General features: G+C 44.9%; 3 protein-coding genes across 5 annotated transcripts; 1 reads left to right on the top strand and 2 right to left on the bottom strand.

Annotated features, from left to right (window-relative positions):
* Nucleotides 1-9,018: 9,018 nt before the first annotated feature.
* Cilk1 (ciliogenesis associated kinase 1) lies at nt 9,019-69,255 on the bottom strand. 2 transcript variants are annotated; one of them, XM_052187771.1, is made up of 14 exons: nt 68,534-69,255; nt 44,592-44,864; nt 40,236-40,290; nt 37,071-37,192; nt 35,758-35,837; nt 26,185-26,317; nt 23,083-23,254; nt 20,623-20,790; nt 18,326-18,637; nt 15,810-16,000; nt 15,235-15,383; nt 12,789-12,917; nt 9,914-10,036; nt 9,019-9,358 (listed from the first exon to the last, which is right to left on the bottom strand). In XM_052187771.1, the coding sequence occupies exons 2-14, from the start codon at nt 44,690-44,692 to the stop codon at nt 9,204-9,206; spliced, it is 1,890 nt and encodes a 629-aa protein (XP_052043731.1). In that variant the 5' UTR covers nt 44,693-44,864; nt 68,534-69,255; the 3' UTR covers nt 9,019-9,203. The 2 variants fall into 2 exon arrangements, with proteins under 2 accessions (XP_052043731.1, XP_052043730.1); XM_052187770.1 differs by lacking the exon at nt 68,534-69,255 and adding an exon at nt 64,221-64,565.
* Fbxo9 (F-box protein 9) lies at nt 68,985-93,048 on the top strand. Of its 2 annotated transcripts, none has more exons than XM_052187772.1 (13): nt 68,985-69,009; nt 73,783-73,872; nt 76,318-76,468; nt 78,238-78,297; nt 79,627-79,726; nt 80,912-81,042; nt 82,554-82,668; nt 87,268-87,386; nt 87,588-87,678; nt 88,270-88,365; nt 88,618-88,711; nt 90,585-90,736; nt 92,488-93,048. In XM_052187772.1, the coding sequence occupies exons 1-13, from the start codon at nt 69,004-69,006 to the stop codon at nt 92,594-92,596; spliced, it is 1,314 nt and encodes a 437-aa protein (XP_052043732.1). In that variant the 5' UTR covers nt 68,985-69,003; the 3' UTR covers nt 92,597-93,048. The 2 variants fall into 2 exon arrangements, with proteins under 2 accessions (XP_052043732.1, XP_052043733.1); XM_052187773.1 differs by lacking the exon at nt 68,985-69,009 and adding an exon at nt 69,388-69,713.
* A 15,426-nt stretch (nt 93,049-108,474) lies between these two features.
* On the bottom strand, nt 108,475-119,619 carry Gcm1 (glial cells missing transcription factor 1). Its single transcript, XM_052187774.1, has 5 exons — nt 119,545-119,619; nt 113,851-114,103; nt 112,319-112,431; nt 111,223-111,351; nt 108,475-109,215 (listed from the first exon to the last, which is right to left on the bottom strand). Exons 1-5 carry the CDS (start codon nt 119,617-119,619, stop codon nt 108,475-108,477), a joined length of 1,311 nt encoding a protein of 436 aa, XP_052043734.1.
* Between the last annotated feature and the right edge of the window lie 24,560 nt (nt 119,620-144,179).

A 144,179-nucleotide genomic window follows, 5' to 3' on the forward strand; every position in this document is an offset into this window, starting at 1 on the left:
AAAAACTAACTCCACATGAGACAGACTGCTCTGAGGCTAAAGCCTTGCAGATTTTGGTGGGTGTGATAATCCTTACCCACCTGGAAATAATACCTGAGTGTGGCACTCCCATATGAAACTATGTTTGGATAAAAAGACTCCCACAAACCAAGAGGAGGAGGGTGACATACCAAGCAGGATCACCATAAAGTCGCACACATCTGAGTAAGGGCTGCACACAGAATTATGTAATGTTTTGTTTGCTTGTATCTGAAAATCCCCATAGGGAGCTAAAGAATAGAACAAAAGCAAAAAATGCTCACTGAGGCAAGGAAACAAGGCTTCCAACCCGGCAACAAAGGAACAGAAAATTCACCTAGAGGGCGTATAATCATTAAAACTGGCAAATTTTACATTACTTCCCTTTGTCCTTATTAACTGTTATTCCTCCGCCAGACCAAGGGTAACTTAAAGGGGGCAAGAATTCTGTTAATTACATCCAAGTTACAAAGAAAAGTCCCTGATAGGAAGGATCTTGTGGCTGAATGAGACCTGCTGTGATGTGGCTAGAAGACCAGATTTGTCTGGCAAATCTGTGATGATACAGTGGGCTGGGCACTTCAATTCCAGCGGCAGCTAATGCCCATCTTATGAACTCCATGCGACCTCTACCGTTAGGACAGTGGAGCTTGTGCCCCGACGTCATGATGGCTTTCTGCCTTTCTAGGAAACAAACCAAACAATAAACAAAAAACAAACAAAAACGTACGCAGTACAGAACGGTGAAGCTAGGTCCTATCGTCATCCCAATTTTCTGGACAGAACTGAATGTTCAGAATTTGGGTGGAGTGTTTTATTGTTGCGTTTCCCCTTGCGCAATAAGAAGATGCCACCATTTTAACACGTGAAAGAAAGGACAAAATCCTTAGCCTTGGTTTTCAGAGTGTGTTTCATATTCCGGATCCAGGGAAGCTGGGGCCATTGGTTGTAAAGGTATTATCCTAGCAGTGCACATTGTAATGTTCTTTGAGAGATTCGGGATTTTCCAAATTTTGCTGCAAGAGGCACCGGAAGTCAACGGAGGGCCGCGGGGCCTGGTGCATCACACGGTTCTAAGTATTAGCTTTTTACTCGCTTCGGTGTGTCACTTCGGCCACGGGATGGAGACGTGACACAGACGACTACGGCCCACGGAGGGCTACGTGAGGCCGAAGATTGCCGGAGATGCTCTGGGTCTCCTTCCGCCGTCCGGTCCGCCTTCGTAGAGGTGCGGTACGGCGCCGAAGTGAGACAAACCACCTCGCACTAAGCCGCACCGGATCCGGATGTCTGAGCCTGGAGCAGAGCCAGGCCGTAGAAGAGACGTAGCCGTCGGGGGCGGGGCTCCGGAAGGTTTACCCAATCCAAACTGTTATATTTTGCATACCTACAAAGCATTCTGGTTAGCAGGAAAGCATCCTAAATTTAAGTATTTTAGTTTAAGCAGCCACGAAGAAAGCAGAAAATAGATAATTTAAAAGTAAAAAAGATTTAGGCTTTGATATAATATCGCAAGTAAGTAGGACACGAGAGGTCACCACATACAAAAAGTTACAAAATTCTATGGCTTTATATACCTAACAACCGCGAAGGTTCTCTCGGATGTGAGGGCGATCTGGCTGCGACATCTGTCACCCCATTGATCGCCAGGGTTGATTCGGCTGATCTGGCTGGCTAGGCGGGTGTCCCCTTCCTCCCTCACCGCTCCATGTGCGTCCCTCCCGAAGCTGCGCGCTCGGTCGAAGAGGACGACCTTCCCCGAATAGAGGAGGACCGGTCTTCGGTCAAGGGTATACGAGTAGCTGCGCTCCCCTGCTAGAACCTCCAAACAAGCTCTCAAGGTCCATTGTAGGAGAACGTAGGGTAGTCAAGCTTCCAAGACTCCAGACACATCCAAATGAGGCGCTGCATGTGGCAGTCTGCCTTTCTTTTGTAATTCCGGTAATTTTTTTGAATTTTTTTTCTTTTTAAAATATAAATATATATATGTATTTATATGTGTATAATATCAAATATATGTATATGTGCGTGTATATATAAACATATATGTTTATTTATATAAACATATATGTTTATTTATATTATTTAAATATATGCCAAAATATGTTAAAAAGTGTGTAACAGTTCTACAATCCCCACCTTTCTTTCCTTCCTTCTTTCTTTTCAACGTTTATTTAGTTATTTGTTTGATTAGGATTTCTCTGTGTGGCCCTGGCTGTTCTGGAACTTTCTCTGTAGACCAGGGTAGCATTGAATTTAGAGATCTGCCTCTGACTTTGCCTCTGTCTCTGCCTCCCAAATGCTAGAAATAAGGGCATGAGCCATTACCAATTCCTGCTTTAATTAATCAGTTAATTAGCTAATTAACCGATTAAAAGTGTTATTAGAACAATGCTGTTACACTTGAAAAGGCACACACCTAGGACAGGTAAGCTGTGACTCTAAGCTGCTGGAGGAGGAAAATGGAAGAGGTAGTGAGGAAAGCCAGTTAATTTAGTCAGTCTAGCATGGGCAAGTGTCTTCATGGTGGGAGAGGGAAAGAGAAGACCCCAAGTGCTGGGGAAGCCAGAGCATTATGGGAAGCATGCTTAGATTAGAAAAGAGGAGAGAGAGAGAGAGAGAGAGAGAGAGAGAGAGAGAGAGAGAGAGAGAGAGAGAGAAGAATTCACACTTTTCTGTATAATTTAGAAAAGCAGGCAGGTTGATGGTCCTGTAGATTTACATCCTGAGAATGAAAAGACAGTATCCCATTGTAAGGCTAATTGTTCTGCCTCATTAACATGGCTTACAGTAAAGTCCCCTAGAGCAGTCCTTTCCCTGAGAGATTGACTTGGGCCAAATAGAATGTTAGGTTCTATTCTCTTAACCACAAGGAATTTTATCTTAATAAACTTTTATTGCTGCACACTATATCCATCCCCATCAAAAGGTAACCCTAACTAGAAATCATTTAGGAGTCAGATCAGAGATCAGTGCCCTTATTAATACTTCTGGCATCTCTGGTCTCTGGCAAGGACAAGGCTGTCAAGAGGCCCCCAATGTCAGTTTTGGCTTTTATTTTTATTTTTTATTTTTTATTTTTTTTATTGCATTTAAAATTTTTATTTATCTGAATGTGTACCACATGTGTACCTGCTGCCCAAAGAGCTTAGAAGAGTGTGTTGGACCTCCTGAAATGAGTTCCTGATGGTTGTGAACCACCATAGGGTTGCCAAGAACAGAACCCTGGTCCTCTGTAAGAGTAACAAGTGCTCTAAACCACTCAGCTGTCTCTCCAGTCTTTCATTTCTGGCTCTTAGCCAAGAAAGAAATTGGTTATTTTTCTTCAGGGTCTTCTTACCCTAGGCTGCCTAGTTAATTTCTATCTCTTGTTCTTGTCAGAAGTTACCTTAAATGTCATCAGGAATTGGGGTGATGACTGACCTTGTTTCTTCCAAGTGATTGGGAGCATTGGGTATGGCCATTGGGGTGTGGCCATTGGGTACCCCTCCAGTGGGCCTATCTAGAAGACCCCAAAAGTACATCAGCATTTTTTGCTTGTATACTTCTGAAGTATAGGGAAGAATGGGTGTCTGGAAAAAAGGCATGAGAGAGAAGTAAATTAGAGTGTGTTGTGTTGTCTGCATTATGAGTTCTAGGAAAGGCATCAGAAGCCACAACAGAGGATTTTTTTTTTTTTTTTTTTTTTTTTTTTTTGAGACAGGGTTTCTCTGTGTAGCCCTGGCTGTCCTGGAACTCACTCTGTAGACCAGGCTGGCCTCGAACTCAGAAATCTGCCTGCCTTTGCCTTCCAAGTGCTGGGATTACAGGTGTGAGCCACCACGCCCGGCCAGAGGTTTTTTTTTTTAATGTCCAGGTCAAAATTCACTTTAACTCAGGATGATTTCAGGCCCTGGGTTAACTGTTGGAATGACTAGAATCAAGGTGCATTCCCTTCCAGAAGGCTTCTGGAGAGGGAACGGGGAGGGTGGGAGAGAAGGAAGTTACACATCATTTAATTTTTAAGTTAACAATAGTGGATCTGTCTATCTCTTGGCTGCAGGTAGGGCCTCAAGTGGTGAACTGAGCTCAAGTCATAACATCTCCTTAAGTCTGAGGTCTGGGGAGTGTCCTCCCTTGGATAGAATGTTAAAGGGAAAACATTCTATCCTATAAAGATTCAGGAAGTAAACAACTCAAAGGTTTTAGGAAGTCCCTGAAATCAATAAGCCCCTCCCTTGCCAAACATATGAGCAGTAAAGCCTGCTGAGAGACGTTCTCAGACAAGGTGAGCTGCCTTAAAGACAGTCTCTAAAACTTGTTGAGTTAATAGAACTTGACCTGGCCGATCTGATTCCTATAAAATCTACTCAGTGAGTTAAAGAGTACTCAGAACATGAATTTCTTGGAATATACTGCCAGTACTGTGTGAACTATGAGTTTAAAGACAAACTGTAGGTGAATGTGGCTTGGAAAAAACTAATTAAGCACATTGAAAACAGGAACAAAAAATACTTAAAACTGTTTAAAAGGATGATCATTTAAAAAAAATAATATCTCTGGTCATATATTTTGCTTACTTCTGGAAAAAAAATAATTTACTTGTTATTCTGTCCTAAGCATAAGTTCCCAAATCTACTGCAGTGAATGCAGACAAAACATGTCACTAAGGAAGCATTATAGTAACAAAGGAATTAATTAATAAAAGACTAGGACAGTGGTCCTTACAGTAACAGCAGTTTCTTCTCAGTCCTAAAGGTACCATCTACTGAGGTACCTAAAGGTACAAAAGAAAAAAATTTTCTAGTCAGTGCTTCTTGAATTGTAACTTTATTTGGAGCAAAAGTTTCCATCTATAGTATTAACATCTTCAAACATCTCAGGATAAATCATTCAAAAAGTAGCACTGTGTTTCAGAAGGGTCTGTCTTTACTCCCTGTGGTTTGCCTTCTAATGATGGGAAGGTTGCTTTGGAATCAAGTCAGTGGAACTGAACTGCATTCTGTACTGAGATGTGGGAGTGGAGCTAGGAAGGCTGCTCCAGGTGGCGTTCATGGCCCATTATTAGTGTTTAAGGAAAAACCAACACCGGTTAGGATGATATGAGCATTTTTTGTCTTGATAATTTATATGAGCAGATCATCGTAAATAAATTGTACAAACAAACAGTACATAAGTTTGGAAATTGTAAAAACAATTGTAAAAAATACCTACCCAGTTTATTAAACAAACACCTGCTTAGAACAACATAAAGCAATGTCGAATGCTTTCTTAGAAACCTATTGCTTCCGGTCATACAGTGATTTGAAAGTGCCTGTGTCACCTGCCCCACCATTCCCACCCCCAATGGCACAAGGCAATGGCTTGATGTTACAGAAATGTGACTTCGAAGGAAAATATGGTACCCACTAGCTCCAGCGGAATTTATACTTGGAACTGTAAGGGCATGCTTGACACATTTTGCCTTCGTGTATTCAGGTCAGGTCTTAATAATAACTCCAGAACATGACAGTGTCTCTGCTTTAGTGGGATGTGGTCCTTAGGCAAGCACTGTGCCTGAAACATTGTTTCAGGGTCAGTTTTCAGCACACTGTAATTAATAAGGACGTATTGTAAAGAAAACAATCCTATAAAAGTATTTATGCAAACGTAGTTTCCCTTGTCTCTGTGAGGCAAACCTGGCACCTCGGCACATCCTTGCCACCAAAGCAGACCCAGAATGAGCCACTCCATACCAACTTGCCAGCAAGCTGTTTTGGCATTGTTTTTGATAATAAATCTCCTTTATTTAATTTGGTGCAATATAATTTAAGTCTTCTCTCCATGGGTGTTTTGTCTACATTCACGTCTGTGCACCACATGCATGCCTGACGCCTTCAGAAGAGGGCAGATTCCTTGGAACTAGAGTTACAAATGGTTGTGAGCTGCCTCCGTGGTGCTAGGAATCGAACCTGGGTCTTCTGGAAGAGCAAGCAGCTGGTGCTCTTAACCTCTGAGGCACGCTCCAGCCCTCCAAAGCTTTGTGATCGTAAATGAGGTACAGTCATGGCTAGGCGCCACCTAACCCCTCACTCCTGTCAGCATTTTGCTTTTCATTTCATAATTCTACAATAGGTAACATATATGCAACAGGCAAATTCGACTCTCACTGTTTACCAAGGGCTATTTCTGTCTATAGTACACAGCTTGCATACAATTTCCCCTTTACCCATTTTGATGACAGAAAAGAACTTCTGAGGTTTTTGCTAGTTCTTTACAATTTGGTTTCTCAGTGATCTAGTTTGCTCAGCTGCCTGGCTCCCTCTTTCATGTGCACTTTCATGGTTAACTTCCCAAGGGAAGCAGTTTGCTGGTCAAGGGAGGGAAGGGAAGGTAGAGTCCACAGGACATGAAGGAAAACAATTCCATAACATCCAACAACCGGGTAGCTGGGATTCTGTCAACCAGGAAAGAACATAATGACCTTAGTTAACACTGACTAGATTACAGAGAATCCACGGGCATGAAAGATTTATTTCTACATGTCAACTTATAGGCAGTGTTCCAGCTAGCCGAGCAGGATTTGAAAATTTACTTTTTATACATAACACAGAAAAGAGAAAATATATATTAACCTCACAGTAAAGGACTCATCTCTGAACACACAGTTTTCTTGGCTTAGAATATAATACAGAAACGAACGCTTTCAAGTTGTGCTTGCATATACATTTTCAAAGGTTTTGCTGCTAGCTCGTTAACAGGGAAGCTCGCCCTCTCAAGCCCTTCCCGGGCTGTGCTTTCCTCATGCTCCTCAGAACCAAAGTGCAACATCAAGTATACTTTTGGATTCAGACTCCCCAAAGCATAAACTGCTTTCTGATTTCAGGGCAGACACAGCCCTTTGGAAGTCACTGTTAATACATCAAAGCCATCACTTAACTAACTTACTAGGATTTCACCTTACCTTACCACTTTTATGTACAAAAATGTTTCATGTGGGTTTGCTTTGCTGAATTTGGAAACAGTACCAAAAACGTCCTTCGGGCCCTGGGAGTGTGTGAGTGGATCTACCGCTGAGGTCTGCTGTTGCACTCGTGGCCGTGACCTGCCTGTAGGTGTGAAGTGGAGGCAGACGTGTAACACAGAGAGGGAAGAAGATGGGTCCTCTGCATGGTTCTGTCTCCACACTAGCTTTGCTCTTTGCAGAATTGCTGTAAACATTCCTCTCAATGGAACAGCCTCTGTCCAACAGAGGTCTCAACCTCAGAAGACACCACACAAGGTGGGGGCTGAGATGTGACACAGTCTAGACATGACATCCTGGCAAGTGTGACTTCTTAGAGTTTATCCCTCCCCACCCCCTAAGTCCTTCCCATTCCTAAAATCACCATGAGAAATTGGCCTGGATCGTTTATGAGCTGTTCCTGGTTAGGCGTGGAAAGCTCAGCTGAATGCAACCTTCACTCTCAGTTAAAAAAAAAAAAGTCACTGGGTATGGTGGTGTGTGACTTTAATCCCAGCGCTTGGGAGGCAGAGGCAGGTGGATCTCTAAGTTCGAGGCCAGCCTGGTCTACAGAGTGAGACCACGACTGCCATGGCTACACAGAATGATACTTGGCTCTTTTGCTCATTCATCTTGGCAGGGATGTAAGCTGATTGTATTAACATATGCTAAGAACGTTTTACATTAAAACAATAAAAAACCATAAGAAAAATAATTTAAAAAGGAACTTTTGACATAAGAAAGCTTCCCTTTTAAGAGATTTTTAACAATTAGACTTTTATAAAGATTTTACTCGTGTGTGTTTGTGTCTGTCAGTGGTCGTTATGTACATGTGAGTGCATGTGCCTACAGAGGCCAGAAGAGGGCGTCGGATCCCTTGGAACTGGGGCTCCTGAGTCATCTCTCTAGCCTGGATTTTTTTTAAAGGTGGAAAAAAAGTCTGCACCACAGGGGTGGAGGGAACCTCCTCTCTGGCTATCGGGGTGCGGGTGTAGACACCTGCAATGGGCTGCAATCTCCCTACCTTGTCTGTGTGGCTCAGCTGGGCCTGAGGGAACCTAGCTGGCACCGCTGTGGGTAGGCACATCCTGGCTGGCAGGCCCCAGGGAACCAGAAAAGCTCACCTGAGCAACAGCGAACACAGCTCCACCAGGTCCCTGTCTGCCCAGCAGAGAGCCCGCTCCCCGCTCAGCCCCTTCATCTCCACCCACAGGGGTGGGCTGGTGAACCTGCGGCCAGCAGGGGTTTCAACCAATACAAAGCAACAAAAAAGTAGAAATGTCATATTGCATATGATTATGTCATATCATGTATGATTATGCTCAGGTTTATATGGATTTTTGCAACTGTGATCATGAGAGTAATAAAATTTTGCCAACTAGTTATGAAGAGTTCTTTGTTTGGGGGGCAAAAAGAAAATGAAATAAGTCTAAAGAAAGTGACAGTTTAGGACAGAATAGCTGTATGAAAGACAATTATATAAAAGATAGGATCAGGGCTGGGAGGCTTGTACAAAGCCCAGGCTTAAAGCCCAGCATGGTGTACATACCTGTAATCCCAGCACTCAGGAGGGTAGACACAGGAAGACCCAAGTTCAAAGCCACCCTCAGCTCCATAGTGTGTGGAGGCCAGCCTGGGCTACATAAGATCCTGTCTCAAAACAACAACCAAACACCTTCCGCCCCTGAACACCCACTACAAGCTGTTAAGAAAAGGCAGTGAGTGCGGCACCTTACTAAGAGCAGTCTAAGGAACCTCAGGGACTGAATGCGAATGTGTCACATTTGAATGTAGCCACTCCATAAAATTCAAATTAACGAGTAAATAATCCTGTATCCCACTGCCTTAAACTGTATTCTGTCACAATACTGAATCAATATTATTACATATTTCAAAATCTGTATAAAATATTACATGGAACAATGAACAAAAAAATGACTTAATCTTTAAAAAGTTCGTTACAAAGTTGACTGTATAAAATGCTAAAACATAATCCATATATACAAAATGCTGTTGTTTAAGAAAATAATGAGACCCGGTTTTAGAATAAAATAATTTTATACAAAAAGAGGGTATTGCATTCAAATCAATGTTTAAAAAAAACATTTAAAAGAAATATTGAAATGCGTTAGTTCAGAAGAGCTGTGAGTGCGGGCGGTTTTCACCGCCTCGTGGTTGTGCGGGTACAACGTTGTCAGCTGAGGAGCCCTGCGTGGCGGGACAGTCACCGCCGAGATGGGTACTTGGAAGACCAGTCTGTCCTGCCGTGCACAGGCTGCGCAGCTGGAGGGCGTGGAATCAAGCCAGGCGTGCTCCTGGGCTGGGTGTGAAAGAAAGGCCTGCCCGGGTGAGGTCTCACAGCCTTGAGGGAAGAGTAGCCTGCAACGGAAGAGAACTGCTGAGTGGGACCCAAGCCTGATGCAGGAAGGCCCGCGCAGGGACAAAGCCTGCCTGCGACATGAGCAGTGCGCACGCATGCATCACTGCCTCGCATGCACCACTGCCTCGCATGCACCACTGCCTCACTTTGGCTGGGAGAAATTTGTGGGAAGACCCTTTCATCGCAGCGACCCTCCTGTCTCTTTCCTGCTCCTATGCACCCTGTATTCTGGCCTCCTCACTGTTCCCTGAGTTTGCAAGGCCTGCCCGATCTGCTGCAAGGCCATCCACAGTGCCCAAGGCTTGCCCACCCATTCCCTCCCCACTTACTAAGGGCCTCCTTTGCGGTGAACTCTCTTTGGCACTTTGGGCTCCAGTCCCCAAGTCCCCACTTTTTGCCGGCTTTGGTTTTTTTTTCTCCTTAGCATTTACAAATATCAGACTTAGTCTGTGTTTCCGCTCAGTCCACTCAGAGTGCTGCCTGACTCTGCAGACACTGTTCCTGCCACGGGGGAACTCCTGGATAGCTCACAGATGATAAGAACTGCTACTCACCGGGGGAAGGGGCCGCGAGGGGCGCCAGCTGTACCCTCTGAATGACAGAGCCGACTTCCTTCTTCAGAAAGGAAGGGATGTAGCTTCCAGTCAGCCCACTGGAGCTCGGAGAGCCGGAGCCAACTGAGGAGGAAAGGAACGCTCATTACTACAAAGACACGCCCACAGCACCAAGAGGCCAGGAAAGTGTGTTTTGTTTTTACTTCTGAGGAAAAAAGAAGGCTGAGGAGAGCTCTGAGAAGGATGCCACCATGCCACAGTCTGAAAGACCGCCACAGGCAAAGGAAACGCCTTCCCAAGGGCAGCAACTAAGCAGGTGGCTGTTAAACTAAGTGAGGGACAAATATGATAGTGCCCCGGCTTTTCCCCAAGAATGGCTTTAGCCTGTTCTGAAACTTTTTTTTTTTCTACTTCATGTTATGGAATATCCTTCCATATCAGTGTATACAAATTCTGAAATACAGCTGAATGTAATTCATTTTTTTAAAAGATGTATTTATTTATTATATGTAAGTACACTGTCACTGTCTTCAGACACACCAGAAGAGGGCATCAGATCTCATTAAGGATGGTTGTGATCCACCATGTGGTTGCTGGGATTTGAACTCAGGACCTTCGGAAGAGCAGTCAGTGCTCTTACCTGCTGAGCCATCTCTCCAGCCCCGAATGTAATTCATTTAACAGATTCTCTTACTGACCATATATAGGGGTGATATGAATTATTTATTTACATGTTATAAATATACACTAAATATCCTGTTGATTACTAGAGAAACTAACCACTAATAAAGATACTTTTGAATTTATTATTATTGTGTCAGTATGACGTGTGGGAGCGCCACGGCACACATGTGGCGTCAGAAGACGCCTGTGGGCCAGATCTTTCATGCCACCTTTACATGGTTCCAGGAACTGAACTTGCCCAGTAAGGCCCTTTACTTGATGAGGTATCTCACTGGCCCCAACTGAAATGTCCTAAAAAGTCACCGCTATGTCTACCTGCCATCTTCCCTTTTTCTTCTCCCTGCGTTCTTTTTTTCTAAGCAGTGTCACTACAGAGCCCAGACTGGCCCCAAATGGCAGTGTGCTAGCCTCCTGAATGCTGGGATTATAGGTGTGTGCCATCAGGCAAAGCTTGTTTAAATCATTTCTATTTGAAAGTGTGCTGAGGGCAGACTGCAGACTGCCCTTTTGCCTTTGTATTTTAGGAGGTTAATGGTATAACTTGCATATAGCAGGTAACCAGTTAACATAGACATATGGATGAGCCTAAGGCTTAAAGGCACTCAAGGGCATTGGAGAATGGTATCAGCGACCACTAAACAAAGTTCCACCTGTGAGGAAGTGTTAATGTGCAGCTGCAGTGTCTTGACAACAAAAAAGGCAGTTGACAACTGCTTAGGGCAGAGTGGGAAAACGTTCCGGAATGCACAGACTCACTGCGCAGTGCTGGTTAGCAAGGAGACAGGAAGAAAAATGAGAGGAGAATTTAAACAAGCGCCCCTCCCTCCTCAGGAAAAAATAATCAATAAACACAAGGAACAAACCTTATTCTTAAAGACACACAAGTTTAGACACAGGGCAGGATTTTATGCCAGATCAAGATTCACTTTAGCCCTGGGTACCAAGTGTCACAAAGATGAGGCACTATATCCATCTGAGGAGCAATGTGACAACATCTATAAAACCCAAGACGGGCACACCCTTTAACCTAATGCTGATCCAGCAGAGGGACTCTGCAGACACTGCACTGGTGCCTGTGTGCATAGAGACCTAGATACAGCAGTGTCCACCTCAGCTCCTTCCGACAAGCAAGCTCTAACAGCCAGTCACGTGGTCAGAAGGCCAGGAGGGAATAGTGATCCAATACAGCAACGGATATCCAGTAGAGCGACCCAGTACAGTGACCGGGTGTGGCACCATATAGCCATACATAGTACAGTCTACACTCTAGGGTAGATCCATATACTGTTACATACTTTATTCTTTAAAAGGAAGCATTCCTATAAACTTTAAAATATGCAAAACTCACTGAATTTCATAGGAAAACTTAACATCCAATCAGGCCTGGTGTGTGTGGGGTGAGGTCAGGAGGCTTAGCTAGACTTGGGGGCTTCAGTGTGCTCTTAGGGGGCATGATGGGTACCTGGGCACGGCATCCCTGGGTCAACCCTAATGGGAGAAGGAGATGGGGCAGTGAGGGTTAGGCGTGTACTCTGCTGTGGTAGAGTACTCGGCCAGGGAACCAGCTGGGGGAGTTGTCTACCTGGCTAGCCATTTTGGAGGACTTAATTGTTTTTTGTTTTATAAAGCAGGGAACCAGCTGGGGGAGTTGTCTACCTGGCTAGCCATTTTGGAGGACTTTATTGTTTTTTTTTATAAAGCAGGGAACCAGCTGGGGGAGTTGTCTACCTGGCTAGCCATTTTGGAGGACTTTATTGTTTTTTTTATAAAGCAGGGAGGGCCTGACGATCTGTCTACTTTCTAACCAGAGGGCAGGGTAGGTTCACCAGTCAGCAAGTCCAGCTGGCGCACAGACGACCAAACCAACGCTGACTTTAGGGGCCAGGTATCCAAAGCACACCAGGGCATAAGAGGTTAGATTTAGTAAGTCTATAAACTTGTTATGGCTTCCTCCTGGGTCAGGGAGGACTGCTCCACTCCCCACCTCCCCTGAGGACAGAACCTTGCTGGAGCTGGCTGAAGCCCTAGGGCTGCTGAGAAAGGGAGAGAAGGGCAGGGAGAGTGAAGAGCTAACGGTCTGTGTCTCAGACAGAAGGGCCTCACCCCACAGTTCTCTAGGGAGCCTCCTCCAACTCCACAACATCAGGAGAATTTGCCCCTGGTCACTCAGGAGTTAATAATTGTTACTTGCCTGAAGTTATTTTGCTCACTACTGATATTGTTCCTGAAGATTTTCCAGACAAACCCGAACTGGACCACGAATTTGATGGAAGAAAGTCCTTGCCCGGATTTGGGAGCACGCCATTTCTTATATTTATTCCTAGAGGAGAAGAGATGAGCTTAAAATGCAAACTAAACCAGACAGACAGAAGCAATGGTACATCTACACAAAGGAATATTAATCAGTCATAAAAAGAACAGGATCCCACCATTTGCCTGATATGGACTTTAGACAAGGAAAGCACACTAACACAAAGGAAAAGATCACATATTCACTTATATGTGGAGTTTATCTTTGGTTGTGAGCCTTGCCTTTAATGACCGAGTCATCTCTCCAACCCTATACATGGAATCTAAAAAATATTCAAATATACAGAGATTATAAAACAAATACAGAGAGATAATTCAAAACAAAACAACAAAAATCCCAAACCCCGAGCCAACAGTTGTTACCAGGTGTGCAGAGACAAAATGGAGAAGATGTAAGGGGGGGTCAGAGAACGGAGTGCAATCTGTGAGTGAGTCTGCAGAGACGCTAACAGTCTCATGACCTAAGGCCCATGGGCAACACAGCTGCACTACATAATGACCTCTTTTCTAAATGAGTGGGTTTTTGCTGTTCTTGCCATAATAACAATTAATGGTGACTCCATGAGACAGCAGACACTTTACTTTGTTACTGTTAGGGCCAAAGCATCCTCCCCCCTCCCCTAGCCCAGCGGCAGTGCCACTGACAAGATTGTAGATGACATTCTGGGCTCAGCTCAGCTGTCCTCTGATCGTGTAAACAGAAGGTTGCGGTGGATAAACAAGAGCCCCAACCAGCATGCCAGAGGAACTTGTGATGTGGATTTCTGTGACTCAGGAAGAGCCACAACTTCCCTTAGCCCCACTGCAGCAGCAGCCTTCCACAATCAGCATCTAGTCACTCACACCTGAAAACCTAGTAAAGTCCCCAGATGGCCTCCTGTTCGGGCTCGCACACCTCCTTAAGCCTGTAGCTACTGTCTTCCTTTAAAATTGGTAACGCTTTTACACTTTTTGTCATTCTCTCTGACCTCCAAGAGACAGCCCATCAATTTTGAATTTCCCCAAATAAACCATCCCCTATACCCCTGGAGTGGTCCAGTTTGGTGGTTTCACTGCACCCTGACTGTGCTGCTTTGGATAGCAATGGCCCTCATAGGCTCATGTATTTGAATGCTTGGTCATTAGTGAGTGGTGCTACTTGAGAGGGATTAGGAGGTGTGGCCTTGTGGGAGGGGCTTTGAGGATTCAAACGTTCAAGCCAGGCCCAGTGTCTCTCTCTTTCTGCTGCTTGTGGATTTGATGTAGAACTCTCAGCTCCTTCTCCAACACCGTGTCTGCCTGCACGACACCATGCTTCCTCTATGCTGATAGTGGACTAACTCTGAAACTGTAAGCCAGCTCCAGTTAATTTTTTTTTAAAGTAAGAGTTGCTGTGGCCAGGTGGCATGTGGCTATGCGCCATAGCAACAGAACAGTGACGAAGACACATGCTTATAGTCACCCTAGCACATTTCGCACTATTTATGTATATGATGCCACTGTGCAGCTGTGAACGTGAAGGAGCTACCTGGAGCTGTGCAGTTCTGGAAGGCAGGGTGAATATGCATGCGTGTGTGTATGTGTGTGTGTGTGTGTGTGCACACGTGTGTGTTTGTGTGTGTGTGTGCACATGTGTGTGTATGTGCTCTCATGTGTCTGTGTTTCATCATAAAGTTCTCAGTGCTTAGCATATAATGGCTGTTTGATACATAGACTGTTGAGTTAATCTGTGAGTGGATGATTGGATAATGGTGTGAGGTTGGGATCTGAAGTCTGGAGAGAAGCTTGGGTACTTACCAAAATACAAAATTTAATGTCTATGGAACTTACAAAATACAAAATTTAGTATCTATAGTACTGCCCATAATGTGCAACTAAACTCCTCCCCTGGTTTCCTGAGTGGCAGAGAGAAAGCCACACTTCAGGTGTGCTGTGCAGTTCTTGCCAAGCCTTCTGTCCTCAGAGGCTCAACAAACACTCCCTACACTAAGTCTCATCTCAGGATCCTAGGTAAAGTAAAAACCGCAAGGCTCAAATATTCTATGATGTCCTCATTGACTCAGAGGCCAGTGTGTGCTGAGTACACTAACCAGGGAGGCAACACAGCGTGCAGTGTGAGGCATGGCTGGGACTTGTAAGAAACTTGGATTTCCTCTCATGAGCGATGGCAGGGTTTCAGCTGCACGAGTTACATGATGTGATCTACACTGTGGGCTAAGGAGGGCACAAGAGCCAACATGGAAGCACTCGTCCTCCAGAACAGAACACATTCACAGATCATGCTTGCCCGTAATCCCAGAGACAAGGTTGGGTACTGGTCATTGGGGCCAGCGCGCCTTTTCTGTTACCAGGCAAGTAGCGAGAGTGCTTCAAGTAGTGCTGCTTTGCTGCAGACTGCAGGGTCGGCGTGTCTCTCCTCTGGGAGGAAGCCTGGGTGGAGACACTGGTTCCTGTACCCACCGGCTCAGATGGCTTCAGGTCCAAAACACTTTCAAACCTGCATCAAGAGAATGTGGTTTAAGTCAGGAGGGAAGAGGGGTGCTCCATCATCAGAGAGGTACTGGTGACCTGTAGATCCAAGTCAGTCTGCTCATGGGGACAGACGGCCTGCTCACGGGGACAGACAGCCTGCTCCATGCTCACGGGGACAGACAGTGTGCTCACAGGGACAGACAGCCTGCTAACGGGGACAGACGGCCTGCTCACGGGAACAGACGGCATGCTCACGGGGACAGACAGCCTGCTAACGGGGACAGACAGCATGTTCACGGGGACAGACGGCATGCTCACGGGGACAGACGGCATGCTCATGGGGACAGACGGCATGCTCATGGGGACAGACGGCATGCTCCATGCTCACGGGGACAGACAGCCTGCTCAAGGGGACAGACGGCATGCTCACAGGAACAGACAGCACACTTGCCTGCAGAGGGTGTCATCACTCTGTCTCTTCTTGTTTTTTACATCTATCCTGGTGAAAGAGGGACTGAAATCTAAGTCATCCAAGTCGGCCCAATCATCAGAACCCTTTGTTGACCTGGAAATAAGACCCCATCTTCTCCTGCTCTTTGGCTTGATTTCACCATTTTTCTGTTCCAGGCCAGCTAGGATTTTCTGTGTATACAAATAGAGAAGAAGGAAAAGAAAAAGCAACATTAACAGGGTTTATCTATCAATAATCTCTCTCTCTCTCTCTCTCTCTCTCTCTCTCTCTCTCTCTTTCTCTGTGTGTGTGTGTATGTGTGTGTGCGTGCGCGCGTGTGTGCGTGTGCGTGTGTGTACACATGCATACATGCTAGGGAATGGAATCCACAGCCTTGCACATCCATCAATAGTTTCTATCCTGAATTTCCATTGTTACAGTAAGGGATTGAAGAATGGTGCTATCTCACAGGCTCCATTTGTTTGAAAATGTAAACCCATAACCTCTGACTCTAATTCATCCTGCACCAACTACAATTTTGTGTAAACAGAACTTTACAAGGCTACATGAAACAAGAATGTAAGAAAGGAAGATCCAAGAAAGTATCCGACATCTTCTCTCGCTACTGTGATAGAACACCCTGACAAAGGGCCTTAGCAGGCTGGGCAGTGGCAGCGCCCACCTTTAACCCCGGCACCTGGGAGGCAGAGGCAGGTGGATCTCTGAGTTCAAGGCCAGCAGCTTGGTCTACAAAGCAAGTTCCAGGACAGCCAGGGCTACACAGAGAAACTAAACAGACCAAACCAAACCAAACAAAAAGTGCCTTAGCAGAGAAAGCGTTGATCTGCCCTGAAATTCCAGGTCCCAGTCCATCCGGGTAGGGAAGGGGAGATGACAGGAGCCTGAGGCAGCAGTCACAGCAGCAGTCACAGCGATGTGCAGTCAGTGCTGCTCCGTTTGCCTCCTCACTCATGCGGTCCAGTGCCCAGCCCAGGAAATGCTGCACATACTGGGGCGGGGCGCTTCCCCCTTCAATCAACCCAATTAAGAAAACCCTTGGACTGGAGAGAAGCTTGCGGTTTTAACTTCACACTGATCTCACAGAGGACCACTGGATAGCTCACCGTCTGCTATTCTCCAGAGAACTTAACACTTCTGGCATCATATACCATTTATTTAAAAACTAGCCGAAAAAAGAATTGCACTCAATTAACAGCCCAGCACTGATACAAATTCATCACAGTAATATGAGTACCAGTCTGGAGACAGAAAAATGACTTCCTGCTCCTTAGGATTTTCAAAACACTGTCCTAGGCATTAGGATCTCCCACGATCGAGAACAAACTGGTGTGAGGGGGAGGGAAAGACAAATTAAGATGAAGAAACTGACTCTGTAGGGATGAACAAGAATAATGCCCAGCGATTCCTGTGTTTTGTGAAGTATTCGTCAGGGTTTCTATTGCTGTGAGAAAACACCATGACCAAGCAAATACAGACGAAGGGGTTTCTTCCATCTTACTCTTCCAGTCCATCACTGAGGGAAGTGAAGTCATGACAGGAACCTGGAGGCAGGAACTGAAGCAGAAGCCATGGCCACTGTCTTGCTCCCCAAGTCTTGTTCAGCCTGTTTTCTTACACACCCCAGGATCACCTGCCCAGGGGTTGTACCACCTACAGTAAGCTGGACACTCCCACATCAACCGCTCACTAAGAAAATACACTACAGGCTTGCCACTGGCCAATCTATAACTCTAGCATGTGTCAAGTTGACATAAACACGCTAGCTCTGTGCATGTTTTGATGATATGATATACAAGGTCCTATTCTTCTCAAGTATTAACTAAATGAGTCCTCAAAACAATTATATTAGGATAGACATTATAATTGTTTCTATTTAACAGGTGAGATAATGTGGGACAGAGAAGCCAGATACCTTGCTTTGGTTTCTAAGCTGCAGAAGAGCAGAACTCTGGCTATGGAGCCCACCTGCCCACACCACTCCACTCGCTAGCGGGAGCGCGTGCTGGCCTGGATGAGAATGCTTGCCTTAGGTAGGGATGTCTCAGTACTTGCTCCCCTGTTTGAACAGAGGGAGGAGGTGTGGCCTGGCTGGAGCGAATAGCCAAACTCAGGCCCCATTCCCTGTGTGCTCTCTCTGCTTGGTGTCTGCAGTCAAGATGTGAGCCCTTAGCCTTAGTTCCTCCTGCTATACCTCTGCAGGCTCAAACCCGCTGGAACCATAAGCCCCAATAAACTCCTTCTTCTCTAAGTTGCCTTAGTCATGGTGTTTTAACAGAGCAACAGCCAGAGGGCTAATACAGAACGGTGCTGTTATGGGAAAGGCAGAAACTGAAGTCAGACCTCGGATCACGAGCCTTCTCACAAGGCCACTGTATTGTGAAGATTGTATACGACCTTATGCACTGAAAAGGAAAATACTTCACACACTGTCTGTAGCCAGAAGAAAACTAACTGAGATGAAGAAACAAGCGTCCACGCGCACACTCGACACTTACTGGCTGAAGATTCTTGTTGTGGAGGGATGGGAACAACGGCGGGCTTGGCTTGCCCTCCTGAGCGTGACTCAGCTGCTCTGTCCTAGAGGCTTCACCCTTGTAGGGGTACACAAAATGCTGAGGGGGCTGACTGGCTTGGTTCGGTCGTGAAGAAATCAGGGTATGTGCCTTGGTCGGGGCCTGGGCAGGGGGGGCTGGCTTGATGTAAGGAGGCAGGCCGGATTTGTCTTGGACATCTTTCTGTGGTTTTCCTGAGTCCTTTGTGATGATGCCCAGAGGGTGTCCGATCTGGAAGTAAGGATATCGAAGCGCCTAGAAAGGCAAATGAGGCATTAGGAGAAAAGCAAAGAAGGGACAGGAGCGCCATTATGATCACTGGACGACAGCTCATGTGAGTACCACAGGCTCTCAGCCAAAGCTGCTGGACAATGTCCTGCCCTGGCAACCCCCTTCTGTTTTTCCATATCTGAGCTAACATAGCATTTACATGTTAGTCTCAATACTTAAAATTATTTGGATAAGGCAAATGGTATGAATCTGGGAATGGTGGGATGTGTCTATAATCCCAGCACTCGGGAATTTGGAGGTAGGAGGACCAGAAGTCAAGGGCCAGACTTGGCTAAACAGGATGTTCAGGTGAGGCCAGCTATACAAGATATGGTCTCAGAACCAACTGACTAACCAGATAGAAAAAGCAAAGCAGGCAGTGAGTGGGTATGTCTGCCATACTCAGGCCAGACCAAGAATACAGTGCACAGTACACCCACGCCTTCCCACTAGGACAAGCTTCAGAAGCAAGGCGCTATGAACAACTGAGTCTCCTGATAACCAAGGCCTAAGCCTTGACATGTAGAAGCTTACAACTGTATGAAATTGTTAATGGACATCACTGAAAATAGCAGCATTTTCATAATGAGTCTGGAATGTAAGTTATAGACATCTACAATTATTATATGTAAGCACAGCGTCAAATGATGTGGGTACCCTGCCAGAGTCCCGGACTCTGGTGTGTAACCTGAAAAGAATTCTTTATGACACTTAGCATTTTTGCAAGTCTGATTTGATTTTGGGGCATTTTTTTAGCTTTTCTGATACTGGTCCTCCCTTGGTTTTTGGTTCTATAATATAAAGCCATGAATAAAGAACTTAACTTAATATTTTAGGGGAATCCTATAAAAAATAAAGTGCTTCATGAGAAATTTTCCTTTCTACCCTTAAACCATTTGTGAGTTTCATTGTCTGAAGTGCATAAACTTTGTAACTCTTTAGGGTTTTGAGGAAGAACTTTTCTGTGCCCTTAACCTTCCCCAGATGTCATCTCTCCAGCTACCACAGACTCTACCATTCAGCTGGTACTTTCTTCACACAGCTCTGCTGCTTCTGTGATAAAAGATCACAGATCATCCTCTCTGGTTAGAACTGCCATTTATTTGATGCTCTGAGCAGTGTAAGGAACTGTTCATGAACCAAGCTGACAAAGGTTCAAACACAACTAATGCAAGACCAGGCTTGCAGGAGGCAGGAGAGTGACGAGAGTGACCTCAGCTCTTTTGGGCACATTTCATAATTTGTCAGTGTAGCCCAGGGAAGGGGAGGCAGGCAGACCGGAGGCGCGGCCCCACTCAGAAGCCCCGCCACCTGGATTGTCTGCACCAATTACTGAAGAAGTGACTAGGGAAAACCACTCAAACTATCTAAGATGTAGTTTTCTTACCTATAGAAGTGAAAACAAGAATATTTACCACGTGGAGTCCTCATTATCATTAGGTTGAAATCACATAAAACAAACCATGGCCTGTGTAAAGTCATGAAGGTGCTATCTGCGGTTACCTGCCTGGCTCTCCCTCTCCCGCTCTGGCAGCTGTACAGGAGGGAGCTGGGTTTATAAGGTATGGCTACTTTTCAACAATCTGTGCAGGCTTACCTCCCAACTACTACTGAATGATCCTAACTCACACACAGAACACATTTAAACACCTCCAAAGACTGACAGGTACATGGTTCTTTTCTGAACTGCTCTTAGTTGTTGACAATTTTATGTTCGTTTTCACTATAGATCACGACGTATATATCACATATTGTGACACATATCAAACACAGTTTAATCTGACCTATTTTAATTGTGTACAACAAGGTTTAGATTTCCTTAAATTCCTCCAGTTCAGAGGAGTCAATACTATTTTTTCAACCATGTTACCAAATGAAAAACTTATAATTTATAGAAATATTCAGTTAGGTATAAATTTACTAAGAAATGCTTTGAACAGAAAAACAAACAAATAAACAAACAGGCAAACCTGACTAGCGGTTGGTCGCTTCTTGGGGTCCCACTGAAGCAAGTCTCTCAGGAGCTGAATTGCTTCGCTGCTAGCATTTGGGATTAGAGTCTTTAAGTTATTGGGTATGCACTGGGGCCAGAGGAAATTCATAGCACTTGACAGCTGGTAGCCTTCAGGCCAGTCAGTCTGCAGGAAAAGACAGGAAATGGTCTGTCGCTGTGACTGGAGTCAGGGGTCTCCCTGTGGGCCCATAACAGAAAGGCAACTGCATTGTGCCTCCAGTGCCCTCACTAGGCATGTGTATAGGACGAGGCCCAGGGCTGTCCTAACACAGACCACCCTGCATGCCATCTGAGAAACAGCAGATAAGACAGAGACTGCCTGGCAGCTTAGCTTGTTTCATAGCCTTTAGTAAGGACTGCCCGTCTCTGGAGGACTGAGGATTGAAGCCCATGGTGTTTTTTTCTGCTGTGCTCCCTGACACATGAGTTTTAAGGGGAAAACAAAATAAAACGAGATAAAGCAAAAGACAGATTCCTAATCCAATAAGTTTGTGACACGCCATGTGTTACTATATCACCAGCCTGGTGATGCAAAATGTTTACACTGAGGAGACAGAGACAACGCTGTCTGTGCCACTCTCCACGCTTTCATACATGCTATATCTGGGGCACAGAAGGCTGGAGAGAACCACCGGAAATCTGAGCTGCTAGGCATGAGGTCCTCTCCACTTTCAACACTACTGTTTTGGAAGGCATACTGCAATAGAATTTTGAACTCTTCCTGGAGCTAACAGTAACTATGAATACCATCCAATCAGATAGTTCCTGAGAGAATGCTTAGTGTTTATTGAGTATCCAAAAATAGTTCAATATAAATCCTTCCCTTAAAAATATCACCGTCTTTAAAAGACAAAAAAAGATATTTCTTTTAAAATATAGTAACTAAAACTGACGAAGGCCACCAGAGGGGCAGATGACAGAGGAAGAAGGCTAGCAGAGGACTTTGGCAACATTATCATTAACATGGTGGGAGTAATGATTCATTCAAACAATTAAAAAACAAAAAACAAGGGCTGGAGAGATGGCTTAGAAGTTAAGAGCACTGACTGCTCTTCCAGAGGTCCTGAGTTCAATTTCCAGCAACCACATGGTGGCTCTCAACATCGGTAATGGGACCTGATGCCTTCTGGTGTGTCTGAAGACAGCTACAGTGTACTCCTATATATAAAATAAATAATTATTTAAAAAAAAAAAGAAAGAAACTTTGCCTACTATGTATAAGGCCGTAGGTTTGATACCTAGGTCCACACATAGACACACATACACACTAAGAAAAAAGCGGGGGGGGGGGGGGGGGGGGGGGGGAGGAGGAGGAAGATGAGGAAGAGGAGAGACGGAGAAGGAGGAGGGAATATAAACACAGTATTCATAACAGCAATGGTACTGGGAACTGGGAAAATAGACACAAGGCGAATCTGTGAACAGCACAGAATCAGACACAGCGGGGACTGCAGAAGCAGCAGCAGGAGGCCTGTGGAGGAAGACAGGGATGCTGACGGTCACTAAGGAGACACTCACTCAAGCAACACAGAGAAATGAGGGCATCCCAGGGCACAGGGCCAGCCTGTGTGCAGGAAGGAAAGACGCGATGAGCTGAGGGGCTCCGAGATGCATCGGTAGTTCTAAGTGAAGATCAGACTGTAACCAGAATTGTTTTTAGGAAGGTGGGACTAATCACAGACTGAAAGACAGGCTGGCGAGAAAGCTGGAGGGCAGGGAGTAGGGGCGGGGTGGGGGGTGGGAAACAAGCCAAGACATCCGTGGTCCCAGCAGCAGCTCCACAGTGAGTCTGCAAGAAGAAACAGCCTCAGCCGAGTATGGTGGCTACATAGTTTACTCCCAGCACTTCAAAGGAGGCAGAGGCAGGTGGATCTTTGTGAATTCCAGGTCAGCCTGGGCTACATGATGAGACCCTGTCTCAAAGCCAAAACCCAAACCAAACCAAACCAAACAACAACAACAACCAAAAGCCCCTAAGAGCCTTAAGCCACTCAGCCTCAAGATTGGCTGGCCTTCTGGGACCATGATGAGACCACAGACAGAATTTGGGGTCAGAGGCAGGAAGTGGGTTAAATGGTAAGCTCTGTGCTTCAGGTGAATTCAGCCAGGGGTGAACAACCCCAAATAGCTGTAAGGACTCGAACAGTTACCCAGGAGAGGAGTGAGAGACAGAGAGCACCTTTGGAAGGCTTAGAAGACACAACTGTGCATATGAATGGAGGAATCGGTAAAGGGTGTGACAGTACAGAGAGAAAGTAGAGAGAGCCAGGACAAACACCATAGCTGTAAGCACAACGCAGGGGAGAAGCCAGCCTTGCTAGAGAAGAATGGTCAAGGTCCAGAACAATCTCAAGTGGGGAGGCGCAGAGCAGGAAGCTGCCGGCTGTGGCTCTCGAGCCTTTGTTCTGTTCATTACCTTCTTTGGTGTTCCCAACACTTGGCAAATTTTGAAAATCGTGTCAATTTCACTGGCCCCAGGGAAAAGAGGCCGGAGGGTGTACACCTCTGCCATGATGCAGCCCACTGCCCAGATATCAATGGGGGAGCTGTAGTTGGTAGATCTCAGGAGTACTTCTGGAGCCCTATACCTGAAAAGACAAAGTTAACAGCTAGAAACTAAATTCAACAAGTAACTCAGTAAAAGTATATAGTTTCCCTAAATGCAATATGGTACAGGGGCTTATGAGGACTCGGCAACTGTCATGGCCAGTAATAAAAACTAACAGTCTTAGGGTTGCAGAGATAGCTCACTGGGTAAGAGTGCTTGCTGCTGCTGTGCAACAGGAGAAACTGAGTTCAAATCCCAGCACCCAAGAAAGAAGCCAGGCATGGCTTCTTGTGCCTGTAACTCCAGCATTGTAGAACAGAGACAGTTTGCTGGCTACCCAGCTCAGCCACAAAGGTGAGCTGACAGTGACAGAAGAAGACACTCAGTGTCCCCATGTGAGTACCATACACTCATATGCATGAACAATATACACACATATACCCCAAACATATATACTCTACACATATGAAAGAAAAAGAGAGGGGAGGAAGGAAGGAAGAGAAAGAAAAGAAATAGAAATATACTCAAGGCTTCTTCAAAAGTTCTTCAAATTTTTCCACTTATGACTGCTTCAGCTCAGAAATTTTTATATTTCTTCAGGTATATGTAAAATAGGAGTAAAAATTTAAAGATTACAAATAATAAATCACACATTTATTTTAAAGCCATTCTTTAGTGTACAAATGATCTTACCATTTATTAAAGATGAAAGCAAAAATTCACCTATGGGACTGGAAAGATGGCTCAGCAGTTAAGAGCACTGACTGTTCTTCCAAAGATCCTGAGTTCAATTCCCAGCAACCACATGGTGGCTCATAACCATCTGTAATGGGATCTGATACACTCTGCTGGTGTGTCTGGAGACAGTGACAATGTACTCACACATAAAATAAATAAAATCTTTAAAAAAAAAATCCACCTAATGATTCGCCCCGCCCCCCCCCCCCCCCCCAGACAGGGTTTCTCTGTGTAGCCCTGGCTGTCCTGGAACTTGCTATATAGACCAGGCTGGCTTCGAACTCAGAGATCTGCCTACTTCTGCCTCCAAGTGCTGGGACTAAAGGCACGCACCATCAACCTGGTGAGAAGAATCTTACGTCGCCCACCCTGGCCTCAATCTCACGATGTAGCCAAGAATGACCTTGGGTTTCTGATCCTCCGGTGTCTAGAGCAGGGATTACAGGATAAACAGTGGTTTGATGAAAGGCTGGGGGTTGAGTCCAGGGCTCTATGCATGGTGGGCAGGTACTCTACTCACGAGCCACAGTTTCTGCCCCATCAAATGATCTTTAAACGAAACTCAACAAACACCAATTTTAAAAATCAAACATTCTAACACAATCCAGTCCAGAGAGTTCCTAATATGATATTTATTTGCTGAGGAATGATAGTAGGAAAATATAAAAAGTCTTTGTTTTCTACACCTAAACCATTATGTTATTCTACAAGAGCAAAAAATTCATCCAGATGGCGAACACACTGAGATTGCAACCTGAATCCAGTCTGCAGTGGTTGGGGCAGGATCACTGGCACTGTGTGAGGGAGCAGCATACACACTGAAAAGTACGTATATCATGTGTTCACATGTTATGTGTTCAGTAGTTAAGCTGCAGTGAAGTCCCACCTGTAACATGGGATCACAGGCAGAAATATTCCAATCCGTTACATAGGTGATTTTGAATCCGGTTTTAGTTGTACATTCGGAAACGTATTTACTTGGCTCCTATGGGACTGTGGCCTACAGTCTTTTTGTTGTTGTTTTTTTTTTTGTTGTTGTTGTTTTGGATTTGGTTTTTTCAAGACAGGGCTTCTCTGTGTAGCCCTGGCTGTTCTGGAACTCACTCTGTAGACCAGGCTGGCCTCGAACTCAGAAATCTGCCTGCCTCTGTCTCCCAGAGTGCTGGGATTAAAGGCGTGCACCACCACCTCCCGGCTTGGCCTATAGTCTTAAACAGCAGCCTCTACTCCCAGAGCCATGTACTGACTTCTCCCCCCACTCCCTTCCCCTCCCCCACGTCTACCTCCTCTGAAGCCTTTAAGAACTTTGTGTGTGAGGCCAGAGGCGCTGGAGCCCTCTGGAGCTGGAGTGATAGATGATTGGTTCTAAGCCACCTGAAAAGGGTGGGGAGCCCAACCTGGGCTCTCCCTGAGAACAAGACACACTCGTAAGGTGCAGCCAGTTCCCTGCCACACAGGCAGCTCCCCTGTAATACTCCAGAAGCACAGGGAGGAATTGGGTAGGAAGAAAGAGAGGGAGCAGGGAAGGAGGGCATGGGGACACAATCCTCAGAAAAGCTTTCACACCAAAGTTATTTACGTGGGGGTTGGAGAAGTGGCTCAGCCATTAAGAGCACATGCTGCTCCTGCACAGGTACCAGGTTCACCTCCCGGCACTCAAACGAGAGTGCACAATCATCTGCAAATGCAGGCCCAGAGGATCGGACCACTACAAGCACCAGGCATGCATATGGTGCATCTGCGCGCGCATGCGCAATCACACACACACACACACACACACACACACACACCACTCATACACATGAAATAAAATTTAAACACTTAAAAAAATTACTTAGGCTACAGAGAGCACAATGGTTTTTCTTTTAAAATTGTTTTTAACAAGCTTATACTTCACTTACTAACAAAATATCTGCAGGGTTTGAACTATTTTTTCCTTTAGTGAGAAAATAATGTTTATGATTAATACTGTCCTCATCATAATGTTTTATTGTTTCTGTTGTTTTCATTTTTTTTTCCTGAGACAGGCTCTTACTATATAGCCCTGGCCAGGCTGGAATTCACTATGTAGACCAGGCTGGCAATGAACTCATAAAAATCTTCCTGCCTCCTGGGTGCTGGGATTTGAGGTGTGTGTCATTATACTTGATGTCATTACACATAAGATACATTATAACTGTATCTTTTGAAAAAAAAGCACAATTAGATAATTCAGAGAGAAAAAGCATTTACCATCTAGTAGACACATAGTCTGTGTAAGGAGGTCTTGATCGGATTTCTCGGGCCAATCCGAAGTCCGCGATTTTCACAAGTTCTGGTCCCATGCAGAGGAGGTTCTCAGGTTTTAAGTCCCGGTGGAAGAAACCTGTGGGGACAGTGAAGGATCCAATCACATGCTCCCTTCTGCACTGCTCTCTGCAGCTCTAATACTCCCTTAACAACAGCCATAGCTAACCATCACCCCTTCCGACCTCTCTCAGGGCTTCGGTCACTTCCTTATACAAAATCCTTCCAAAGCTGATCTACATACTTTTATATACACGGAAGTATTTTTAAATACTCACACTTGTGAGCTGAGATAACTGCAAACCAAACTGTCTTGGGCATGGGGAATCATCCCTACACTGTTCAAATCAGCAGAAGCAGTCTGAGACTAACACCACGTCAAAAGACAACAATTTTTATTGTATTAAATTTATACTCCAGAAAATAAGAGACAAAAGATAGATGAGTCTTGTCCACTCAACCTTGAGATTCTGGTAAGTGTTGTGAGACTCACACTGTGAGGAACAAAAGGGGCTCAGTGAACAAGAAGTCTCAGCAACAGCGGTGCTACCAAGATGTGGCCAGGTGGTCTTCAATGTGAGAGTTTCCAAGGCTCATGCAGAGATCCAGTGACTGGCAATGGACATGGCTCTCCAGATGTGAACCACCTCTGCCCTAAGGAACCGCCCACACAGACGTCACTCGGGTGCTTCTAAAGCTCACTGGCACTCGGATGGGAAAGACAGCTTAGTGGATGCCGCCAACGGTGTTATTAGTTATATTTATCCTCTCTAATATTATATCCTGAGCCATCCTTAATAAGATCCTGACTGGATGTCACTTTCCTCTCTGCGTCAGCTTGTCCTAAACTACCTCACAAATAATCTGTCCTCCTCAAACTTTTAACAATATTGCCAAGTACCCAGTAGTTCTGTTGAACTTGGTTTGGTTGGTTGGTTTTTTAAAAAGATCACATATTTTAGGTATATGAATGTTCTGTCTTTATGCACACCAGAAGAGGGCATCAGATTACAGATGGTTGTGAGCCACCATGTGGTTGCTGGGAATTGAACTCAGGACCTTTGGAAGAGCAGTCACGCGCTCTTAGCCACTGAGCCATCTCTCCAGCCTGAATCTGTTCTTTTGATAGTGATGGGACAGTCCCACATTTCCCTCAGAATGCCTCCCCTGGCCTTTCTCCCTGCCCCTCTGCCTTCCAAGCAGCTCGTACTGCCTGAGGCTGCACCATTCCCTTCCACCAGCTTCTCTGAATTCTCACACATTCTAATAATTTAAACAACGTTACACACACACACACACACACACACACACACACACACACCTTTCCATAGCCTTTTAAAACTGTTTAATAAAGCTGACCTCTTTCATTCTACCTAAAGAGATAAATGTATTCTCCAACTGAAGAGAACTTTTGTGGTAAAGAACCTGACTAGCATGCATGCTGCCCTAGGTTCAATCAACCGCACTGCAAAATGTAACTCCCAACACTGATCACTGGCGTGTTTCACTGTATTTCACTGCGTTTATCCATCGATAATGTACCCAATTCCTTTTCTTCTGGATCGATCCCAATCTTGACCATTTCACGTGGCGCCATTCCTCCCTCGCCCTTCCGCTCTGCCAAGAAGAGATCCAGAAGTGTTGCCAAGCAGTGGCCTGGGCTCTGTGGGGCTCATCAACCTACGTGGCCATGGTTCTCGGTCTCTGCCTTCACCCGAAGAGCAGGCCCTTCTGATTGGGTGGAGAGTTCTATCATTTACGGATATGGTCAGTGCTTTCACTACGCAGATGGAAGCACTTTAACAGTTAAGGCCTTTTACATAGGTGGCAGGAAGAAGGAAGGACTTTCTTCACAGTGGTGAATCTACACGGACGAAGAGAGTAGGCCAGAGCTGTAGGGAGGACGGAGGAGAGGCTGTCCTGAAGACAGAAACCGAGAACTGCTTGACAGGGGCACAGGCTCAGAAGCAGGGTGGCGACAACGAGTGTCCATGGTTGGATATGAACACCACGGCGGGTGACAGTGAGGTTCACTGTCAGATATGCACACTACAGCGGGCATTCCCGTAACACTACAGAAAGCAAGAGCAAGGCTACTTTTGTCTCTGCTCTGGCAGAAAGTGACTGTGATGTGAAAAGGCACTACATGGCAAAGCATGATGGGAAGTAGCATGGGCGAAGCATGAAGAGAAGGACACTCCTCTGTGTTCGCCATTCCGGAGATAACTGGGCTTAGCATCCGGTCAGATTCTAACCGCAGAGTTGTATAGTGTAATGATGGAACTGCAGACCCAGTGGGTGGCTTAGCTGGACCAAGTGGATACATCAGAGCCTAGAACCTCATACCTACATGAGGATGAAGGCACAGATATGATCACAGACATTCAAGGGGGACATACGTAAGAGGAAGTACTTCCTTCACAACACAGGGCCACCTGCTTTGGATATGAACACCAAAGGAATTGAGATCAGTCCAGTGTGGTGTGGGTTAGACAAAAAGATAGTCACAGAAAGTTAGCTACTTCACAGCATATATGTATCTGTAGCCATAGCATATGTGTAACATGTGTATATGTGAACATGTATACTGTGTGTATATGTGAACATGTATACTGTGAAAACACATTATATTTCAGTGCTTCATCTTTAGTCTGCCACTGTCCAATAGAGACCCAAAGGCCACCCATAGATAGACTTCTTCAAGAATCCTAACCAGATTTGTAGTTAACCAAATGTAAATAATTATAAGAACCAAACTTGAGGCTGTCAGCTTATGAAATTCAGGAGTGATTCAATATTAGTCAAGAATGGCCTTTCCAATAAAAGAAAAAAAATATCTGATATAGACAAGTCCAGATGGTTATTATGAGCCCAATAAAAATATATTATCTACCCACCAGATGAGTGATGCCTGTCCCAGATCTTGGTATATCTGAGTCACCGTGTTTGGGACCTTTACTCTGTGAACATCTGTCAGTTCCCAGAAGGCCTGACTATATGTATCCATCTTGGAAACAAATGAAGAATTATGCAAGTATTAGAGTTGTCTTTTGTCAATTTACCTAGGATGGTTTCCAGGACCCTTGAGAACCGTGAGATGATGGGGTCTCTACCTAAAAACTCAAGCTCTCTAAAAACCCTCCAGTGAAAGAAGAAACAGCAGGCATCGTTTTCTTATCAACAGAAGGGAAAACTGAGTTATGGGCAGAGGGTAACAAGTAGCTGATAATCCCACCAAAAAAAACCCGTCAGAGCCTGAGTGTGCCAAGCACAACTCTTGCCCTCCCTCTTGGCTCAGACACCTACACCTTGATTTGTGCTGTGAGTCTCTCAAGTCCACATCAACACTGATTCTCCTAATGAGCGTCCCCTCCCTCCTCAAATTGGGGTAATTATTATTTAGAAACTTATATGGCATTTCTCTAATAGTGACTCATCTGTCTTTGAACCTCTCTGCCAGCAACTCCCTCTGGTACCATCTATAACACCCACATATATATCAACTCTCATCTTCTCCAGCTCAGTCCATCCTACCACATCCACTGGTACTCAGGCAAGCATCGCTTGTACACTCCAAACCTGTGAGCCGCGCTCTTCTAGGCACCGAGCACCCCTCCCCCGACAGCCAGGCTGTATCCTTTTGCTCTCCATCCTAGTCCACAGAGAGCATCCACGTTCATCAAAGGGGGAACGAAGATTGAGATTCCCCACTTATTCCTCTAAGCAGTGTCTTCTTTCACACTTCATCTGTTTTAGTGAAACATTACTCTTTAAAAGGACAACTCAGCTTAGGATGTGAATGTGTAGACCAGCAAGGATGCCTGTGGTCACTTAACCCTTTAGTGCCTGAGTTTCCTCATTAGTAAAACAGAGACTAGCGTCAACTTCACAGGTTTGCTTTATAGGATATTACACATTATATCTATAAAGCTTTTAGAGGGCAGTGCCCGCATGTTAGCACCTTACGAGGGCTGGTCATTTTGAGAACAACTACTGGATGGTTCTCTCTTGGTTACCTCTCACCAACTGCCGACGTGGGCTTGCGTATATGGTGTCCCTTTTTGCAGATAAGAATCAAGGCTTGTGAGGCTAGTGATAAGTACCATCTGTGGGGAGTTGGCAGGAGAGCTCTGCCAGGGTCTGCGCTCTGCTGACATGTGCAGTGTACCCCATAACAATGAGCTCCCTTCTTCTTCTGGCTGTGCCATTTAGGGATCATGCACCAGCAGAGCGCTGTCACAGTAAGAACCTCCCAGTTCCAAATGGCTTCCAGAACACAGAAACAGAGCCCTGATTTAAGTTCGGGGCATTGCCTGACTGCTGAGTAACACAAGGGCTTCCCTTTTCCTTCTGATAGAAGGTTGTCATAAATAGCCTCAAGGAAGGCTTTCCCCTGTCCATATTCTCTTATTGATGGCTGATTAAATAAGGGGAGATGACTGAAGAGTATTTAAACATCATGAATTTAAATGACACATCTTCTTGCTGTAAAAGTAATTTCAGATAATTCTCAGCCTCTTTGCCTTCCTTCCTCCCCAATTTCCTTCCTTCCCTGAATCTAAAGGTACAGTGTTTATATCAAGAAAAGAAAGTAGGCCGGGGAGCAGCAGCACAGACCCACGGAGGGTCACCTCAAGGTCACATACACGCAAGGCAGTGGTGAGGCTCAAAGATACGGCATCACCTCTAGGGCAAAACACTGCCCAAAGTCATTTCCATTACCTGATGTGGATGTGCACCCCCAACAGCTGGAAGGGTAGGTCAGCAGGAAACATGATTTGGATTATATTCCTGCGAGGAATTTGTGCTTTGATATTGTTCAGTCAGCACCAAGCATGGCCATGTGTTCATTCCCCATGGGGGTAAAATACTCAGTGACAGGAGACATGGCCATAGCAACCACAGCCGCACTGTTCTTCCCTCTCAGAGGACAGTTCTCCCGGGGGTGGGGAGGGGGAAGCTGCACCTCCTCACTGTGAGAACGAGCTACAGGAAGGCTGAAACTCACTAGACAGTGCCATGAAGCACACCAGAGAGCTTTACTACCACAGGGAAGGGTGAGTATTAGGCGCATGTGCACTTAACCAAGGTCAAGTCACAACCATGCCAATCCTGTAAGTTAAAACAAAACTCAAAACATAACATTTATTTATTAGTTGTGTGTGTGTGTGTGTGCAAGTGTTACTGAGGCATGTGTGTGGAGGTCAGAGGACAACGCACAGGAACTGGTTCACTCTTTCCATTGAGAATGAGCTCAGGATGACAGATGACAGGTTCAGTGATAAGTGCTCTTGCCCACTAGGCCACCTCTCTTTTTATGTCCCCTATACCTTGTTTTCTTAAAAAGTTATTTATCATCATCATCATCATCACCATCAACAGCAACAACAGCAACAGCAACAGTGGGGACAGAACTTGAGCTCCCTCTGCATTACTGCAGTGTGCTCTCTGCAGAGCTGTGAGCCTCTCAGAGTCCTGGTCTCCTCTTCTTTGAAAGGCATGGCTACTTTCTGTTCTATCTGTGATGTGGGCAAGGAATGAAAGGGGTAACAGATGGAGCTGGCTCCAACCAGAACCACACATATCACTGTGTGTGTGTGTGGGGGGGGGGGGGAATGTCAACAACAACCACCTCTGGCGATGGCTGTCAACAATGACCACCTCTGGTGATGGCTGTCAACCATCGATGCATTCTGAAAGCGCAGGCCTGAACCTCCACCGCTGAACCTTCCTTCACACTGCACTCACTGCCAGTGTCTAAGGCTTATGAAGGAATGGCAGTGCAGAGTTCCCAGGGGCTGCTGAGGGGTGCTAACCTGCTAGCTGAAGACATCTGCCCCGTTTACAAGAGGGCCTACACAGGCCGTAAACATGTGGGTACGTGTACATACAGAGAAAGGGACATGTGGATGAACATGTATGGAAGTGCATAGGTGGTCTGTGTCTATGACTTCGTTAGGTAGTCTCAGGAGAGAGGCTGCAAGTTCTTCCTAGCAATAAATATGCGAGTTTATGCACAGGAGTAGAAAGGAAACTCCTGGCTCAGCTTCCAGAGTTAAGGAACAAATGACTGAAACTTGTGACTGTTTTCTATTTGACAATAAGCTGGCAGTGAAAGAACTCCTTTGGTTCCCTGTTTTTCTCTTTTGAGCTCTTGTGTGGCCTCTTCTAGTTGTCTCTAAAATACTGTGTGTGACTATCACACACTACCCGCTGTGAATTCCCGGAAATGAAGGCCAAAGAGCCCGCTCGGAAGTCAGGGGATCAAAGTTCACTCTTACTCACAGCGGCTCACCAGGTCGGGTCAACAAGTGTGCTCAGCCTCGTGTATCACTCTCTGATTGCAAAGCCTGCTGGGAAGTCACAGATAGCCTATGCCCATGGGCCTCATCTACTCTGGAACTGTGAAGAGTTACTTAGAGCTGAAGAGCAAGCTGGTGCTGACCCTGGATCTAATGTGTCACCTTGTACAACACAGCACTTTCCTACCCACTGACAATTTACACCAAATCTGGTAACTGCCAAAAGGTTTCAACCCAGACTCAATACATTTTATTTATTTGTTTGTTTGTTCATTCATTTTAGTGAAATGTTTACAGTGACAGCATACAGAGACTGAGTTCATGGACTTCTGCCTGTACAAAATCAGCTACTGTCTGCATACTAAATCGACCACCAGTGACCTCCTCAGAGGGCTCTGGTTTTCCCTCACAGATGTCCAGGTTTGGCTACATAGTCATGGGAAAGTTATCAATGCCACCTTGTCTCCTCTACAGTGGCTGGAACCAGCAACCTTCCAGAGAGCTGATGAGGATGACTGACTGCCTCATGCTCGCTACTGCCCAACCTTTTACAAACCCAGGTAAGAGGAAAACTACAACCGGAGAGTTTCCTGAAGGGCATATAGCTAAGCTCCCCTTGGGGCATTCTAAGTCTCAGGGGACTACCCCTACCGTCCCTGAGGTGAGTCACAGCAGAACTGCTTTCTCTGATCAGGTGATGCAACTGGCCTGCCCAGTAAAGGATATTACAGAACACCAGCCTATGCAGTCCCATGCTGTGTTCACTATGAAATCGTGATACATCACCCCTCCAAATGACCCATGAGAAAATGTCTTCTTGGTCATGGTATCCAGAATAGTTTTATGCCCAGTAAGGCGCTCAGCAGGTGAAAATCTTGCTTCTAACTTATGACATAAGTTCAAAACTCATGTAAGGGTGGAAGGAAGAGGACTCATTTAAGACCCCTGAAAATTGTCCTCTGACCACTGTATCTAAACTGTGACAAACACAGACACATACATACATACACATGCTAGATAAATAAATATAAAATGAACAAATTAATTTAAAAAATAATAGTTCTTCTTTTGGTAACTAGTATATTTTTTGTTTGCTTGTTTGTTTTTGTTTTTTTGAGACAGGGTTTCTCTGTGTAACCACTCTACTCTGGCTGTCCTGGAACTCACTCTGCACACCAAGCTAGCCTCTAATTTACAGATATCCACCTGCCTCTGCCTTCCAAGTGCTGGGGTTAAGTTGTGTACTACTATGCCTAGCTAACTAGTCTATTTGTTTGTCAAGGAAACTACCCTATTCTAACTGTTCATGTTTAACATGTTCCTTTGTACAGCAAGCTCAGAAATTTGTCTGTTTCTTCTACTGAAATAAAATTAGTGGCATGTTGGACACGTCCTCCAAATATTAATCTATTGGAAATGCTACTGCTTACCCCTCTGCCCCCAACACACACAACCAGAGTGTAAGACTCTGTTGCTGAAGACACCATTTATTTATGCCATCAAACATGGAAAAAAAAAAAAAAAGCTGGTGCCCAACTAGAAGCTTCATCCCTTCAACCTCTGCAACCTACGACAGTGGCCTGCATTCAGGGTCTACTGGTGCAACAGTGGCACACATGTCATGGGAGTAACCAACCGCCTAGAAAACTGGATTTAAGGCCCACTCCATGACATGGAATCCATACTTGACACTGTCAGTGAGGCCAAGAGACTAGGACTAGTGGCCCTAGGGAAGAACATGCTAGTACAGCAACAAAACAACTTGTAAGAGCATATTGCTGCACAGTCATAGGTCAGTGCACAGCTCACCCCTCATCAGAAATGCTTCTTGAAATAGATAACACAAAGACCCACAACTGAACACTGCAGCCAATGAGAGACCTTGGAACATTCAGCCCTGGGTGGGATGTCTTTATCAAACCCTTCTTCTCAAGGATCAGGGATCTATGTGGAAGAGGAGGCAAAAAGATTCTAAGAACCAGAGGGGATGGTTGATTCTAAGAAAACAGCATTCTGCAGATATAACCAGACTGATATATACCATATCAACTCACAGAGACTATGTCAGCACACACAAGACCTGTACCTCCCTCCTCCTTCCTCCTTCTTTTTCTTTTTCAGACAAGGTCTTACTACGTAGCCCTGGCTGGCCTTGAACTTGTTATGTAGACCAGGTTGGCTTCAAACTCATGGAGATCTGCCTGCCTCTGCCTCCACACACCTGGTTAGCTCCCTTAGAGATGGAGGGAGGGACGGGGGGAGGGACGGGAGGAGGGACTCTTACTCCCAGCTGCTCCCTACCATGTTTGCCTTTGTCTCTTTATCAGCTTGCCAAATTTTTATTTATTTTGTTTTCCCAGTTGTATAGTTTAACCACTTTGCAACCCCCTTGAAACAAACTGGAATACAAATAATGTAGGAAAGTGAGCAGCAGAGTTCAGAGATGCTTGCATGGGTTAGATGCAGCACCCGGAGACCTCAGAGTTCAGAGATGCTTGCATGGGTTAGACGCAGCGCAGGGAGACCTCAGAGTTCAGAGATGCTTGCATGGGTTAGACGCAGCACCCAGAGACCTCAGAGTTCAGAGATGCTTGCATGGGTTAGACGCAGCACCCGGAGACCTCAGAGTTCAGAGATGCTTGCATGGGTTAGACGCAGCACCCGGAGACCTCAGAGTTCAGAGATGCTTGCATGGGTTAGACGCAGCGCAGGGAGACCTCAGAGTTCAGAGATGCTTGCATGGGTTAGACGCAGCACCCAGAGACCTCAGAGTTCAGAGATGCTTGCATGGGTTAGACGCAGCACCCGGAGACCTCAGAGTTCAGAGATGCTTGCATGGGTTAGACGCAGCACTCGGAGACCTCAGAATTCCAATCTGATGTTTCTTGTTGATATATCAGTAAGTGGTGGGAAATAATTCTTAGATCTGTCTATGACTAACAAGTGTAACACAAAACCCAAAGAACATAGACAGACAGACAGACAGACAGACACACACACACACACACACACACACACACACACACACACACACACACACACACAGGAAAATCCAGGAATCAAAGTCCAAAGGTAACGTATTCTGAAGGCCACTGTGAACCAGTCAGCTCTATGATCTCTTCTGCAAGTGCATTACAGAGCACATTAATACTTCCTATGTCACCTACCTAATGACGTTTCATTGCTATTCAGAAGCACAATATTGTAAAACACCTACCGTGTTTGTGAATGAATGCCAGTCCTTGCAATATCTGATACATTATATTCCTTATAGCAGATTCTGGAAACAACTTATTTCTGTATGGATCAGAAGAAAACAAAGTCAAAAACTCAAGTTCTGTATTAAAGAGAATCTCCTGTGTTTGTATCATTCTGATTATATAGTACAAAATTAAGAAAAATTTACCAGATCCTTTGATAATAAATACCAGAGAAAAATAATCACTTGATGATATAGTGAAGCTAAGTAATAAATACCAAGTATATTCAGTTCTATTACAAAGAAGAGAGTAAACTTCTTATAATAATAATAAATAAGAAACCTTTAATACACCGGGCGGTAGTGGCGCACGCCTTTAATCCCAGCACTTGGGAGGCAGAGGCAGGTGGATTTCTGAGTTTGAGGCCAGTCTGGTCTACAAAGTGAGTTCCAGGACAGCCAGGGCTACACAGAGAAATCCTGACTCCAAAAAACAAAAAAACAAAAACAAAAACAAAAAAACCAAACAGAAAGAAAGAAAGAAATCTTTAGTTCTCTATCTAAAAATATGTGGGCCTGGTAGCCCATCTACAATTTCAGGACTCAGAAGGTTCATACAGAGTACTGGTTCTCAACCTTCCTAATGCTGCGACCCTTAATACAGTTCCTCATGTTGTGACCTCCCAACCATAAAATTATTTCACTGCTACCTCATAACTGTAATTTTACTACTGTTATCTAGCACGCAGGATATGATATGTGACCCCCTATAAAAGGGATCATGACTCACAGATTAAGAACTGCTGACACAGATTGAGTTCCAGGCCAGTCTCAACTATGTAGCAGGTTTGAGGCCAGCCTAGCAAGGAGGTCTCTTCTCAAAATTAGAAAATGAATGGAATAAAGCAGGCTGTTCTTGGGAGTTATCCCAGGGCTCCCAGGCACAGGACTTCACCTAGCCATCAGATTTCTTCATTAGAGTCCAGAGGCATGGCATTAAAGGACTACAGAAAGAACTAGAAAATGGCAATAAACAAAACAAAAAGCATGTCTACTCTGTGAATTTAATTCATAAAGGAGTTAAAAGGCTAGAGAAATAGCTCAGAGGTTAAGAACACATACTGCTCTTGGTAGAGGACCCTTGAGAATTCAGTTCTCAGCACCCACCTTGGGGTGGCTCACCGTAACTCCGGCAGTGGCGCAGAGCTGGCCCCTCTGACCTTTGTGAGCACCTGGACACAGATGCACTTCCTACGTGCATAATTTAAAATAATGAAAATAAATCTCAAAGACACTTTGTTAAAAGGAATAAGGTTATGACAGAAACATACCTTTCTTTAATGAGCTGGTAAAGGTTTTCTTTCATGTACTCGAAGATAAAATAGAGATGGTCGTTTTCCCTGATAACCTCTTTTAATTTTACTATATTGGCATGATTGAGCTTCTTTAAAGACTGAAACATGGTGAGAAACAAAACAAAATTAGAAAAATAAAACTGACTAAAAGGGAAAGTAATCCTAAGCACGCACAGAAAGCAGCATCTAATCGTAGGACTGAGAAGATGCCATGAATTCCATCTTATTGGCAATTTAATAAACAGTCTTTTCCTAGGTCACTATAACTTTATCGAGAAAGATGACTTTGGTCAGCTGACTAGAAGGCTAGAAGGCAAGCATCTGAAGATAGGCTGGTATTCCTGGCTGCCAGCCCAGAGCAATAGGTCAGGACTATTTTTGTGGCAATAGGCCCAGACTATTTTAGGCTTGCACCCTCCCGACCATGGAATTCAGGTTGTGCAAGTGTCAAGAGGGAAACCAATAAAGGAAGCCATGGTTTTAACTCTTCTAGCACTAGAGAGCGAGATCACTAGGCATTCATTCAGACAAAAGGAAGTCCGATGTAGAGCCTTTCTGGAAGGAGGGCAGAGGCTCGGCTCTGAGGCTGTGGTCTGTCTGAAGCATGAAGTACAGGCCCATGGCTAAGAGCAGCTTTGAAGTTCTGTTTCAGTGAGGATACTGAGCAAGTTACATTTTGTGTAGTCACATTACCCAGGTATCTTTCCAGAAAGAAGCATCTCGTGTGGTTATAGAAAAGTTTCTGAAGGAGTGGAGACAAGCCTTTTTGTAAGAGCAGATAAACATCAGCAGCACCTCAAAACAAGCCAACAGTTCCCACAGGGACACACTCCATGATGAATCGATAGAATCAATTCTGACCCCCGAGGGACTGGTCAATGCTTTCCTCACTATTAAAACTACAATGTGTTATACCCTAAGAATAAACATGGTGGAAGACAGTGTCTGCTTCTCAGAGGCCATCAGCCCACCTGGGGGCACAGAGCATGAATGAAAGTGCATGTCATGAGGCTAGGCTTGATGGTGTGCCCTGCACGCCTTTAACCCAGCACGTGGTTGACAGATGCAGATGGATGTCTGTAAGATCTAGGTGAGTATTCACAGCTACTTTCACAACAGAGAACACTACTTTTATGTATGTATGTATGTATGTATGTATGTATGTATATATGTATGTATGTATGTATTATATTTATTTAATGTGCATGTATGTTGGACCTGTTTGTGTGTTTATACACTACATGCTTGCAAGTACCTAAGAAGGTCAGAGAGAGTGTTGCATCCCCCAGAACTGGTGGCGGTTCTGAGCCACCCATGTGTATGTGAGGAAGGGAACCAAACTGGGTCCTCTACAAAAGCAGTGAGTACTCTCAACTTCTGAGCAATCCGCCTAGCCCCGAGTGCCTTAAACCTTAGTTAAGCTTAATGTTACAGATTCCCAGCAAGCAAATACCATTTTTCAAATTGGAAGACTTGAAATAAAATGATATCCAATTATTATTTTTTTCTTCCTCCTCTTCCTCCTTCTCTTCCTTCTTTTTGAGACAGGGTCTCTATCTAATCCTGGCCATTCTGGAATGTGCTATGTAGACCAGGCTTTCCTCGAACTCACAAAGATCCACCTGCCTCTGCCTTTCAAGTACTGAGATTAAAAGTGTGTAGCATCTGCCGGGCAGTGGTGGTGCACGCCTGTAATCTCAGCACTTGGGAGGCAGAGGCAGGCGGATTTCTGAGTTTGAGGCCAGCCTGGGCTACAGAGTGAGTCCAGGACAGCCAGGGCTACACAGAAAAACTCTGTCTCAAAAAAAAAAAAAAAGTGTGTAGAATCTCCCTTCCTTCCTTCCTTCCTTCTTTCCTTCCTTCCTTCCTTCCTTCCTTCCTTCCTTCCTTCCTTCCTTCCTTCCTTCCTTCCTTCCTGCGAGCTCGATACATAGACCAGGTTGGCCCTGAACTCAGAGATCCACCTGTCTCAGCTTCCCGAGTGCTGGGATTACAATCCCACACCAGCACGCCTGACAGCATTTCCCGCTCATTACATACATACACCGACAACAGCTTCAACAATAGCTTCAGGCTTATGGCCTCTCAAAGAGTTATTGCTTTGCCCTTGATAGGCCCCCACTCTAGACCTGACACCTTATTCCATGCACTAAATGGGCTGATTTCATATCCTTCTGGGCTCCTCAAACAGGGTTGAGAAGACTAACAATGGATGAAGCACTACTCCAGTGCACAGGAAAATAATATGAAAAACTCAAGTGGTCATTCTACCAGGGTAGACATGAGAGATGACTGAGGCAGGATGGAGAGGAGAGAGGAAGAAGAAAAAAGGAAGAAAAAGAAGCAAGAGTGAAGGTCAAGGCTGGGGTGCAGCTCTGCTCTGAGCTCTTGTTGAGTAGGTGTGAGCTCCAGGGCTTATGCATCAGTGCCCGACATTGGTGGTGGGGGTGGGGGAGGCAAAAACAGGAGGGTTTGTTGATAAGGCATGGTAGAGCCTGTCAATCACAGCTGTCAATCACAGCATGTGAGTGAGAAGCTGCAGAACTCAAGAGGATTTCTAGTTCAAGGGCAACCTGCGCTGCACAGGCAGACTGTATCTGAAAAAACAATACCCAGCAACAATAAAAAATGAAAACAAAACAACAACAAAAGGAAGGAAGGAAAGAAGGAAGAATAAAAGGGGGGAACCTAACCGACCAAACAAAAAAGAACAGTGAAGACACTCTACGAAAATGCTGACAAAGCTTAGTGTTGTCAAAGAATTCCATCACACCCAACAGAGTACAGTTAGTGCAAGAAAGTGCAAGAGGCTAGGAAAACCACACTCCGGGCAGATTGTCCTTTGCATCAGTAAATTAGGAATGACGCCAGTGGGGGCCATGCTTCGGCAAACCAACAGCCACTGAAATATGCTGGTTGAAGAAATCTGTTAAAGACAAAAGCATTCCAGTAACCATATATTCACTAAGTAACTTCCTGATCTCCTGCTGTCAGATAGCAACCATAAATAGCATTCCTCTGCTCTCACAGCATCGGTGAGAAAATACAAATGGAGTGAGTGACTATGTCAAGTATAAATCTAGACACACAAACAGCTATTCTAACCAGCCAATAGAATCATTCTGGTAAATTAATAAATACCTTAACCTCCCGAAGGTTCATGCATTCTTCCCAGGAGTAAAACTTTCTTTTCATTCTGAAAGAGAAGAAAAGGAAATAGCGTGCTCATTCACAGGTTTCAGCCTGTGAAATGTTCACAGCATTTCTTTTTTTTACATCATTTCGTAAAAATGTCTTTATCAGAGTTGGGGAGATGACTTAGTCTTAAAAAGTATCGCATGCCCTTGCAGAGAACCCTCATTCAGCGGGATGGCTATCCACATAGCCAGAACCCACATCTCGCAGCTCAGATTGCCTGCAACTCCAGTTGCAGGGGATCCAAATGCTCTTTTCTGGCCTCTGTGGATGCACACACACAAATAAAAATAAATATTAATTTTTTATCCTGAAGCTAACCAATATTGGTTTCAATTTTTTTAAAGATGTATTTATTTATTATATGCAATTACACTGTAGTTGTCTTCAGGCACTCCAGAAGAGGGCATTAGATACCATTACGGTGGTTGTGAGCCACCCACCATGTGGTTGCTGGGATTTGAACTCAGGGCCTTTGGAAGAGCAGTCAGTGCTCTTAACCACTGAGCCATCTCTCCAGCTCTGGTTTCAATTTTTATAAAATATCATACTATTAAAAAAAAACAAAACCCTCATTTAAAGAATGGGTAAGTCAATCAAGTGTAAATCACTAAATTCCCAGCAGTAGTGGGAACCTGGTATGCTGCTTGGTTTTTGTCAACTTGACACAAACTAGACATATCTGGGAAGGAGTCTCAACTGAGACAATGTCCCATCAGACTGGCCTGCAGTAAGTCTGTAGGATACTGTCTTGGTTAGTGATTGAGGCTAGTGGGCCCAGCTCACTGTAGGCACATCATCCCTGAGCAGGGTCCTGGATTGTATAAAAAAGCAGGCTGAGCTTAGCAATGGACAGGAGTGAGGCAGTAAGCAGCATCCTCCAAGGGCTCCGCATCGGCTCCTGCCTCCAGGTTCTTGCCCTGACCTCCCTCAGTGATGGAGCGTGACCTGAGAGTTGGAAGAAGAAAAAAAAAAAAAGCCTCTATTCACCAAGTTGCTTTTTGGTCATGGCGTTTATCACAGCAACAAAAACCCTAACCAGGGACCTGATGCAGTGTGAAGAGCCAGGACTACCATCTGACTACCACTGACTAACTAACGTGGCCTGAAGGAAGCTCCCTCAAATTTGTTCTATGGTAGGCCAGAGCTGGCCAATAGAACTTGGAGATTTTTGCTGATGGTGTGGTAGCCACAGATACGATGTTACAGGCTGAGGTAGACAGGACTTGTTAGATTCGGGGCAGGGGGTAGGTTATATAAAGAAAAGGAAAAGGAGAAAGGAAGAGAGGAAGATGATGAAGATGGAAGCGAGGGCCCCTGGGAGAATTGGGGGTGGATATGACCATGATACATTATACATATGTATGAAATTTTCAAAGAATTAGTTTAAAAATATATATTTTTAAAAAACTCTGTGGTTACCGAGCACTTGAAACTTGGCTAGCACACCACAGGAACTGTATTTTAATTTCAATGCAGCTGCCAGATATGGAATCTCACTACTTTCGGTAACTGAAGGAGATGCCTATGCCCAGGAGACTAGGGTCCTCGAATGCTTGGTCTCAAGTAGGTGGCTGTTTAGGAAGGCTTAGGAAGTGTGGCCTTGTTAGAAGAAGTATGCCACTGGGGGTGAGGGCGGGCTTTGCAGTTTCAAAGACTCACTCCATTTGGAGTGAGTGGGCTCTGCTTTCTGTTTGGGGTTCCAGACAAAAGCCCTCAGCGGCTGGTCTACTCCTCTGTGCCTGCTACCTCAGTCCCACCACCAGAGAATTGAAGAACTGGTTCAGTGTAGCTAGGTCTATACAGTAGGACCTACCACAAGAGGATCAGGGCAGAAAGGTATTGTATAAGTTCAAGATCCCGAAAGCCTGAAGACTGCAGCCAAGAGGAGAAAGGGCGGAGGTTAGAGAAAGACAGAGCTGGAGAGACAGGATGAAGCCGCAGCAGCCTGAGGTCTCAGAACTGAAGCTTGTTGCTGAGAGGACGACATAGGACAAACGTCACGTTGGCCCCTCCTAGGCATTGGCACAGGAAGTTCACTGAGAAGGTGATTCCAAGAAGCCAGGGCAAAGAGCAGCAAAACCAGGGGAAAAGGGAAGGACCATGTCCAGGACACAAGACCAGACACCAGGTCTCAGCTCTGCCGTGGGCACTGAAGCTCGCTGAGACAAGGGGCTTGTCTCAGCTAGGGTTACTATCGCTGTGACACCACGACCAAAAGCAAGACGGGTTTATGTGACTTATACGTCCACATCCATAGTCATTCACTGAAGGAAGACAGACAGGAACTCAAACAGGGTGAGAAGCTGCAGGCAGCGTGATGCAGAGACCATGGAAGTCTGATAGTGCCTTACTCAGCCTGCTTTCTTATAGAACCCAGAGTCGCAACCCAGGGATGGTACCACCCCCAATGGGCTTGGCCCTCCCTCATGAGCAATCATTAAGAAAATGCCTTATAGGCCTGCCTACAATCTGATCTAATAGAGGGTCTTAATTGAGGTTTCCTCTTCTCAGATGACTTTAGCTTGACATAAAACTATCCAGCACAAGGCTGCAAAGAGGTAGGAGGACACAAAGAAGGTTCGTCACTAGTGGTTTTAATCGACTGTCTTTTCAGTTTGATATGAATAGTGAAATGACTAGAAGCCAAGAGCCTTTAGAGGATCTGCTAGTCAGACGGCAAATGGCAATAGGTTGAAAGTGAGGTTCTTGTGGGAATGAAGTAGGTAGACCAGATATACATGTAGTACAATTGACAGGACTGGATGAACGAAGGTGAGGCTTCTGGAGGTAGGAAAATGGAGTCAGAAGGAGTATTGCATCCCTGTAACCCAGTTCTTGGGAGGCAAGGCAGAGATTGTAGATTCAAAGCCAGCCTAGACTACACAGCAAGTCTGTCTCATATAAACAAAACAGAACAAAGAAGGATAAACACATCTGGAATAAAATGGAATGATATACTGGATGTTGGTTCAGTTCAAGGAATGATTTTTAAATGGTTCCAGAACTTAGTGGACATGGTAAGAAGGCAGAAGGGCACAGGTGCTGGTAGGCAGATTCTAACGTGGTCGCCAAAGATATTACCTTTTGCTATTTATAATCATGTATACCTTTCGTCCTTCAATAACTTACATCTAGCTAGTAACAGCACATCATTCTGAGAGAAGTCATTTCAGTGATTGGTTTATAAGAACAAAAAAGAGTAAAAAGATGGAAGATAGACTTCCTTCTTTAAAAAAAAATATGCCAGGTGGTGGTGCAATGTCTCCTTTTCAGGAGACAGAGGCAGGTAGATCTCTGAGTTCAAGGCCAGCCTGGTCTACAGAACAAGTTCCAGGACAGCCAGGGCTACACAGAGAAATCCTTTCTTGAAAACAACTAACAACCAATCAACCAATTTGTTTATTTAGTGCACATATGGATGGCAGTGTGCTACACGTGTGCTACACGTGTCACCTGTATTCAGGTGGCCACAGAAGCCAGAGAAGGGAGTAACTCCCTGGAGCTGGAGTTACAGGGTGCTGTGAGCTGGGACTGAACTGCTGTCCTCTGTAAGAGCAGTGGGCATTCTTAACCTCTGAGTCATCTCTCAGCTCCTTAGTGCTTTCCTACTGCTTATATCTCAGTGAAGCAAGTCTCCACATTGTGAATGACAGACTCTTTGAAGCAGTCCACCTGGCAAAGGCACGAGAGGCAACCTCTGGGCAATAATCAACAGAGAAAAACCCCTCAGTCCCTCAGTCCAACAATGATAAGAATCTAAATGCCAAAAAAAAAATAAAAAAGAATCTAAATGCCACCTAAGTCACATGAGTGAGCTTGGAAGCCGCCCCTTGCATGTCCAGCTGTCAATAATACTAGAGTTCCCAACAGCACTTTGACTGCAGCCTCAGAAGGGCCCCTGGACCAGATGACTCAGCTAAGTTGTACAATCCCACAGAAACTGAGATACATGTATGTCTGTTATTCTGATCCACATGCCTGGAGTTAACTGCTATATAGCCACAGGTAAGTAACACGGTAGGTCTGAACAGTGGCTGCAAGAACCAAGTATCAGGGGACACAGGGCAGCAGACACCAGATCACCACACATTTCCTCTCCTGGAAAATGAAGTTCATTAACGTCACCCGTCCCTCATCTCAAGGCTTATGGCTTCTGCATGACGTTGGAATCATTGCACGACTCTTCTTCATGCATCCCGTTCACTCCCCTTTAGAAATGGTTCAAAGACAGGGAGTGGCCAGGACAGAGTTGGAATCACCTTGATATGTAGAGCCTGCTGTGAATTTGTATAAACTTACTTTTTAATGGCGATCAGTTCTCCAGACTCAATGCTCCTCCCCAGCAGGACAGAGCCGTAGGTCCCGTCCCCAAGCTGCTTGATCGTTGTGTATCTATTCATGGTGCGCCTGCTCTGTCGGGACACTCATCTCAGGGCCGAGGTGGTTCAGTCCTGCAGTGGTAGCAGGCCTCCCCAGACTGCAACCAGATTTTTCGATGGCAGCACCAGCACAAGGTATTCAACAGAACGTGATTATCTCCCAAATACATATTTTCAAAGATCAGTCTTCTGCCTGCGGGAAAGCATGGATGGTTAGGTCAAATGCTAGTGAACGCTTTGAATTTGGGTATTTCTGCAGTCTAAAACGATGCTCACTGAACTGTAACCACCAGACTGCCATTTACTCGTTTAAATAAAGTTTTATTGGGGTAAAGCATATTTACACTTGCTGGTTATCTCTATCCACAATAGCAAACTGAGTATTTCTGAGTATTTCATAGTCTAGAATGTTTATGGTCTGGCATCACAGAAAAAAGCTGTCAACTCCTGGCCTAGATATTGTTTTTCAAATACAAATAAGTGTCTTTATAAAGCTAGAGATAGTGTGCTTGGGAAACAATACAGTGAGTGATCTCCAATTCGGGGCTTGCTTGTCTGGAAACCTGCCTGACTGCAGTGTATGAGGGCTACTGAACTGAGAGCTAAGTGTGTTCTCTGCATATCAGCTATACTCAGCATCTAAACATACGAAAGCCAGAGGAAGTCACATCACACTGCGGAAAGAAAACCGAACTATTTGTAGCGAGGATCATCAGCTCTAGTTTTTTTTCTTTTAGATGATCAGACAAGGAATAAATCATCCAACGCCTGCATATATGATATGTAGCAGCTACCCATTGTTGTAGGGGTCGATTTTTTAAAATAATAAGTCCTGGATATTTTAAAAATTTATATAATTGAGAGTCACGCAGTCTGCCTATTATAAAGAAGTTTTGTAATCCAGGTGACTGCAATGTTCTCAGGAAAATATTCAGAACATAATAAAAATAACTTAGTAAAAAGAATAAAGGTATACTATGACTGCTAAATTAATACAGTTCAAGTGATAGAAAACAACTGAAGGATGTGATTTTCTGCACATGACTTTTGACTACACAGCTTTCCCCTTCCAAAAGAATTCCAGTCAATAAATGTAAATGAAAGAGGGAAAGAAGAAATGTACTGTTAGGTAAATGCCACAGTAGGACTTGTAGGAGTCAAGACTCACTGGCATGAGAAGCAGTGGATGGGTGAAACAGGACATTTGTATAATCTCAAAGTATATCGGCTAATTTCTAGGGAAGAGAAGAGATAACTATACAGGAAGAAATCCAGGAAAAATGACAACAAAGTCAACCCCCGAAATCCCCCATTTAGCTGCTGGTAGTGGCATAATCAAGAGTAAGACCCAGGTGGATCGCTGTGAGTTAGAGGCCAGTCTGGTATACACAGGGAGTTCCAGGCCAGCAAGGACTATGCAATGAGACCCTGACTCAAACCAAACCAAAACAAACCTTCCAAATATCCTCCAGTAAATGGTGAGTTCAACCTCCTCATCGAGGAGGTGTGATTTATAAACTCCAGGTGTAATGCAATGAGAAAGACACAACACCAAGCCAGTGCCTTAAAATGTAGACTACGGTGTTCTCTTAAACACGGAGAATTGCAAGGAGCCCAATCACGAGGAAACAGCACACAGAAACAGAGGAGGAGTACAGTATTTTCTACAAACAGCTGGCCAGAACTATTCAAAAGTGTCTAGAGCATCAAAAAGACAAGAGCAGACCGGGAAACTGTCAGGTTAGCGGCAACCAAGAAGCTATGACAACTCAAACGGACATGGGACCTGAGCCAGGAGCCTGGGAAAGGGACTGCAGTGGAGACTTGATGAACTGCAACCTCAGTCTGTGGTTTAGTGGTAACATTGTTACACGCATAGCAATTCTCTGGTCTTGATCCAGCTCTATGGTTACTTAGGTGGAGCTGCTAGGTGCATTTCTGGTACTACACTATTGCTTGTAAATCATCTGCTTCTAAGCCCCAAACTGAAAGGCAACAGTAAAAAAATAAGCCTAGACTATGTCCTTGTAAAAGCTGTGCATGACTTGAGCATCTATGAGAACTATAGCAGCAATCCTGACTTCCCTGCTCCTCCACATACAAGGGAAGGCGTGGCAGGCCACACTCAGCCCGCTCCTCCCCCTGGAGGGGCATTTGGTTTCTTCTTGACCTTCAGGGTCAGATTCCCTATAGCTTCTTTGTGCTATTCTTTACAGTGATGTATTCTACTGCGGATGATAAATATTCAAAAGCACATAAATATTAATACATAGTTGTAAACATAGGCCCTTCTTTCAAAGGGGGGCTTAGCCACGCTAGGAATGAGTGGGGGAGGTGGTATTTCATGTAGGCACAGGGTAGCAGGCGTTCCGAGGGAACAAGGGTGGGGTTGGTGGGCTTGGCTTCTAGTTGGGTCAATTCCGATTGCGCTTAGGAAGCAGTAAGAAAAGCCTTTAAAGAAACTGAGTCAAGAAGGAAAGCTGGGTATCTTATATGACAAAAAGAAACGCTAGCAGCACAGGCACAGCAATGAAAGCACAGGATTTAATTTGGGATTGGGGAGGGACAGTGGGTAACCTAAAGCTTAACTGCAGTTTTGTTCTGGAGGGCCTCAGATACCTTTGTGTATGTGTGTGCATGTGTGCATGTGTGCATGTGTGTGTATGCATGTGTGTGTGTGTATGTGTGGTGTGTGTGCATGTGTGTGGTGTTCATGTGTGTATGGTGTGTGCACGCATGTATGTTGTGTGCAGAGTGTTTGTGTGGTGTGTGCACGTGTGTGTATATGTGAGCACAGGTGTACTGACCTGCGCATGCATATGTGAAGACCAGAGGTCAACTATCACTCTCTACCTTCTCTGAGACAGGGTCTCTCACTCACTAAGCCTGGAGCCCAATGTTCTGGCTAGACTGACTAAGCAGTGAGCCGGGGATCCGTTTATCTCTGCACCTCTCCTTCCCTAGCGCTGGGATTCGGCTTTATGTATAGCCAGGCTTTTCATATGGATCCAATCTCCAATCTGCATGCATGCACAGCAAACATTCACTACACTGAGCCGATATCTCCTCAGCTGCCAGATCCCATGTTTCTACGTAGAGGTGTTAACTGGATCCTAAGCTGAAAAGAGGAAGGAAGGAAGGAAGGAAGGAAGGAAGGAAGGAAGGAAGGAAGGGAGGGAGGGAGGGAGGGAGGGAGGGAGGGAGGGAGGGAGGGAGGGAGGGAGGGAGAGAGAGAGAAAGAGAGAGAGAGAGAGAGAGAAAGGAAGGAAGAAAGGAAGGAAGGAAGAAAATGCTATATAAAAGCATATTATCCAGTCAGATAACCAGATAAACGGAAGTAAATTAGATAAATATTGTTTCTGACTTAAATTTATTGAAGTTGATGCCTATGTTGTGGCTCAGTAATAGCACTTGTGTTACTGGAAAATACACCCAGAAAGATCTAGTGAAAGGGCATGGACAGTGTGATTTAAGCTGCGTATGGGGTTATATCCTGATAAGGCCACTGTAAGTTGAAGATACTGTAAGTTGAAAATATATTTGGTATTCCAAGTGCCACCCCTCAGCCTAGTCCACCTTCTCCATGCTCAAAACACAGCTGGCTCGCTTTATCAAGGATTAAACAGCATCTATACACACAGGTGTGCATTTTTTGTAGTCATGATGGGAGTAAACACAAAACACAGTATAATGCCAGCATCACTCTCTGTAGAGATCAGCTGTTCTCCCGTGATGGAATGGCGGGCCTGAGGAGCTGTGGCTTGCTGTCACTACTCAACATCAACAGAGTAGGGTACCACATAAGCCAAGGCTGGGAAAAGATCAAACTGAGAATTCAAAGGATAGTTTCTATGGAACGCATGTCACTTTGGGCCCCAGCCTAAAGCTGAAACACTGTAACTGAGCCATTGTAAAGTTGAGCACCGTGAGGATTCTGTGTGTGTGTGTGTGTGTGTGTGTGTGTGTGTGTGTGTGTGTGCGTGCATATACAGGTCTGAGGCAAACAGGATAAAAGGTTAATGGGGAAAATCAGGGCGAGGGGTGTGCTATGTTCTGAGCTGTGCCCCTCACCCCACTCCCATTCCTAACTACAAGCTCTAACTTCCAAGGTGATTGTATTTGGTGACTGTAATCAGGCCTAGAAAGAGGTGACTGGGTTAAAAATGAGATTCAAAGGGTAGGGCTCTGATATGACAAGTTTTGGGTCTTGTCTCCTTTGCCCCACCCCCGCCATGTGAAGGGCATCTGTAAGCTATCTTCAGATCACCTGTAGAAATCCAAATCCAGCAGAACCTCGGCCTCAAGGCTTCCTAATCCCCAGAGCCGAAGAATAGCACCCATTGCTGAAGGCAGTCACCCTTCTGCAGCTTGCTGTGCGGTGCTGAGTGAGCGGAGGCAGGAACAGGGCGCCCTCCTGCAGCCTCCCTGTAAATCTGACATCACCACAGCTCAAAAGCTTAAAAGCATCTACTCGAGACAGGGGGAGTTGGGGGTCTTCTTAAAAGGCACATAGATCACACGGAACAATTTACCTTCATTTAAAAAATACGGATGCACATTTACTTCACGGACCTCCCAGAACCCGGTCATGCCACGGGCTCTTCCGTGCACAACCATCCTGTCATGAACTGTTCACGCCCAGGACCTGCTTCAACCAGACACGAAGAGCATCTGGCCACACTGCCCGAGAGACTGCAGCAGTGTTGAGTCTTCACCACACTCATCGAGTTTACAGTGTGCGTACATCCACGGCATATGCAATTTTTTTTGTAGTGTCTTAAGACTCCCAAGTCACCACTCTATGACATCGTCTAGAAACCAACCAACCAAACAAACAACTGACCAGAACTCTGATCTGTCAAGTATCACCCAGTGAAGCCAGGCGGTGGCGGCGCATGCCTGTAATCCCAGCACTCTGAGAGGCAGATTTCTGAGTTCGAGGCCAGACTGGTCTACAGAGTGAGTTCCAGGACAGCCAGGGCTATACAGAGAAACCCTATCTTGAAGAAAACAAATCCAAAAAACAAAACAAACAAACAAACAAACAAAACCCCACCAAAACAAGAACCACCCAGTGAACTATATCAGCTGTTTTTAAATTTTATTATTATTTTGTGTCTTTGTGTGTGTTATGTACATGAAAGGGCATGGCGTGGTGGGGGAGGGACAGGCGTGTCATAGCATGAGTATGGAGGTCAAAGGGCAACTTTATGGAGTCAGTTCTTCCACCTTTATGTGGGCTCTGGGGATCAAAGTCAGGTCACCAGGCTTGTGCTGCAAGAGCCTTTAGCTGTTGAGCCATCCTACCAACCCCATAATATACGTTGATTTGTTTGATTGTTTGTTTGTTTTGGTTATATCTATTCTGCTCCTTAAATAATGATAAGTTGTTGCTTTTAAAATTAGGAGTCTGCTGTGGCCAGGCTGCTTTTTTTTTCTAGTTCATTCAATATTTTTCTTGCTGTCTAACCAACCTTGCATATTGCTACTTAAGCTAATCTTGACATGTTTAGTGTGCTGAAGAAACACGTCATGAAAGTGTGTGTGCACATAAAGTTAATAATCAAGTGTCACTCAGCTCTTTGCAGCCTGACTGCACAGCTCCTCACAGGACCCAGTTTCCGTCCTTAATTATCTCCGGCACTCACGTCTGGATCCTCTCACGCTCTTCCACCCCCTTGATGAATTGTGTTGACTAAAGCTTAATAGCGATTATATTATAGTCGTGTGTGTGTGTGTGGGGGGGGGGGGTGGGTGTGTGTGTGGGTGCCCGTTTTCCTCCGTGCCGTGGACTTATCCTAGCAATTATTAACAAAAGCCTCTGCTTTGCAGCTAATGCACCACTATTTCCTTCCCCAGTTAAATTGGATAATTGTAACAATGCTTTCCTGGATTATTAAGAAAACTACTTATGAATGAAGCACTTTACTGAAATGAAGATGCACTGAATCATTTAACACACAATTACCCCAACAATTCCCCCTTGTGACAATTTATCATGATTATCGGGAAAAGAAAATGAACTATTTTGGCAAGATCCAACTGTCACTGTGTCGTAGCAGCAGCTTTGTGTGCTGGATGTCAAGTCATTACTCGGTGACTTCCCAGCAGTCAGAGTAGTGCTTCTTCACTCGCTGATGTCAGGCAAAATCCTAGTCATTTTGCTGACAGGCTAAACATGTAAGCTTGGGGTGGGGGTGGGTGGGTGGACATTAAGTGTAAGGAAAGCATTTCCTCTTGAAATAATTCACAGTTGACACACATAAGGGAAATGTGGTATCTGCTATGACAAAGAACACGGGAGAGAGTGCAGCCAACTCTGCGAGTGAGAAGAGGCGGAGCTTCTGAGGTGAGGCAGTCCTAGGACACTAAGGATAAACACGACTACTACACAGAAGGGGGAGACAGGGGTTGCGTGCAGAGAAAGCTTCATATATACAAAAGCTTGGTAGGAACAATACTTCGCTGTGTTTAGAAGGAAGCCTAGGGCCCTACTGGCTGAGCTTTAGAATTACCTAGGGAGCCTCAAACATCCTGATGCACAGCTGCTCCTAAGGGCAGGGTGAGTGGGAATCAGCTTTGATCATTTTGAAAGCTCTCCAGGGAGAACTGGGGTGCATGGAAGGCAAGGGCGGCCGGAGGCAAACAGCACCTCAGAGTGGGGCTCATTTGTATATCATATAGGAGTTTTAATTTGTATCCTGCAGAGGGAAACCTCCAGAGTCTTGCAAAGAAACAGAAGAGGAAGAATCCTCTGGAGACCGAATAGTTGTTAGAGCAGAAAAAGCAAAGTCAGAGAAATTAGCAGGGGCCACTGCCATGGCTGAGGGACTTAAGACGGAGGCCCAGGCAAAGGCAGTTGACCTGACTTACTTGGTTGGGATGTGGAACATGTGATTATGTTATTTGAGCAATGGAAAAGAATCTTTTTTTTTCTAAGTTTTGTAAACTTTTTTTTTGCAAGTTTACTACCGGGGGTACTGAATTAAAACTATACAGAACATCTCTCATCTGACAGTGCAGCTCAGGGCTAATGCATGTGCCTACATGCACAAGGCCTGGGTTTGAGTTTTACAGAATTGCAAACCAACCAACCAACTAACAAACCACAGCAAAACCATCCCTAAACCATAACAACCACTGAACCCACAACACATGCTTACGAGGCAATTACAAATAGCTCTACAAGTGCCACTTCCCCCCTCGAGAAAGGACATTAGTGGAGCCTTATTTAGAAACATGATACTCAGACCAAGTGGCTGTACTTCGGAGATTTCCTGGCATTTCATTCACAGAAAACACACAGGAATGGTGTCCACTGGACTGTGCAATGTGGCAATACTAGGCCCAGACAAGCTGAGCTGCTGCTCATGTCTGGATGCCACGCGTTAAAAGACATTAAAGAGCAGAGTGAGGGCCTCGATGACAACACCGAACGCTGGAGGTGACGGAGGCTGGGGATCCGCACGATTTTCCAAGCATGCAAAGTGATATTACAGAAAAGATTAGTTTCACTGCGTATGGCTCCTGAGATTAGGACCACTCAGCTTCGGAAGCCATTTCCTTCTCCATAATTATTTTCCACACTGAAAAAGGACAGGGGGCTGGAGAGATGGCTCAGCGGTTAAGAGCACTGACTGCTCTTCCAGAGGACCCTGGTTCAGTTCCCGGCACCCACATGGCAGTTCACAACTGTCTGTAACTCCAAGATCTGACAACCTCACACAGACATAACGTGCAGGCAAAAACATACCAATGTGCATAAAGTAAAAATAAATATTTTTTTTCAAAAAGTAGGGTTAGTCAAGTTAGCACCAGGCAGGAAGTCAACCAAAAATCAACTCTAAGTATACTCAAGCAAGAAGAGGTTAAATATGTCTGAGATCAGCACTATTCAGTTATTATTTTTGTGGTCCAATATGATGGACTCATGTCCTAAGTTGAAAGCAGAGAAGGGATGCTCCGCTGCTCTAGGACACAACAGCGCCAAGAAGAAGAAAGGATGCTCTGCTGGTGCCGTCCAGCCCACTCAACAGCAACATTAGCTTACAAACCCTGATTTGACTCCAGACCCTCAGATTCAGGCCTGGAAGCCACCTGCTCGAGGCTAGGCATAAATTAGAGACCAGTAAAGACACAGTACTTCCTGCTAAAAACCATTTAGAGATGGGGCTACGGCACCTGCACGCCATACCACAAGGGACGTGAGTGGGTGAGGGCAGAGGAGGACTGTAGAGAGGAGTAAGGCCGGTGACGGGGAAGCAGCCTGAGTTTCTGTCCTGAGCATGGTTGTATAAAGCCGCACTAGAGCATGTGGAGTCAATCCTCTGTAACTGGGAGACAACAACTACGAACACAAGAGTCTCCTCTGTTAGGATAAACTGAAAGACGTAGGCTCAGCCCTGTCTGCCATTAGCAGGGCTACAGGACACCCCCTGAGCATATCTGCCTTTGGTTTCTTGCTGGATGTCCTGATAAATGCCCTTAATACTACTCTATCAAGAAGAGCTAAGAGCAACCCAGACACAGCAGGCGAAGGTTATACTGACAGGAAGGTGATAAGCTGTCTTCCATCACCAGCATAGGTACTGGCCCACAGTGTTTGGTACAAACACCTTAAGAGGAGAAATGATATATTTTAGTTCCTAGCTTCAGAAGATTCAACTCACACCTGGCTGGCTTGGTTGTTTTTGGACTGTGGGAAAGCAGAACACTGTGACAAAAAATGATGTGTTACCAGGCTGGTCCAGCCTCTGACACCGAGAAACAATAGTGTTTATGAAGCTCACACCCAACAAACGCACAATCACGTTACAGAAAAACAAAACATAAAACTATCTCCTGGGGCTGGAGAGAAGGCTCAGCGGTGATGAACACCGACTGCTCTTCTGGAGGTCCTGAGTTCAAATCCCAGCAGCCGCATGGTGGCTCACAACCATCCATAATGAGATCCAATGCCCACTTCTGGTGTCTGAAGACAGCTACAGTATACTTACATATAATAAATGAATAAAGCTTTAAGTACATACCTTTTTTAAAAAACCTATCTCCTAATGTTTTAAGTTTATGATTTATGCTGGGATGTATTCATCATTATCCTCTGCCGTGTATCCCTTAGCCCACTGAGCGCAAAGCTGTGCTCATGGCTGACAGGAAGCAGAAAGAGACACAACTGGTCTGGGACAAGTTATGTCCTAGAGGACACGCCCTCAGTGATCTACTTCCTTCAACTAGGATCAACCCCCAGAGGTTCCAGTCACCTCTGCCGTGGATGCTGCAGTCAAATCAGGAAGCCACTGGTTAGGTCAGGATCCAGCCAGCTCTCAAGGGTTAGATCATCAGCTGGGAACCAAGACCTCGGCCATGAGCCGCTTTATTTCTCAGCCATACAGTCATAAAGACTGAGCAGTCTATAGTCACAGACATGTAGAAGAGGTCACCGGGCACTTGCCTGAGGGTCACTTTGTGCTTCCATCACGTGTTTCCATTTTGAAAGAACTCATGCTATAAATACAACATAAAGCCGCCATAAGGAAAACCCAAAATATATTCTGGTATCACTCAGAGATGTCTGGAAAACTAGCTGGCCAAAGCAGAGGCTTCCCCTCTTCACCCCAGAGTACTTTTATGTATAGTTTCTATTGGGCCTTTAAGATCCCTGTATGGGGACTAGGAATGTAACTCCATTGGTAGAATGCTTTCTATGCTTGAACTGGGGTTCAGTCCCTGGTACTGCATAAACTGAGCATGGCGGTATTTGCCTGTAATCCTGTTACTACTAATGTGAGGCAGGAGGAACTGACAGCCAAAGCATCCTTGGCTACAAGAATTTGAAACTAACTTGAAATACATGAGACTCTATTTCAAAACAACCAGAAGTAACCACAAAATGACTTAGCATCTAACTATATGGAGTTCAGGTTCCATTTCAGGTTTCTGTCTCCTCTCTATCACATTTACCCATGATTCACTGGGACTTTAGTCTAACAGCAGAGGGCAGTTTCAGATTGTTGAGTTCCTTACAATATGGTCAAAAGGTCAACTGTTATCTTTTTCTACAGTTGTGAGGTTATCCATGTTTGTGTATCCACATTTGTGATATATAACACAGGTGGATACTGCATTAATAACTTGTGCCTTTGTTACAATGTATCTGACTAAAGCAAGTTGGTGAGGGAAGGCTCCAAGTTAAGAACTGCCTCCTCTTTCCTAGGTCAACTCACACATCCGTTTTAGACCTCTTATCGGTCCCGTGGATAGACACAGCTAAGGATCCCTGCTCACGATATCCTCACAGCCTGTCCTCCTGCAGCCCCTGCTACATGGTGAGTGATCCAGTGAACAGTTCTCTGCAGGGACACAGCCTACACCTCTCTGTTCTTTGTGCCTTTTTGCACACAGCAGGTTCTCAAAGGCTGGCCCAAATGTGACGTTTAGACCTCACTATTTATTTTCTGTACCTCCTTGGGTACAGAAAACTCTCAGCGCGTCTCTTTCTTCAAGGACAAAACAAAGATCAGGGACTCCTTTGAGCTCTCTGGAAGCAGTTTGAAGTTCTGAAGCAGCAGAAGAGTGAACACCACAGAGCTGTTGGAGCTGCAGGCCTCTTAGGCCTCCAGTCACAGGGAGGTCCCTCATGCTTTTCCAGGAGCCTTTTGTATTTGGGCAATGCTCTATCCAAACAGAGAAAGGCTTTCTTTCAAAGAGTTCTGGCAAATGTTTGAAATGAATGTTACTGTTTTCCTAGCAAGGTGACTGGTGAAGACCTTCCTGGGCCCTGCACCAGTTCCCTCTCCTCAGCTTCATAGGACCTCTGGTCACGACCAGGCACCACTCCCATCAAGCACCCTGTTCATTCAAAGCCTAGAAAACAGGCCGGGGACATTGCAACTGCTGTCCATTCTTTATTTTGGAACCTTGATGGTCAAGGAATCAAAGTCACAATTGTGTCTCTCTCACACACACACACACACATACACACACACAGGTGCAAACTGGGGATTTCTCTGCTTCTCTGCTGTGGTTGACCAAAACTGCTCAGACTTCCCAGACTCCCGGGGAGAGCTTCCGACCCTTGGCCTTGGTGGTTTTCTAAGACCCTTTTGCTTTTATCTGCCCCGCAGTGAGTCTGCTTATATGCTTTCGCTTATGTGCAATCTCCTAACACCCTTTGCACAGCACTTTGGAAAATTAGGTTTCTAATTACTTTCTGTATCCTCATTCAAATGTGTAACAAACTTATGAAAGTAACTTAATCCTGTGGGTTTCTTTCTTTCTTTCTTTCTTTTTTTTTTTTTTTTTTTTTTTTGTTTTTCGAGACAGGGTTTCTCTATGTTGCCCTGGCTGTCCTGGAACTCACTCTGTAATCCAGGCTAGCCTGCCTCTGCCTCCCAAGTGTTGGGATTAAAGGCATGTGCCACCCCTGCCCCGCATCCTGTGGATTTCTTTATAAGCTGCCTAAAAACAGCAAATGTCTTTATACTTCCCTCTCCAGGGATTCTTCCCCTGTATACATTTTAGCAACGAAATCTTATAAGCATTTTGTCTCTTTGCTGACTATGTTTTCCTGACTTAGGAACAGCAGCTATGAGACCTGAAGAACGTTCTTTTCACAGCACTTGGTTTGTCTGTACCATGACAAAGGGGCACATTAAAGTGCCTTCAGCCATCACAGTGAAGGCACAGAGAGGAGGAAATCCATTGTCTGCTGGGCCTTCTTCTATGCCCCAGGAACCATTTCATGACCTTAACCCTGGTATAAGAGATTTTATTTTCATTGCTGAGACAAGACCTCACTAAAGCAACAAAACAATCCTTAACCAAGGAAGTGTTCCTTTAGATTCCGTTTTAAGATGCAGAGGCCGCTGGTCCCACAGCATCTGCAGTAGGGGACAGGTACCGGTGCTCAGCATCTTTTCACACTGTCACTGGGACTGGGACCCCAGCCGTGGGACGGGACCACACACGCCCAGGGTGGGTCTTCACTGATAGGTTTTTCTGGAAACACAGACACATCCGATGGTATGTTTCCATGGTAATTCTAAATCTTGTCAGATTGGGATTAAAACATGTTTAATTTAGGAATGGTTATAACTCAGTTTCCCGTGCTCTGCTAAAATGCACTAAGGATAAAATAGCAGCTTAGTATGAAAATAAAAATAGAGCAGAGAGCAGTAAACTTTTTCTGCAGAAGGAACAGTAAACACTTGAGGCTCAGGGGCTACACATTTCCATAACAACTGCGCACCTCTGAGGCTGTCCTAGGAAAGGGGCACAGAGTCACATAAACATAAGGCACAGATTTACAGCTTCATTCAGAAAAACTGGCAGAGGCCAGGACCTAGTCCCCGGGTATAGTTCCTTAACCACACACAGCAAACCACTGTGTAAATGTAAACACTTTCCACACGACTTGTCTTACAAGGCCACACTTATAGAAGAATAGTTATCCCCACACTCTATCTCCAGGAAGGTAGAGACCTGAACACGCTCATAACTATGGTAAGAGTCTGGCAGTCAGAGGGGCACAGAACAGCCATCATAAAGGTGTGTCGCTGAGCACCTTACAGATCTGTGAGGTGTCGTTCTGTCGTAGGTGACTCCCTGCATCAACGAGCTACTCCCATGTCCATTCTTCCCAGCCTCCTCTGGCAAACTGGTCAGCCATATTAGGACTTGGGCACAATAAATATGGGTCCCTCTAAAATGTTCGCAGTAATTTTGAAAAACACATATATCTTGATAAGTCTTATTTTCTTTTCCCTGGGTTTTATCTGAAATCATTCTCTAATAAACTTACTTATAAAACAAGTCCGAGAGGACAAAGGCATTGACTATCATTTTTGCAAACTATAAGTCTAGGAAGAAGCACGCTATTTGGGAATATTTGTATATAGATGGAATTTGTATTACTATAAATATAGATAACAGCTTACAGGCACAGTTAGAGGGTAATTTCATAGAGTATTTTTATTATGTCTGCAATGGCAACCACAAAATTACAGAATAAGGTGTGAAAGTCATAAAAGTACTATTGTGGGTGTCACGTCGGAACTTAAAAAAGTTTCACATTTTGAAGCACCTCAGATTTTGATATTCGGTTAGAGATGGTACTGTCCAGGAAGTAACTGTAACTCTTTATCTTAGTTCTAGAAAATTGCATGTTTTTTTTTTAAGTTTTAGATTTACTTTATGTATATGACTGTTTCAACTGCATGTATATACATGTGCACGCTTGGTGAAGGTCAGAAGAGTTATTTTGTATCCATGGATAGAGGCATTCCATGGAGTATGTGTAGAGGTCAAAGGACAACTGTGGGGAGTTGGTCTCTCCTTCTACCATGTAGATCCCAAGGAGTAATATAGCCTGCATATACATCTGTGTGTCATGTGTGTCATGTGTGTCATGTGTGTACTGTGCCCATGGAGGCCCAAAGAGAGGGTCAGGTACCCTAGAACTTTATCTCTAGAGAATGTGAACCACCATAAGGGTGCTGGGAATCGAACCTGGGTCCTCACAAGACACAAGACACAAGACACAAGAGCTCTTGACTGCACAGTCATCTCTTATGCTTGTGAGTATTACACCTCACTGTGACCTCTATGGTCACCATGTTAGCAGCACTTTACCTACCTATGTTACATAAAAACTACTTACAATAATATGCATTTAAAAATGTATGTTTCAGCTGGGTATGGTCATCCGAGTACCTAAGAGGTAGAGGCAGGGGGATCACTATGAACTCGAGGTCAGCCTTGGCAACATGACGAGTATCAGGACCAGCACAAACTAAAGAATGAGATTGTCTCAAAATAAATAAATAAAAACCAAAAAAATTTAAAAGGTGTATTTTTCACATACCCCCAGCTATCGCCAGCCTTAAGTGGCCACAGCCATCCTCCACCACAGTGGAAAGAACTGAATGAAATATGAAGCACTACCACGGCCATTCCACCTTAAAAACTGAGGATGACAAGCTGAGAACCTATGAGGATATTTAAGGTATGAGAATATATACCTGAGTGCTAGCTAGTATCTATTTAAATGCTGTGTTCAGTTGATCTCAATTCTGAGTGTGACAGCAAGTGATGGACCAGCATGCCTCCATCTTGGACTTGACAGCCATCTTAGAATAAAGACAAACTAGATGCATTCCTATTTATGATTAAGTCTTTTTCTCAAACACTGGGCTATGCCCCACCTGTAACACTAACTATAAATCGTTCTGTACTGCCTGCTCCAGGAACCAGATACCATGTCCTTCTTACTAAAGTTATTATGCCTGCCTTGCCTTTCTTTTAGGAGATTATGACCCCCCTTGCTGTGTGCTGCTTCTGTAATCCCACCTATTTGTTTGCCAAATCCTCCATTTGGAAAACCCCCTCCCCTGAGCTATAAAAACCCTTACCTTGTCATGCCCAATGCTGACCTCTAGAATTCCACCTCAGGGGTAGGCAGTTCTTGCATAAAGAAAGCTTGCTTTAATTAAATTAATTTGGCTGTGATGATTTGGGTTGGTGGTCTTTCTCATCCCATCTTTGGGATTAACACAAGGAAACTGGAAATACTTCTTTCTGTATGTAAACTTGAAGATCATCCAACACCATACCTTTGCAGAAGAGGCTAGAGACCCCACTCACAAGCATCAAATCTTTATCATCTTCAGGGTGGCATACTTTTCAATGTGAAAATGTAAACAGCCGTTCATCTACCAAAGGTGCATCAAATGTTCCCACAAACCTTGGTAAAAGGCTCATGAATGTTCCTAATCCTGAACCCACACTTAATTTCAAAGAACAACACAAAATGTGGATACAGTCTGTACAGTGAGTCCACGAATTACACTTCCTATGAAGAGTTCACCTTTCAAAGTATGAGCGACACGTCAGTAACTTCATAAGGAAATTAGAAATGTAAGGGTTCAGCTTGGGCCGAACATCTCCCTGAAGTCTTGAACAGGGCGCCGTGCCTCTCATTGGCCGGCACCTCAGGGTAAGCAGAGAAAGTGCCAGAGCTCTGAGCAGCCATCTCTGAGGCAGTCAGGCCTGCTTCTTGTACTTCCAGGGCTTCAAGTAAAGGTGGCTGCATTCTCCTCTTCCCACAATATTTCCCCAGGATTTTAATGCAATTTATACCAGAATTATTTGCTTCACCAAAGTCTTTTTACAAAATGAGTTACTGGGGGTTTTGTTAGGGGGTTGTCAGGGGTATAGCTCACGCTATAGCCCAGGCTGGCTTGGAACTTATTAAGTACTCTAGGTTGATCTTAAACACACTAATCTCAATGCCCCCGTTTCTTGATATTATAGGTGTGAGCCACCACACCTGGCCAGAACACGTGTATTTTGATAAGAAAGTTAGAGCTATAGTCCAAAGGTAAGCACTAGCTTAAGCTAGGGCATAGTCACACTGTTATCTCAGAATAACTCGTCTAGTTCATCCAGCACATACCACTGTGCACTCTTGGGCAATCGCACCTCCTATAAACGCTGAAGTCCACGGTCTGACACTCTGGTGACCAGCCTTTTCCTGTATGCCATGCCCAGGCTAGGTGTGGTACCTGAGATACCAACACTCAGGATGCTGGGGCAATGTGACCTTGATTATGAGAGCAGCCTGAACTACCAAGATCCTGACTTTCAAAAAGAATGCCATAGTGTGTGTGATGGTACACAAATTTAATCTCAGTACTTGGCAGGCAGAGGCAGGTACCTCTCCATGAATCTGAGGCTAGTCTGGCTCATAGCAAGTTTCAGGGCTACACAATGCGACTCTACCTCAAAAATTAACTAACTAACGCATTACATTTAATTGTAAAACATGCTTTGGCCTTCAAAGAATGCGAATGAAGAATGGACAGTCAAGTGAGATACTGCTCCTCAGTCTGCACATCAGCTTACACAGAAAAGTCACTGTCCTCGTTAGCTTTTACTGTCATCTTGACACAGCCCAGAGTCACCTAGAAAGGAGTTTCAACTAAAGAATCTCCTAGATTGGCCTGTGGGGGAGTGTCTGAATTGTCGATGTGGGAAGGCCCGGCCCACTGTGGTTGGCACCATGTGGTTGGTAATGTGTTAGAAAGCTAACTAAGCACAAGCCATGAGCCAGCCAGCAGCAGCCCTGCAATTCCTCTCCATGACGGAATGTAAACTGTAAGACAAAATAAACCCCTCCTTCCCTAAGTTGCTTTTGGTCAATGTGTTCTATCACAGCAACAGAGATGAAACTACAAAGGTTACTGTAACTCAGAACTCTGCCCAGAAACCAACACCAGGTAAGTAGTCTTGCACAGACGCACACAGTCAAAGCCAGGAGTGATGGGTCACATTTTCAATCCCAGCACTTGGGAGGCTGAGGCAGGAAGACCATTAAGTCTATAGCCAGCCTGGGCTGCAGAGCAAGCCTCTGTCTGGGTTAGGGTTTCATTGCTGTGAAGAGGTACCATGACCACAGCAACTCTTATAAAGGAAACATTTAACCAGCGCTTGGTTTACAGTTCAGATGTTTAGACTACTATCATCATGGTGGGAAGCTTGGTGGTACTCAGGAAGACATGGTACTCGAGAGGTATCTCAGAGTTCTACAGCAGAAAGAGTAAGAATGGCCTGGTTTGTGCCTCTGAAACCTCAGAGTGTTCATTGTGTTCTGAAACCTCCCAGTGACTCACGTCCTCCATCAAGGCCACACCCACTCCAACAAGACCACATCTCTTAATAGTGTCATTCTCTATGAGTCACTTATGGAGTTCATTTTCATTCAAACTACCAGTTTCAAAAACCAAAACAAATAAATATAAATAGATAAAAATATATAGTTATATATATTTCATAAGCATATGAATACATTAGGTAGGTATATCTTTAACATGACAATGTCCCACAAAATGAAGTAGAAGAGGTTGCTGAATTTTTTTTTTTAAAGGCAGAAGTGTTCCTGGCAAGGTTCAGAAGGAAAAAATAGCAATAGATCCCAGTAGGGGGGCAGCAGCCAGGAATACCTGAGCTCCAGCACTGTCAGTAAGGGTAAGAATCACTACATGGGGTGGGGGGTAGGGGGGGAGTCTCCTCTAGGCTCAAGCATGAGTTGTCTACTACAAACCTACCAAGTGTGTGCCACTTGTTTAGTATGCAGCCAGTAGCCACAAAGGGATGAGCACACCTTGGTCGGCCATTACTGAGTGGGCACGGTGGACCATCTTCACACGACAACTGGAAGAGGGGAGCAGCGCTGTTAGAATCCGACACAGCCCGGTGACTGGAGGGCAACGCCAAGCCCAACCCCAATTCTGCCTGACTCTGAAACCAGAAAGACACGCTGCCATCCATAAAATACGGTTCCTGGCCTCAAGAGACTTAAAATAACCTAAGCCGATTAGAGAACGGTCTAAGGACAGGCTTGTGAGCAAATATTTCAAGACTTTTAGGAAAAAGGAGAGAAATGAGTAATGACAATGACAGAAGGAATCATGGGAAAAAGCATCCACTGTGCAGGCCTAGGGGCCCGAGTTAGATCCCCGGCACCCACGTACAAGCCGAGGCGAGGTACAGCCTCCCAAAGACACCCGCAAGCGCATGCGCCTGCGCACACACATGAGTATATTTATGGACACACAAAAGGAACTCCTCCCCCAGAGATGGATGCTGTTAACACAGGGGAGTGTGTAGGATAAAGAGAGGCTCTAAAGAGAGTAAGATGAGGTGACATTTGGGAGAAGGAGTCTGGCCCCCACAGTAAGACACTGAGTGTAAAGAAGTTAGACGGGAAGGGTGAGGTCCATTGTGACTGGCTTTGAAAAATCAGACGGATTAGTGTGCTACTGACATACTAGATGAACTAAGGTCGCACGGCCAGGAGACATAGCAAAAAGTGACCATGTGAAAAACTTAGCCAGGCCACAGATGAAGAGGACAGAGAGGGTAAACATCCCACGGTGCTCCTAACAGGCTTGGGAGGCCGGTGACAAGGTGGTTCCAATGTTTCAGGCAGCAGGAAGGGAAGGGCAAGAACTAGATTAGACACAGAAGGAAGAGTCTATATGAAACACATTTCAAAGGTCTTGGTGACTCACTGATACAAAGGATGGAAGGAAATGGCTAATGATAATTCAAATGATTGAAAATCGAAACAATCGTCAGCTTTATTAGGAACCTTAGAAAGCTGTGAGGGGACACTGGACCAGACCAGAGAGCCAATGGGAAGGGCTTATCCTGTCAACAATTATGCATGGCACATCAGGAGGACATTTCAGTAGGAGAACTGATTTTTCTGTGACTAGTATAAGTGCTCAGTTCCCTTGGCAAGTGTGCCTAATCAGGCAGGCCTCACGGACGTACAGCACACTCTCCATTATGGGAAACTGGCTGGTCTCATTACAAATTGAAGCTGCCCTCTTCCCACTCAGTTACCAGTGTGACTGAAGAAAGGGATAAGGCAAAGTGGAAAGGAAAGAGCAGAAAGGTGTGTGGGGCCACTGGAAGGCTGCACCTTGGAGGCCAGGGCTATACTGGGTGTCATCTTAAATGAAACACTCCCGGCACTGTCCTCAGTTCTCAAGTCTAGGTTCTTAGAGGGCCTTAAATAGTCTTCCAAATTGTTCAGAAACTATTTCAGATGTGCATATTTATGCATACATTAGCTACTGTAACAGTTATGCACAGAGTCAAGTCAGATCTTGCAAATAATTTATATGCCGACTACACTGATCTAAAGCTCTTTAAAATTTCATATGAATCAAGGGCACCGTTCATTACTGAGACACACCCCGAAGCCCCTGACTCACCAGGAAATGGGTGAAATGAAAACTGCTAACTATCAAACTCCTCTCATTAAAAGAGTGCTGGGCTCAAAACTATAAAACAAACCAAAAACAGTGTTGATAGCTCAGAGATCAGTCAGGTGGGCAAAATCCAGGGTGGAATCTTCTCAGACTTAGCAAAAGCTATTCCTTTGTAATAAATGGAAATGAATACATTCCTCTGCAGAAAGATGCATTAATTTGTACCTCCTGTACATGCCATACATGCTAGTGTCAAACTTTTGAAAGGTTAACAATAAAAAAAAAAAAACCGTTGTTCTGCAACACACACACACACACACACACACACACACATCTTTCAACATCTTCCTCCAAACATCTGGTTGGAATGGAAAGAAAGAAATCGGAGTACTAGGAAATCTGTGGTAAAATGGTTGTGAGCAAGTGTGTTGCTCAGACCCGGGTGGGACTGACAAGGGCCTTGTTAGGCAAATGATAATCCCAAGTCGTCAGCACCCATCCACCCGCAAACCCACCCGCGGGGGGGTTTCAAGTCGTCCAGGGCGCTCCGTTTCTTCAGACTGAAAGGTAAACACACCCATCAAGAGGCCCGCTCGGGAGTTTTCTCGGCATAGGAGACCCACAGGACCATGGCGGGTCCACCGAGAAGCCGCAGTTCCTAGCCTTCCTGGCCATGAGTTCGCTCGGGTCAGCCGGTACCGCCCAGCACCCAGCGACAGGTCGCGGTGCAGCCCTCCAGCCCCAGCCCCAGCCCCAGCCCCAGCCCCACTTACTGGCAGCGATCGCAGCCCGGCGCGTGCACCCGAGAGGGCCCGGCAGGCAAGGGCAGTGGGATCGGAGCGGGCGAACCCGGCAAGTCCACACCCGGCAGCGCGTGGCATCCAGCAGGAACCCGCCGCTCCGCGGCCTCCGGCAGCAAAACAAACAAAAGGCAGAGTGGCTTCTAGTAGGGACGACCAGCCGCTTTCCCTGTAAAGCTGCCCTGCAGCTCCCCTCTCTGGCCCCGCTCGGTCCTGCACCACAGCCCTCTCCCAGATGCTCCGTAGAGGGCAGCGCTGGCTGCACGGAGCTCACCCCAGAGCTGCAGACTTGCCACCTCCAGGCTGGTTGACCCCAGTATACTCAAATAAGAGGAGCCCCGCTAAAAAACGTTTCCTGCTTGAATGTAAATGAATGGGATTGAACTGCACAGTCATAATGCTTTAAAACGACAAATACAGGCGTCTGTATTTAACCACAGTAGAAAATTGATTTCAGCATTATTGCAACTTAAGTTTGAAAGACTGACTCCTGGCGGTGGTGGCACACGCCTGTAATCCCAGCACTCGGGGAGGCAGAGGCAGGCCGATTTTTGAGTTCGAGGCCAGCCTGGTCTACAGAGTGAGTTCCAGGACAGCCAGGGCTATACAGAGAAACCCTGTCTCGAAAAAACCAAATCAAAAAAAAAAAAAAAAAAAAAAAAAAAAAAAAAAAAAAAGACTGAATGGATAGCTTTCGACACGGGAAACCAAGGAGATGCAATACTCCGTTCTCTGCAGTGGTAGGATATCTGCAGAGGTTCTCAACCCTTGGTTAACCCCTTTAGGGATTCAAACGTGGCCTAAGACCATCAGAAAACACAGATATTCACATTATGATTCATAACAGTAACAAAATTGGCCTGTCAGTGGTGGCGCACGCCTGTAATCCCAGCACTTGGGAGGCAGAGGCAGACGGATTTCTGAGTTCGAGGCCAGCCTGGTCTACAGAGTGAGTTCCAGGACAGCCAAGGGCTACACAGAGAAACCCTGTCTCGAAAAAACCAAAGCCAAAAAGCCAAAAAAAAAAAAAAAAAAAAAAAACCCAAAAAAAACACACACACACAAAAAAACAGTAACAAAATTACAGTTATGAAGTAGCAACAAAAATAATTTTAAGGTTGGTGAGTACCAAAACATGAGGCACTGTATTAGAAAGGAAGAGAATCACTGGAACAAACTCACATCATAAATTATATTATAAAACCCAAGCGATGGTGTACACCCTTAATCACAGCACTTGGGGAACAGAGGCAGGTGAATCTATGTGAGGTCTGGGACAACCTGGTCTACATAGTGAGTTCTAGGACAGCTGGGACTATGTAAGAGACCATGTCTCAAACCTCCCCCAAATAAGTAATTAATAAATACATACATACATGCCTACATACATACATACATAATATTGTGGACTTCACCTTAAATCATCTTAAAGAATAGCTCTGAAGCATTTTTAAAAAACCAAATTACCACCCGGCTCTGGACTCTATCATTCCACAGGGTGGTACCCCAAAAGGCTAGTAAAAACAAATTGCTGTGCCCCACACCAGAAGTTCCTGAGGCAGATGCTGGTCTGGAGCCCCACATCTTTCTAAATAACACTCTTTTGGCCAACGGATCAGTAACTCTTTATACTGTATCTCTTCTCTGGAGTCATGCTTGGTAAAGTTACACACCTGCAGCCCCCACGTGAGACAGTGGGAACAGAAGAGTCAAGAGTATGTGGCCACCAGGAGCTGCAGGAGAGCTGGTCTCACAAATAAGATCAAGTGACCCCCACCTCGTCACCTCATCACTTCGTCACCTCGTCACCGTATCATTTTCCTTTCGTTATCTGCTTCTGAATCCTGAGGACCACAGGCAGTTGCTCTCGCCCCCAGTCTACCAAACTTCCGATCACTGCTTTTGCTCCGCTGTTGAAGAAGCCTACCAGATCGTCAAGTTCCCTTGGGCTTCTGCCAACCTTCACCTATCTCCTTGTTTACCTATATGATAGCTAGTCCATAAGGCAAATGGAAATCACAAATCGTTACTGAACACAAACTAAGGAGCCTAATAAGTCATACAGTGCTCATTAAAGGGCAGCTTTTAAAGTAACTAAAATGATTACATTTTAGTCACACTTAACAGTTCAAGCCAGTCTGCCTTGCCGAATAGAGGAGCTGTCTCTGTCTACTTTTGGCAGAGGTCCACTGGGTTACTAAGTAGCTTAGATTAGAAGTTCTGGCCCTGGGGAAATTATGACCCAGTAAATACATGTTGAGATAATAAAACCCAGTGATGAGGGCTATTGGTTATGATGGAGTTCATTTAAAATACAAATAGGTAGTGGTGACTTATAGCTGCGCTTTAATAAAACAGGCCCGTTACTATGAAACAAACAGTGTTTCAATAAAGTAGATACTGGATTTATCTTCACAACTATTTATTTTGTTAAATTTTACTACTTCATTAACTTATTAGAATAATAGAAAACATGTTCTAATTGGCCAGCCTACTTTAAACATTCAACCCTTTCAATGAAATTGACTAGTTCTAAAACTGCAAAATCCTTCTTCATCTGAAAACTGATGTTTAGGGCTCGTTGCTGTTTTATGTGCACTGGTGGTCTAACTACATGCATGTCTGTATGAGGGAATCAGATCCCCTGCAACTGGAGTCACAGACAGTTGTGAGCTTCCATGGGGGTACTGGGAATTGAACCCAGGTCCTTTGGAAGAGCTATCAGTACCCCTAACCACTGAGCCATCTCTCCAAGCTCCAATCTGTAGAATTCAAATCACTTCTGTTATAAGCCCTTTTCCCTCATTTAAAACCCAGTTTAAAAGGGATCATTAGGAGAAGTTTTTTTCTTGAAAGACCTGAATTCTAAAGTCTCCTTTAAAAACAAAGACAACTACTGACATATTGGCATCCATTGAATACCTACACTATAAGTAGTTACAATAATAATAGTGTACAAATAGAACCATCCATAAAGTAGGGCTGTTCTAAAATACAGGATTTAGGCAACATGTGCCCAAGGATGCAGGTGGCATGCAAGTTATAGGGACTGCTTTCTAAATCTCTTTTTATACGCAGAGATTAGTGCTGCTTTCAACCTTCATAAGAGACGCTCCTCCTACAGTGGGCAGCAGCTAATGAGCAGAGTCATTGCTGGTCTAGGGGTGGAGGAGTGGGCTCCTATTCTTTGCTAATTAAAGAATTAAGAGACATGGAGCTGGAGAGACGGTTCGGCTGTCAAGAGCACTTATTGCAGGCTCCAGTTTAGGGTCCCAGAACCTATGTGAAATGGCTCAAAATCACCTGTAACTCCAGTTGCAGGTGACCCAATATCCTCTGGCCTTTTTGGGTACCGTCACGCTCATGGGGGCACATAAACGTACACAGGCACACACACACAGAGAAATAAAAGCAAATAAGTATTTTAAAGAAAGGAATTAAAAGGCCGGTAAGAAATCTCAGGGAGTCCCCGATGAGCATCAGTCGGTTCTGAGGAAACAGAAGCCTCCTTCCAGGGTTCTTAGTCTCATTAATAAAATAATTTAAATTTGGACACAAACGGAACCTCAAGCACTAGGGAAACTAGGACTGGCGAGCTGAAGAACCGGAAACCGTCAGGAGGAAGAGAATGAAGCAATGGAGCAGGCATGGAACTCGACCAGAAGGGTAACTTCGGAGAACAAGGAAGCTCAAAGCATTAGTTAGGGAATGTAAAAGCATTCTTGGGCTCTAGCTAGAAAAAATTTACCTGGGTCTGCCTGAACACCTCATGGTGGTTTCTAGGGAATGGCACCCTAGATTCTGGGAAGGAAAATCACATTATATTAAACTGAGTCCACCTTCCTAGGGGTGATCCAGTAGCCAAGTCCCTGACCTATATATCCCACTAGATTAATCGATAAGGGAGGAGACAAGGACAGTCTCCACCTAGAGGTGGATTCCATTATTTACAAAACCTGCTGAGACTAGGTGACAGTGCTCAGCCCTAAATGGGATATCTGTGTCCACTCCCCAGCCCCCAGCTCCGGGAACATTAAAGAAGATGGGTTGGAAAGAATGTAAGAGTCCCGAGAGTGCTCTGAGATGCTGTCTTCTGGACATGTCGCGACAGGTGTATTCATCAGCCCACTGCAATTTTGATTATTTCTACAAAATCAGGCCCAAAAGATGAGGCAATAATATTCCAGCATTAACTGGACTCGGTGGAATACAAACTAACTAAATAAACAACATACAAAGGTCTTGCAATTTCTTACTGTAGTCAAGTTGCACCCCTTCCCTTTTACCTCCATGTCTTTGCCGAAGACGTACTTCATTTCTGAGCTCCAGAATAAGTAGCACAAATTTTAAATTCTGTGAAGTCGGGTGAATGTAGCGTCCTGACTGTTAGGTTCTAACACTTACAGAAACTCAATAAGTGTTGTCTAAATGTCTGTCAGAGGCTAGGAAGCCCGTAAGTTTTGCTAGCATATGCCTATAGGTGAAAAAGTTCTAAAATGTGCAATCCAAGTGCCTTCTATTGACGTGGAATCGGATGTTTGGACTGTAAGAAGTGGCACCGGGTTGGGGGTGGGTGGGTGTAAGTTCCGGCTCAACGTGTAATATTCGACTACAAATCCCAGCGTCCCTTGTAGTGTCCACCCCTTCAGGAGTCGGGTTTCAGGCCTTGGAAAGGCACGTCCTTCCCCCGTTGTATTGTGGGATCTGTAGTTCGACGTGACTTGGCGTTGGCTGTTACCACTCTCCGGCTGCACACATGAGCGTACGTTTTCTTCGGTCCACAGTCTGTGGGGTGCAATGATTATTGAGTTTTCTCTCTCTTCTCATTCTGACAGGGCACCCAGTGTCCAGGGAGCCTAAAGTACTGTTTCCTAGTGTCCAGTTAGGATCGACTCAGGGACTCTACTCCAAATTCAGGTTCAAACATTTTGAGCTAACGTCTGCTCTTTCCTGCCTGGGTGTTCTCGGCATCGAACAGGCGGATTGAGTGAGGCGGGTCAGCTTAGCCACACCGACGGCTGCACACAGTAGGCCCATCACCCTAGCCCGCGACGGGCGGCAGCTAGCCAAGCAGGCAGTGGCAGTGCGCATGCGCATGCGCGGCGCGGCGCGGCGGCGCACTTTCCGCAGCAGAGCAGTCAGCTCCGGCGCTGCGTCCAGACGTCTCCTGTTGGGCCGGTGCTCGGGTCCTTGCTCGGTTCTTGGCCTCCGCTGGCGACCGGCGACCCCTCCGCAGCTCGAGTCCCCGGCCGCCGCAGCGCGCCTGCCTCCGGCCCCCTGTCCCGCGAAGATGGCTGCCGTACGCCGGGCCCGCAGTTATTGCCGCTGCCTGGTGCGCTTCTCCGACCGAGAACTCTGCTAAGCCGCGCTGCAGCAGACGGGCAGGAGTAGACACCGGGCAGCCGCCACCCCTCCGGGAGCCGGGCGCGGGAAGCCCTTCGACTGGGCCGGCCGGCCGCCAGCATGGTAACCGGGAGGGAAGGCAGCGAGGGCCGGGCGATCGGAGCGGGAGGTGGCTCCAGGTGAGGATAGGGTTTGACGGACAGCCAAGGAAAGGCCCGCTTCGGACGCTAAGACTGTCCGAGCTGGGAGTCGGGTCTCAGGTGAGCTGTCCTGGCTTCTACACAAGGGAGGTGGCCCTGGCAAGCGGAGATACTTGTTGATTGCTTCTTTTTCTGGTAGCCCGGCCCATAGATGATTTCGGGAGCTCCAAGTTTGGGACGCGCGCCCCCGAAACGTCAGTGACCCGGGTAGGATATTAGCAGACAGTCCTGGCAAACTGGGCTTGGAGGGATTCCTGCCAAATTTCTTGATAGCGAGGGCCTAAGCCTCTTTGCTGTGCGGACGGACTGCGCTAAGCTCCATGTGTGACAGCCCGGGTCTCAACGGGACTGTTGCGTGGAATATGTAGGCTCTGCAGTGGACTTAAGAAACTAATTTCCGGCTAGGGCTGAATGATTTAAGAATGAAAGATACCAGACTGACTGGGAGAACACACAAGTGACTGTCGTTTTTTACATAAATTGGCTGAACCAGTTTATTTTATGCAAGTTTTATGCACAGAAAACACACTAATTGATTATTCTTCTAAACTTTCAAAAGTTAAAAATCGACTAAATGTAGTGAGATCCCAGTTCCTACTGTCAAATCAAGGTCAACAATAGATTCTATTCTGAGATTGGCATTTTGTATTCAGCTAGGTTTTTTGTTTGTTTGTTTGTTTGTGCCTCCGACTAGGCACTGCCTCCACTAATCCATGGTGTGGATTTTGGTACACCACCAGATCTTCAGTATTACCAGACCTATAAACTGTGATCTGGGATAAACTTTTAATCACAAATGCCATATCTGAAAAGATGACCCAGAATCACTAATTCTCTTTACAGATCTCTCTCTTCTTAAACTAATGTTTTAAAGTGTGTGTGCGCTAGATAGTTTTATGCCAACTTGACACAGACTAGAGTCATCAGAGGGAAGAGCCTCAATTGAGAAGTGCCTCCAAAAGATCAGGCTGCAGGCAAGCCTGTAGGACATTTTCTTAGTTGGTGATTGATGGGGAGGGCCCAGCAGATTGTGGGCGGTGATATCCCTTGACAGGTGGTCCTGGGTTCTATGAATTTAAAGTTGGCTGAGCAGGCTATGCAGGAACAAGTCAGCAAGCAGCACACCTCCATGGCCTCTGCATCAGCTCCTGCATCCACAATCCTACCCTGTTTGTGTTTCTGTCCTGACTTCCTTCAGCGATGAACAGTGATGTAGAAATGTAAGCCAAATAAACCATTTCCTCCCCAAGTTGCTTTTGGTCATGGTGTTTCATCACAGCAATAGTGACCCTAACTAAGACACCATACCATATATGTGCAGGTGCCCACAGAGGCCAGAAGAGAATTCCAGTCCCTTGGTGCTGTTGGACATGAATGCTGGGAACTAAACTCAGGTCCCCTAGAAGACTATCCAGTCCTCAACTGCTAACCATCTCTCCAGCTCACAGAAGTCTCTCCAAAGAAAAGAAGGAGATCACAGTGTAGAGGCTCACACCCAAAATTCCTCCTAGCACTTAAGAGTCTGAGTCAGGAAAATCACTGCAAATTCAAGGCCAGCCTGGGCTACATTATAGAGTTTCTGTTCAACTAGGCTATACACAATGAAACCTTGTTTCAACCAACAAAAACTAATGAGGCTGTTTTTTACCAAAAATCAGGTGGTGTGTTTGGTGTAAAGGTACCAGCTGTGACCGAGATGTATCCTCTGCCTTCAGTGTACTCTTTCTACTGAGGGAGACAAGTAATTTCAATATGAATGTATTTGTAAGGTAACAGAAAACAGCTGGAAAGTGCTGCTGACTTGACCCGTTACCTGAATGTTGAAGTAGGTGCAGCTAAGCACAGAAAAGGGCAATCCAGGCCCAGGAGAGCAAGCAGCACATTGAGTGGCATTGACCCTCCAGACAGGGGCAGATCTTCCAGGCAGACTAGCTTAGTCTGACTGCCCAACAACAGCAAGAAGGCCATCTTTCTAAGAACGAACTCTATGGGACTCAGGTCCTCTCTTATTAGCTATATTTAGGATTTGCATTGATAAATCAGACTCTTAGAAGTATACATCTCCTTGGGATCCATGCATTTCAAAGTTCCTCTCATATTTCCCAGTAGACCAGTTTCGTATTACAACAAAATGCCTGAGATAGTTTATAAAGAGTCCAGTTTTGGCTCATGATCTGGAGGATCAACTCTGGGATCCAAGTGATCTCCTTGGTTTGAGCCTCTGACAAGACAGACATGGTAGGAACTGTTCCCCTCCTGTTAGGCCAAATCCTGTTGGTTCTTTCAACATCTAGGAATGCCAACCTGAGGACCTCTATTTACACAGGGATCTTTTGGGGGAACAGCTGTCCAAGCCCTTTGTCCAAACCCAGACTCCAGACTTAGAACAAATGATTCTTTCCTTTGTGTCTTCACTGGAGTAACTTTACAGAGCACCAAGGCTGGTACTCTGCACCAGCTAGTCAAGTTTTGCAGGCTCCCTGCTTTGAGTCTGGTTGCCAGAGATAAGGTATGAGCAGAGCTTGTTTATGTTACACTTACGTGGTGCAAGTTTGTGTGGTTGCTGTACTCAAAGATGTGTGGTGTTAAAACCTTTTCTCTCCTGGAAATAACTCACAGCCAAAATTTGCTAATATAAAAGTTACTGTCTACTGTTTTTGGAACTAAATAGAATTGCCTTTTTGGCTTTTTTTTTTTTTTTTTTTTGTCTGTGTGTGGGGTGGCAGTGGTATGTATATGTGTTTCCCTGTGGGTGCAGGTACATGCGTGTATGAAACTGTCCATGTACCTTTCTGTACCTGTGTGTAGAGACCAGAGGCAGTAGAATCTATTTGTTATTTCCTAGCTAACTGTCAGGGTCATTTCCCCATTGCCACATTTCTGCTTAGCACAGGTCACACTGAGTGTTGAGCAAGCACCCCTTGCTGATAGTTATTAGCTAACAGACTGAACTAAAGAACTAGGCAATACTTTATTTTCCTGAGGACTCATTTTAGTTACTTAATTTACTGAGACCAAAAGTGATAGTGAATGGAAACATTTTAAGCCCAAAGCTACATACTATTCAGTCCACATGTATTCCACTTTAAGCCACTCCAATGTAAAAGATTGGGTTTATAATAGAGATAAAATAGAAGAGGTGAGTTTGGTTGGGATATAGCTCAGTGGCTCTGGTAGAATACTTGTTTATCAGGTGCGAGGCTCTGGACTCAATTCCTCAGCATTTAAATAGGGAAAAAGAGAAAGGCGGATTTTCTCTTTCTTTTTTCCTTCCTTCTTTCCTTTTTTTAAAAAAAGATTTTATGTATCTATTTATTTATGATATGAATACACTGTAGTTATTTTCAGATACACCAGAAGAGGGAGGGCATCAGATCCTATTACAGATGGTTGTGAGCCACCATGTGGTTGCTGGGAATTGAACTCAGGATCTCTGGAAGAACAGTCAGTGCTCTTAACCACTGAGCCAGCTCCAGCCCCCTTCTTTCCTTTGCTTAAGACAATTCCTTCCCTTGGAACACACTATGTAGACCTAGGTGGCCTTGAACTCAGATGCGGCTTGTCTTTCTCCTGAGTGGAAGTTAAAAGCATGGGATAACTGCCTGGCTGAGAGCATGACCACTACGCCAGAAATCGCCGCTGGATCCACTGGGATTGGAGGCAGCTGATTGTATGCCACCGTGTGGGTGCTGGGAACAGAGCCTGGGCCACCTAGGCCTGCAGAATTGAGTCTACAGAATTATAGAAGTTAAAGCACAAATTTTCTTTTTATCATTTAAATGTATCCAAAGTGAATACCCAGGAAGAAGGAATTATATTTCATTGACATGAAACATCTCAGCCTCCATAACTTGAACTTTGTGCAGTCTTGATCTTCAAAGTGGGTTCCACAAACTCAAGAGTGCGGTATGGGCTAGCAGTTGACTGAGAAGATCACAGAGGGACACTAGTGTTTCCCAGTTTCTGACACTGTCCTGGTTTGTTCTTCTCAGGCAGAAGCGGAGGAAGACTGTCATTCTGATGCTGTCGGAGTAGGTGATGAAGGAAATGAGAGTCTGGCCGAGAGAGACCTGCAGGCACGTGTCTCCAGTTCTGTATTCAATCCTTGCCCCATAGGAGAAGTTGGTCGCAGTTGGGACCTTGTCAGCTCTTAATTGCATGGAATTTTTTGCTCTATGTTTTTTGGTTGGTTTTTGTTTTTCGTTGTTTTGAGACAGAGCCCTGGCTATCCTGGAACTCACTCTGTAGAACAGGCTGGCCTCGACCTCCTACCTCGGCCTCTAAGTGCTGGGATTAAAGATGTGCACCATGGCCTAGTTTGGACTTTGATATTCCCTTTTTTTTTTTTTAAAGATTTATTTATTTATTTTATGTATATGAGTACACTGTAGCAGTCTTCAGACAGACCAGAAGAGGGCATCGAATCCCATCACAGATGGTTGTGAGCCACCATGTGGTTGCTGGGAGTTGAACTCAGTGCATTTGGAAGAGCAGTCAGTGCTCTTAACTGCTGAGCCATCTCTCCAGCCCCCAATATTCTTTATAACATACTTAAACCATATTTTTCTGTAAAAATAGATATCAATAACAGCAGCTATGAATTCGATGTATATATATTAATTTTTTTACATTTGTTTACTTGTGTGTGCAAGTGTGTGTTCGTGTGCTCATGTGTCACAATGCCTGAGGGGAGGTCAGAGTCATTCCTTCCTTGTAGCACATGGGTCTTAGGAATAGAAGTCAGGTCATTAGGCTTGGCAGCAGGTCATTTGACCCACCTAACTGTTGTTTTGGTCCCAGGATATTAATATTTAATAATATTAAATGTAAGCATGATTCAGGACACATAACTATTAATGAACGGGTTTGAGATTTGATCATTTGAAAGTTTAAAGCCTGTTTATAACAAAAGGCACCATAAAGTAGAAAGAAATAGCTAGAACAACTGCTTGTAATGTGAGCAAAGGGTTGGAATCCTCAGTGTATAGATTATGTGCATAAATTAGAGGAATACAAGGCACAGAGGTGAAGGGACAGTTAATGGAAAATATGAACAGTTGCTAAATATTTGAAGAGGTAATAAGTCTCATTAATAATTTAACCACAACTCAATGAATTAATAATTTATTGAATAATGTCCATTTTTGTCTGGACTGTGAAAACACACGTTACACTTGAGATTATAAAGGACCACTATTTTTCTGGAGGATACATGAACAATGTAGATCAAGACTAAAAGTATGTACTCCCTTTTGATACTGTAATTGATCAGGAAATTAAATCTAAGGAAATAACAGGGAAATGAGAAGATGAGATAAATCTAAAAACTTAAACTAAAAAAAAATACTGTAATTAAGCTAATCATGGAACTTACAGCTTTGTACTGCCTGCTTGCTTGGAGCATGTCACTTAGCAGAATGGACGCAGCTAAAGCTCGTGCAGGTCAGGCATGCATTAACATGTTCAAGACTGGGAAGCAGAGCACTGTGCAGAATATTTTAAAGACATCTGAAGACTTTTCTAGAAAGTTAGCCAGAAACAACATCCGTGATTCTATTAGCAGTGGCCGTCCTTTGCAGGAGGAGTACACGGGCTTGAATTCCTCAGGAAGGACGCAGAGAAGTAGAGACGACTCTTCGGGACCCTTCTTGAAAGGCACTTCTAGGGTCAGGGCCTTGGGAGGGGGATGGGAGAGAGCAAAGAAAGAAGCCACTGCTGCCCGCAGTACCAATGGACCTCCTGAGCTGGTCCTGCGGAGGTTCTGAGGATGGACTCCCCTCCCCAAAAGCCAGGTCCTTGGGTGGGAGCAGGGAGGCAGTGTGACCCTGCTGAGCAGTCCCCACACGCTCGATGGCTTGATTGCTTTCAAAAGCTGGGGTAACGATTTCTTCCTTAAAAGCAGTCTACCCCATAGGGGGCTTGGCTTTTTCTGTGTTTTGTATTTAAGTGATCTGTGTTTAAAAGGATTTTCCTTTTGGAGTATAGAATGTTTATTAAAAGAAAGACTTTGCCTGACCTATAGAAATTTTTAGTAGCTTTGTAATACCTACTAGAAGTGCACTGTTAACATATAAATTGTGTCTCTATACCAGGGTTTATAGTCTCAAGTCTAATTAAAATCTAGTTTTCCAGTATTTTTAGATTTTTTTACTATATGGGCAGACTTACTTTTGTCTGGTATTCATTCTTTAAAGTTTTAAGCAGAAAATGATTTTTTTTTTTTTTTGCTTTTTTTTTCTTCATTTGTTTGTTTGGATTTCGAGACAGGGTTTCTCTGTATAGCCCTGGCTATCCTGGAACTCATTCTGTAGAGCAGGTTGGCCTCCAACTCAGAGATCTACCTACCTCAGAAAATGATTTTTTTTTAATTATGTTTATAAGCTATTTGATTGGGGGGGGGGCTATTGTCTGGTCTTTGAATTGTAAGAATGCGTAGTGAGGTAGACACTGAAAACATTGACGAATCACTCCAGAGTTCCCCTGCCTTCTTGTGATGGGTCCTCAAATGTTCTCTGTCACAGGCACAGCTCCAGATGTTCAGAGCTCAGTGGATGTTTGAACTTACCCCGGGTGTAGGTTCCAGTAATGTAGACACTCGGCCTTGCAGAGCAGCAAGAAGCTCTATCCTGAAAGCAGCTGCAGACTCCAGAGGAAGACAGGAACTGGCAAAGGAGGAAAAGTTAAGTGCGGAAGTGCTCTAGTGAATCAACTCTTCTTTTGACACATAGCGAGTTCTGCAGTGTGTTCATCCTCAGTCAGCGCTGATGACAGGGACGTGGTTTGTAAAGTAGAATAATGTTTTCCTGATGTGGGAACGTTTCAGCTGACTCGTATTCCTGCTGACCGGTCCTTTACCTCACCTGTACGTCTAAGTGTTTCGGGAGATATTACTGCTGTGGCTTTGTTGTGATGTCATGAGCAATGTCCCCGTACTCCCGCATTTGAACGCTTGGCCCCTAGTTGGTGACGCTGTTTGGGGAGACGGAGGAAGTATGTCACTGGAGGTGGGCTTCGGGAGTTTAAAGACTCCTGCCATTTCACGTTCGCACTCTGCTTCCTGCTTGCTGTTAAAGATATGAGCCCTCAGCTTCCTGCTCCTTCAGCCTGCCGCCGCAGATGGCAGACCCCGAACCAGGACCCGAATGAACTGTCTTTTATAAGTTCATGGCGTTTGATCGCAGTAACTAATACAAGCCTATTTTACTCTCAATTTGTTGGCACTTCAGTTTCACTTAGTCTTAAAAAGGTGGATGTCAGCAGAAGCCCTAAAGGCAGGGATAAAATGTCCTTCCCTTTTTAAAGAATTTTCTTTTCTTTTCTTTCTTTCTTTCTTTCTTTCTTTCTTTCTTTCTTTCTTTCTTTCTTTCTTTCTTTCAAAGATTTATTTATATATATTTAATATATATGAGTACACTGTAGCTGTCTTCAGACACACCAGAAGAGGGCATCAGATTCTGTTACAGATGAGTTGTGAGCCACCCTATGGTTGCTGAGATTTGAACTCTGGACCTTCGGAAGAGCAGCCAGTGCTCTTAACTGCTGAGCCATCTCTCCAGTGCCCCTTGTTTTTACATTTTAAACTAAACATGTCCTGTTGTATTAGTCATTGCCTTACTCAGGAAAGTTTGTAACTGTTTACACTGGAAGTACTCCGCATGCTAGCTGCTTGCCTGACGCCTGCCATTTCATTTGGTCTTCCTCTTACATATGGGCTGTCGCCATCACATCCAGCAGGGTGTGCCCCGCAGAGTTGTGAGTCTCTACAGGGCAGAGTGTATCAACCTTTCCTTTCATGGCTCACACGTAAGAGCATCTAGGTCCCTAAGATTTTTTTCAGTTTCCCTGAAGTTTTATAGTTTTGCATTTTGCCTTTGAGTTCGTAATTCATTTTGAGTTCTTTTTATGTAAGCTGTGTGGCTTAGATCAAATTCCATTGTTTTACTTTGAATGTATAATTTCTTTTTTTTCTTTTTCTTTTTTCTTTTTTCTTTTGTTTTTGTTTTTATTTTTTTTTTTTTTTGGATTTGGTTTTTTCGAGACAGGGTTTCTCTGTGTAGCCCTGGCTGTCCTGGAACTCACTCTGTAGACCAGGCTAGCCTCAAACTCAGAAATCTACCTGCCTCTGCCTCCCAGAGTGCTGGAATTACAGGCGTGCACCACCACCACCCAGCTGGATGTACAATTTCTACAGCATTGAATGCTAAATTCATGCTATAAATTTACTTTTATTTACGTACTTATTTTTGTATATGGTTTCATGAAACCCAAGCTGCCCTCACTTAAGAATGACCTTGGACTTCTGATCCTGCTGTCTCGCCTCTACAGGGCTACCCTGTGGCTTGTCCCATCACGCCTCTGTAGGGCTAGCCTGGGCTTGTGCCGTCACACCTGGCTTGTTCACTTACCGTACAGATTTTCAAAAGAGTTTTTTCACCTTCTTATTTTACAGGCTCGAGAACTCTTCCTGAAGGCAGTAGAGGAAGAACAAAATGGAGCTCTCTATGAAGGTAAAAGCTCTGCTTCTGAACTGCAACTCTTTGTTAGTGATCAATATTTTCTTTTTGTACTGGAATGTATTTGGTATAGGACATTTTCCTCCTACTATTTGAAATAGCTTTTTAAGTAGTATATGCCTGAGACTGGAAGACTGTTGCAGACTTAAGGCCAGGTTGTTCAACATAGAGTTCCAGCCAGCCATGGTTACATAGTAAAGACTTGTTCTCACAAAGGTAATTAAAATAACAAATGTATATAATTTGTTTTCAAAATACATTGCAGGGTAGTATTATATTTGTAGGATGAGTAAGATACATTTTCTATATTTAGTTTTGTATTGGTGATTCATTAATGAAGATCATATTGTGTTCTTTTCACATGTGTAAATAGTTCAGATGAATGAGCTACAATAGATGAAATCAGAGAATTCATAGGCCCTCTTTCTAAGCCTGACTTTAAGTTTTACCAAAGGCAAGTGCTTCAGCTTCTGCCTCTGTAAACCTGATAGAAATGGGTTAGTGGTGGAGTCCTTGCCTGCCCTGTGCAGTTCATGGCCTAGGTTCTGCCCCCAGCCAGGAGTGGGGTAGAGAACATACCCATAAACAGTGGTTGGACTCTGCAAAGGGCTGTAATCGATAGTAAGGGTTTTCTCCTTTTTTCTGGTGGTAATTATAGTAATTAAAATGTTTGAAAAAGCAGGAAAAAATGTTTGAGATTGAGTCCTTTGAAAACACATGGAAAATAACATTATTTGAAGTTACTGTATTTATTTGGAAGTTTCTTCTACTGGTATTTTTATTCACATTTTAAGTATCTAATTGGTCAAGGCCCTTGTGTAAGTGTACATTAGTTTGTGGGGATCCCACGTGAAGTCAGTGCACGGTAGTCTGCTCAGGATGCAGAGGATGCAGAAAACATGACAGAACACAGCACGTTGGCTGGGTGGGGGTTGTGCACACCTGTAGTCCGAACACTCAGGAGAAAGAGGCAGATGGATTTCTGTGAGTTCAAGGTTAGCTTGGTCTACAGAGAGAGTTCCAGGATAGCCAGGGCTGTTATACAGAGAAACCCTGTCCCACAAAACCAAGCCAAACCAAACAAAAAACAGCGCCCCCCTCTAAATCCCCCAAACACCCCAAAACAACAACACAAACTATCAAGTCTCATATTAAGTGTCTATGACCTGTCAGCTTTGAGAAGGCGGGCACCTGCGCAGCGTGGTTTGCAGATGTTTTTGTTCAGTTTGCGTGTTTGAAGTATTCAGCTGTTCATAAAGTCTACTATCCACAGTTAAGAGAGAAATGTATGCCATAGCTAATTAACTTTACCTCTTCTTCTAGCCATCAAGTTCTACCGTAGGGCTATGCAGCTAGTACCTGATATTGAGTTCAAGATCACTTATACCCGGTCTCCAGATGGCGATGGCGTTGGGAGCAGCTAGTGCGTATCAAACTTGACAGACAGTAATGTGTAAAGTTTGTAAGTTAAGCACATTGCTGTTCTAACTCTTACCCTGCTAAGAAGGCAGCACTATTCTGTTAGTCACATTTAATGTGTCCGTATTTATAAGTAGACTTACTTAATTAGAGACATTTTAAGATTTACATTTTAAATAGATATAACAAACAAGATAATAAAAGTTTGTAAAATTAAATTGATGGTTATTGAAAAGAATAAATTAAAGAACATATTTCAACTTTTCGAAAATTTGAAGTGGAAAGTACTAAAATGCAGTTACGCTAGTTGACAAATATGTTACTAATGCTCGAAGTTGGGTGGTGGGCATGCAGAACTTCATCACACTAGCCTCTGTGTGTTTGAATCTTTCAGACATGTCAAAAAGGCATCTTGTTAGGAAAATGCTAAGCTATAGTGAGTTCTTTCTCCCAGGGTATCTAGAATTAGCATTATCAAACCTCTACACTAGCGCTGCCTAAAAGCATAGGTGCAAGGCATGAACAAGCATTGAGAGAACTCGTGCTCCACTGTACCTGACAGCATGACAGAGCAGGAGCAGTGATGGCTTCAACAGAAAGAAGATTAATAGTATATTTCAAAGCCAGTGTGTTTTCAAGACAGTTATAAATTGTTTTGGCCTAATTTCTCCCCAGAGCCCAAGTTGATGGCATGAGAAGGAAAGCTGTTTGTGCCCAAGAGGAAATAAATGCTGGACTTAAAGTGGGAAATCCCAGGCCTAAGGATGCAGCTTAGTTGGTACAGTGCTTGCCTGGCGTGCTCAAAGCACCGTGCTCACCAAATAGGGTTGGACAGTGTGAAGTCGTCCAGTGAACCATTTGGGCTTAGCTACCTAGATGTGAACCTTAGTCATTTATTTTTCTCACTAACTCATGAACTCGCCACAAATAAACTAATTAAAACTCAGCACCTGAGCCTAAAAATCCTAAGCCTTTGGATAATGACCACAGTGTTTTCATTTGGAAAACTTGGTTTAGACTTTGCAACAAGTCAGGGTACACATTAGCACATCTTTTAAAAGTAATAAGAAAGTTGGGTTTTTAGATTGTCTTTCTAGAGCAGTTTTGAAGGTGCTGTGAAAACCAGTTTTTAAGCTGTCTGCTCCGATGGTCTGATGCATTCCATTTATTCCCGCCCTCTTGGTTGCAGCATTGAAGATAACGAGGACGCCAGCAAGATGGCCGACCTCTTGTCGTACTTCCAGCAGCAGCTCACACTGCAGGAGTCTGTGCTCAAACTCTGTCAGCCTGAGCTGGAGACCAGTCAGACTCACATATCAGGTGTGGCTCCTCGCTGTCCTCCCTCAGAAAGCCTTGAACCTTGGGGTAACCTAGATGACGGTGATCTAATTATAATAGAAATAGCTATAGATATAAATGTGTGCTATTCAGAATCTGAAACAACAGACCTGGGCATGCAGGTGTTTGGGACACCGTACTTTTTTCAGTGAAGGCCTTTGGAAGCTGGAGGAACTCTAGTGCCACTGTGCACATCAGCCAGAGTGTGCAGTGGTCCTGAAGAGGCCAAATGGTCAGGAGTTAGCATGTTCATATATTAAGTATTGTTTGTTTATGGGAGAACTGTTTCAAATTTTCTTAAATAAAATAGCTTTAGTGTTAAATATAGAATCACATCATTTTTCATATTGATTTTAATATATCTTGATAATAAAATAATTATCCGGGGGAAAATGGCTCTTTCGCTTTAACTCTATGCTAAAAAGTGAAGACTCCCCTGCGTTGTTGGAGCCATTGTTCACTGCTGGCCAGTTACTGCACTCTGCCAGTGTCTCTGAGCTGTACCAGGCCTCAGTTTACGGTTCCTGAGATGCACACGACAGTAAGAGTAAGGGGGTGACTGAGGATGGTTTTCAGATGCACACTCACACTAAAGTAAGGGGGTGACTGAGGATGGTTTTCAGATGCACACTCGCAGTTAAGAGTAAGGGGGTGACTGAGGATGGTTTTCAGATGCACACTCGCAGTTAAGAGTAAGGGGGTGACTGAGGATGGTTTTCAGATGCACACTCACACCAAAGTAAGGGGGTGACTGAGGATGGTTTTCAGATGCGCACTCGCAGTTAAGAGTAAGGGGGTGACTGAGGATGGTTTTCAGATGCACACTCGCAGTTAAGAGTAAGGGGGTGACTGAGGATGGTTTTCAGATGCACACTCACACTAAAGTAAGGGGGTGACTGAGGATGGTTTTCAGATGCACACTCGCAGTAAGAGTAAGGGGGTGACTGAGGATGGTTTTCAGATGCACACTCGCAGTAAGAGTAAGGGGGTGACTGAGGATGGTCTTCAGATGCACACGCGCAGTAAGAGTAAGGGGGGTGACTGAGGATGGTTTTCAGATGCACACTCACACTAAAGTAAGGGGGTGACTGAGGATGGTTTTCAGATGCACACTCGCAGTAAAAGGGGGTGACTGAGGATGGTTTTCAGATGCACACTCACACTAAAGTAAGGGGGTGACTGAGGATGGTCTTCAGATGCACACGTGCAGTAAGAGTAAGGGGGGTGACTGAGGATGGTTTTCAGATGCACACTCACACTAAAGTAAGGGGGTGACTGAGGATGGTTTTCAGATGCACACTCGCAGTTAAGAGTAAGGGGGTGACTGAGGATGGTTTTCAGATGCACACTCGCAGTTAAGAGTAAGGGGGTGACTGAGGATGGTCTTCAGATGCACACGCGCAGTAAGAGTAAGGGGGTGAATGAGGATGGTTTTCAGATGCACACTCGCAGTTAAGAGTAAGGGAGTGACTGAGGATGGTTTTCTGTTGCAGTGCTGCCTATGGAGGTGCTGATGTACATCTTCCGATGGGTGGTGTCAAGTGACTTGGACCTCAGATCGTTAGAACAGTTGTCACTGGTGTGCAGAGGATTCTATATCTGTGCCAGGTACTGGTTTTTAGAAATGACTCAGGCAGTGAAGTAAAAGACGATAGCCTTTTGTCAATTAAAAATCAAACCCCAAAAACTTGATGTTCTGAGTAAAAGCTTAAATAGAAAATTTGCAAAGATGTACTTAATGTGTTTTTCTCAAATAATAGCACTTGAAAGGTTAGAATGTGCTAGATTCCCAGGGTATAGTACACGGCCAGGCAAATATAGGCACACTGACTGCTTCCACAGTTCCCATGACGGTTCAGTTGATGTAAAAGAAAGAACACATTCACAGTGTTTGTATAGTAGCTCTTAACCCAGTAGGAATTAATTATTTAACTTTAGATTTACTGGAGTTTTGTTTTGACCCCTTAAATAAACTGCTGTATACTTTAAAAATGTTGCAGTTCCGTGTGAAATCACTTATAACTGTTCCCCCATAGGTTCTCATATAAAACAGGGAGTCCTTATCATCTAGAAATTTTTTTATAACTGTAGTTCTTAAAATTCAAACGCATTATTTAAAAAATAGTCCAATTATCTAGAATTTTACATAACCTATTTGAATTATTCAGAGCCTGGGTTTTAGTAATTCTGTGTTAGTCTGTTGCACAAATACCCATCGAATAGTTACTAGAGTGCTGCCAACCCTTCAGAACTTGTGAGTCTCTACCACTCCACTAGTTACACATGGGGAGAAGTGACAGTGTGATTTAAAAAAGGTGACATTTCAGGAATGAAACCTAACACATCATCATAAAAGGAATATTTGTTAAAAGAAGAATCTTTGGGGGAGGAGAAATGGATCTGGGGTTAAGGACACTTGCAGCTATTTCTTTTGAGAGCTGTTTAGTTTCTTGCTCCAGTTTTTTGATTTTGTCAGATGTCTAACAGGTAAAGATGTTTTCTATTCTGTTCATACTTTACGGAATGATGGTGCCTTTGTTATAAAGAAGCTTTTTAGTTTCACGAAGTCACATTTACCAATTGTTGGTCCTTTATTTTTTTAAGTAACATTTTTAAAAAATTTTTTAAATTTCAAGTGAATTGGTATTTTGCCTGGATGTATATCTGTGTGATGATGTCAGATTTCCTGGAACTGGAGTTACAGACAGCTGTGAGCTGCCATGTGGCTGCTGGGAATTAAACCAGGGAAGCCAGTGTTCTTAACTGCTGAGCCATGTCTCTAGCCCTGAGTTTTCGGTTTGTACTGCGCTGGTCGTGTTGAGAAAGCCCTGTCCTGTGTCTGTACCTTGAAGTGTATTCTGAGCTTTCTCCTCTATCAGATCCAGGGCATCAGATCCTACTTGATTGCGGTCCTTGGTCCATTTGGAGTTGACTTTTGTGCTGGGTGAGAGATGAGGATGTCCCTTCATTCTTCTACATGTAGCTGTCATAGGATCCAGTTTGACTAGCACCGTTTGTTGAAGGGGCTGTCTTTTAGCCAATGGAATTTAATAATTTTTTTTTTGCATCTTATGATGTGTGTGTGTGTGCGCACACACACACACACACACACACACACACACTCGTCTCCACAGATTCTCAGGCCTGAAATTGAACAGGATCCTTCCTCCATCCTTTTCCACCTTACATATTGAGACAGGGTCAGTCTAGAGCATAGAACTTAGCTGATTGTGCTGGTTTGCCTAGCGAGTGTGCAGTGGGACTGCTGTGTCTCCTCAGGGATGAGTGTGTCAGTTATGTGTGGCAGCCATGTCCACCCAGTATCGTGGATGCTGGGAACCAGCCCCAGCCTCCCAGGAGAACCACGTCCACACTGCCCCTCACTGACCACCTCCTCAGCATCCTGTTTTCACTGTTGCTGCTGCCCTTGAAGTGTATTTCCAGTTAGCCTTTCCTCTACTTCTGCTCCTGTTCAGACTTAGCCTGTTTCTCCTGGTCTCAGAAATTCAGCGATATTCTGCATGGTCTTGCTTCCACTCAGGGACCCATAGAACTTTTTCTCTGTAAACCACCAGAGGGGGAAAAATGTGTATTTATTGTTTATAGTGTGATGTTTTAAAATATATTTGCATTGTGGAATGCAGCTCACAACAGCCTGTAACTCCATCTCTAAGATCTGATGCCCTCCTTTGGCCTCTGAGAGCACTGACACACCTGGCATACATACCCACAGACACACCTGACACACATATACACATATACACACACCTAGTATATAAGCACACAGGTACCCTACACACACACACACACACACACACACACACTTGCACACACAAATGAAACTAAATGCTTTAAAAATTGTTTTTCAAAAAGGTATATACCCAGTAGTAGGATTGCTAGACCATATGCTAAGTATGTTTTTAATGTCTCTGGGGGCCTCTGCTCCAGTTTCAGTGGCGGCTGGACTAATGCACCCCAAGGACATATAGTCCCTTTCTCCCCGTAGTTGCTAACATTTGCCATGTTTTTCTTTAGTGAGGTGATAGTTTTCAAAAGTCATTGTTAACGTTCTTTAGTTGTGTATTTGTATGTGTGGGTGTGCGAATACCACATGGGTAGCGTTCAGAGGGCAGTTGCCAGAGCCAGTCCTCTGTCCAGGCTTTCTGCCTGGGAGCTGGAAAGTTAGTCCTCTTGTGTGCAAGGCGATTATGGATATGGGAGGATTTATGTTGTCATTATTCTCTGGGTAGTCTAGGCCCTTTCCCCTCTCGTCTCATTTTTAGAGTATTTATTGCACGTTTGTATTAACATTTATTTACCATGAAAGCTACAAAAATCATCTTTTTAAAAATTTTTAATTTGTTTATTTATTTATTTATATGAGTACACTGAGGCTGTCTTTAGACACAGAAGAGGGCATTGAATCCCATTACAGATGGTTGTGAGGCACCATGCAGTTGCAGGACCTCTGAAAGAGCAGTCAGTGCTCTTAACTACTGAGTCATCTCTTCAGCCCACAAAATTTATCTTTTTTGTCTCTCCTCCCCCCCACTACCCAGAGTTTCTCTGTATAGCTCTGGCTGTCCTGGAACTTACTCTGTAGACCAGGCTGGCCTCAAACTCAGAAATCCACCTGCCTAGTGTCTCATGAAGCAGTTACACAGCTGTGCAGTGGGCACAGGCTCATGTGTCCTCAGGTTCCACTGGGACTGTGGTAGTCTCTGCCATAGTCTTCATTGTGTGAGGTGTAGAGGGGACTGTCCTTGAGTCCTTCATGACAAGTACAAGTGATACCAAGAACTATGATGTCTGTAGCCTTGGTGTCAGAATCCAATTTTTGGAGCTATGTGGTGGGATGTAGTCTTGCCTAGCTCCCGTGGGATAAAATCAAGTTGAAGGTGGGGTCTGTGGCATCAGTAACTCCAGATATGTGATGCAAAAGCCATCTTCTCTGTCAGGGACAATTTTGAATGGCTCTGAGTCTTGGACCTCTGACGGTCACTTTTCTGGAGTTGTAGGAGCCAGATCTCAGGGGACAAGTCCAGCAGCTTGGTCCCATGCACATGGGCCTTGTGGTGCATGTGTAGGAAAGAGTTGGGTCTGTGACACTGGTATCCGTACTCTTGCCGATGCAAAATATGGTGGCTACACTAGATCCTATGGGCTGAGTGTTCATGGTTCTGGGGACTGTGGTTTTGATATCTGCTATTCTGAAACTGCAGAATATGGATAAAATGTTCCTCGGCTGTGTGGGGCAAGCATTGGTAGTCAGAGTCTGGAACAGCAGGGCATGAATAAGATGGGCTTGGCACTGCCAAAGCTTTCTGCTGCATCCTTAGCTACAGTACTAAGGTTGTAGACTAGGGAGAGACCTTTCCTAGTTTCTTTGGGGCCAGGTGTATGTTTTTGCAGGTTTGGGATACTGATAGCTGAGTTTCTAGAGCTGCAGGCATAGTTGGGACCTGTGGTTGTGCTCTGTCACTTACAAAATGTGTGAGATAGACAAAAAGTTACTTGGTGGATGGTTTCAAAGGCCTTAGGTCAGTTGGCTCTGTTGCTTTGGAGGCTATAGAAAGACAGAATTTAATGCTTTGGAGCATGTGGCTTGCACCGCTGCAGACTTGATGGTAGCTGGGAAGGAGGGGTAAGAAACCAGCGTCCTGTTAATCTTTTCAAGGGCACGCCGCAATGCCTCAACTGCTCTGGCAGCCTCTGCCTTGCACCATTCTGTCCCTCCCATAGCACTGGAAACTGAGGGTCAAGCTGTAAGCACACAGCCTTGGGGCATTGTAGGCTGGAAGCGGATCAGGGTTCTTGCCAGGTTCTGAGAGGCAGTGGTGATGGAGCTGGGATTTTGGCACTCATAGTTAGCCTCAAGACAACAGGCTGGAGAGGAAACCTCACTCCACTCCCAAGAGCGCAGATGGCTTCAGGAAGTGGAACTCTCGTAGTTAGTTGTATCATAGAGCTGCTGGAAATGTCTGGGCCCTTCCTATCTTCTGGTGGACAGCCATGGGTGAAGCTGGGATTGTATAAGTAGCTGCAGTGTCAAGGGCAGGGGCAAGGACACCCTCCTGATGTCCCTTGGATAAAATGCAAACAGGACCCAAGCTTGTGGCAATGCCATCCGATGATCTGATAATGCTGAGTGCCCGTGAGTTCTGAACAAGCTTTTTACATTTATCGATGCTATGCTTTCTTACTTAGAGACCCTGAAATATGGCGCCTGGCTTGTTTGAAAGTGTGGGGCAGAAGCTGTATGAAACTTGTCCCATACTCGTCCTGGAGAGAGATGTTTTTAGAACGGCCCCGTGTTCGGTTTGATGGTAAGTTGGACTCAAAAACTCAGGAATTATCATGATCTACAATGGGACTTTTGATAAAACACAGTTTTCATTTTTTGTAATGGACCTAAGTGCATATGAACATAACTGAGGGAGGCAGCACTTAAAATGGAGCAGGATGTGCTACATGATTATAACTTAAATTTTATTTATATACTTTAAATCAACTTGTTCTTTTTACAGGAGTGTATATCAGTAAAACAACATATATTCGCCAGGGAGAGCAGTCTCTTGATGGTTTCTATAGAGCCTGGCACCAAGTGGAATATTACAGGTACAACTGTTGTAAACTGAGTGAGTGGAAAATTCTCAAGTATCTTAGTTTTTGGACTGTTTTCTGTTGCTTATGATTTATCCACAACAAGGTCCTCAGTATTTTTTATCTAATATTATGACAGGAACCACACTCAAAAGCCTAAAGGTTATTTATAGATTTTATAATCCCTCCAGCCCCTGGTAACCGTCCTGAGCCCCCAGGTGGTGGTGTCCTAGTGGTGACATACGAGGCTTGTTCAGCACATGGGTCTGTGGCTGAGAAAGAAGTAGGGTAGTGTTAGTCACTGTGTATAGTTATTGGGTCTTACTTTCGTCGGTCATTAATTAGTGTCCCAGGAAACCACAGACCTTTAAGGGACAACATGAACGGTTTATTTGGTGAGTGAAATGAAAGGCTAGCAGACCCCAGGAGTTACAGGCCTCAGCTCTCCCTTGTAGACTGCCTCAGGCCTGGTTGCTTTCCTGTCTTGTCCGTGCTTTGCTGATGGTCTCAGACTGGGTTTCACAGCTACAGCTAAGTGTAGAAACTGCAAACTAAGAACATGTTTTGTACGGTGTGTGGTGGTGTTTGATGTTTCTTCTTATGTAGATACATAAGGTTCTTTCCTGATGGCCACGTGATGATGTTGACAACACCCGAGGAGCCTCCATCCATTGTTCCCCGTTTAAGGACCAGGAACACCAGGTAGTGTTTCTATATGGCCTTCTAGCTAGTCCACATTTTCATATTTAACCTAAGGCAGTGCTTTTATGCTTAAAATGTATGTTATAAAGAACAGTAACGGGGCTAGGGGAAGGCTCTAGAAGCCTGGTCTGTGCAGCCTCTTTCTAATCCCAGGACTGTTTGCAGGCAAGTGGAGGAAGTGGTGCTGTTACTCAGTTTTCTAGGTTGCACAAAGAAGTATAACCTGTTGATTTAAGGTGTGTTTATTTTTAGAACGGATGCGATTCTGCTGGGCCATTACCGCTTGTCACAAGATGCAGACAATCAGACCAAAGTATTTGCTGTAATAACTAAGAAAAAAGAAGAAGTGAGTATGCACTGTGGAGCCGAGCTGTTCTTATCACAGGGGCTCCTCTACCCATTCCCAGCTAGGAAAAATAGAAGACACTCTGACGTTTCTGCCACTTTATGTAGATCAGCGTGTTTGTGTTTCCAGAAGCTATTCTAGGGTCCTTAACGCAGGAATGCAGTACCAGGATCTCCTACATCTGACTCCTCTGTCTCTAACCAGGGGTCCTGCTGCCACCTCTGCTGCTTACACAGGCTGCTCTTCTACCAGGAGACTTTTGCAGAGAGAGCACTTTATTGGAAAAAGCTTCCCTCTTCTGTGTTTGTGAAGAAAGAATAAATGCCCAGTAACTGTGATTACTAATATATAGCATAGTCTTCAGTGCTCTAAATGCCCAGTAACTGTGATTACTAATATATAGCATAGTCTTCAGTGCTCTAAATGCCCAGTAACTGTGATTACTAATATATAGCATAGTCTTCAGTGCTCTAAATGCCCAGTAACTGTGATTACTAATATATAGCATAGTCTTCAGTGCTCTAAATGCCCAGGAACTGTGATTACTAATATATAGCATAGTCTTCAGTGCTCTAAACGCCCAGTAACTGTGATTACTAATATATAGCATAGTCTTCAGTGCTCTAAATGCCCAGTAACTGTGATTACTAATATATAGCATAGTCTTCAGTGCTCTAAATGCCCAGTAACTGTGATTACTAATATATAGCATAGTCTTCAGTGCTCTAAATGCCCAGTAACTGTGATTACTAATATATAGCATAGTCCTTGGTGCTCTAAATGCCCAGTAACTGTGATTACTAATATATAGCATAGTCTTCAGTGCTCTAAATGCCCAGTAACTGTGATTACTAATATATATCATATTCTTCAGTGCTCTAAATGCCCAGTAACTGTGATTACTAATATATAGCATAGTCTTCGGTGCTCTAAATGCCCAGTAACTGTGATTACTAATATATATCATAGTCTTCAGTGCTCTAAATTCTTGGTGAAGAGCTAATTTTTTTGCAACTTTCTCTAAATTCTTTGTCTACTCCTGGTTCAAAGACAGTAAACACCTGTCACATCAGTTGGGCAGTAGTTAGAGCAAGCACTTGTCTGTTGTCCACATAAGTAGTGAGTTTTGTGGGTTCCCTTTCTCTCCCTGTTGTCACACAGTGGAACAGTGCAGGGTTTTATCTGTGAGTGATGTTGTGACACCGTGGCACTGGCTTTCCCGCCTCCCCTGATAGGTTCCCGCAATGCTGTAGTGCAGCAGACTGAGGAATTCCCATGTGGCATGTCAGTATCCTTCTATAAGGAAACCAGTCACAGTGTTCACAATGTGCAAGAGTACAGTTTAGAGTGAAATCCATTACACCTGCTCGTCTGTGACTGTTTTGCTGTTGTTGTAAAACATGAGTTGTACTCTACACTTTATATATAAATGTATAGGAAAAAAAGATAAGGTCTTTCTGTGCAACCTGACTGGCCTGGAACTTGCTATGTAGACACGGTAGTCCTCACTCCCAGAGATCTACCTGTCTCTGCCAGTACTGAGAATAAAGGCTCAAGCTGCCAGGATCTGCCCGTCCTTGGCAGTACTCAGATTTAAGATGCGAGCTGTCAAGCCTCACTCCAGGCTTTCTTTGGTAGTCACCAAAGGAGAAAAAAAGTTTTATTTCTGAAACTTCTAGATAACATTAGCTAACTTGCTGGTGGGGAACAAACGTGGTATTTTACCTACAGCTTCTTCGAACACTCACAGATTTATTTACATGTGGTACTCTGGGTGACCTGCAGTGTGTAACGATTAGATTATTTGCAATGTGTCTCTTACATCATACATTCCTATAACAGTTATCCTAGCTCACGAATCTTTTCTCTACAGAAGCCACTTGACCATAAATACAGGTATTTTCGTCGTGTTCCTGTCCAAGAGGCAGATCATAGCTTCCATGTGGGACTGCAGCTGTGCTCCAGTGGCCACCAGAGGTTCAACAAACTCATCTGGGTCCATCACTCTTGCCACATCACTTACAGGTAGGTGAATGCAGCGAAGAATGCTCCACAGTTAAGGCCGCTTGTGGGTTTCCCAGAGGACCCAGGTTCAGTTTCCAGCACCCATGTGTTAACTCACAACTGTGTGGAACTCCAGTCCCAGGCTTTCATAGGCACAAGGCACACATGTGCTGTACAGACGTGTGTAGGTAAAATAACCATGTACAATTTTAAAAGAAACTTAAAAGGAATGCCAAGACTAGTATAAAAGTAGACTTTTATGCTACCCCTCCCCCCCCAAAAAAAAGATAGATTGAGCATGAGTGAGGAGGAGGAGGAGGAGGAGGAGGAGGAGGAGGAGGAGGAGCCGGAGGAGCCTTGGCAGCCCTGCCCGGCCACACCTCAGGAGGGATAGTGAAGAGCACTCGCTTGCAGGAGGGAGCCATTGCTCGCTCGCTCGCTTGCACCCACTCAGAGGCCAAGGGGGCGCTCTGTCCTAGGCTGAGGTCTCTGTAGGCTGGAGATCCATTCTTGGGAATTATACAGTCATTTTAAAAATTATATCTACAAAATTATGTCTGTTCTTAAAATGGTGCTCAGTGTAGCCCAAAACCAAATGTATTAGGTAGGTGATACCCTAAAAGTCTTTTTAAAACAATTTTATTGGTTATTTTGTTTATTTACATTTCAAATATTATCCCCCTTCCTGGTTTCCCCTTCGAAACTCCCTCCATCCCACCCCGAAGCCCCTGCCTTCACGAGGCTGTTCCCTGCCCACCCACCCACCCGCTCCTGCCTCCCATGTAAAACTCTTGATTCTGTTTGGTAGGGTTTATTCTGTATTAGGTAATTAATTAAGAGCATTTAAAAAGAGCAATACAGAAGAAAGAGTTTAGAAGACAGCAGAGACAGGAACCACGTGACTGTCAGCAGGTGGTTAGCTTGAAGGAAGACTGGTACTCTGGGCTCTCCATGCAGGAGAATCCAGAGTTCTGAGAGGGACGTTTCGAAGCAGGCTCCCAGTCCGCTCTGCACTCTTGACTGCGGGGTAGTGCTCTCCATCACATTGCCACCTTGTGAATGACTTCAGCACTCATGTGGAGGCTCTGCCTACCAAGCAGGGCTCACAGCCCAGGCCTTCCCTTCTCCACTTAGTCTGTGATCTGATGCACAGAGTTTCCAGAGTAAAACCCAGAAAGAGAAGGAAGCCACAGTTTGCACTTGCCCCAGTAGGAAGTGAGAATAGCTTTTCTGGAGAAGGAAAGTTCTCCAGAGCAGGTGTTGACTGCAGTCTTTGTAGGAGTCAACGGTCCCTTGGTTTTCTGCTTTGGTTGGTGTCTCCCGGCAGTGTGTAATGCGGCTGTGGTTAGCATAGTTAGTGACCCCTCAGCATGCACACGCTTACACATTGATCCAATACTAGATCATTAGTTCTGTTGTAATGTAGGACTTTTTTTTTTTTTTTGAAACAGTTTAACAAGGGTTACAGATTGTAGTCTTTAACTTGGGAATTCTCTTAGGAATATGTTGGAAGTCATAATGAAGAATAACACATTATTTTAGTTGTCAAACATCAGAAACAACCTAAATTTCCAAAAGAATAATTATTAAGTTATGATACAAGCAGGAGTCATAATATTATGCAGCCAATAAATATAGTTTCTGAAGGAAGTTCTTAAATGTTTTACACTGTGGCTCCACTGTTTAGACTTTAAGTTCACACTGTACAAGCATACTAGGATTTTGAATAAATTGGAACTTCCTCATTCTGGTGTTTTGCACTTTGATTCTAGATCAACTGGTGAGACTGCAGTGAGTGCGTTTGAGATCGACAAGATGTACACGCCCTTGTTCTTCGCCAGAGTGAGGAGTTATACTGCGTTCTCAGAAAGACCTCTGTAGAGCCTCGCCAGCGTGTCACTGCTGCATGAGCAGAGAGGCATAGAGTACCTAAGTTATATGTACATATACATACATGTATATATACATGCGTATATACATACATGGAGTTGGAACTTTTAAGTTGTTGGAATTCCTTTAAGAAGAGTATAAATTATTATTTTTTATTTAAAAGGATAGTTGATTCCTGGGGTACTTTGTTTTGAAATTAGAAGTTGTTGAGAAAACTTTTGTTGTAATAAATCTTAATGTAGAGTTTAAATCATGTTTTCAAGCAGGTTTCTGAGCAGATCTGTCTCGTACACTGCCCTGTGCCTGAGCACCCTCATACTCACATACGTCAGGGAGCACACTGGATAGTATTTATTCCTGCATGACTGAGAATGTAAAACCTGTTATGGATTTGTCTGAAACTGTTCAATAAAGATCATAAATAAATGTTTCTTTCAAGGAAATCTATGTGGATGGCCTTTAACAGTATGAGAGTATTTAATGGATGGTCCTTGGATAGCCAGCGGAGGCACAAGGAACACCACCTCAGCCGCCATTGGCCTTACCTTTGACCCCAATTCTTGGGAACCCTAGTCTCATCTAGGCAACATACACAGCACACATACATACATTCATGCAAACACTCATCTACATAAAAACAAACTGAAGAAATCTAAAAACAAAGTTGCTTTCTCTATAAAGGAAATATCCTGATAGAAACCAACCTGAGGTTGAAGGAAGGGGTTTATTTAAGTGAATAATGTAGATAGATCTATCATCAGATAGATGTAATAAATCTACAGAAAGTCAGACAGTCAGTTCAGACATTCTTTCTGCTCTCCCTTCCACAATGTTTCCTGAACTTGGCCAATTCCTTTAAAACCCTGATTCCAATGCTTTGTGGTTGTGCCACTAGATGTCACTCCTGTCCCGGAGTATTTAATATTACTTTGTGGTGCTGGCCTCAGTGTGTGTGTGTTGGCCAGAGTGTATGTCTGTTTGTTAGATTGAGAAACATTTCTAAAGAAATTTCATCAGCATCAAAGCTTCTGTCTTAGTTAGGGTTTCTATTGCTGTGATAAAATACCATGACCAAAAGATTCTTGGAGGAGGAAAGGTTTATTTTGCCTTCCAACTCTCAGGTTACTCTCCATCGCTAAGGGAAGTCAGGGCAGGAGCTGATGCAGAGGCCGTGGAGGGGGTCTTCTTACTGGCTTGTTACTCCTTGTTCAGCCTGCTTTCTTATAGCACCCAGAAACTACCTGTCCAGGGGCACCTCCCACATCAATCACTAATTAAGAAAATGCGCTACAATCAGCCTTTCATCAGCTAAAAGCTTGGGTTGGAGACTTTATTGTCCTTGTTCCTAGGTTTTGTTTTTTTTTTTCCTAGCATAAGAGAGTACAGTAAGTGTCAAGAAATTCCACTCACTTCCCTGGTGAAGAAACAGATTTAAACATTAAAAAAGTTTAAAAACAAAACCACAAAGCTAATGAAATGAAATTGGTTCACAGAAAGATAAACAAGACTAATAAACTTCAGCCAAACTGATCAAAAGAGAGAGGACCCAAATAAATAAATTTAGACATTAGGGGGCTGGAGAGATGGCTCAGTGGTTAAGAGCACCGACTGTTCTTCCAAAGGTCCTGAGTTCAATTCCCAGCATCCACACGGTGGCTCACAACCATCTGTAATGGAATCTGATGCCCTCTTCTGGTGTGTCTGAAGACAGCTACAGTGTACTCACACACATAAATCTTTTAAAAAAGAATAAATGTTACACATTAAAAGATAAATATTACAACAATAAAATGAAATCCATATTATCGTAAGGATATACTTTAAAACTTATAGTCCACTAAGCCAGGAAATCTGAAAGAAATTGGTGAATTTCTAGGTGCATATGACCTACTAAAGTTAAACCAGGATGAGATAAAGAGTTTAAACCGATCTAAAATTGAAGCAAAATAAATCCAAGTCTAGGAGGATTCACTGTAATTCTACCAGGCCCTCAAAGAAGAACTAACACCGACACTCCTCAAACCTGTCCATAGAACAGAAAGGGAAAGAACACCTCCAAACATATTTTGCAAAGCTGGCATTACCATGAAAACCAGAGGCATGATATGTAGTCTGAGCACTCGTATGGTGGTGGACATGGGAGAGCAGGGATTCTGGGAAGATAATAATGACTACTACTACTACTACTAATGTTAATAACTACAACAACAACAATAACCTCCAAAGAATTAAAAGTCAGTCTTGATGGTTCTCCATGGGAAAGTTAACATTCAAAGAACTAGCATGAACTCCTCTTAGCTGTTCTAAGCTGTTCTCTAATATATAGAGAAGTAGCCCATGCAAATGCACCCTATGGGACCAGTATCACCTTGTTACCAAAACCGGGCAGGACACAACAAAAATGAAACCTATACAGTGTCTCTGATGAACATAGATACAAAACTCTCAACAACATACTAGTAAACTAAATTCAACCACATATCAGAAAGAACGCCAGGATCGCATGTTCATCCCATGTGTGTAAGGATGAATCAACATGGGCAAGTCAATGGATTGTCTTTGCATCTGGCTTGTTTGTTTGCTTGCTTGTTTCCCAGACAGGGTTTCTCTGGGTCTAGCCTTGGGCATCCTGGAACTCATTCTGTAGACCAGGCTGGCCTGGAACTCACTAAGATCCATTTGCCTCTGTTTCCTAGCACTGGCATTTAAGGCATGAGACACCACTATATAGCTACATCTGACTTTTTATGAGGGTTCTGGAAATGGAACTCAGGCATGGAGACTAGATGTTACTGTTTAGTCATTTCCCTGGCCTCTTCTTATATATATATATATATTTAATTTATTGTTCTGAAGTAAAGTCCCTAATAGAGATCTAGTCAATTTTCTACACTTACTGAAGATGTCACTTCCTTTAAGGTTTACAGACTTTCCTCCCTAACGAAGCCTAACAAAAACCTGTTTGTACTGACCTATACTTTCCCATTCAGAAGCTTATCACAGTAGATCTTAATTGACTGATTAATTAGGGTCAGAAATGAAATTGTGCCAGACACAATAGGAACAGATTAAGTAGATGGTGGATGACAGGACAGAAAGAAGAGCGAATCGGAGGTGGAGAAACGGAGAAGCACTTGTGTGCTCTTGTGTGACGAAGGAGGTTTGTGTGCTGTGAAGAGAGGCAGAATTGGCAACATGTAGGCAGTTGCTGTTCTTGCTTCTTGGGAAATGATGAATTACACTGTCCATCCAGCAATAGATGTAACAAATGCAATTGCCAGTGGGCCTATGCCTTCTTCCTTTGAGAAAACCAACCACTGTGTGAGTCGCTGTGACTCCCAGAGCTGCCTCCTAGCCCAGGAAGAAGAGCAGGACCTGCAGAGTGGAGACCCACAGCTGACTGACCCACAGCTGACTGACCCATAGCTGACTGACCCACAGCTGACTGACCCACAGCTGACTGACCCACAACTGACTGACCCACAGCTGACTGACTGACCCACAGCTGACTGACCCACAGCTGACTGACCCACAACTGACTGACCCACTGCTGACTGACCCACAGCTGACTGACCCACAGCTGACTGACTGACCCACAGCTGACTGACCCACAGCCGACTGACCCACAGCCGACTGACCCACAACTGACTGACCCACAGCTGACTGACTGACCCACAGCTGACTGACCCACAGCTGACTGACCCACACTTGCTCTGTTTTCTTCTTGTCGTCGGTCTATCTGCTCATCTCTCTAGTTGGTTGTGGTGGCGGTTCAACCATGAGGCTGGACAACTCTATGTTGAATTACAGTTTTACGGTGCTGTTTAATATATATTCCCTTTGCAGAGATATATTTCCTTTGGAATCTTTGGGTAAGGCAAACTTTTGAAGATACCCAGAGGCTTCCTATGTGTGTGAGCCACTATGATGTGCAAGTATGGTGTGGAGAGATGGGAAAGAAAGAGAAGCGGAGTGGTTTGAGTACAGTGAAGAGAGGCAGAACTAGAGACTCAAGGGTGGAAAGGAACAGTCTGATGTGAGTAGCCTGCGATGCCACCTGAGGCCTTGGTGAAGTCCCATGCTGCCGCTGAGGGCCGTGTCCGGGTCTGTGGCCTTGCAGCACCAGGGATTTGTGTCGAGGTCCATGTCCCACATTACTACCAGAGGCCCTGGTCTGGGCTGCTGCACAGAGCAGTCCACACCTTGCATGGTCAGCACAGTAGAGCTGGCCCTGCCCCCTTGCTGGCTGCAGCATTGGATGAGCTAGCCAGGTAGTGCTGGAGCGCTCACCCTGTGGTGTGGCAGGCTGACTGACTGACTCAGCTACCACGCAGGCTATGAGCTGGTTGACTCCAGCATCTACCCTGTCTGTGTACTGTTGGAGCACATGGAGATCCGAACCTGCAGGACCTCTATGACACAGGGCAACAGCAGGATATCAGCAGAGTCCAGGTAAGTATCTAGTATTGATAGCATACTAGAAGCCAGGGACCTCGAAACAGACCAATGACTCTACAATGAACACTTGCAAGTAAAGATGTATGGATAAGCTGGAGAGATCGCTCAGCAGGTAAGAGCACTGACTGTTCTTCCGAAGGTCCTGAGTTCAAATCCCAGCAACCACATGATGGCTCACAACCATTTGTAATGAGATCTGATGCCCTCTTCTGGAGTATCTGAACAGTGTACTTACATATAATAAATAAATAAATCTTTTTTTAAAAAAAAGTTAAAAAAAAAAAACATGTGGACAAAAGGGTATACTGTGTGACACTGTGACACACTACAGCTTCCACAACAAGATTTTTTTTCTTTTGTGGGAGAGGTTGCAAGGGCAGAGGGGACAGAAAAATGAGTTGGATTGGGGTGCATGATGTGAAACTCACAATGAATAAAATATTAAAAAAATTAATTCATAGGCCTTTATTAAGACCTAATTAAGTATACCTTTTAAATTATGTTTTTTTTAAAAAGATTTCTTTATTTATTATATGTGAGTATACTGCAACTGTCTTCAGAAACTCCAGAAAAGTGTGTCAGATTTCATTAAGGATGGTTGTGAGCCACCATGTGGTTGCTGGGATTTGAACTCAGGACCTTCCGAAGAGCAGTCAGTGCTCTTAACCACTGAACTATCTATCTCTCCAGTCCTTAAATTATGTTTCTAATTGAAAAAGAATTAAAGCACTTTCCATTTCCCTTTCCTCTCTTCAATACCCCCAGTTACCCTTTGCTGCCCCTTTACTCTCAATTTGATAGCCTCTTTCTCGTTGACTATTCTTGTTACTTACATATCTTCATGTTTGTGTGGTGTGTGTGTGTGTGTGTGGTTGGTGTGTGTGTGTATGCACACTTACAGGTTCAAAATCACAGTCATAGAGTTCTTCTTAAGACATTTAAGTCATGAACGTGTGATCTAGTTTTCCAAACCACCAATTAAGAAGAACAGTCTAGATTAAACTAAGTGTGCAGAATTACAGACCTGAAGAATTGAATACAAGCCATAGTTACTATTACCAAGACTACACACACACCACTAAGACCTGTGTGTTCACCGAAATTAATATCACCATTGCACTGAACTCCATCTTCCTCTTCCTCAAATGTTTTTCTCTAGTCCCCATGGCTACCATCGGTTCACAGGAGTTCCCCTTGCAGTGGCCATGTTCAGCAGAGTTACAAAGGAGGACCAGGGACAGCCTAGGGATGTGTTTTCTTGGCTCGATTAGGAAGATTTTTCTCTTTAAAATCTGAACTAGCAATTTAGAATTGGAAGACTTTATATAACCAGTTTTCTTGGAAAATGGGGAAGTCTGGCAATACTGGCCTGGGGAGATCGTCAAGTGAGGATCAGTTGTAGTGAGTCCCGGGGAAGGGGCCTAATCCAGTCAGCCAGGCCCTCACCCCACACACAGTGGACAAGCTCCCCGCGGGCGGCCTGCTTGTAGACAGCCAGGCATCAGCATTACTATCAGCCCATCTCCAGGCACTGACGGGGGATGGGGGGGTGTGGGGGGGTGTGGGGGGTGTGGGGGGTGTGTGTGGGGTGGGGACGTCCTCTCAATAGAACAAAAGGCTCTGTGCCTCAGTCCCACTGTACTTTGGCACATTTTCTTTTCTGCTGAATGCGCTCCAGCCCACTGTGGGCGGTACCGTCCCTAGGCAGTGAGCAGCTTTCTTCCTTGGTTTCTGCTTCAAGCTCCTGCCTTGAGTTCCTGTCTAGGCTTCCCTTGACAAAAGCAACTCTCCCCACCAAGTTGCTTTTGGTCGTGATGTTCCTCGCAACAACAGAAAAATGAACTAGAATAAAACAAGATTTTAAAAAAAATGGCGCCGGGCGGTCTGGGAGGCAGAGGCAGGTGGATTTCTGAGTTCGAGGCCAGCCTGGTCTACAGAGTGAGTTCCAGGACAGCCAGGGCTATACAGAGAAACTTTGTCTCGAAAAAAACCAAATCCAAAAAACCATAAAAAAATAAATAAATAAAAAATGGCAGCTAAAACTCGATTTAGTGTTTTTCTGCCAAGTAATACCTAAGAATTGGGAAGACGGCCTTCAAGGAGGAGGCTGTCTGTGTGTGTGGGCTGTCCATTCTTCCCGGTGATGCTGAGTGCCCGCCCCCTCCACAGCATGTCTAGCCTTAAAATGAAGACTCCATTGGTAACATCAGCTGCTTTTCTCTCCCCACCCCGAAACAAAACAAAATTGCCTAATTGGGATTGGCAGGAAAAGAAAAAAAACATAAACTTTCTTTGATAGTTATACAGTGGTTCCCCCAACCCTCTCTTTCTAACCAAAGATTCCCTGGAGATCAGAGATGTAAACTGTATCAAAATTAAATCTCTTGGGCTGGGGGAGATGGCTCAGCAGGTAAAGGGCTTGCCTCACAAGCACAAGAACCAGAGTTCAGATCCTCAACCTAGTCGTTAAGTAAGCATGGCGGTCTGCCTGCAGTCCTGGCTCTCAGGGGACAGAGGATCCCTAGGGCAATGGGTCCAGGGTCAGGGAGAAACCATGCTCAGAATACAAGACGCCCCACGCCTGGTCTCCATGTGCTTCAACAGGCAAGCTCACCGGCTCTCTCTCTCTCTCTCTCTCTCTCTCTCTCTCTCTCTCTCTCTGTCTCTCTCTCTGTCTCTCTCTCTCTCTGTCTCTCTCTGTCTCTCTCTGTCTCTCTCTCTCTCTCTCTCTCTCTCGTGTGTGTGTGTGTGTGTGTGTGTGTGTGTGTGACCAAAAAATTTAAAAATTAAAAAATCCAACGATAGGTTAGTGATGACAAGTTGAGGAGAACTCAAGCTACTTTTCTAATTGTGATCTTGAGGGAAAGATTGTCTCTGTCTGTGCAGCAATCCCTGTATCAACATGATGAACAAAGCCTGAGTTGGTTACTTAAACCACTTAGAAAGAAACAAAGGGAAGCCTCTAAATCATGTTTTAAAAGACTGAGTCAGCTGGGTAGTGGTAGCATAGCACTTGGGAGGCAGAGGCAGACAGATTTCTGAGTTCGAGGCCAGCCTGGTCTACAGAGTGAGTTCTCTGTATAGCAGAGCTATATAGAGAAACCCTGTCTCCAAAAACCAAAAACCAAAAACCAAAAATCAAAAACCAAAAAAAAAAAAAAAAAAGGCCGACAGTCTGGAGAGATGGCTCAGTAGCCAAGAGCCCCTATTACTCTCAGAGAGGACCCTAGTTCAGCACCGGCACAGGTCAGCTAGCTCGCAGCTGCCTGTGACCCCAGCTCTAGGGCATCAGAAGCCTCCACCTCTGCAGATGTCCATAGCCACAGATAATATATATAATTAATAAGAAAGCAAATCTTTTTAATTGGATATTTTCTTCATTTACATTTCAAATGCTATTCCCTTTCCTGGTCCCCACCCCCTGGAACTCCTCCCCCCCCCCCCCCCCCCCCCCCCCGCTTTCTAAAACAAATCTTAAATCGTTAAATCTTTAAAAGTTGAAAGACACAAAAAGATAGAGAGACCTCCTGCGTTCCTGGGGTAGAAGATTTAACATCGCTAAAATCTCCACATTTCCCAAGGCACTCTACAGATCCTACCCAATCCCCACGAGAGTCCCAATGCCATTCTTCACAGAACTACATAAAACTATATAAAAATCATACAGAAACCCCACTGCCACCCTCAAATCCCAAACCGCCAAAGCAATCTGGAAAAACAGAGAAAAGATGGATCCCTCACAACTGCAATCTTGAAACATACTGCAGATCCAGAGTAACCGAAACCAACGTTATATCGGAATAAAGACAGATACATGAACAGTCAATAGTAAGTTGATTCTGGAAACAAGCATCCACAGCTGATTCACCACAAAGCTGACAACAAGCAGAAGACAAAAACCTAACCCCCCCTTCTTTCTCTCTCTTTCTTTTTCTCTCTCAGAAATCTGTCTGCTTCTGCCTCCCAAGTGCTGAGATTAAAGGAGTGCACTACTACTGCCCGACCCTCTCTCTCTCTCTCTCTCTCTCTCTCTCTCTCTCTCTCTCTCTCTCTCGGTTTTTTTTTTTCTTTTAAGATTTATTCCCATCACTTGGGAGGCAGAAGCAGGCGGATTTCTGAGTTTGAGACTAGCCTGGTCTACAAAGTGAGTTCAGGACAGCCAGGGCTACACAGAGAAACCCTGTCTCAGGGAAAACAAAAAACAAAAACAAAAACAAAAAAAACCCAAAGATTTATTTATTTATTATATGTAAGTACACTGTAGCTGTCTTCAGACACACCAGAAAAGGGCATCAGATCTCATTATGGATGGTTGTGAGCCACTGTGTGGTTGCTAGGATTTGAACTCAGGACCTTCAGAAGAGCAGTTAGTGTTCTTAAATGCTGAGCCATCTCACCAGCACCCAACCCTTGTCTCTTATCCTTGCAAAATTTAGCCCAAAAGTAAGGATTCAAACTCTGAAATTACTAGAAGGAAATGCTGGGGAGAGTCTTCAAGATATTGCTACAGGGACTTCCTGGATGGAACCCACAAAAGTCCAGGAAACAGAAGCATAAAAATGATAATATTAAATGAAACCAAAAAGCTCTACGTAGCCCAGAAGACAGAAGTGATGGTGTAATCTGTACACCAGGAGAAAATGGTTGCAGACTATACATTTGACAGGGAGTTAATATACAGAAAATGCATAGCACTCAAAAAAATGTCAAAAATAAGCAAGTGATCTACAGTATTTAAAAGAGAAAATCAAGGGTCTGGAGAGATGGTTCAGTGGTTAAGAGCACTGACTGCTCTTCCGGAGGTCCTGAGTTCAATTCCCAGCACCCACATGGTGGCTCACAACCATCTGTAATGGGATCTGATGCCCTCTTCTGCTCTGTCTGAAGACAGCTACAGTGTACTCATCATATATGTATATAATTTTTAATAATAATAAAAAGAGCTGTCTGCTCTTCCACAGGTCCCAGTTCAATTCCCAGAGTCCACACGGCATCTCACAACTCTCTGTAACTCAATCTACTTCTAGAGGATTTGACGCCCTCACACAGACATACATACAGGTAAAATACTAATGCACATTTAAAAACAAACAAACGAGCAAACAAACCCTGTAACAAAAGAAGAAATAAAATGCCCTAAAATATGTGAATTTTTCTCACTATGAATAGGCATTGTAGAAGTGCAGTGAGCAGTTCCAGGACAGCAAGGACTACAAGGAGAAACCCTGTCTGGAAAAAACAAAACAAACAAACAAACAAAAAGTGCAGTGAGATACCATCTCACATCAGTTTGAAAGGCTGTCTTCAGAGTCAGTCATGAGGGCATTTCTCTGTAATCCTCAGTTTAGGAGGCAGAGACAGGAGGTTCACAAGTTCAAGGCCAGCCTGGGCTCTCTGGTGAGACATTGTTTTTAAAATTAACTAATCCCATCATCAACTGTAAAAGGAGATGGGAGGAAAGGAACTCAAGTTGCACTGCTGATGGGCAAGTAAGTTAGTACAGCACACGGGAGAGCAATTCGCAAGCTCTTCACGGTTCTGGTTATGTTCTGTCGCTGGGATAAAACACTGACCAAGGGCAACTAAAGGGAGGAAAGGGTCTGTCTCATCTATCACTTTCAGGTCACAGTCCGTCTCCGGGAAAAGTCAGGGCCGGAAATCAAAGCCCAAACCTAATAGGAACACTGACTACTATTCTAGGTAGCATTACCTCCGATGGGGTAACTCATTCACAGCCAAGGAAGTACATTAGAAACTACAGAGGAATGGTCCCTGCTGGCTTGCTTTAACTAACTAGGGCACTCATAAAACTGAAACAGGTCCACTTAGTGGGTCTGTATCCAAAGAAGATAACATCAGCATTGCGGAAATTATGACAGGGATGTCTTTGGGGTTCTATTAGTATATTTACCCCAGCCACGGTCCCATCAGTACTTCTCAAACTCCATGCCTCCCTTAACTAACGGATGAGTATTACTAAAGAAGAAAAGTGAAAATCAATTGCACCCAGCTGAGAACTCTGCAGGCTAGCTATAATAACAAACACCCTGGCAAGACACGCAATAGAGGCAGGAACATAAGGAGAGTAACCAACCACTTTCTAACTGGGTTTAAGTCCCACTCCACCACATGAAACCCATACCTGGCACCAATATTGAATCAAGAATCTACGGATAGACAGGCCATAAACCCTAGGGGAAAACCTACTATAATTTTGCTGCTCGGTGGATATACTATTAAATTGACCCATAATGACTTATCTTTGTACTCACTGATCAGTGCATCAATCAGCTGTCACCTGAGAAACTTCTACTTGCAGTCGATAGTGACTAACCCAGAAACCCACAACTGGCCAAGGCTCAGAGAACAAAAGACTACAGGATTGTAATCCCTAAAGAGAACATGTATCTCCCACCCCAAGATCATTGGGGAAGAAGGGGTGGGAAGACCTAAGAGCCAGAAGCAGCAGACGACTAGACAGAAATACCTTGTGGACTCATCAGGGCAGCTATGTATGAACTCACAGTGCTTATGACAGCATGCACAAGACCTGTGCAAGCTCGCGCCGCCCCAAATGCCATCACGGAGAGGGGATTTGGTCACACGGCCCTGCCTCCGGCCGTTAGCGGTTTTCTCTAAGAGAGCAGCCTCTTATAAGCTGACTGTGCTACTGTGGAAGACGACACATCCAAGAGTACTGGGGCAGCACAAATTGGCCTTGGAGTTATCACAGAGAAAGAAGCTTCAGTTAAGGAAACGCCTTCATGAGATCCAGCTGTGGGGCATTTTCTCAATTAGTGATCAAGGGTGGGAGGGGGTGGGAGGGCCCATTGTGGGTGGTGCCATCCCTGGGCTGGTAGTCCTAGGTTCTATAAGAGAGCAGGCTGAGCAAGCCACGGGAAGCAAGCCAGTGAGTAACATCCCTCCATGGCCTCTGCATCAGCTCCTGCTTCCTGGCCTGCTTGAGTTCCAGTCGTGACTTCCTTCAGTGATGAACAGCTGTGTGAAAGTGTAAGCTGAATAAACCCTTTCCTCCACAACTTGCTTCTTGGTCATAATGTCTGTGCAGGAATAGAAACTCTGACTGAGACAGGTAGGGAGAAGCCAGGATCATCTCTAAACAAGACAAGATGCCTTGAAGAAGTGGCATCTGGCTTGGGTAACCCAAACCGTCCTGCTATAGCCATCCCAAATGGTCAGGATGCAGGAAAAGCTGTCCTCGCTAGGGTCACCATTGCTATGCACCATGACCAAAAGCAACTTGGGGAGGAGAGGGCTTATTTGGCTTATAGGCCATGGAGGGTGTGTGTGTGTGTGTGTGTGTGTGTGTGTGTGTCTGTGTGTCTGTGTTTGTGCATGTGTGCTTTGAGACAGAACACAGTGAGGGAGAACTCCAGATAGATAGGATCCAGAGCAACTAACTTCCAGTTTTCTTCTAGCCATGGATTTGCCATTATTGTAAATGAACTGAAAACACAGGTGAGTTCTGTATCCCAAGCATTTCTTAATGGAGCTGAGTTTCAGATTCATGTCTTCCTTGCTGCCTCTGTGAATGGTGTGTGTGTGTGTGTGTGTGTGTGCCTATATTTGTGTATAAGCATATATGTATGTGTCTGGGTCTGTTTATCTATGTGTGTATATTTCTATGTGTCTGTGTGTTTGTGTATGCATCTATGTATGTCTGTCTATATATATCTTCTGTATATATCTCTGTATGCATCTGTGTTTCTCTTCGTTTCTCTGTGTATGTTTTTCTGTGTTGTTTCTGTAAGCATCTATGTGTGTCTGTGTATTTCTCCATATGTGATGGGCCCTTAGATGCCTATTTCCTTGATGTCATATACTTGGCGGCAGATTTCTCAAGATGCCATGTCAGATCCACACTGACACAGTGGGGTAAGAACATGGAAGGCCATGCCAGTGACTTCCCATGCAGCTCTGGGATGACCTTGCCCACAGCCTTGGCAGCACCAGTGGGTGCAGGAATGATGTTCTGGGCAGTCCCATAGCCATCAAACCACAGATTTCCAGAGGGACATCCACAGCCTTCTGAGTAGCAGTGAGGGTGTAGACTGTGGTCATGAGTCCTTCCAGGATGCCAAAGTTGTCTTGGATGATTTGGCTATGGGTGCTAAGCAGTTGGTGGTACAGAAGCATTGTTGACAATCTTGAGTGAGTTGTCATCCTTCTCTTGGTTCATATTCATCACAAACATGGCGGCATAGGCAGAAGGGGCTGAGATGATGACCCTTTTGGCCCCACCCAGCCTTCTCTATGGCAATGAAGACACCAGTAGACTCCACAACTTGCTCAAATGGCATCACCCCATTTGACATTATCGGAATCTCACTCCTGGAAGATGGGGATGGCCTTCACACCCATAAACTCTGATCTTCACCATCTAAGAGACAAGGCTGCCACTGCATGAGAAGATGGGGCTGTCTCTGGAACAGGGAGGAACAGAGACCCTAACAACTCTTTTTAAAGGAGTTTTAATTATGTGTATTTATGTATGTCTGTATGCATGTGAGGGTGCCCACTGAGGGTGTCCAGAAGAGTGTGCAAGATCCCCTGGAACTAGAGTTATATAGGTTGCTATTCACTTGATATGGGTGCTGGGAATTGAACTTGGGTCCTCTGTAAGAGCAGTATATACTCTTAACTGCTGGGCCATCTCCACCTCTTCCATAATCCCACACCAGCAGTTTTTAGGGAATGGCAGTTTTCTATATCTTGATTTTGGTTGAGTTTCATTACACAAAATGATCATGTACACTATGGGTAAAGAACCATTTACCTATACAGTTAAGATAATGAAGATGGGACTGTTGCCATTATGCAAATCTTAAATCTTCATCTGTGCTCAGAATACCACAGATACATAAAATGAAGACACAGATGTGGGATCTTATTATTTGGAACTAATATGTGAGTGTTTAGAAGTAGAAGCCTTTTGGAAGGTTGGGAATCAGACTTAGTGGTGTAGATAGTAGTCAATCATGTTCTTGCTTTGGTAAATATCAAGATTATGTCTTGTTTTTTTTTTTTTTTAAGCAAAATGTTCAAGATGAAAGCGCACTTCAGTCTAGTGGACAAAAAATGTTTGAAATCCCCAAAGGAATCTCAAACTAATAGAAACTAACGAGCTGCTATTGGATCTTTATTTTTCTTTCGATGCAATTGGAACCTTCTAGAAGTAGAAACTCCATCAAGTCCATGATTTTTTTAATTCTTATGGCTGCTGTACTTCAACAATTCATTTTCACATCTACTGTGCTTATGCACATAAGCCTGGGTGTGTAGAGGCCAGAAGGTAACTTGGTAGAGTTAGTTCTCTTTCTACAGTGTGGGTTCCAAGGATTGAACTGAGGTCATCGGGCCTGGTGGCGAGCTTCCTTCACTAAGCCATCTCACCGGCTTCCTTAACAGCCCTTTAAAATGCATCAAATGGTTTGGTTTGTTATTTCCCTCCAAAAGACAAAACCTAGCTGTTGTGTGGAAGCACACATAAACTTAGCAAAGATACAAAGAGCCAGACTAGAGATCAGTTTTGAGAAGGAAGGGCCTTGGGGTGGAGTGGGACCAGGCCTGCAGTCATGGGAACTTCTGGGGGAGTTCTAGTTTCTGGCCTGCCTGTACATCTACAAGCATTTGCAGTGCAACTCTGCTAAATGAAGTATTTATTTTTCTGCATTTACACCAAAGCATTGACTAGATTCAAACAATGTAAATGTCTATGAATGGGGACTAATTATAATACTAATCACGATGTGCCACTGAAAATGAGGCCACTCAGCTCCCATATGCTTATAAGGGTCCAGTGTCCAACTGTAACCTAAGATGGCAAAGGCCAGGGTAGATACGGCACCAGATATGACACCACACACAGACACATAATACGCATAGAAAACAATATATTTTATATCTTATGTATAACAATAATATGTCTCTAGAAAATGCCATTAACCTATAGAGTAGACAAGGAATCTTAGTTAGGGATTGCAGAGGCACAGAGCAACAAGAGACATCACTTATTTTTGAATCTTGTATCATACACATTAGTTATGGGTCAAATAGCAAAGTTTATTTTGAAAACACTTGCCTATGGCAACGTTCATTCCAAATTTTGTGCTCGGCTACTTTACTGTAAAGAACTCCAGCAGAGAATGGGGACTGAGTTGCTAACTAAGGAACAGAAGCTCCTTATTTACCTGTGTGGGTTTTTGATACTGAGGTGGAAAGCCCAGCTCAGCACCACACACTGAGTGTGGTTCCATCTTGTAGCCATGCCTCTTAGCATCCACAAAGAATATTCTAAGTTTGTTTGAGAAAGAGTCTCACTATGTCCCCTGGGCTGACCTTGAACTCATGATCCCCGACTCACCCTCCTGGGATTACAGGTGTGTACTGCTCTGCCCAACGAAGCTTTGCTATTGAAATGTGTTACTGAGGATTGAACTTCAGCATCATAAGCGCTCTCAACCATTGGGCTACACCTCCAACCCTTCACAAAGGCTTTTAAACAAGAGTTCCTCACATATGAACCTCACACGGAGACACCATATGCGATAAAAATGAATAGAACAGCATCTTAGCCCTTGTGGAACGAGAAGTCATTCAGGAGGAGGAGGAGGAGGAGGAGGAGGAGGAGGAGGAAGATCCCACTCTCTCCCTGTGCCGCACCCCTTTGTTTTTACAAGTCACATATCTAGAAAACCCGTTTAAAGAAATAAAACTAAACAGAGTATTAAACACTTCGTTGGTCAAGTATTCAACTTCACACATTCACAGCTTTTGTCTTCTTTCTGTTCCTTCATTTTTGGCTCCCAAAAGACATAGATGGCATGCTAAGTTGATATGCGTAAGCCACAATAAGACCCCTCCAGACGGCCCTGCTGAGGGGCTGAATCAGCACTTGGACAGAGGCATCAGAGAACATTTTGCCCTGAGATCAAGTGCTTTCCCCCCCCCCCCAATTTTTTCTTTTTTTCTTTTTCCATTTTCTCTCTTTCTCTTCTTTCTTTTCTTTCTTTCTTTTTTTTTTTTTTGTGGGGGGAGGTGTTGAGACAGGGTCTCTCTCTATAGTCCTGGCTCTCCTGGAACTCACTATGTAGACTAGGCTGGCCTTGAACACACAAAAAGATCCAACTGCCTCTATCTCCTGAGTGCTGGGATTAGAGGCATGTGCCATTACATCTGGCACAGTGACTTTCTATTCCTTACTGAGGATAAACACACTGACGTTGTCCACAACTTGAGTGAGAAGACCTTGTCCACTGCTTGTTACAACTGATTCCCTCTGAGGCTATGCTTTGAAACCCGTCTTCTAAAAAAAAAAAAAAAAAAAAAAAAAATTCTGCCAAGCCCTTTAACAAATCATGATTGGGAGAGGGGGGAGGGGAATCTTTGAGTTATCTTAAAGAACAAAGGTTGAGGAGCATCTCATTGTTCAAGTGATCGAAGCCCATGCAGGCCATCTCTTCATCCAAATCCCACTTGTTGCTCTTGCCAGGCAATGCGTATTGCTGCTGCGGATGAGAGCCATAGGAGAGCAGGAAGGGGTCCTGCTGAGGTGGGTGGTACAGGAGGGAGGGCGCGTAGCTGCTGAAACCCACAGGCACTTTCTCTTCGTAAGGCTCGCCTCCGGGATTGGACCACAAGGGATGACAGCCGGGCTGGGCTGCAGGTGGTTCCGATGGAACCTGTTGGGGAAAGTGCTCCAAAGAGTTCTGGGAAGGAAAGTACTCATAGGGCCAGCTGGCCACAGGCAGAGGATAGGGTGGGTAGTAGGTGTCATCGGTAGGGTTTCTCCCTGAGGCGGCATTTTTATTCCAAGCTTGTAGGTCGTCATACTCTCCGTACACCCCAGGGACGGGAGGCTGAAGCTGGTCTTCACTGCTGTAGGTCCTACTGCTGCAGAATTTGTATCTCTCATAGAGCTTCGTGGTGTCTAAGGTGGAGGTTGGATCTTCCAGCTCAGTGGTTCCCCCCAAATCATAACTCTTGGGGAAGGACAGGCAATCATTCAGGGAGTTCTGCTGGGAGGCGTTAGCTATTAAAGGTGCGCTGTAACTGCCGGGCAGTTGGACGCCTTCCTGGAATGACCAAGTTAAAGGTAAACTTCCTTGACTCGGGATTTCACCTGGAAGAGCCTGGAAAGGGAAGTGAACGCTCACGTTAATAAGTTAAGGAAATGCACATAGCTACCCCAGGCACCCAAGTTATTCTGCAAGTATCCCTCCATAAGACTGCCCTCATTCCTTGCATACTTCAGGCACAGGCATAGCCTCTCTGCTGTAGCCGGGGACCTGAGAAGAGAGACTGCCTCCTTCTTATTCTAGTGCACAGAATAGAACAGCTTGCTAATCTGTAAAGAGACTGATGCACTCTGTGCACACACTGGGTGTTTAGTATACCCGATGCTCAGATATCAGATGTCTTTCTTTTTGAGGCATTTATAAGGGGATATTTAAGAAAACAAACAAACAAAAACCCTGAAGCTTCAAAGATTTGTACTAGTCCTGGTACAACTCACAGGGCTACACTCCACCCCCATTCTGCCTCTTCCTTTCCCTTCTTCCTTACCTGAGCTATTCTAGTCTTTAGTGTGAGAAAGCAGGGTATGGTTGGGTTTGTTTTTCTCCTTTAGTGACCTTTCCTTGAGTTCATGGAAACTGCACAGAATAGAATTCAATTTCTTCATATAAATGGAGTAACTATGTTATTCCACAGTCATAGGAGGAGCTACTAGGTAACTGTTACATTGTTTTTGGTTTTTTGGTTTTTTTGTTTTTTGTTTTTTGTTTTTTGTTTGTTTGTTTTTTTTTTTTTTTTTTTGGTTTTTTGGATTTGTTTTTTTCGAGACAGGGTTTCTCTGTATATCTCTGGCTGTCCTGGAACTCACTCGGTAGACTAGGCTGGCCTCGAACTCAGAAATCCGCCTGCCTCTGCCTCCCAGAGTGCTGAGATTACAGGCATGGGCCACCACCACCTTGCTGTTACATTGTTTTTTATGTAAGCTTTTCCCTCACAAGAGGACAGTCTGAGGGGGAGGAGAGAAAGGTTCTGTCCAAGTAGAGTGGCTAAGATGACTGATGAGGGCCAGTCCTGTGGATTTGGGAGCTCAAGGTCCCTTTCGATGGACTAAATCACAATTTCTTCTAGATAAGGCATGCTTAGTGCTTTGCGGGGGAATTAGCATTACCTCAAAGAGACAAACTAAGATTATGAGGCCAAGAGGCCAGGGGGCAATGAGCTTCCCCACACTTCCCTCCACCACTGGGTGGCCATCATATTCAGAAACTTAAAAAAGCAAGCAAGCAAACAAACAAACAAACAAACAAACAGCTTCACTATGTATCCCAGGCTATCCTCAAACTCTGGATTCTAAGTGCTGGCATAGCTCAATGTCCCAAGAGCTTTAATCACACTAAAGGTCATCCAGCTTAGCAACTGTCTGAGAATTTAGATCAGTGGCTCTCAACCTGTGGGTCATGACCCCTTGAAGGGGAGGGTCACATAACTGATTTCCTGAATATCAGACATCTACACTACAATTCATAACAGTAGCAAAATTACAGTTATGAAGTAGCAATGAAATAATTTTCTGGTTTAGGGTCACCATGGCATGAGGAATTATATTAATGGGTTGCAGCATTAGGAAGGATTTATAATTGGGAAGCACAGATTTAGATGAAACCGGGCACATTTCGGGTGGTATGGCCCTAGACCATCGGATTATTTAGACCCATTAAGGAAACAATCTGTTCTCAGGATGTATGGAAATTTGAAAACAAAAACAAAACTCCAAACGCAGGAGGCTAATGACATTGTGTGAAGATTATTTTGATTAATTCTGAGTCTACTGGAACTAACATATAGAGTTGCCAACTATAATTTAAATACCAATTCAAGCGTTTTGTTTCCAAGCCTGACGTAGGGATGGTGAGCCTGTGCTCATACCGAGTATTTGCAAGCTCGTTTCAATTAGAACGAGAATTGAATCTGAGTAACATCTCAGATTCAGCTCGCTGCTTGTAGGTGGGTCAGCTAGAACAGAACGTTTGCTTTCCTTGGTCAGGAAAGGACTGAGGCCATCTACCATGCCCAGGGCAGTGGGGGAAGCTTGCTGCAGCTTGAGCACACTCGGGCCAGCTGACCTTCGTTTCCGCTCTCCCCTTCATCCGTAGGGAGCTGGAGGCCGATGCCAAGTGCACTTTCTTCATAGCTCTTCTGGCTTCTGCTTCCAGCTTGGTCTCTGGCCTGGGATGGTCATGTTCCCCTTTGGACTTAGGAGAGACAAAGAAGCAAGAAGGAAATGGAAATGAGTGACTGAGTTGCCCTTGAGAAGGCGTAGCTTTTGTTCTCTCTGCTGTGACCCCAGGTTAGCAAGGTCGCCTGCTGCAAGGGAAATCCTTCCCAAGTCCACCGTTGGTTCTCCTGCTGGCCTCCTGTCCTATGACGTCCCGTCTTTATGTGGTCTCTGACTCCCATCATGTCCTCCTAGTGTGTGCCAGTGCTGCTCACTATCTCCTACATCTCCGGCTCAGTGCTTACATACATACTGTTATTTTTCAATCCTGCTTACAGAATAAGGCTGGGAGAAAGGATGCCATTTGGAGGGCCTCCTTTATTAAGCAGGGTCCTGGGGTCTCCACAGCCACGCTGGAAGCCCAGTGGGAGACATTCAGTACTCGTGTGAGCTGGCCTTGTAAGTGCTTGGTAGCTGGAGTTCAGCCTCTGTGGGAATGGTCACATCACAGCCTGGCAAATGACTTTGAGAGAGCTGGTTTACCAGACTTCCACTGACAGTCTGACACCATAACCGAGCCTTCACCTGTTTACATCCTGGCCCTATTAGTGTTTCTTACAAATATTGCAGAAAGCTGGGATTTCAAGGAGGAATCAAATTGTTCTTTGTTTGTTTGTGTGTGTGTGTGTTTGTGCGGCGCCCCCCTCCCCCAGAGCTAATGCTGAGTCAGCATTGATACCCAAGCTAGGGTTGGTGGAAGGCGACGGGCTGGGTGCTATCTGTCCTGGTCTAGGGGTGCTCCGCTAGGCATCACCCCTCCACAGGAATAGAGGCACCCAACCTTCCTGCTCTACCTCTGATGAATTAGAGCATGTGGGCGTTTGCTCCCCCAGAGGATGGGCATGGTATGGTGTAGCCCTGTACCCCAAACCACCAATACTATAGAGAACATGATAGACAGCTACCACTTGAAAGAGAAGCCAAGTAAGTAACTCAAATCCAACCTGGAAAAAGATGAAGCGACCATCGTGCCTCCAGAAGTTGGTGACTGGGAAGCCACCGTGGCCTCGGCAGGGAATGAGCTTCAGGGGTCCATTGCAGTTGGGACAGCTTTTCCCTGCAGAAGAAGCAGTGACAGCAACTGTTGGGCCTCGGCAGAAAAGGATGCACTTAGGCCTACTGTGACCTCAAGTCCTAGCGTGGGGCAGTACCCAAGGTGTGTGGGCGGGACTTCCCCTTCTCCTCAGAGAAGGGGAAGGGGAGGGGAAGAGGGGTTTATAAGGGTGGGGATGGGAGTACAGGTGGGAGGGGGGCCCACCATTGGGATGTAAGAGAATTAGTTAGTTAATTTAAAAAGAAAGAAAGAAAGAGGGGCTGGAGAGATGGCTCAGCGGATAAGAGCACTGACTGCTCTTCCAGAGGTTCTGAGTTCAAATCCCAGCAACCACATGGTCGCTCACAACCATCCGTAATGAGATCTGACGCCCTCTTCTGATGTGCCTAAAGACACTGTACTTATATAAAATAATAAATAAATCTTTTTTAAAGAAAGAAAGAATGAATGAAAGAATGAATGAAAGAACAAAAGAAAGAAAGGAAGGAAGAAAGGAAGAAAGAAAGAAAGAAAGAAAGGTAGCTGACTATGCCACATGGGCTGATTCTGCGTCTGGGGTGCCCTGCTGGCTTTCAGCTATGATTCCAGGATAGCGGAGAGAGACCCTCACAGTCGCAGGTCCTTTCTTCTGCTGGATTCTACCCTGACTACGGCACTCTGTCTACCAATGGCCAGCTGGGATCACACACAGATACAGTCAACAGCGGTCTGATACGTGGGACTGTTTTACAGGTCAGAGCATTCTGCAGAGTGGAAGTTCTCCCTACTTATTTACGAATATTAAGTATTCTTTACATAGAGAAGTATTTTTGTTGTATGATTAGTAACAAGAGTCAATCAAGGGGAGAGCACACTGCCCCTGAAATTTCACCAAGTTATAAATGACAGAGAGGAAGTTTGGAAGACACGTTACGAGGAAAGAGCATAAGTAACTGGAGGAGTGAGGCGAGTTAGGCACAGGAAGCTGGGAGCATCTATTTCACAATCCAATGAGCGTGATACAAGAAAGAGCAGGGACTTCTATGGGTAGTGATGGCATGAATGGAACGGGACAAAACTGAGCTTACAAATTTAGTCCTGCTGTGCTGCTCCTGAAGAATGTGTTCACTGGGGTCTCCCAGGGCTCACAGGCCAGACAGCAAGTCAGAACTAATTTCTCCTGAACGTTCTAGGAGTTAATCTTGCTCCAAAGCAAAGGGGACATCCATGAGGGGGCCCTGCACATGACAGGCCTTGCAGACAGACATAAATAGGGGGCAAGGGGATAGCTGACTCTTCCTTACAGAGTTCTCTATCAGAATACCTTGCCTGCCATAAACTCCAGTGGTAGGGTTGGCTGGGCGCTAGGTACACGTCCACCCTGACTGGAGCGTCTAAGCAGACTCCCAGTCTCCCTGGCTGCTGCCCCCAGATCTCACTCACGCTGCTGCTTCTGCCTGGCTTTGTCACAGATGGCGGGTCTCAGGTAAATCTTGCGGCCTTCCTCGGTGGAACAGTCCCTGCTGCACACCACTACCCCCAGGCACGACTTCTTGAGGATCCGGGAGTTGTGGTTGTTGGTGTTGCGCATGGCCCAGCTGCTCAGGTGGCGCTGTGCGTTCCTGTCACCTGAGCTGTAGATGTGTTTCACGTAGGAGTCTGGCCACTCCTGGAACCAGTCAGTCTTTTTCACATTCTGACAGAAACACAAAGGTTTTGTTACATTTTCATGCAGAATACCTACTGGTCTGCCTCTGTAGAGCTGATAGATGTAAGAGATATTTGGGCTACAGGGGCAGAGCAAGAGGCCTTCAGTAAAGCCTTAACTGAATTTAATTCCAGTGGTGGCATCTGTGAGCATAAATGGTTCTCAACCTTCCTCAACTCTTTAAAACAGTGCTCACATTGTGATGACCCGCCCCCATAAAATTATTTTCATTGCTAATTATTTTCATGAACTAATTTTGCCTCTGTTATGAATTGGAATATAAATACTTTCGTTTTCTGATATTGGATGACCCCTGTGAAAGGGTCTTTTGACCCCCAAAGGGGTCACAACACACAGCAGCCCCACTAGTGACAAGGTGTGTGCTGTGTCTATCAAGCGTTTGGTCACTGCACTAAGATGAGATAAAATTTAGCCCATCTGAATTCTGCAGTCTCTGCAGCCTGTGACGACAACATTAACGGCCTGTACTCAACAAGAATTTTTGAGCAAAAGAATCTCGCCATGTGTTTATGTAGTAACTATGAAAAGCACAGTGAGATGATGTCTCATTCCACGCTGCTTAATATTGGGGCTCACAAACTCACCAGAGATAGGCAGTGCCGAGCTCTGGTTCAAAAAGGTCTGAAAGTGCACTTTTTCCTCCACAGACAGTTTCCTTGTTTTTCTCTATGGCTCAGGCGTGCAGAGGACTCAGGATGAGTCTGTGTGATTGCTCAGTACTACCCTATACCCTGCCTATGAGCACCCGACTAGATTCTGTTGTGCAAGGACAGAGCTATGGTTGACTTGATCTGGAGTTGCAATTCAGCAAAAGAAAATAGCTCCACAGGCTGAAGCCCTGGTGGCCGCTCATGCATTGTCAAAGCAGTTATGAAAACAAATTTCATGTTACGTTTTGAACCACCATAAAATAAAGAGATCCTTAGGGCATAAGTTACTTTGTTTCCTATTCTACATGTGTGAAGTAGGAGTGGTGAGACTTTTCTACTTCAGGAGTTTCAAGGACTAAATATTACGAATGTAAAATGCTTGCCACACAGCACCTAGCAAGCTAGAGGAGCAAACAAGTAGAGTAGCTGCTGGGTGTGGCTCATTTTCCCAGGCTCCACAGTGGTGACAGATGCTTCAAGTGGCAGATCCTGCCTAGCTCTTAGGATGAGAACCATCTTAGTTTGACTCTGCCCATCATCACAACTCTCAAGAGACTTGACATAAAATATGAACAGTTTTCATTTATAAGATTCTCAAAGGTCATGGTAGAAGATTCTGGAAAAACTGGGGGAAAAAAAATCAAGGTACCAATCCTTTGCTTTCCCAAAAAGAATGTACAACACAGAAGATTAGCTGGCAAAGCCTAAGATGTCTGAAGGCAGACATCCCTGTCAAGATGGATGAGCATTCCCTCGGTTAGACTTCCGCCCAGCAGTCAGCTGCAGTCCTTCCCCACCGGAAGGCGCAGCCAGGGAAGATGTGTCCTTCCCACTCCTTCTGGACACCCCGGTCACTGTGGCCTCTTATAGGTCAGTGTCTACGTGAGAATCCCCGGATAACCTCCACATCTATCTTCTCTTTCTTCTTCCTGCTCACCGAAATTCTAATCATTGCCCTCCAGCTTCTCTGGAAGGAGAGCATAGCAGAATATTTTGCTTTGCTTTTAAGAGATCTATTTTATTTCCTGATGATGTGTTTGTGTGGGGAAAAGTATGTATGTGCATGTGAGTTCAGGTACCCAGTGTGAGTGCTGGAAACTGAAGTCCAGTCCTCTGAACAGCAAGCACTCCTAACCTCGGAGTTATACCTCCAGCTGCAGCTATGTTTACCTTTGAGATACTGACAATGCAGATTAAAACACTAAAATGTATGCTTGCTTTTAATCGTTTGAACTATAAAGGATTGGTGGGTTTGATTTGTATTATTCTAATGTGACATACAGGTATCAAGATAGGAGAGACAAGGGCAGACATTTATTGCAAAGCACAGATTTCTATGCGAGAGTCCCATTCACCGACTCCCACCCATTTGTAGTTGGTCAGAACTACAAATCCCATGAGCCAGGAGAGGTGAGATGTATTGGTGAGAGCCCCTCGGGCCAAAGCAAAGACTTCATGTGTATGGAGGAGGAAGTGACTCTCAACATCTTTGAGGCTATTCCTCTGACACCCTAGTTTTCTAGTTCTGAACTAGTAGTGTGAGGAACCTCCCAAAAGGAAACGTGACCACGTGAAGCCGTGACCACGTGGAGCCGTGACCGCATGCAGCTCTTCTCTTGGCTGTTGCTTATTTATTCTGCCTGGACGTTTAGTGGAATCTTTGGCAACCTTTTATATTAAAATGGGCGGGGTGGTGGATCCAGATGTTCAAATATCCAAGAAACAAAGTAGCAAGTGGAAGGCAGTTCTAAAAGCCCTTGTAATTTGCCACTGGAAATGTAGTTTTAAAACCAAGAGCGGTGCTTCTTACCCTTGCTAGCAAGTCCCAGCAAATGTTCCCTTCTTTTTAGAACATTCGTTAATTTAATTTCTAACTTTTCATAAAACACTTTCTTCTTTTTAGACACTGTGTTTACTTTAATTTCTAACTTTTCATGAGTAACTCTTTGTTTTGGCTCTTGGTTAAGAAGTTTATAATTGAAAGGGGCCACCCTTAAGTTTTCCAACATGTCACATCTAACAAATTTATATTTTAATCATCTATATTTAATCATTTATATTTAAGCATCATTAGGAATGTAATTGATATTTCTATATGCAGAGACTTCTCTGCATAATTTAATCCTATAATTTACTCAATCAATGCCCTTTAAACTACAATGCAAATATAGGGCACTCTTTTTTTGTTGTTGTTTTTTTGTTTTGTTTTGTTTTTTTCAAGACAGGGTTTCTCTGTATAGCCCTGGATGTCCTGGAACTCACTCTGTAGACCAGGCTGGCCTTAACTCAGAAATCCGCCTGCCTCTGCCTCCCAAGTGCTGGGATTAAAGGCGTGAGCCACCACCGCCCGGCTGTCATTTGTAGTTCTAATAGACTATCATAAAATTACATATTACTATTATACAAAACTAGTAAAATCAAATTCTTAAATTAGGTATCAAAACATTCACAGAATGAGCTAGGAAAGGAGGTTTTTGTCTGTTAATTCTAGCATCAAGGAAACTGAGTCACAAGGGAAAGGAAAAAAACCCTAAATTTTACATTACCTTATTACATTAAAATTAACTTTCATTCTTAGTAGGGTCTACTCTTATGGAGAGCAATCACCTCCCAGCATATCCAGTTCACTAATCCTTTACACGAAGTATCTCCAAATAGAACAAGGACATCAAACACACTCACAAAGCAAAGGAAGATCTAGTCCAAGTGATAGAATCACAATGTAGCCAAGGCTGGCCTCATGCTAGACTTACAGAATACCACATCATACCCAGCTTTTCAAACAGACACTTTAAACAAATCTGGTATAAGATAAGATGTTACTGAAGACAAAACAAACATGTAAGTCAGGTGTGGTGGTGTACACCTTTAATCCCATCACTTAGTAAGCAGAGGTAGGCAGACCTCTAAACTCAAGGCCATCCTGGTCTACATGGCAAGTTCCAGGCCAGCCAAGGTTACATAGTAAAGCCCTCTAACAATAAAGGAAACAAAATAGACTGTCATTTTGACCCTATAGATAACTTTTTGGAGTGAATTTGCCTCTTCTGGGTTGTCTATAGATGGATGGAATGAATTCTAAATGTCTTCAGGAGTCAACAAATGTGTTTGCACCAAAAATTGCTCTCTGGAGTGATCCTGATACTTCCTGTGTGAGGAATGACCACACTAGAGGATGTTTCTGGTTTTAGTTATCCCCCTGAGTTTTACCAGCAGGGGGAGCGTCTCTGTAAACAGCCTTTCACCTGTTCCCTCACTGCAAAGGGTCTGTTTCTAGAGCAAAAGTGTGCATGTTGACCATGGACTTTCCTGTATGGCGGCCTAAGGAGGCAAGAATGCTTTGGGGTTTGGAAATTGCTGCTGGAATGGGAGCTTTGGGGGCCTTGACCTTCCATGGAGCTGATGAATAATATGGACCCTCTGCTTAGGGAAAAATGTGTGTGTGTGTGTGTCTTTTTCTTTTTAAGGCCAGCCTCGTGGTCATTCCCTACCTCTGCCTCCAATGTGGGAGCATTCCAGGCATGCACCACCACGCCTGGAGAAATGTATGTCGGCACACTTGGCAGCTCTGCCCCCATTTACAATTTCCTCCATATCTGCTGACCTCAGCTCTCAGTATTAGCTCCAGCTCACATTCTGGGGGATGCAAGCATGAAATTAAGAATAGGGAGAAATACGGGTCACTGAGCCAACAGCAATTAAAATTTACCCTAAAGGTTTCCTAAGACAGCTGCAGTAATTGCAGTCAAGTCAAAGGCAGTTTCTAACACAAGTCCTGGAAATGGGTGTTTGCCTGGCGTGGAGACGGTTTATTTGCCCTCTTGACAAATGGGTATATTTTTCAGCCTTCCAGCTTTCTCACACCTTCCAAAGGAGAACTTGAGGAGAAATTGAAGGAGACCAAAGAGAAACAGAAGAAAGTGTCCATGAGCATGAGAACACAGAAAGGTGGTGAGCCTGAGACTGGAGTCCCCAACCCTTCTGCCCTGCGCAGGACAGACTGGAGGATCATCTGTTTCAGTATTTGGTACTAGTGGATTCCAGACTCACTAGTGATAGCCACATGCCCAGTAAAAGCATCTTTAGATATCAGGAAGAGAGGATAAGATAAGAGTGATAGATACAGAAACTTGGTCTCAATTAATGTTTTCCATCAAATTAGAGTTCAAAAGTTATTTGTTTTAGTTGGGCTTGTGATTCCAGCACGAGGGAGGCAGAGGATTGCGAGTTCAAGGGAAGTCTGAGCTCCTTTGGGGATTTAAGGCCAGCTTGGGTTGCTGAGTAAGACCTTGTCCCCTCCCCCCACTCACTCTTCCTTGCTCCTGTATACACACCGCAGCTATTTGCATAGAGGAGGCCAAAGACAGAAGCAAAGCACTCCTGGGTAGAGTGGGAACCAGCCAATTCTGGAAGTCCCTCAAGAGCAGGCTGCGACCCCAAGGACACCACTATTGAGATAGTCCTGCATCAGGGTTAACTGGGCGCTCGCTACAGGGTCTTATGCCTTAAGAGAAGTCAGTCCGCTGCTGAGCGAGCCAGCTTTGCCAGGGAGGAAAGCAACACTTTCTTCAGCTGTCTGTTCTTGAGGTATCAGATCCCAGGCCTTATATCTTCCCTTGAAATACCTCAATTAGCTGTATGGCTGAAGCTCTGAAGCAGTTCACCTGGCTAGGATCTGACAGATTCCCTTCTAGAACCTGGGGGAGTTAAGCACCAGGCTTCATGGCCACATGCTGAGCCAGTCCTGCAAGCACATACCTGAGGCAGTTTTATGTCGTTAATGTCCCAGCTCAGTATCTCTTTGTCTTCAGGATCAAAGTCGTCCAGTTCCATGGTAAGGTCGGCTCAACACAGGCTCTTCTCTACTCAGTTGTCGGAGATGCCTAGTGAGCTCCCACTCTCAGAACTCTGCCCGAGGAAGCAGCTGGAGGGCTTGTTTTTCAAAGCTAAGTAAATAAACGGTCATAAATCGCCCTGGGGCGGTGGTGGCACACGCCTGTAATCCGAGCACTCTGGGAGGCAGAGGCAGGTGGATTTCTGAGTTCGAGGCCAGCCTGGTCTACAGAGTGAGTTCCAGGACAGCCAGGGCTATACAGAGAAACCCTGTCTCGAAAAAAACAAATCCAAAAACCCAAAAAACAAAACAAAAAAAAAAACAAAAAAACAAAAGAAACAAACAAAAAAAAAAACCCAAAAACCAAAAAACAAAAAAAAACACAGATGATTTAAGAGATTAGAAACTATCTCAAAAGAGGGTTGGTGGGGGCTTCGGAGATAAAGGTGCTTGCTATCAAGTCTGAAGATCTGAATTCAGTCCCTGGAACCCAAATGGTAGGATAAATCTCACAAGCTGTCCTCTGACCTCTGAATATGTGTGTGTGTGTGTGTGTGCACGCACATGTCATACACACACATTAATAAATGTTTAAAAAAGGAAGCAATGGACTGAAGAGATGGCTCAGTTGTTAAGAGCACTGACTGCTCTCAGAGCTCCTGAGTTCAATTCCCAGTAACCACATGGTGGCTCACAACCATCTGTAATGAGATCTGATGCCCTCTTCCAGTGTGCCTAAAGATAGCAACAATGTACTCATATATGTATACATATATATAAAATAAATAAATAAATCTTTAAAAAAAGAAGCAACAAAGTAAAACAATACAGAAAGAATCCATTTATCACTTGTCTGCCAGAAATAGCAATTTCATTGACATTTTTGCAAGTACCAACTGCTAATAAAAAACTGCAGAAGCCACTAGCAATCGGTACAGTAGACTTGTTTGGGGTTCCAATACCCTGTTCCCGACTTTTATCCTCAGGTCTATTTCCATCCTCATGCTAGACCTGGGTTATAAGAGCCATAGGAGCCATTATTATCCGGAGCTTCCCAGTTCTACATAAAGTATGTATGTAAATTTATATAAAGAGACACAGCTAGCCTAAGATATATCCCCACAGCACTTTAGATTAACTAATATGTTCATAGACAAATCCTACATGCTGTTCATCACCTTTCCAAGATCAGTTACTGCTCTGTGGTAACGACCCTCCCCCCCCCCCCCCTGCTTTCAAGACTAAATGTGCAAGAGGGTCTCTTCTCTGTCTGTCTTAGTTTTGTTTCTGGGCTGAGGTGTTTGTGGCACTGAGGATAGACGCTGGGGCTTGCACTGAGCCACCGAGGCCCTACCTCAGCTCCGAAGCTGCAACTTCTAAGTAAATCTCTTATGTTTAAGAAAGAATTATTGAGCTGCTGGGGGAAAAATGGTTGCCATCCCAATTCAGAGACAGATTACAAGTAGAGAAGTAGTGATTCGCAAAGTCACCACCACAGCCCTAACTCTGCTAGGCCAAATCTGTAATTAGAATGGATCTATCTGACCCACGGCGCACTTTACACAAAACGGAACAGATTTTTTTTTTTAAGAAGTTGGAAAACGAGATTTATACCATCTAAACCTAACAATGCTGTTGTTAGCCAAGGTTAGATATTTGATTTTAAATTAAGAGCAGAGGAATAAAGACTTCACTCCCAAAAAGTACAGTAATTTTTAAAACTTTAAAGAGACTTAAGCAGTGTACAGGCCTGCGGCCAAGGCCACACTACATACCTTTTCCACCTTCAGTGCTCCGGAGTCCTTCTTTCTTATCTAGCTTCTTGTCCAGGTGTCATACAAGCGTCAGCTCTGGCTCAGGTCCTGCAGGTTCTGTTCATTTCTGAGTGGTCGCTGTTCCCTAACCCAGGTCAGGGTACACTATGCTAATGACTCTGGCAACTGTCCAATCAAAATCAAGATGCTTTCAGCCAGGGGACAGGTAGGAGCAGCCCAGCTCTTCTCAGGGTACTAGCCATGTGATGAATATTCTACAGTGTGCCTCTGAACTTTCCCCTCCTTCATGCTAAGAGGACATCTAGCTTAAAAGGATGTTGGGAGAAAAAAAAAAAAAAACTCTAAAAAGAAATACAGAATTTTTTTTTCCTGACAGGTTTTTTTTTTTTTTTTTTGGTTTTTTGGATTTGGTTTTTTTCGAGACAGGGTTTCTCTGTATAGCCCTAGCTGTCCTCGAACTCACTCTGTAGACCAGGCTGGCCTCGAACTCAGACATCCACCTGCCTCTGCCTCCCAGAGTGCTGGGATTACAGGCATGTGCCACCACCGCCCGGCTTCCTGACAGTTTTATATGTTGTATTCAAGAGTGACTGTTTTACAGTAGATGTATTTTATCCTGCTTGTGTGTGAGTGAGAAGGCCGACAGGGAGACACACGGCAGTGTAAACACTGAGTGGGGGTGGTGGAGATACTGAGATAGTTTTTAGACATCTAACAGCCCTAAACCAGAAACACAGAAAGTCATCCCTAATTCTAAGTGTGTACAACGAATGCAATTCTTCAAGATGTCCTCTTGGGATTTCTCTCTAGAGATAGCCTCAGGACCCTCAGGACCCTGGGTGAGCTCAGCTCCTCTGCTGTACTTCGGAGACATAACGGAGAATCGGAGAATCGAAGACATCAAGAAGTTCTGTGTAGCTCCGGGTGGTAGGGCAGGGCTGTAACTCCAGGGAGTGTCTGCAAATTCAAGGCTAGCCTAAGCCAAACGGCAAACCTCCCCCCCGCCCAGATTTTTTCCCACTTCCATATTTAAATCTGACCCATCTTTTAGGAATTCTAACATACCCATCCGATACCTTCCAATACTATTCTAAAACACATGACTTCTCATTTCGATGGTATTCCAGAACCCGTAACCACATCACTAACAGCATCTCTTTTTCTAATTACAATAATGCAAACCCTAAGGCTGATATCTCAACCTGGCCAAATCCTAACTTCTGCTTATTGGCTCTGTGAATTCTTTAGGTTTGTTTATTGATTGGTTTGTTAATTTTTGAGATGGAGTGCCTCATATGGACCACACTGATCTCAGAATCACCACTTGAAATCCCTGGTCCCTTTTCCCCCATTCTCCCAACTGTTAGGATTACAGGGAGCCGCACACATAGTGTTTTAGCGTCATCAACAACAGCGATAACCATAGCACCTTCCTTTGGCTGGATTCTTACAGTGAATCAGAGGCCATGCTGGGCACTTCCCTAAATTACACTTGATCCTGTCACTACTATTCCTTCTCCCCAGGCAGGGCCACCAGACTCACTCAGCTAGGAACTATTCTAACATGTCTTCTTCACAAAGAATGGAATCTGCACTCAGAGAGATAAAACTACATAGAGTCAAGCATCACAGATGTCCAATGCTGACTAGGGTCTGCGGTCTTTGTTTCGGCCTCCGTGCAGGCAGAAGTCTCTGTGTCCCCTTTCCATTTTTACCTCCTCCCTGGACAAGGCCCTGCCCTAAGCAATGTGCACCGAACCACCTGTGGGAGTAGCTGGTCTTACCCCCTGATGCTGCTTCTCCCAGTTGATGCAAGTCTGCCACCAGTCGGGATCTTTCTGACTGATTTCATGGATATACTAGTAATGCTTTAGGCCTTGGAGGTGGGATAACTTTTGCTTGTGTGGGACTGTCTCATGCACTGACTCCCTAGATATCACATTTCAGCAACATCCCCTTTCCGTGGCATTCATAACCAAGGCATCAGCCATGTTTGAAACTGTCAAAGAAAGAAAGCAGGAGAGTCATATTATACTGCCTTTCTCTGGTTCAGGACCCCTCTGCCATCTTGGTACTGAGGGTTCTGCCTAGCTATGACCTCTGATTTCTACCTAATGGGTGGACTTCTTCCACACTGACAACTTTCCTTCCAGAATCTATTTCAGTTAGTGTTCCAGAGTCTAATTCCCCATTTCTGCCATGCCTCATCTTTTTATCAAGAAGTCTTTTAAAGGCTCATTGTGTGCCAGACATCATATCAATCATTTCATCCTTACCACTGCCTTAGGAACTAGGCATCATTAAGCTATATTAGTTGAAATTATAAAGATGGTATTAAGTAAGGCCCAACACTGGTCAAAGGTTGTTTATCCTTTGATGTTAGAAATCATTTCTTGGGCTATGGAACAAAGGTGCTCCTCATTCTGGTTCCTTCTGGAATCATCTTTACCCTACCTCCTTCCCCCACCATCTTTGCGAAAGCCACCTTCCACCCCAAGGCTATCAGTTGGAACTTTCTGTCTCATCAGGAACGGGACCCAGCCTGGCCCAGCTTTTCCCTGGAATTTTCCAAATTAGAGGCGGAGAAAACTAGTCTTTCATCTCAGATGCCCAATGGAAGGTTGACCTCGGACCTGCAGATGTACCTCTCCGCCATACCGCAGCATCTGAAAGGCGAGGAGAAAGGAATGGCCCAGGAGGGGGCAGAGAGCCTGGACACTGGCCTGGGGCCGGTCCTCAGGCGTGCCACAGATGAGACAATACATGTTTTGCATACCTTCAACCCTTAGAACTGGATTCTTCAACTTACACCTGAAAGGGGTCTATGGACACACTGTCAGCTCCTAGTCCAAGAGTCTGCAGCTCTCCCTAACCCCTAACCAAACCACACTCCTTGGTCATTAGGAGTCTAAAGGTGAGACTGGAAGGGTTTATACAGCATCCCTTGATATTAGGAAAGGTTTTGGGAAGTCTCACATGACTCAGAGTGAAGAACACGAAGATGGACCACTTTGTCAGCCTCTTAGACATTCAGCTCCTGCTCGGTGCAGAGAGAATCAAGGGATGGCCCAAAGATCCATCTTCTGACCTGTGCAAAGCTGAACCTGAGGGTTTTCCTCTCGAGGTTTTTGAATATTAAGTTTGTAGCTTTAGGTGGTTTCTTTGTGTACCACAAAAGCCCCACAGTTTCCAAGGCCAAGCAGGGGCATCTTAACTCTAGTCCTTGCCCATTTCTGTTCTGTCTGGCTTGCATTTTCTAAGTCTTTAGCAGGTGACAAATCTGGCTGCCAACTGATATCCCAAGCTTTCCAAGGGAAGTCCTCGGGTGCTGTGATGCTCTGTGGAAAATGATGTGACACTTTATATACTTACTACTAGGCCAGACTGTAGAAACTATAATTAAGACATGTATATCTTCTATGTGGTCTAAACTGAACCATGAACCCAACTTCTCACCAATAAAATTGTAAACTAAAGGTTAAACAACAACAAAAATCCCACCTCAGGCACAGTGGCTCACACCCAAAATCCCAGTCCTCTGGGAGACAGAAGCATGAGGATCACCCTTGACTTTACTTCAAGTTTGAGGTTAGCCTGGACTATGTGAGACTGCCTCAAAAAAAAAAAATTAAGGCTCATTTCCACACTTTAGATGAATAAGCATTTCAAAATAATTAGTTATAACAAGATCCTACTTACAAATTAAAAGTTTGTAGACAATAGACTATTTTTCAATCGGTCAACTCTGAAATTTCCTTAAATTCTAATATATTCTAATATAATAGAAAAGCTAGACTGCCTTGTGTATCAGACTGCTTCTATCTGAAAAGCTAATCACAAGTACTTGGGTGATTTATCTTGTCTGTGAATCCTTAGCAGTAAGAGTCGATGGTAACCATCTCTCAAAAGTCAGCCTTCAAAGGTTGTTGCATAGCTTTCTTTGGTCAGAAATATTGAGCTGGGTAGTATTGCCAGGTCATGATTTTCTCCAGTGCCACTTTGGACACCGACTGTCTTTCCTTCATACAACGTAACTAGCAAAACTCCATGCAATGGAACAGAGCCTTTGCTTCTACATTTTACGCGAGGGATTCTTCACTATCCCATAATCTACTCTACCAAAACTGAAGAAAACTGAAGAGAAATCCATACAGAGATTTATTCGTCTTAAAAGGAAAAGGCAGGACCTATGAGAATGTTTAATGACGGAAGGTGCTTTCTGTTGACCCTAACGACCTAAATTCAATCCCCCTGGAACAAGGCCCATGGAAAGAACTGGATCCCCTAGTTTTCCTCAGCTCCCACCCCTCCTCAAGCACCTCCCCCTCCCAGTATAAGCATTTTAGAAAGAAAGGTTAATATTCTCAGGTTAAAAATCATTGAATCTATAAAGTCTGCTCTCCAACCCTCCAACGATTGCTATGTGGAGGCTGTCGTTGGTGGCTGTTTCTGGGGTTGTTGACTAGAATTAGCCAGCTAAAAATCTTTGGTTGATTGGCTTTTTTGTTTTTTTTTTTTTTTTTTTGTTTTGTTTTGTTTTGTTTTCTTTGAGTCTGGGTCTTGAGTCAGTGTAGCCCTGGAACTCACAGAAATCCACCTTCCTCTGTCTCCCGAGGGCTAGGATTAAAGGTGTGTCCCTCCTCTCTGCTCCCCAAGCTAGTCAGCTAAAGCTCTCAGATTCATATACTTCCTAAATCAAAAAAACAAAACAGACAGAAAATAGGCAAAGGAGAATCTGCCCTGGGTATTGTTTGTAAAAGAAGGTCAATCCTAGCATTCCCTTTGGAATCAAAGGGCGGGGCAGTGGCCCTGTATCGTGAGCTGCACTCCTGACTTCATCTGAGAAGGTCTTCATTTGATGTGGCAATCTTGACATAACTTTAGGAATATCAAATACAACTGGGAGCGTAGGCCTAGACTCCCAGCATCTTCAAAGCAGAAGCAGGTATGAGACCCGAGGCCATGCTCTATCGCAAAAACAAAAACAAAACAAAGTAAACCGAGCAAGCGGCAGATTTGTTGATACGGGGTTTGAACTGCTCATAGAGGGCGCTGCTGTAAACAAAAGAGCTTTGATGCTCCCAGGAATGTCTAAGAGTAAAAACTGGCGAGGAATCCAAAGCATTTGCAAACGGTGGCTGTGCAGGACAGTGCGGCTCAGCGGCATAAAGCACGTTTGTGAGGCGAGGTGGCCGTTTGTGAGGCGAGGTGGCCGTTGCTGCTACCCCTCTCCAGGGCTCTACCACGGCCCCTTCCGCACAGCCCACAGCCGGCGTTCACCCATCTGTAGGAGCTGACTTCTTCAGGTGTGACACTTATGTGGCTGACTTAGCACAGTGGTTCTCAACCATCCTGATGCTGCGACCTTTAGTAGTTAGTTCCTCATATTGTGGTGACTCCACCATAAAATCATTTTGTCGCTACTTGTTAACTGTCATTTTGCTGCTGTTCTGGATGGTAAATATCTGTGTTTTCCGATGGCCTTAGGTGAGCCCTGTGAAAAGGTTCCGATTCAATCCCTCCTCCTGGGGTCCTGAACCCCGGTTGAGAACTGCTACCTTATCATAACGTGGCCAAGGCTCATTCGTGTAGCACGCCAGAATTCCTTCCTTTCTGAGGCTGGTAAAACATCAAATGGCATGCATGCGCCATACAGTCTTTATCCAAACGTTAATTGTTCAGATGCCGTTAAGTGGCAAGCTCCGGTCAAAAGAAGGACAGCTGTTTTGGAGGACCTTCCCGACTCAGCACTCAGTGCTCCCGTCCGCTCCCTCAGCTCTCACCACAGGACTGGGAAGGAGACAGAGGAAAGGAAAGAAGCATTCTCACTGGGCATGGTAGGTCATGCCTACAATCTTAGTCCTCTGGAAGCTGTGAGACCAGAAGATGATTAGCAGCATGTGTGCCCAGCCAAGCCAACTAGCGCACAAGGCCCTGTCTCAACAAAATCCCGCAGGCAGGGTGGCTAGCAGGTCAAATGCTTGCAGCATAAGCTGGACCATGTGCGTTGGATCCCCAGAACCCATACATGATGGGGGGAAAAACCATCTCGCCCTGCAGTGGTGGCACAAGCCTTTAATCCCAGCACTTGGGAGGCAGAGGCAGGCAGATTTCTGAGTTCGAGGCCAGCCTGGTCTAGACAGTGAGTTCCAGGACAGCCAGGGCTACACAGAGAAACCCTGTCTTGAAAAACCAAAAAATTAGCCGGGCGGTGGTGGCACATGCCTGTAATCCCAGCACTGGTCTACAGAGTGAGTTTCAGGATAGCCAGGGCTATACAGAGAAACCCTGTCTCGAAAAAAACCAAAATCCAAAAAACCAACCCCCCCCAAAAAAAACCCCCAAAAAATTTTAAAAAAAGAAAGAAAAAAATGCCTCTATTATGTTGTTTTATGATATCCACACATGTGTCCTATGTGTTAGGGCACAAAGCACATACATATACTTGCGTGTGTGTAATATAGATATAATACATATATACACATATTATCACACATATTTATTTATATAATATATTTATATATTTTAATATCTGTTTATATTATAGATGATATATTTATATATAATAATATAAATATATGTATTTAAATCCATAGAAAATCTATGTAGGCCACAAAGCTACATAGAAAGACTATGGTTGGGGGTGGGGGTGGAGCAGGGCATGGTGGGAGCTTTATTATTTTCAGTATTGGGTAAGGCCTTGCCCACAGCAGGACTTTGGGGCATCCAAGACTGATTCCCCCAACCACTTCAATAACCCAATAGTCCTGACTCTTCCTCAGTGCACATCCCAGGGAGACAGTATGGTGGGCAACAGACCACTGGATTGTTTGTTTCTTTGTGTCTTGCTTTGTTTTTAAGATAGAGCCTTCTTATGTAGCCCTGGCTGGCCTGAAGCTAGTGGGGCTGGCTTTGGAGTTCCTGGGACCCTCCTGCCTCTGCCTCTGGCTCTCCTCTGGTGTTGGAATTTCAGGTATGCAACAGCATGGAGCCAATATCAACAAAGAAAGCTAGATCAGAACCAAGCGGCAGGTGCTGCTATGACTCAGAGCGCTCGCCGTTGAACACACCCAGAGGACTGGCTAAAAAAATACAGCCAGGAAGAAGCTGGAGGAACCCTGAGGGCTCAGGGTGGGTCCAAAGGTCAGAAAGGCCAGCTGCAAGTCCTCACTCCTCCTGCAACCTCAGCGGCAGGTGGAACCCGGGTGACAGCTGTTCCCTGCATACGACATTGCTGACACTTTTTTCTACATGTTTGTTCACCTATATTTTTAAGAGTTGTGTGCCCTTTATAATTGTGTAATAGTTTTTTTTAAACCAGTGATTCTCAACCCGTGGGTCATGACCCCTTTAGGGGGTCAAGTGACCCATTCAAGAAGTCACATATCAGATCTCCAGCATATCAGACATTTACATTATGGTTCATAACAGTAGGAAAATTACAGTTATAAAGTAGCAATGACAATAATTCTTCTGGCTGGGACTCATCATGACAGGAGGAACTGATTAAAGGGTCACAGCATTAGGAAGGTTGAAAGCTACTGTTTTACATGACTATAAAGCTGCCACCTAATTTTAATAACTACTTTATCTCTGTGTTTTTCAAACTTTTTGGCCACAGAACCGCTTTATTATTTAAACTTGCTATAATTCTCCAAAAGTGTTGCCTTATGGTTATATATGACAATATTTACCATTTCAGAAGATGGAAGTGAACTCATTTTTCTTTTTGAGACACATTCTTACTATATAGACTATATAGCCCTAGTTGGCTTAGAATTCCCTATGTAGGCCAGGTTAGACTCAGACTCACAGAGATAGATATCCTCTGCCTCCCAAGTACTAAGATTAAAGGTGTTTAAGGCTATGCCCACCTAAAGTAAACATTAAAAAAATGTAATCACAGAGAAACCCTGTCTTGAAAAAAAAGTAATCTAAATCAACACTGCCACTCACTACATTTGACAAAAATTCTCATGAGGTGTGTGAGGGGAGACACTATATACTTTCACTTTACTTCCTGTAAAATTCACTTTATTTCCTGTTTTCCTCCCTCCTCCTCCCAGTCCCATTCTTACAAATCTTTTCCCCCATTACCTACTACCCTTCTCCTTAAAGAAGGGGAAGCCCCCACTTGGGACACCCCAACCCTGGGACATCCAGTCTCAGGAGGCCTAAGGTATCCTCTCCAGGCAGTCCAGTGAGGGGTAGGCAACTGAGTCAGAGACAGCCCTGCTCCAGTTGTTAGGGGACACACATGAAGACCAAGCTGCACCACAGCTACAACGTGTAGGGGTGCCTACGTCATCCCCAAGAGTGATATTTTTGAACATTTTCACAAATGTCTTTAGTAACTGACCCATCAGAAGGCTCTCTGATGTCTCACTAGACCTTCGCATTCAGCATGCTGCAAATATCCTGCCTCACAGTCTCTGGAGGCTCCCCTGCCTCACAAGACTTGCAGTGAAAAAAGGCAAGAACCATCTTGCTGTAATCATGAAAACAGCTCCGATCTTTAAAAAAAAAAAAATCTCCTCCTGCACGGGCAAAAGAGCCGTTCACCAATGAAAAACCTGGGTGCAGCGTTGCCCCTTTGTGCTATAGAAACGTTGGACCGCTCACAGGCAAGTCCCACTGAACCCTCACGAAAACCCTGGGAGTTCGGCACATTTCTGACAGAAGGACCGGAGCCCCTGAGGGGCCAGCCTGGAAGATCTCTCGCTCAGATGCCCGTTGAGACCGCGCAGACCTTGATTCCAGATAACCAGCCGCACAGCCGCGGCCGAGCCTTTCATCATGCGCCTTTATCCAGATGAACAGCTGCCTAGAACACCCAAAGGAGTTTCGAGCCGGGGCTACGATAGCGAGCTCACATTCTGCCTCTAGAACGTGGTATGAAAATGGAGACCCAAAGAAATCCACGGAACGAAGCGTGATGCAACGCGCAGCCCTCGGCGGCAGGGCACAACCCACTTACTGAGAAAAGTTTTTCTTATTCTAGGGCTTAGGGCATCACGGTGGCCTCCTCTGCCGCCAACGATGCTATTTGAACGACTTGAGGCACGAAGTGAACCCAATGATTGCCCAAGATGTTGGCTAGCGGGATGCTTTCTTCTAACAAAAAATCCCAGTCATCCAAAAGGCCAGGGACATGACTGAGCACAAAAGGCTCTTCTCTTGCCTTTGCTCTGTTTTTCCGTTGGGGGCACAGGACAGGACGGGCCCGGGGCCCGGAGTCTGTTAGGCCAAGGCTCTCTCCAACTGCGTCCTCGCCTGGACTCTCCTTTTAACAATCCTGAGCTCACAACGCCGCCATTTCTCTTCTACAAGTCCTTGGAGCCTAGTTTTATTGAGAGATATTGCAGTCATCTGTTTTCTAACCGCTTCGGTTTTGTCAGAACACGCGGATCCACAGAAATCCACAAGGCCACTTGTTGGCATAAAACCTATATGGAAAATAGGTTTTGAGCTGGAGAGCTGGCCCAGCGGTTAAGAGCACTGACTGCTTTTCCAGAGGTCATGAGTTCAAATCCAAGCAACCACATGGTGGCTCCCAACCATCTGTAATGAGATGCCCTCTTCTGGGGTGTCTGAAGATAGCTACAGTGTACTCATACATAAAAAAGAAAAAGGAAATAGCTTTTATGAAAGCAAGAAACCCAAGCTTGTTTCTGAGCATACTGCTTCTTTACTTATTTAATTCGTGTGTGTGTGTGTGTGTGTGAGAGAGAGAGAGAGAGAGAGAGAGAGAGAGAGAGAGAGGTTTCTCTGTAGCTTGAGCTGGCCTCAAACTCTTCTAATCTTTCTTCTGCTGCCATCTCTCAAGTGCTGGGATCTCAGGTCTGCACCACATCTGGATTTTTTTTTATGGTAGTAAAGTATCTGTTTCTTTTTTTTTTTTAATTTTTTTATTCGATATAATTTATTTACATTTCAAATGATTTCCCCTTTTCTAGCCCCCCACTCCCCGAAAGTCCCGTAAGCCCTCTTCTCTTCCCCTGTCCTCCCACCCACCCCTTCCCACTTCCCCGTTCTGGTTTTGCCGAATACTGCTTTACTGAGTCTTTCCAGAACCAGGGGCCACTCCTCCTTTCTTCTTGTACCTCATTTAATGTGTGGATTCCACATCTGGATTAGTTCTCTCTCTCTCTCTCTCTCTCTTTCTCTCTCTCTCTTTTTCTCTCTCTCTCATACACACACACACACACACACACATACACACATACACACACACACACACACACAGACACACACACAGACACACACGCCAGGTATGGGGGCAAAGGGTTGCCATGAGTTTCAGGCCAGCCTATGTTACAGAGTGAGACCTTGTCTCAAAAATAAAATAAATTATAATATAATATAATATAATATAATATAATATAATATAATATAATATAATATAATATAATATAATATAATATATATAATATAAGTTTTTTTAAAATGTAGGGGCTTCTGACATGGTTCACAGTCAAGAGTGCTTGCAGCTAAAGCATAAGGACCAGAGTTCAGATCCCAGCACCCACATAACAAGCTGGGCATCTGGCATATGTCTGTCACTCCAGCTTGGAGGGGTCTGACACCCTCTTTCTGGCCTCCATGTGTGAAGGAACATAATTGCTCTCTGTCTCTGTCTGTCTGTCTGTCTCTCACCCACAGAGACAGAGGATTTTGAAAATCTTTTAGAAATATATACCTATCTGACAAGATATCTCCCTTCAAGCTCAACACTGTTCCACACTATTGCTGGCTGAGGTGTGACTGTCACCGCCCCGCCCTGCCCCCAGACCCTTGGAGACAGTCTACAGCAACCCCCAGCTCCATCAACCACCTTTGGGTTCCCGATCACGAACTTGGATCACGAACTTGGCTCTTCTGGTTCTCAGTGTAATAAAATTGAACAGCATGTGTGTCCCCCCTCCTCCCCCACTTGTCTATATCCCTTGTCACAGTGCTGTTCCGTCTCATCCATAGGCTAGAACTTTCTGTCTCTGAAGGTGAATCGTCATCCTCTGTGCATACAGGCCGCATCTGCCTCATCCACCCATCCCCTGATGGATGTAGTTGTTTCCCCTGCATCCTTCATTTGCAAGTTTGTTCTTCAAGGGGAGGTGGTACCCAGAGTGGACCCAGGGTGTCTCCATGTTAAGCATTTGTTTGACCACCAAGCTACATTCCCAGATCCATGATCAACCCTTGAATAAATACGACCCACGAACAGAGGGGACTCAGGGATTGAAGAACGATGAACCCGGTTCTGTCAAATGGGACAAAATTCCTGTTTCGGAAGAGGGCCACATTTTTGTCTTTGTGCTCTTTTCTTTAGAGAGGTATTGCTAAACTGTTAGTTTCTTAATATCAGGGACTTACTTCTTTTAACTTCACATTCCATTTATTATCAGTCCAGCCCACCCCACCCTACACTACAAGGCAAGCCCTCTTCTCAGGGCAGGGTGGGCTACATGAGACTCTGTATCAGAGAGAGGGGGTGGGGAGGGAGAGAGAGAAAGATGGGGGGTGGCATTTAGTATAGTATACAATTCAGATTTTTTTGTTGTTGTTTTTTTCAAGACATTGTTTTTCTGTGTAGCCCTGGCTGTCCTGGAACTCACTCCATAGACCAGGCTGGTCTCGAACTCAGAAATCCGCCTGCCTCTGCCTCCCAAGTGCTGGGATTAAAAGCGTGTGCCACCACTGCTCGGCCAGAAATTTGTTTAATGTTTGTTTGCTTGTTTGTTTGCTTGTTTAATGTATGCGAATACACAGTCATTCTCCTCTGGTGAGAGGAGAGCATTGGATCCCATTACAGATATGAGTCACCATGTGGTTGCTGGGATTTGAACTCAGGACCTCTGAACGAGAAGCCAGTGCTCTTAACTGCTGAGCCATCTTCCCAGCCCCCCCAGAAATGTTTTTATCTGACTCACAACACTCTTAAAAGAAAGAAAATACAAATGTTTATTTACTTATATAGAAGATAAAATATTTATTTACTTAATATAGAAAATACAAATATTTATTTATTTACACACTTCCAGGACTGGATTCAGGGCCCTTCACGAATCCTCAGCCCCTCGATGCAATTGTACAAAGCCGCACGTAGAGGTCTCAGCTGCTTACAGTCAGGCAGTGTGGCAGCAGGGGCGGCAGGCCTTTTGATGGCCTCTCCATCTCTGTCCCTGTCATCACGGGAGCTGTGATTAAGCAGTGAAATCACCTCACATCTGATTGGTGGGAAATGGAAAGATGGAGCAGAGTTACGATACTGGCCGCTCTCTAGAGGACCTGGGTTCTGTTCCCAGCCCCACATAGCAGCTCACATCCATCTGTAATTCCAGTCCTAGGGGGTCTAATGCTCGCTTCTGGCCTCCTCAGGCACCACACACACACACACACACACACACAGTACATATATGTGCATGTAGACAAAACACTCATACACATAAAATAATAAACACATTTAAGAACCCGTGGATGGCCGGGCGGTGGTGGCACATGCCTGTAATCTGGGAGGCAGAGGCAGAGGCAGGCGAATTTCTGTGTTCGAGGCTAGCCTGGTCTACAGAGTGAGTTACAGGACAGCCAGGGTTATACAGAGAAACCCTGTCTTGAAAAAATCAAAGCCAAAAAGCCAAAAGCCAAAAGCCAAAAGCCAAAAGCCAAAAAAAAAAAAAAAAAAAAAAGAAAAGAAAAAGAAAGAAAGAAAGAAAGAAAGAAAGAAAGAAAGAAAGAAAGAAAGAAAGAAAGAAAAAATAAAAAGAACCGGTGGATGGTCTGTCTGTGGAGACTCTCTTTGCCACCCCAAACACTGCTAGGCAACCTCAAAGGTGTTAAAAGTAGTGCTAGGTGTGGCAGGAGGGTGCGGTGGAGACCCGAGGAGAAGAAATTCGAGTGCAGAAAGACAAAGCAGACAACCAAGAAACAGCTTGGCAAAGGACACTGTTACAGCCTGGACCAAAGTAGATATGGAAGGAAGGGAAGCCAGCTGGCTCAGTGGTGGGCATCCTGAGTGCCAGGAGAGCCGGCCTTGAGTGAGACAAAGGCTCCCCAGAAGGCCGAAGAGCCGAGCCCCTGGGTTTTACTCCCGTGTTTATGAATCACGCGACGACCCCGCCCCAGCCCACACTTTCTCTTTGGGAAGTGAGCAAGCTTTAGATTTGAAGATGTTTGGAATTTGAGGCCATAAGAAAGAAACCCAGCTGAAATGAACAAATTCACTGTGTCTAGTTAATAAGACTTGGGGACCTCAGACACTTCCATCATCCTATCCTTGGGGTGGCTGTGGCTGTGTTTTGATACTTTCGGTTTTCTGGAGACACTGTGGCCCTAGAAAGAAGTAAGGATGGCTAAGCACTCCCGATGAAGAGGACATCTCTTTGACAAATGTTTATGGTCTAGGACCTTTTATTCCCTTGACTTTTGATGGTTTTGGATACTGAGCTGACTGCTGAAGTGATACCTGCAGCAGGGAAAGACCTCCAGAAAGTGGAAGGCGTGAAAAGGGAGAGTTACTGAGGGGAGGGGGTGGGAAGAGGGAGGGAGAGGAGGGGAGGGAGGGAGGGAGGGAGAGAGAGAGAGAAATAGAGAAATAGAAAGAGGGAGGGAGGGGTGGACGGACGGACAGGGACAGGGACAGAGAAAGGAAGACTTGGCTTGATTTAGGTTTTATGCTCCGCGCCCTCCCCCTCACGTGGGTATGACATGTCAGTTGCTGCTGCAGACACTGACCACACGGTGGCGCCCGTGTTTTGTGTGGTGCCTAAGCTGCAATTCCTCCTGTGGCCATCGGGGGTGTGCAAGAGCAAGCTGGGTTTTCTCAGGGGCAGCAGTTTCTTAGCAACTCTACCTACAAACAGTTCCTCTGGGATGAGAAAAAGCAGGAAGCAAGTGTTCGAATCAACCACTAAGACCACTCGGTGTGTGGAGGAGGTGGGGAGGAGGGGTGGAGCATGTCACAGAGCACGATGAAGACGGAGGATAACTTGTCCGGGATAGTTCTCCCCTATTCTAGCCGTCCCAAGAATGGAGTTCAGGTTTGACTTCAAGTGTCTTTACTTGGTGCTGAGGCATCTCAGTGGCTCAAGACAGCCTCTCTCACGGAACCCAGGGCTAACCAGCTCGTTAGGCTGGGAGCCAGCGAACTCTAGGACTCCCCGTGTCTACTCACCTCTACGGGAGCTGGGTCTTCAAGGATATGAATTCAGGTCCTTATGCTTGCACGGTAGACAGTTTACCAGTTGAGCCATCTTCCCAGCCGAGATCACTGCTTTTGAATATAGGACATGCACCACAGCCTTGGGCCATCACCTTAAAACCATGTCCACAGTACCATCCATGTTTCTCTCCAGCCCAGTCATTCTGATACCACTAGTTAAATAATACACATCCCCAATACATCGCCCCGAAGATCTCCAAACCCTCACCCTGTGGCTAACTTCCTACCTCATTGAATAAAAGAAGCCACCAGGCAGCCCTTCCTCAAATACACCATCATATCACATCCATATGGTCATGGATCCAGAGGGCATTCCTTTGTAAGCCTTGGATTTAAAAAAAATCCCCTCATCACCATGGGAACAGATCTCCCCTAATTTCTATCTTTTACCCATGTGGATGGTGTCATCTCTGTTGGGTTATCCCCACTATTATGCAAACCCACAATTTATTATTCTGGTCGTTTGTTAGCTCCAACATTCTACTGGCTGTCAGTTCCATATTTTTCTTCCTCTTCTGGCATTCCTGGGAATTTACATATTCTCTGCTGAGTTTTTGTCGATCTCTTGGTTTCATCCCTACCATTGAGTTTTTGCTCAGACCATTCCAAGGAGCCTGCTTGGGACTTCCACGAAACCTGTGGTCAGCATGGTCCGGCGTTGTCCTTGTCCCGACCTTATCTATGGAGGGCTCGTACGTCACTTGTGGACTCCCAGGAACCATCATCCGGCTCTCCCCCCTCTGCTTGACTATGGAGTCTCCCCTTTCTCCCAGTTTATGAATGCCAGGTGTTCTGGAGGCGCAGTTCTTGAACTTCTTTCCAAATATACCACCATGTCCCCGTCCTTTGATGAGTTCCTTTGTCTCCTGAACACCGGTTGGTGCCACAATTCCCAGATTTATTTCTTGAGCTCCAACTTCTTTCTTCCCTGAGCTTCGTCCGTGATTTGGCATGTGACCACTCACCATCTCCGTGTGCTTGTTTAACTGACGCTCACACTGGCACCTCCTGTCCCACTGCTTTGCCCACCTTCACGCTGGAGTCAGGGGCAGCCTTGTCATGTCTAATCCCAGGGGAAATTTGTTAGCTCTACCTGCAGAACAGCCCCTTCACTTGTGCACCTGTAGGACTTCACCCTGACTCCTACAATCCAGCGTCCAGGGTGAATTTACAAAAGCCAGAGTGGTCCTGTTTGCTCAGGACTCACTCTGTCCTACACTTCCATCAGGAAAGAAGCCTAATTTCTCAGAAAACCAAGATCTTTTCAGGGTCATCCAATAAAAAGATAACATGACCCCTACCTCCCTTGTTGCCATATCTTACATTTCTTAGGAGCTGTAATAACAACGTCAGAAGAAATAGGCAAATTCTGGCTTTAATGATGGAGGAAGAGGCTTCCAGAAGCAGTTGCACACAGGGAATGAGATCTCTTCAGGAGCAACAGAAACACAGCCTTGCCAATAACCTGAGGCCACCCCAGGGTCATCCAGTTTGGAACCCTGATCTCCAAGATGCCATCCTTAAAGACTTCTTCCATTCATGTGAGAGAAGATATTAATCATCATATTTGATGTATTTTCAGATTTATTCATTTTGTTTTATGTGGGAATGTTTTGCCTGAATGGACATGCATGCACCACACGCATGCCTGGTATCCTGCGAGATCAGAAGAGGGAACTGGGCTTCCCTGAACTGGACTTATAGATGGTTGTGAAGCATTATGTGGGCTCTGGGACTTGAATTCGGCAAAATCAACAGGTGCTTTTGGGGGGGGGGAGAGGGAATCCAGACAGGGTTTCTCCATGCTACCCCGCCTGTCCAGGAACTTGTTCTGTAGAGGTTGACCTGGAACTCAGAGATCCTCCTGCCTCTCTCTCTGGATGCTGGGATTAAAGGCATGAACCACCACCGCCCTGCAACAAGCACGTTTAACCATCTCTCTAGCCTTAGTCATCATATTCTAGTAACTGGGATGAAGAACTTGGAGTTGAAGCACGCGTGTCTTCTCTTTGGAGCAAAGCAGGGAGGTTATGTGCGTAGCTCACATTAAAGTGGCCTGGTATCAGTCACATACCATACTTAACTTTGCAAAAAGATGGCATACATAATCAATACTTTGGTGGCAATCTGCTGAGCTGAGATTAGATTGAATTACAAAGGGAAAGAGGGGGACAGAGATACACATAGGAAGTGGTAATAAGTAGGAAAAAATAAACAAAACAAAAAAACAAACAAAAAAACAAACCCCAAAAGCCAGACCAAACCAAACTAACAAAAAACCTATCCTGACAAACTGACTTGAAAAAAAATATTCCCCGTGAGTACTGGTGTGACCCAAGATCATCCCAGCCTCATCAGCCCTTCACGGGGAGCAGAGACACAGCAGGCCCCCACAAGCCAGAGACTGGGAGCTGCCCTGGGAACACAGACAAGTAACTTTGGAAATCATGTAAACTTCTCCCCTGAAGACGAAGGCTTGGTGAGGTTTTGCTCACGTCAGGAGCTATCTCAGTCAACCATGCAGTGGGATGCTGGGTGCAGGAAGGGAGAAGCCTCAGAGAAGACTGACTTAGAGGCCCTTTCCCCAGCCACCACGTAGCCATCAAATTACCCTGTGAAGAGAAACCAGAGACCACCGTGGATCATTTATACATAGACAATTACACATGGAGATCGAATAATAAGTGGTTTTCAAAAGAAATGAGAAATAAGTGAAATGTGTTTTAATAGCATGTTTTTAAGGCATTTATTTATTTATTTATTATTTATTGTTTTCTTCGAGACAGGGTTTCTCCGTGTAGCCCTGGTTTTCCTAGAACTCACTCTGTAGACCAGGCTGACCTCGAACTCAGAAATCCTCCTGCCTTTGCCTCCCAAGTACTGGGATCAAAGGCGTGCGCCACCACCGCAGACTATTTATTTATTTATTGCACATAGACTAGCATGGCCGGAATACTCTTCAAGAGTGCACTTAGTCCGACGTAGTGATGTCTGTGTCCTTTGCACACTGATGGGAACACGGGCCCCACGTGTTCACCTTGTATTTCTGGATCAGGTAGTGTGGCAGTTAGTGAGAACGCTGGCCCCTCTTCCCTGGGTGACTCCCCTACAGCTGCTGGTGACCCATCTAACCTTCAGATGGCCGACGAGGGATAAGGCAACAACGAACTTTAACCCCTCAAAAATTCCCCACGTCACCATGTGGAATTCATATAAAAGGACAACACATTTTACGCTGACATTCATTCAGTCCTTCAAATGCCACCTGTTTGGACCAGCCACCCTTCCAGGTAGTGGGCCCACATCCGGCTAGAGGCCCTCGTATTGGTTGATGTGTCTGGAACCCACAGTCCTGCATTCATCTCTCGGGATGCACCTCCCACTGTCCCCAACCTTGCTCACTGCTCTAACCTCGAGCACACTTCAGCTTTGGAGGAATAGCACAGCCTGTTCCCTTGCTCTGCGTGGCCCTCTCACGGATGTCGACACAGCCAGGAGTCACCTTTCCCTCTCCCCTGCCTGTTCACATGACCAGCTCCCCTTTAGATGGTAGCCGTGACATTTTCCACTTGACCCTGAAGGTTCTCTCTGTCACTCACCTCCTCCCCCTTCCTTCCACACCTGTCACCTCCTTAAGGCCTTATCTTCTGTCCTGCATCCTCTGCTCTGGTGGCGATACGGTCCTAAAACCTAAAACGCTGCCTGGTACACAGTAGGCGACCCCCATGGATGCTTCTAGAGCAAATGGATTCATCAGGAAGTCAGTCTGTCTTCCCATAGGGTTTTCAGGTCAGGGCTTGGAGCCAAGGTCTCTCTCACAGAGCATAGCAGCGGCCGCGACCCTGAAGTGGTGAGCTAGGAGCTACTTAGTCTGCTGTCAATCACTTCGAGGAACGGGGAAGCTAGAGTCAAGGCAGAAGGCGCCTGCTAAGTGTCTGGTGTACCCAGAAGGGTGCGTAGACAAAGTTGTCACCAGGACATAGCTGCTTAAAGGTTGGGGGGTTGTCAAGAAGGACACGGAGATGGATTACTGGGGAGAGAGAGAGGGACACTGGCATGATAGGGGCCCAGCACGAGGCTGGGTGTCATGATTCTCTGAGGGGGAATAAATAGGGCCCAGTGACAGAAGTGTGTCCCTTCTCATACTCGTGAGCGTGGGGCTCATTCCACAGCTGTGGAAAAAGACTACATTTTGTGATGTGAAACTGGTGTTTAAGTTTTTATTTATTTATTTGTTTGTTTATTTATTTATTTATGTACACACACACACACACACACACGAGCGCACACATGTGTATATGTGAGTACAGGTGGTACACGTGGAGACCAGAGGACAGTTATTGAGACTTGACTCTCTCCTGTCATCTTGTGGGATCCAGAGATTTAAAAAGTGACCCATTGAGTCACACACCTCCTGTTCAAGGATCCTGTAAGACCAAGAATGACCACTGGGCCTAGGAACGATGCCGGCCACTGTTAACTTGGACCTGAGCACAGTGGTGGAGAAGTGGGGACGGCTTCAGAGATTTAAAGGAGACAGACTCCATGGCTGCTTTCTGAGAAGGTCTCCCTTTGGAACCCAGGTTGGCTTAGAGCCCACTCCTACTACCTCAGCCTCACCAAATCTGGGATTGCAGGCATGCGCTGACATGGCGAGCAAGATGGCGGGTGTCACTAGAGGACAGTGCTGCCTGGTGGTGGTGACAGTCAAGGAGGAAGGTCTCAGGTTTTCCTGTTCTTTTCCCTTCCTGCTCCCAGCCCCAGCTGCAGCTGCTGTCTCTCCACCATTATCCATCTTATTCCCCTAAAAATCAGATAAATAAAAGTATTCTGATGCACGAGTGGGAGCAACTTTATAGGACAAAAGGTGACGACGCAGGATAAGGCAAAGATAAGATGATGTCCTTGAATGGGGGTGCTGTGGGCTTGGAGTATGGCGAAACTGTGGTGGAGGGCAGCAGGACTTCCCTAAAGGGTCACAGAGTGGAGAGATTTGGACTATGTGGGTCATAGGGCTCCTGTACCACCATGTGACATAAATCTAAAGTAGCCCTAGACAATGCGTGCTTGAACAGGCAAGACCCAGTGCTAATAAAGGATTATGAGGGGCCAGCAAGAAGGCCTAGTGGTTAGAGGTGCTCACACACAGACCTGACGACTTGCCTTCAGTTGTCTTGCTCACGCTCCACACCTCAGCTTTTCTTAGATTCCACTTTCTCTGGGTTTTTCTCCTGACTGCTAAACGCTTCCCCTTAGTAGTTTTTTCTTGTTCCCTCTCCCTCTCCGAGCGCTGGGGAACACTCGGAGCCTTTTCTTTTGGCTGATTCTGGCCCTCTCCTCCACTGGATCCTTTTTCTAAACAGCTTTCAAACCCAGCTCTCTCAGTGATGATTCCAAGTCTATACCTCTGTCTTAGTCAGCGCTACCATTGCAGTGACGAAGCCCCGTGGCCAAAAGCAACTTGAGGAAGGGCTTACCTCTCCTGGGATCGACTCCATCGAGGGATGCCCGGCATTTCGTCTGAGCAGGAACCTGGAGGCAGGAGCTGATGCAGAGGTCATGGAGGGGTGCTGCTAACTGATTCGATCCTCATGGCTTGCTCAGCCTACTTTCTTATAAAACCCAGGACCACCAGCCCATGTGGTTCCCACTCAAAATAGGACAGGCCCTTCGATGATCATTAATTAAGAAAATGCCTCTAGGCTGCCTTACAGCCCATCCAATGGAGGCATTTTCTCTGAGGATCCTCTTCCCAGACGACTCTAGGTAGGTCAAGTTGATAAAGAACTGTCCAGCACAACCTCTGTCTCTGTTCCTCTACGGAGGTTCTTAATTCATTGTCCAACTGCTCTTTGGGCCTCTCCACATCTAATAACCAACACAAAACCAACGTTCCAGGAGGAACCAAGCCTAGCACTTGATTACTACACTGCCTTCACTCGTGGACAACCTCTTCTCTGTCTCCTAAAAGAATCATCTCCCTTCCTGGAAGAGTGTATTTCGTCAGGAGACACCGTAGATCCCCTACGGTGTGGAGAGTACCAAGGTCTGTCTGGAAGAGTGAGAAGTTATGGATTAGAAGATGGGCTGGAAGTCGGGCGGTGGTGGCGCATGCTTGTAATCCCAGCACTCTGGGATTACAAACAAAACAACAAAACAAAACAAAACAAAAATAAAAAAGAAGATAGCCTGGAGAAGTGGCTTGGGAGTGAAGAGTCCTTGCTACTCTTACAGAGGACCTAAGTTTTGCTTCTACTACCCAAGTTGTTTTAAAGATGGAGAGAGATCTTAGAATTAGAAAATGACTGCGCAGGACCTAGTCATCCCAGAATGGGACCACACTACAGGATAGTGTGAAGGGAAAGAACCAGGTAGGAGGTTGAATAGAACAAAGACAGAAGGACAAAGGGCAAGTGAGGGAAGCTCAGGGGAACTGATCCCTAAAGAAAGAAATCTATTCCCAAAGTCTCTCTCTCTCTCTCTATCACATCTATCTATCTATCTATCTATCTATCTATCTATCTATCTATCTATCTATCTATCTATCTATCACATCTATCTATCTATCTATCTATCTATCACATCTATCTATCTATCTATCTATCTATCTATCTATCTCCTCTATCTATCTATCTATCTATCTATCTATCTATCTATCTATCTATCTATCTATCTATCACATCTATCTATCTATCTATCTATCTATCTATCTATCTATCTATCTATCTATCTATCACATCTATCTATCTATCTATCTATCTATCTATCTATCTATCTATCTATCTACCTATCTATCTACCTACCTACCTATCTATCTAGCATATCTATCTATCTATCTATCTATCTATCTATCTATCTATCTATCTATCTCATCATCTATCTATCTATCTATCTATCTATCTATCTATCTATCTACCTACCTACCTATCTATCTACCTACCTACCTATCATCTAGCATATCTGTCTATCTATCTATTTATCTCTCTATCACCTCTATCTATCACATCTATCTATCTATCTATCTATCTATCTATCTATCTACCTACCTACCTACCTATCTATCTACCTACCTATCCGGTGTTGAGCACTGAGCTGGAGTCTCACCCGCATTCAGCATGTCTTCTACAGGGTGCATCTCTGGCTTCCATTGAAACTTCTTACCTATGTTGAGGCCAGAAAGAACCATGTGCAGCTCGTAACTGAACAGTGAGACTTGATTCAATGAAAGCATCTTTGTGGGCACCGAAAATTGAATTTCATATATTTTCTGTGTGTCTTGAAATAGTCTTACTTTGAGTTTGGCAATGGTTTGAAAAAATGCAAATATTATCCTAACTCAAGAGTTTACAAGAGCTGGCAGTGGACTTTCTTTGTCACAGTGGAAACTTTCTACGGACAGCTCTGGTACAGTTGGATCACCTGTCCCTTCCTGGGCTTTGTACTGCACAGTTACCACAGCTCAGGCTACAGACTGCTTTCCTTTCTGTTCATTTATACAAGCTTCTAGAGCCTTGGTATTGTGTGACAAATGGACCCTCATTGTGGATGCTACAGGATGGAAAATATTGGTCAGCTATGGGCCTGGAAACAGGCTGACCAACAGGCATCCCCATCTGGCCCAAGGTCAGGCAGGAACAGAAGTGGGGTCTCTCCTAGCTGGCCCAGTCCCTGTGGGAGAAGTTAGAACATGACACGTCTGTGTGCACTGGTGATGGCTAACACACTCGACTCAGGAGAAATCAATATGGAAGTTCCACTGAGTTCAAGTGGGAGACCTGTGAGCACCCAGCCTCAGTCTGCAGTGCCCAAGGCTTCTGCAATTGTATCCAGACCCTGGTTGGTGGGGTGATTACACCGAGGACATTGTCTCTCCTGGGAAGGCTGCACACCCAAAATGGTGCGACACAGAGGTGGAGAACTCAGGTCTGACTTCGCATCCTGGTGATGGGATGTGAAATTCTCATCGATCAAACTTTTAAATGGTCTCCGAGGGTTGCTTCTGTACTAAAACTGTCTTGTGGCACATGGTGGAACATGCCTGTAACCTGGGACTCAAGAGATGATAGATGATCATTGCAAGTTCCAGGCCACGTTAGTCTACACAATGAGTTCCAGGCCAGCCAGGGCTACAGAGGGAGGATCTGTCTCAAACAAAACAAAATAGAAGATAATGAAATAAAAATCCTAAATATAACTTTAAAGATCCAAGCGGCTCTGGCCCCCATCAGCACTCTAGTGGAAAACTCACTCCATGTCGGCTCTTCCGCCAGTTTCTGGGAACCAGAGCTCCCTGTAGACGGGCTCCTTTCTTCCCAGGTCTCTTCCCTGTCAGGTCTCTGAACAATTTCTCCAGCGGCCGCCCATTTCTTGCCTGATCTCACTTCAGCCCCATCAAGCTGCGGACATGACTGCATTGAACGGTCTCTTAGGCTTCCCCCTGCCTCCCGCCTGGCTGGCTGGTAGGCTCCCAAATAGTGGCTATAAAAACCCCTTTAAATGGAAACCAGGTTAAAGGCCTCCATCTCCTTCCCTCTGAGCCGTGTCGCTAATGCAGTGGGGTCTCAAC

This window comes from Apodemus sylvaticus, chromosome 7 (assembly GCF_947179515.1).
Source record: "Apodemus sylvaticus chromosome 7, mApoSyl1.1, whole genome shotgun sequence".
NCBI lineage: Eukaryota > Metazoa > Chordata > Mammalia > Rodentia > Muridae > Apodemus > Apodemus sylvaticus.

What these genes read in the sequence shown, in the direction of transcription:
- Cilk1 (XM_052187771.1), bottom strand. Translation starts at nt 44,692, where the DNA reads ATGAATAGATACACAACGATCAAGCAGCTTGGGGACGGGACCTACGGC. An exon ending in TGAACCTTCGGGAGGTTAAG is followed by an intron (nt 37,193 to 40,235) that starts GTATTTATTAAT and finishes ACCATGTTTCAG; the next exon opens with TCTTTAAAGAAGCTCAATCA. An exon ending in AGCGACCAACCGCTAGTCAG is followed by an intron (nt 18,638 to 20,622) that starts GTTTGCCTGTTT and finishes TTGCCTTTCTAG; the next exon opens with GCGCTTCGATATCCTTACTT.
- Fbxo9 (XM_052187772.1), top strand. An exon ending in GCCCCGTGTTCGGTTTGATG is followed by an intron (nt 87,387 to 87,587) that starts GTAAGTTGGACT and finishes TTCTTTTTACAG; the next exon opens with GAGTGTATATCAGTAAAACA. An exon ending in TCTTGCCACATCACTTACAG is followed by an intron (nt 90,737 to 92,487) that starts GTAGGTGAATGC and finishes CTTTGATTCTAG; the next exon opens with ATCAACTGGTGAGACTGCAG.
- Gcm1 (XM_052187774.1), bottom strand. Translation starts at nt 119,619, where the DNA reads ATGGAACTGGACGACTTTGATCCTGAAGACAAAGAGATACTGAGCTGG. An exon ending in ACGACATAAAACTGCCTCAG is followed by an intron (nt 114,104 to 119,544) that starts GTATGTGCTTGC and finishes TGTTTCTGTCAG; the next exon opens with AATGTGAAAAAGACTGACTG. An exon ending in GTCGCTTCATCTTTTTCCAG is followed by an intron (nt 111,352 to 112,318) that starts GTTGGATTTGAG and finishes GTCTCTCCTAAG; the next exon opens with TCCAAAGGGGAACATGACCA.